Here is a 144179-nt window from a genome sequence, read left to right as displayed (position 1 = left end):
TGACTATCCTAAGGCTGCCTCCGTGGAATGAGAGCCTCCATGGAGTGATGACATACGGAGAAAGAGAGAAACCGCTCTAGTCCCCAGTACTTGTGTCTTTCCAGCCGAGGCACTATGAGTGAGGAAGTTTTAGAGGTGATTGAAGTCCTAATCACTGTCTGACTTCAGCTGCATAAGAGACCATGGGCAAAACTGTCTATCTGGGCCTTATCAAAACCCATATTCATTATTGAAATGAATAAGTTATTATTTTAAGTCTGGTTTAGTGGGTCATTATGATAACTAGATAACTAGTTATATTAGATATATATATTAGATATATGTATATCTGGTTATATTAGATATATATATATTAGATAACTAGAATATACTTTTTCTTACTTTTTAATGAGGCTGTTCTGTTAGGCTGAGCAGATCAAAGCCTTTTTCTTTAAATAAAGTAGTTGATTTACAAAGTTGTGTTAGTTTTAGGTGTATAGCTAAGTAATTCAGTTATTTATATAGATAGATATATATATGAATATACATATAAGAATATATATATTCTTTTTCCTTAAAGGTTATTATAAATACTGAGTAGAGTCCCCTGTGTTATACAGTAGGTCCTTGCTGGTTATTTATTTTATATATAGTAGTTCAGTTCAGTTCCGTTGCTCAGTCATGTCCAACTCTTTGCGACCCCATGAACCGCAGCACGCCAGGCCTCCCTGTCATCACCAACTCCCAGAGTCCACCCAAACCCATGTCCATTGAGTCGGTATGTATATGTTAATCCCAAACTCCTAATTTATCCTGCTATACTCATTTCCTCTTTGGTAACCATAAGTGTATTTTTTACATCTGGGAGTCTATTTCTGTTTTGTAGATAAGTTCATTTGCATAATCTTTTTAAATTCCACATATGTGTCATTATATATTTGTCTATATCTGGCCTACTTCACTTAATGTGATGATCTGTAGGTCCATTTATGATGCTGCAAATGGCATTATTTCATTCTTCTTATGGCTGAGTAATATTCCATTGTATATATGTCAATGGACGTTTAGGTTGTTTCCATGTCTTGGCTGTTTTAAACAGAGCTACAGTGAATATCTGGAAAATCCCATGGATGGAGGAGCCTGGGAGGCTGCAGTCCATGGGGTCGCTAGGAGTCGGACACAACTGAGCAACTTCACTTTCAATTTTCACTTTCCACTTCCATGCATTGGAGAAGGAAATGGCAACCCACTCCAGTGCTCTTGCCTGGAGAATCCCAGGATGGGGGAACCTGGTGGGCTGCCGTCTATGGGATCGCACAGGGTCGGACACGACTGAAGTGACTTAGCAGCAGCAGCAGCAGTGAATATCAGCGTGTGTGTATCTTTTCAAATTATGGTTTTCTCCAGATAGATATGTGCCCAGAGTAGATATATGCCCATGAATTATATGGTAGCTCTGTTTTTAGTTTTTAAAGGAATCTCCATACTGTTTTCCACAGTTGCTTTACCAGTTTACCTTCTCGCCAACAGTATAAGAGGATTCCTTTTCGCCACACCCTCTCCAGCATTTATTATTTGTAGACTTTTTAATGGTGGTCTTTCTAACTGGTACGAGGTGATTGTACTACTCATTGTAGTTTTCACTTGCATTTCTTGAATAATTAGTGATATTGAGCATTTTTTCATGTACCTTTTGGCCATTTGTATGCCTTCTTTGGAGAAAGGTCTACTTGGAACTTCTGCCCATTTTTTCACTAGGTTTCATTAATTTTTTTTAATTGAACTGTATGAGCTGTTTACATATTTTGGAGATTAATCCATTGTCAGTTGCCTCATTTGCAAATATTTTCTTCTCATCTGAGAGTTTTCTTTTCATTTTGCTTATGGTTTCTTTTGCTGTACAAAGCTTTTAAGTTTAGTTGAGCCCCATTTGTTTATGTTTGTTTGTATTTCTATTACCCTAAGAGATGGACCTCAAAAGATATTGCTGTACTTCATGTCAAAGAATGTTCTGCCTATTTCCTCTATGAGTTTTATAGTATCTGGTCTACATTTAGGTCTTTAATTCATACTGAGTTTATTTTTGTGCATGGTGTCAGAGAATGTTCTAATTTCATTCTATTACATGTAGCTGTCCAGTTTTCCTAGCACCACTTACTCAATAGGTTATCTTTTCTCCATTATACATTCTTGCCTCTTTTATCACAGATTTTTAAACTTTTGTTTAGTTTTTTGTTAAAAAAAATTTATTGGAGTATGTTTAAAATGTTGTGTTCATTTCAGGTGTACAGCAAAGTAATTCAGTTATACATATATATATATGTCCACTTGTTTTTTAGATTCTTTCCCCATATAGGCCATAAACTACTGAGTAGAGTTCCCTCTTCTATACAGTAGGTCCTTCTTGTTTTTGTTGTTTAGTTGCTAAGTTGTGTCCAATTCTTTGTGACTCATGGACTGCAGCATGCCAGGCTTCCCTGGTTTCCACTATCTCCCAGAGCATATTCAAATTCATGTGCATTGAGTCAGTGATGCTAACCATTGCATCCACTGCCACCCCCTTCTCCTTTTGCCTTTAATCTTTCCCAGCATCTTTTCCAATGAGTTGGCTCTTCATATCAGGTGGTCAAAGTATTGGAATTTCAGCTCCAGCATCAGTTCTTCCAATGAATATTCAGGGTTGTTTTCTTTTATGATTGGCTGGTTTGATCTTGTTGTCCAACGGACTCTCAAGAGTCTTCTGGAGCACCATAATCCCAAAGCACTGATTCCACAAAAAGTTGAACACAACTTAGTGATAAAACCACCAGCAGCAGCAGCTCTGTAGTATAGTCTGAAGTCAGGGAGCCTTATCCCCCCAGCTCTGTTTTTCTTTCTCAAAATTGCTTTGGCTATTTAGGGCCTAAAGTTTCCACACAAATTAACAAATTTTTGTTCTCAGTAGATGCAGAAAAGCTTTTGATAAAATTCAACATTCATTTAGGGTAAAAGCTCTCCAGAAAGTGGGCATAGAGGAAACATACCTCAACATCTAAAGGCCATATATGACAAACTGTCAGTTAACATCATACTCAATGATAAAAACTCAAAGCATTTCCTCCAAGATCTGGAAGCATACAAGGATGTCCACTCTCACAACTTTTATTCAGCATTGTCTTGGAAGTCCTTGTTACAGCAACCAAAGAAAAAGAAATAAAAGGAATCCAGATTTATAAGGAAGAAATAAAACTGTCACTGTTTGCAGATGACATGATACTATACATAGAAAATCCTAAAAATGCTATCAAAAAACTATTAAGAGCCCATCAATGAATTCAGTAAAGTTTCTGGGTACAAAATTAATACACAGAAATTTGTTGCATTTCTATACACTAACAACAAAAAATTAGAAAGAGAAATTTAGGAAACAATCCCATTTACTATAAAAAAGAATAAAATATCTAGGAATAAACCTACCTAAGGAGGCAAAATGGGCTTCCTTTGTAGCTCAGTCAGTAAAGGAATCTGCCTGCAGTGCAGGAGACCAGGGTTTGATCCCTAGGTTGGGAAGATCCCTGGGAGAAGCAAATGGCAACCTACTCCAGTATCCTTGCCTGGAAAAATCTCATGGATAGAGGAGCCTGGTGGGCTACAGTCCATGTGTTCACAAAGAGTTGGGCACGACTGAGTTACTAATACTTACTTACTTACTTAAGGAGGCAAAATACCTGTACTCTAAAATCTGTAAGGCACTGATAAAAGAAATCAAAGATGGAAATATATACTGTGTTCTTGGATTGGAAGAGTCAACATTGTCAAAATGACTGTACTATATCCGACACAATCTACAGATTCAAGCAATCCCTACCAAATTATCAGTGGCATTTTTCACAGAACTAAAACATGCTTATTTATTTATTTATTTAAATATCTATCTGTTTATTTATTTATTTGGCTGTGTTGAGTCTTAGTTGCTATAGGCAGGAAGCTGCTGCTGGTGTGAACTCAGTTGCAGCATGTGGGTTCTAATTCCCTGACTATGGATCAAACCTGTTTCCCCTGCGTTGGGAGCACAGGATCTTAGCCACTGGACCACCAGGGAAGTCCCCAGAACACACTTTAAAAATCACTTTACCTTTCAGTTTTCCTTTGAAGGCGAGCTTATACTCACATGTGAGGAAATTGAAACTCACTTATGAGGAAATTGAGACTCAGAGAAATTAAATGGATAGTTGCATTAGTCTACTTCAAATTCCTCTTTCCATCAATGTGGAAAATGAGGATCAGAGAAGTGAGATGACTCACAAAAATCATAGACCCTGTCAGTGGAAGATCTGAGACTGTCTCCAATCCTCTTTATAGTAACTCGCTATATATATGTCCTCTGTTCCATACCAACCAGACTTGCTTCCAGGAAAATAGAAGTGTACAGGATCACTTTCATATTCAGATCATGTTTTCCTTGGACCCATAGAAAGAGTAGAAAAGTATCGACTTTTTGGTAACAGATGGATTTGTTTTCAAATCAACTTCTTGGCTATATGCTTACAGTTATATTAACTTCTCTGAATCATATTTACAGTATCTGTAAAATGGGGATCAAAGTGTTTCTTTTAAGTATTGTTAGAAAAACAAGATATAATGAATATTAATTGCCTGGCAAAATATAAGTACCCAAAAGATACATCTCATAAAAAGTCTCTTGTAAAGTATCTTTTCATTGTCATCATTATAGTTTTCAGAGGGCCTAAAGTGAGGAAAGTGATAATATTATAGTGTAGTAATAATAGTATAGTAAAAATAGTAACTGGGGCGTCCCCAGTGGCTCAGTGGTAAAGAATCTGCTTGCAATGCAGGAGACATGGCTTTGATCCCTGGGTTGGGAAGATCCAATGGAGAAGGAAATGACAACCCACTTCAGTATTCTTGCCTGGAAAATCCCATGAACAAAGGAGCCTGGTGGGCTACACTCTGTGGGGTCACAAAAGAGTCAGACACGACTGAGTGACTAGACAACAACTACAAATAATGGCAACTATAGTTTAGCTTATTTAATCCTCATAGCCAGCACATGAGATAGGTTAATACCATTTACATCTTTAGGTGAGGGAATGGGCATGAAGCAGTTAAGTAATGTGCCAATGTTAGTCGGGATTTGGATCTTAGAAGATCAGGAAGGAGAAGAAAATAATTTATTAGCCTGGTGGTGAAAAATATATATTGTTACTATTTGACCTCCCTTTAAGGCCCTTTAGGGGAATAAAACTAAGTGTAGTATGTCTGATAACAGCCAAGTCTCCACCAAGCCAGGTCATTTCCCAGTCTTGCTGGAAAGTAAATCAGATTCTATATTAAATTCATCTAATGTTAATGTTGCTTTAAAGAAGGTCTTTCTGGGATGTCTGGGATTCATTGTTCAAGGTCTTCAGTGTAATTTTCATGCTCCAGCTAAGGCCTCCTCACCTAAAATATACATGCTCTAATGATGCTATGTAATGCGTTTACAAACAGAATCACAAAGTACCACCATTAGGGCTACTTTAGTCTCAAGGTGACCTGAAATATTTGTCTGAATTGCATTATAATTGTCAGATTCATGAGTTAAGATTTTAGAGCAACTTGTCTTTATTATAAAGTTACATCTATTCAGTACATGTGGATTATATTACTTTCTTCAATCTTGTGGTTTTTGTGTTATAAAGAGCCCTATTGGTTATTAGTCACATTGTTAGCACATAATGTAATTCAATTACTACACTAGTACTAATTTCTAGTGTGCAAGTATCTTGTGAAGTTGCTTGTTGCCACAAAGTGATTCTAATAGTTTTGATCACTTCTCTTAACAGCTCTCTAAGTATTACTCTCTAGGGAAGTGTCTAGAGAAATATCTCAGATGTTAAAGGTACAAAGGCACATTGAACCTACAAATCCTTGATTTACTCAGAACTCAGACTATTACAATGGTCAGCTCATATGCTATACTTTTGCTTCTGACTTCCATAAGCATCTTCAGGACCTTTCTTAGCATTGTCTCAGCTCAGATTATAAATGAGAATGTTTTGCTTAACTAACAAAGTGGCTTGCATGCTTTTGAATCAGGAGAGGGGAGCTGATGATTTTACATCAAGGTCACCCTCTCACTTTTCTAGAAATGGTTGGTGCTTACGTTCTATCATCTGAAAACAGTAGGAAGCTAAGTGTCCACTCTAAATTTTTTTCCTCCAGCTTTGGTAGTCATATATAAAATTATACTAGTGGAAATGATTTCCTTCACTTTTGACAATTCAAGGACATGGAAATGCTGAATAAAGTAACTTAATTACACAGACAACCAAGCAAGGAAAAGAACCTATATGTGTTAGAATTAAGAGTGAATAATAGCCATAATGATAATCATGTGAGTTCATGAAACCATGGACCAGGGAGATATAGCACTTAGATGGACTTAAAATTTGCTCATGCAAAAAAAAAAAAAAAAATGTAGACTGCCCCAAAGAAACAGTTCATCAAAATGTAGAGAAATACAACAAAAAGAATAATTTTCACCAAATAACTAGAAACGGTACAACTATCCAAAAGACCTTATAAAAAATATATTTAAAATTGATTAAAGAGATAATATAAAATAGAAATTTAATGAAATTATAATGAATTATAAGAAAAGAACAAGACTGTATGAAAAGGACACTTTAGAAATTAAAGATAGTCTTTGAAATTTAAAATCTAATGACCATCCTATAAGGAAAGTACTATCATAATCTTCTCCATTTAACAGATAAAGAAACTGAAATTCAAGTTAAATAATTCATTCAAGTTCACACAGCTTTACAAATGATGGAGTTGGACTTGAACCCAGGTATCTCTGATTCCAGTTTAGCTTTTTAACAATTACCCTAAACTGCCTAAGAAAAGTATGAATCCTAAACCTACAATAAGGATATGTGTATTTATATACATATATATGTTTGTATGTGAGTATGTTTATCTATATAAAGCATATGTAGTTAGAGTGAACTCAGGGAGTTGGTGATAGACAGGGAGGCCTGGCGTGCTGTGATTCATGGGGTGGCAAAGAGTCGGACACGACTGAGCGACTGAACTGAACTGAACTGATACAGAGGGATATAGTAAAATTAATAGTGGTGAATTATGAAGTTTGACTTATTTCTGATTTCCTCTCTATCCAGAATTTTCTACATTCAACATTATGATAGAAGAATAAGTATACCTTTAAGACTTCCTTTGGTTATTACTTTAGATGAAGCAAAGAAAAATGTAAACAAACAAAAGATCTCAATGATAAGGATGAGAAGCAGATGAAGAGGGAACATATGGTATGAAACAAGCAGATCTAAAGAAGTTACCTATAATGCAACAAAAAGAAGTTACACATTCTATCTATAATTTTTAGTGGTTGCCTTTGTATTTTTAATAGGTACATCTGATTTTACATAATTCAAAGTTAATCAATATCTTTAGAATCTTACCAAGCAAAATAGGTTCCAACTTTTAATGTTGATCATCTTTTTGTTTCACATATAATTTTTGCTAGTGTTGCATTTCCAATCAGTTCATATGGCTCCATTATTACTATTATTTATATTTCTTATATATCAATGCTTGTTTAGAGTTCATCATTGACTCTTCTTATATCTCCAGTTTCCATCTCCTTAAATTACACTCTATTAGTATTCCATGGAAGTATACCAAATCACCGCAAAGTTAGTGGTTTAAAACAACATTTATCTCTATGTCTGTGGATGAGGAATCCAGATACAAACCTTGGACCTCTGCTTTCAAAAGGTTGAAATCAGATTGTCACCTGGGCTGCATTGCTTTCTGGAGGCTCTAGGAAATGATTTACTTCCAAGATTATTCAGTATGTTGACAGAGTTCTGTTTTTTGTGGTTATAGAACATAGATTCCCATTTTATTGTAGATGTTGGCCAGGGATCATTCTCAGCTCCTAGAGGCTTCCCACAGTCCCTTGTTATGTGGTCATTTCTCTATTCCTTTACATACTTTGAATCTCTCTGATTTCCTCTGTTTCTGACCCCTACCGCCAAATTTAAAGGTCTCATAGTTTTACTGTCTTAAGAACAACTTTTGGGAATGTCTATACATCAGTAAAATCTCTTCATAGCAGTACCTAGATTAGTGGCATACCTAGTAGAAGGTGTGTTTACCACAGGGGTGACTATCAAGAGGCCATCTTAGAATTCTTCCTAACACATAAACTTCTAAAAATGTTTTTTTTTAAGAATTGATAAATGATAAAATCTCTCAATATCTTCTTGTCTGAAAATCTTTAAATAACTTCACTCTTGAATGATTGTTTAGCTGGATATAGAGTTTTACGTTGACAGTAATTTTCTCAGCTTGAGATATTATTACATTATGTTCTGACTTCTGTTGTTGTTGTCAATAAGTCTGCTGTCAGTTGAATTTTCAATCTTTGTACCAAATCTGTCCATTTTGTGTAGTTTGTGTGCATGCATGCATGCGTACTAAGTCATTTCAGTGGTATCCAATTCTGTGCAACCCTGTGGACTGTAGCATGCCAGGTTCCTCTGTCCATGGGATTCTCCAGGCAAGAATACTGGAGTGGGTTGCCATGTCCTCCTCCAGCAGATATTGCTGACCCAGGGATCAAATCAACATCTCTAATGTCTCCTGCATTGGCAGGCATGTTCTTTACCACTAGCACCACCTAAATTTTGTCTTAGTTTCTGATGTCCTGCAATTTCACTAAGGTCATGTAGTGTGGATTTAATTTTATTTACCCTGCTTGTTAAGTTTCCTGAATCTGATGATTCATGACTTTTAACAACTTTGGAAGTTTTTCAGTCACTATATTTGAAAGTTACTTATTTCCCTTTTTCCTTCAGAAACAATAATCTTATGTCCTGAAATATTAATATTTATTAAGCATCCATAATTTTCTTATTCTTTTTTCTACTTCTCTTTATTTTCTTTTAAAATTTTTATCTCTTTATCACATTGGACTGGATTCTGAATAATCAAAGATCCATATTCTAGTATATCAGTTTTTCATCTGTGTTTAATATGTACTTAATTAATTCATTGGCTTGGTAATTTTAATGATATTGTCTTTCATTTCTAGTCATTCTCTTTGTTTTTCAAATCTGTATTTTTCCTAAGCTCCTCTCTTTTAACGTTGTCACTTCTTTATTTTACAAATTAGTTTATAATATACTAATTTACTATCATTTGGCAGCTAATACTGTTCTGCAGTAATACTGTTTTGGGAAAGAATAATATGTGAGTGAAAGTTTGACAAGAAATAAGGATACTTCCATAGTCTCAAAATACCTTCACACATGACATTTATTCTTTACAAAGGATAAGTAGTAACTTTGTAGTGAAAAATCTGGCACACATTACTTTGTGCTCAAAGTTGCCTTCCACAGTGATAGGAAAAATAGACATAATTTGCCTCCTAACATGATGCACTGACGGAGAAGGCAATGGCAACCCACTCCAGTACTCTTGCCTGGAAAATCCCATGGATGGGGGAGCCTGGTAGGCTCCTGTAGTCCATGAGGTCACAAAGAGTCGGACACTTACTGAGTGACTTCACTTTCACTTTTCACTTTCATGCATTGGAGGAGGAAATGGCAACCCACTCCAGTGTTCTTGCCTGGAGAATCCCAGGGACGACAGAGCCTGGTGGGCCGCCATCTGTGGGGTCCCACAGAGTTGGACACTACTGAAGCAACTTAGCAACAGCAGCAGCATGATGCACTGAGAAGAATATCTCTACGGTATTTCTGCCAAAAATGTCTAACCTGAATCCATCCATTGTTACCTATCATTTGTAATTTTCTTTTAAGAGCTAACAAGTTTTACTAATCTATCATGATGTAATATATATTACCTACTTAATCAGAGTACAGGATTTATAGTTTTACATATCTGACTTTGAGATCTGGCATCATCATCCACCATAAAGATTTAAAAACTTGAAGCCAACATGGCTATAAGAGGATTATTCTGAAGAAAGCTGTTGATGTTTTGTGTATGTCCACTCCTGTGAGATAAAAGGGGTACTTCCTCCTCCCCCTGATCTAAATAAGAAAGGGAGCTCCAAGGAAATTACTTACAGGGCTTGATCTATTATTCCATAGTCTGGAAGTGTCAGGATGGCAAGAGAAGCTGAGACAGATTGGCCCAAGGCAGTGAAGAGGACAAGATTTCCAAGAAGAAAGAGGACAACCTTAGAAATAAAAAGTTGTCTGCCGACAACTTGATAGGCCAAGGATGCATGAGTTTTTCTTGTGGATCAGATATGGACCACATGAGAGAGAGGCAATATAGAACCATTTTGAATTCCACTCTCCTCCCCCAAGAAACTGTATAGATGGAGATGTAACACCAAGGAGAAATATTACTTCTACATGCTCAAAGGCTGAAGAAAGAATTTTAATAAGCTGGCAGGTGATAAGTAAGCATCAAAAAAGTTGTAATTGGAAGTATCCAGTGGGCTACTATTAGTGTTCAGTTGCTAAGTCGTGTCCATCTCTTTGCAACCCCATGAACTGCAGCACACCAGGATTCCCGGTCCTTCACTACCTCCTGGAGTTTGCTCAAACTCATGTCCATTGAGTTGGTGATGCCATCCAACAATTTTATCCTCTGCACCCCTTCTCCTCCTGCCTTCAATCTTTCCCAGCATCAAATTTTCCAATGAGTCAGCTTTTTGCATCAGGTGGCCAAGTAGTGGAGCTTCAGCTTCAGCATCAATCCTTCCAAAGAATATTCAGGTTTGATTTCCTTGCTGTCCAAAGGGAAACAGTGACAGATTTTATTTCCTTTGGCTATTACTGAACTCGCAATAGCACTCTACAGAGGGAAGAATTGGCTTTGGAACACTCGCTGCCACCCTCAAGAGTTTCCCTCACAGATTATTTCCATGCCACTCAAATAAGATCTTTTCTATTGCTTGCATTTCCTCCCTCATTACCCCACCTAGAAGCCTGATGGATTCAGAGAAGATCTGAAAATAGTAAGAGGAAGAAAAGATGGAGAAAAGAGAAAAGTAGAGTGCCCTTTCCCCATTCTGGACTCCAGGCCTAAAGCAATACCAAGCTCAGGTAAAAGGATGATGTAAGGGATAGTGGCAGTGATAAGAATAGGGAGCAGTGATTACGACATTTTAATCTTGTAGTGAGACTATGAATATGCATAAAAGTGACTGGAGTACATGCATATCTAAGAATACTTGAAAGTTCCTGCCAAGATTTCACTGTTTATGGTGAGAAAGAAGTAGCCCACAGAGTAAGTCTGAAGAGAGAGCAGTGCAAAATAATAAAGTTATCTTATTTGCTTTTTGTTTCATTTACCTTTTCTGCTTATATCCTACTGAGTTCAGCCCATGCAGCATCCAGGTTTCATGCACAACTTGTCCTAGCTCATCTTGGCGGTTAATTGAAATTCAGGTTCTATTTACTCTATATAATAACGACTTTCTTAAAAGAGAGAGAGGAAGTGGTGGGGAGGGGGAAGAGAGAATGAATATTTGGTACTTATTTGCATAATTAGAAAGCTTAGTGTTATCTTTGGCCCAGAGGACAAACACATGCACAGTGCTGAATCTGCAAAATCTTCTCTCCAGGAAGGACAAGTCAAGTCTTGGCTGGTTTGGGTATGGAATTTCCCTGGACATGAGGCTGAGATTTTGAGAGGTCAAGCTTTCCCTGGGGATCCAACGCTCATGGAGAAAGCAGATGGTTTCCAAAGTAAAAACTAGAAAGAGAGTTCCCCAAAGGGGACCAGATCTTAGATTTTTTGGCAGAGAAGAGGTTGTTTCACTAGTAGAGTGAAAACATCCCACCCCCCAGTTCACTTCCCTCCATACACACATTTGTAGAACATTTTCTACATCATGACAACACATAGCACTATATTCACCACTGAAGGATGATTATATCTTCCTGTTGAACACAGTGGGCTTTTCAAACAGATTATGAGGAGCCTGTGTTTTGTCGATAAACCTCTAGTAAGACCCAGAGGGAAACCAGAACACAGGCTTGGGATATGAGACTGTAGCCTGGCTAGTGACAGGAACCAGGCCTGAGCCGCCCTCCACTGTAGAGGAGCTGGCAGGGAAGGGGGAGAGGAAACCAGGTGCAGAAGTAGCAAGGGGGTTTCCTACAGAATCTGCTTTCAATTCTGCATTAGTTGGAAGCATCATTCTCACTGGAACCTTGTTAATGAATGGCAATTGAAGAACACAGGATACGCTGTTTTATAATACAGAATTTGTTTCCCAGAGCTGCTGGACCAACTATTTTCATGAAATTTGTGTTTTAATACAGTATGACCCGAATTTGTAAAGGGTAGGACAAAAAGCATAAATTGGATATGGGTTTTCTGCAAGCATTTTGCCAACTCTAAAACTCTGAAAACCAATATATTAATCTCCAAGCAAAGTATCGGAAGCTGACTAGAAGACTCAATATGGACAGAGACTTTGAAGTTGGATTTATCGTTCATCCATCTTCTTTTTTTTTTTTAATAAAGTAAAAGGTACATATCTGCTTCACTTCTCCAAATAACACCTGCAAGTAACTTATTTATTTGTAGATATTAGGAAGGAAAGAAAGTAAATAGGTGATTTTTGAAATTTTTGCTTGAAATTTTAAAGCATTCTTCAAGAATACATTATTCCCAGCAATCATTCTTCATTGACAGTAGCTTTAATTATTTGGACATAATTTGTTAGAATTCAATGTTTAACTAAAAATGTTTAGCAATAAAAGTGTTAAATTATGAAAACAGAAAAAATTGAAGCATAGAAAATATTGCACTGAACGATAATAATAAAAATTTCTCTCTTTGAATAATGACCTAAAATATATAACCTACTTAATCTCTTTACATGCACCTTCATTTCCTGCATAAAACAGAGAATCACCTATAAGAAATATTGATGATATGCTCATCCTTTTTTCCATCTCTGATTCTGCTTTTAACATTAATGTTGACAGTCAAAAATTAATATTCCAATTTATTTAGGTTTAATATATTTAAAACAGGAGGCATAATGAGGAGGTAGATTTAGGATAATTCCACTGAACTATCCTTCTCTCTCAGACCTGAATTTGGTCTGAACATTGCATAACACTAAGCACTTATATACATAGGGTCACAAAATAGTAAATGTAAAATCTGTTTCTTTTCTTTCTCTTCTTCTCTTAGTAATTCTTTGAGGGTGTCTACTATCAGTGGACTGGCCTTCCCTAATTATAAGAGAAATCAGAATAAGTGGCTTGCTGATTCAAGAAAATATCTGATGAGAATATAAATTATTTTAATATAATGGGAGATGTAAAAATCCATAGCTAGCTAGTGAAGTGAAAGTCACTCAGTCATGTCGGACTCTTTGTAACCCCATGGTCTGTAGTTCATGGAATTCTCCAGGTCAGAATACTGGAGTGGGTAGCCTTTCCCTTCTCTAGGGGATCTTCCCAACTCAGGGATCAAACCCAGGTCTCCTGCATTGCAGGCAGATTCTTAACCAGCTGAGCCACCATGGAAACCCAAGAATACTGGAGTGGGTAGCCTATCCCTTCTCCAGTGGATCTTCCCAACCCAGGAATTGAACCAGGGTCTCCTGCATTGCAGGCAGATTCTTTACCAACTGAGCTCTCAGGGAAGCCCCATAAAAATGCATGTTATTATACAATTCAAGCAGTATTTTCATGTACATATTCTTTTTAAAATTGAAGCATAATTGATTTACAGTGCTGCATTAGTTTCAAGTGTACAGCACAGTGGTTTCAGTTATATATTCACTTACATACATATATATTCTTTTTCAGACTATTTTCTTTTCTGGGTTATTGCAAGATATTGAGTATAGTTCCCTGTGTTATACAGTTCCTTGTGCTATACTATTTTAAATAATGCTACAATAAACATTGGAATGCATGTAGGTTTTTTAATTATAGTTTTCTATGGATATATGCTCAGGAGTGGGGTTGTGGGATCATACAATATCTCTGTTTTTAGTTTTTTGAGGAACCTCTGTACTGTTCACCATAGTGGTTACATTCCCACCAATGGTGTAGGAGTGTTCCTTTCTCTCCACACCTTCTACAGCATTTATTATCTTTCAGTCAGTTCAAGTTCAGTTCAGTCGCTTAATCACGTCCAACTCTTGGAGGCCCCACGGACTGCAGCACGCCAGGCTTCCCTGTCCATCACCAACTCCCGGAGCTTGCTCAGACTCATATCCATTGAGTTGATGATGCTATCTGATCATCTCATTCTCTGTCACCCCTTTCTTCTCTCCACTCTTTATTCTATACCAGCATCAGGGTCTTTTCCAATGAGTCAGCTATTTGCCTCAGGAGGCCAATGTATTGCAGTTTCAGCATCAGTCCTTCCAATGACGATTCAGGGTTGATTCCCTTCAGGATTGACTGGTTTGGTCTCCTTGCAGTCCAAGGGACTCTCAAGAGTCTTCTCCAGTGCCACAGTTCAGAAGTATCAATTCTTTGGTGCTCAGCTTTCTTTATAGTCCAACTCTCACATCCATACATGACTACTGGAAAAACCATAGCTTTGACTGGACAGAGCTTTGTTGTCAAAGCAATGTCTCTGCTTTTTAATATGTGGTCTAGGTTGGTCATAGCTTTTCTTTCAAGGAACAAGTGTCTTTTAATTTCATGGCTGCAATCACCATCTGCAGTGACTTTAGAGCCCCCCAAAATAAATTCTCTCACTGTTTCCTTTGTTTCCCCATCTATTTGTCATGAAGTGATAGGACTGGATGCCATGAGCTTAGTTTTCTGAATGCTGAGTTTTAAGCCAGCTTTTTCACTCTCCTATTTCACCTTCATCAAAAGGCTCTTTATTTCTTCTTCACTTTTTGCCATAAAGGTGGTGTCATCTGCATATCTGAGGTTATTACTATTTCCCTGTGCGATACTATTATTTTTAGATACAAAAATTTTCAACAAAAAACTAGCATACCAACTCCAATTATTGATTAAAAAGATTATGCACCATGATTGAGTGGAGTTTATCCCAGGGATGCAAGGATTTTTCAATATCTGCAGATCAATCAGTATGATATACCACATGAATCTGATAAAATTCAACAATGATTTAGGGTAAAATCTCTCCAGAAATTTGGCACAAAGAGAGCATACCTCAACATAATACAGGCTATATATTGACAAACCCATAGCTGACATAATACTCAATGGTAAAAAGCTGAAAGCATTTCCTTTAAGACCAGGAGCAAGACAAGGATGTCCACTCTCAACACTTTTATTCAACATCATCTTGGAAGTCCTAGCCACAGCAATCAGAAAAGAAAAAGAAATAAAAGGAATCCAGATTAGTAAGGAAGAAATAAAACTATCACTGTTTGCAGATGACATGATACTATACATAGAAAATCCTAAAGGTGCTATCAGAAAACTACTAGAGCTCATCAATGAATTTGATAAAGTTGCTGGATACAAAATTAATACACAGAAAGCTGTTACATTTCTATATATTTACATTTCTATATATTATCATATTGGGATAAGATCAGTTCAACAAAATTACTTAGAAAACCAGAGGTGGGAATATTCTCAACTCATTTTATAAGACCCACATTACTCTGTTTCTAACAGTAGGAAAATAATTAAAAGAAAAGCATAAAGAAATATTCCTCTGAAGAGACTCAAAAATCCTTAACAAAATATTAGCAAAAAGCAACGCATAGAAAGACACTATACCATGGTTTAGTAGGTTTAATCACAGTTATGCAAAGTTGGTTTAACATTTGAAAATTAATTTATGTAATTAGTCATATTAATTGAAAATGAAAATATTTTATTAGATACAGAAAAAGCATTTGACAAAATCCAATTTCCATGATTGGTTAAAAAAAATCTCTGGTTTTCTAACTCTGGTTTTTAAAAGAAAAAAAAAAAAAAAAACCTTTGCAAAATAAGAACAGAAAAGAACGTCAAGCATTTGACAAAGCATGTTTACAGAAAATCTACAGGTTTTCATACTTAAGAGTGAAAGACTGAATGCTTTCCTCCAAGGTTCTGTTCAACATAGTATTAAAGTTTCTTAGTACAGTAAAGGCAGGTAAGAGAAAGGACTAAAAAGAAAGAAAGAAAACTGTCTTATTTGTAGGCACTATTATTGGGTAAACAGAAAATCCTAACAAAACTAAAGAAAATCTCCTAGAACTTGTACATGAGCTTAGCGGTTGTTGGATGTAGTATTCTGTAAATGTCAATTTGTGCAGGGTTTTTAGTAGTGTTGGTCATATCTCCTATATATTTACTGATATTTCCTCCAAGGGTTGTTGAGAGGGTTGATGCAATACATATAAGCTGCAGAATGATGCTTAACATGTAGTATGAGTTCAGTAATGTAAGCTTCTATTTTCTTTGGAAAAGGCAAAACTGTATAACCTGGGATGAATATTAGTTCATTTACTTATTTGGCAAGAAAGTATACATTGATATCAGTCCTTGCTCACAAGGTTGTTACTCATTTATTCACTCATTCATTCGAGAAACATTTACTTAGCACCAGCTCTTTGTGAGCACTATGCTAGATGATGAGGATGTAGTGGTGAACAGGATACAAGCTCCTCCCTTTGTGGCGGGAATGGACAACAGACAGTAGGCAATAAACATGTAAACAAATAAAGATATAATTTAGGGTTTTCTGGGGGGCGGGGGGGTTGGGTGGGGAACAGCAGGGTAAGAGCGTGGGAAGTGACTGAGAGGTACTAGCCTAGTTGGAGGCTGTCCCTGGGAGGAGGTATCATTTAAACAGAGATATGAATGAAGGAGGGGCTTCCCATGGGACACTATTCCCACCTGCTACTTCAGGAGATGTAAGAAATGAGGGTTCGATCCCTGGGTCAGGAAGATCCCCTGGAAGAGGGCATGGTAAGCCACTCCAGTATTCATGCCTGGAGAATTCCATGGACAGAGGAGGCTGGCGGACTACGGCCCATAGAATCGCGAAGAGTTGGACACGACTCAAGTGACTCACACAGGCACACATGAATGAAGCAGAGGAGTCAACCATGCCAGGAACTGATATAAATACATTCTAGGCAGAGAGGACACCAATATAATGGTTCCAAAGTGGGAACAAGCTTTAGGAACAACAGCATTTCAGGGACAGAAAGGTCAGTGTGTCTAGTGAAAGACATAGAACTGGTAGCAGGAGATGTCAGAGAGGTAAACAGACCATATAATACAAGGGCTTGTAGGATATTTTTTTAAGAGTGGTCAGTTCCCATGTGTGGTTGCACTATTATCTTATTTACAGTGTTAAAAAGAATTTCATCAAGAGTAGAATGCAAGGAGACTAGCATAGAAGCAGGAAGATCTATTAGGAGGCTTCTGCAAGGAATCCAGTTCAGAGATGATGTTGGCTAAGGATAAATATTATGTTGACAATGCAAGTGAAGAGAAAAGATGAAATAGACACGTATTTTGAAGATGTAGTTAGCAGAACACAATGAGAATCAGGTGTAAGGTGATTCCTCTCGATGAGGAATCTAGAATTTCTCCTCACTTTCCACCTAAGAGGACTTCCCTGATGGCTCAGTTGGTAAAGAATCCACCTGCAATGCAGGAGACCCTGGTTTGATTCCTGGGTCAGGAAGATCCGCTGGAGAAGGGATAGCCTACCCACTCCAGTATTCTTGGGCTTCCCTGGTGGCTCAGCTGGTAAAGATTCTGCCTGCAATGCAGGAGACCTGGGTTCAATCCCTGGGTTGGGAAGATCCCCTGGAGAAGGGAAAGGCTACCCACTCCAGTATTCTGGCATGAAAAATTCCATGAACTGTATAGCTGATAGGGTTTCAAAGAGTCAGACATGACTGAGTGACTTTCACTTTTACTTTTTAACCTGAGGAATGGGCTTATGCTGATGCCATTTCCAACAAAGAAGATGGGGAAAGAACAAGTTGGAGTGAATAGTCAAGAGTTCTGTTTGGACCTTTTAATTTTGAGCTGCTTACCAGAAATCAAAATAGAAATGTAAATATCTGTTTCAGTAGTCAGGAAAAAATGATGATAACTTTGACTACAAAGCTATGGTAGTGGTGATGGTGGTAGTGGACTTGTGAGAAATAGACTAACAAGAGGCATTTTTAGAAGTCGATAAACACTGGTGATATATTGGATGCCAACGTGAGGGATACTGAAATGTCATAGATAATACCAGTTTCTGACTTGCAAAACTAGATGGGTAATCATGCTTTTGAATGGAGAAGGGCAAGATTTGGAGGAAAATCATAAATCCCATACTGGATGTTTAAAGCTTCAAAATACTTGTGAGATATCCAAGATGTGATGTCAAGCAGGCAGGCAGTTGTGTAGGTGATTCTAGAGATAGAAATCTGAGTATCACTGAAATGTACAAGGTAACTGAAACATTTTAAAAAATGTGATCATTTAGACAGAGAATATAAACACAAGAGAAAGAGGCCTAGGACTGAGCCTGGAGGGATTTCAGGATTAAAAATTAAGTAAAGTAGATTTACCCTAGAAGAGAGGATGTTGAGAGGCCCAATTCATGTGGAAGTATTTTACAATTCATAGCGGTCCAAGCAAATGACAGTTTTAATAACTAAATTAGGCCAGTACCTCTCAAATGGGGTTAAGAGTGCCCCCAGATATAAGCTGATTGAATCAAGGGACACTTAAAACCCCAGGATAAGTGATGATGTTTTCCTTGAACATGAATTTTCCCCAAGGATAAGTAATTTTAGATATTATTTCTATGTGGAAACAAACAGATATCTATTATGGAGTAAAATGGAAATTGAAGTCAGTGAAAGATTACAACGTAAGAATTCTAATAAATTTCATACTTGACATAGGATACCTCTGGTTATATCCTCAGAAATTCCTTCCACTGCCTACCTCTTCCTCATCTCTTGTGTTTATAGAATTGTTTGGTGGGAATGTTTGAGAAACACTGGATAAGTTAGAGGAAAGAGTCTTTATGACAATAAAGTCTTTGATCAGTCTCAGTTCTGTGTGATAGTAAATAAGAAGGATATTGTTGAAAATACAGTTTTTTTAAATTTTATATTAAAAAAATTCAAGCGATAAATAGAAAAGCACAGAGGAAAGCCAAAATGAAGAATTTTTACTATTCAGAAGTTACCAGAGTTAATGTTATATAAATATCATTTCTAACAACTCTCTTTGCAAGAATGCTAACAGTAAGGTAAAGATTTAAAGGCAATTATTTTAAGAGATGATGTTGTAACTAAAATTTATCCTCCCCAAATTCATATGTTGATGCTTTAACCCCTGATGGTATCTGTACCTGGAAATAAAATCTTTGAGGTTAAATGAAGTCATAAGAGTTGGGCCCTTATCTGTTAGGACTGTGTCCTTGCAGGAAAAGGAAGATCTTTCTCTCTCTCTCCTTCCTCTTTACACTCACTGTCATGTGAAAATAGGTAAGAAGATGTCCATCTGTAAGCCAGAAAGAACTCTCTTCAGAGAGCAACCATGCTGGAATCCTGATCTTGACTTCTATCTTCCACAAGAGCGAGGAAGAAAATTTCTGTTGTCTCAGCCACCTAGTCTACATTATTTGTTATGACAGCCTGTGCTAGCTAAGAGAGGTGAGTTGACATATACTTAGAAAACTTTTTGTTACAAGTATAAATTTAATTTTATCTGAATTTAAGAGGGAAAAAAGAAAGCATATTGAAATTGAAAGGAATTTTTGAAGTTCCTAGAGGAGGCATTACCTGTTTCTTTACACACAGTTAAATTGTTTGTACAGGTTTACAGTCCCTTCACAAGCAAATGAAAATTCACATTTCACTACATCCTTGCCAAAAATGAGTATAGTATTTTTTTAATTGCATTTTTTCAGTGAAATATTGTACTTTCTCATAATTTGCATTCCTTTGATTCTAGGAGATATATCACAGTTTTCATTTTGGGAATTATTTATGTTTTTCTTTTAAATTTCATATGCACTCTATTTTCTCTGTTTTGTTATACTGGGGTGTTAGAAATATGTAAACTAAAGGAAAGAAGGAATTGGAAAGTCTCTTTTCAGCAGCCATGATAATAATTATTTCTGGCAAGACACATTAGTGGATGCTAAAATTGCTCTCTACTAAAGGGACTGCCTTGCTCAAGGTAATCCTCTCCTAGGGGACAGTCCCCATCCAAAATCCAGGAGAGTATGTATGGGATTGGATTTTGAGGATGCTGAATCTAGAAGATAGAACACAGAATTGGAGAAAAAGGAGTTTAGAGATAGCACTGGTATGCCTCTAGAATGGTTGTTGAAAGCTTGGAAAAAGTGATAGCTCACATGAAATGAAGGAGAAGTGCCCAGAATTGCCATGGCAGGTGGTGGAAGAAGAAATTAAAAGGCTCAGAGGTGAGCAGCTAAGGTACTAGTCAAGTGTGTTTAGACAGCAGATACTCTGTCAAAGCAATAAGGTGAAGGGGCATTAGGATCATTGAGATCAGTGTTGGCTGTCTGCTGCAGTCTTGGGCTATTCTAGAACTGGGCTCCCTAGCGGCAAAGGGTGAGCTTTCCCAGTGGCTCAGTGGTAAAAAAAATCAACCTGTGGTGCAGGAAGCACAGGAGACAACGATTCAATCCCTGGGTGGGGACGATCCCCTGGAGGAGGGCATGGAAACCCACTCCAGTATTCTTGCCTGGAGAACCCCGTGGACAGAGAAGCCTGATGGGCTACAGTCTATGGGATCGCAAAGAGTCGAACACAACTGAAGCAACTGAGCATGCATGAGGCAGTGGCAAAGGGTAAGAAAGGATTCTGAAATAATAAAGGCCAAAATGGAAACACGTAACCAGCAGAAGCAAAATGAATACAATGCTCATAATGAAGAGCAATTTTAGAGTGACAGCCAAGGGGCCTGATCTGCACAGAGCTGTATAGATAGTTAATAGAACACACTATCCTTACAGGCAAGATAATGGGCAGCAAAGAACAGCATGCTTATTTAACTGAAAGAAATGCAGATAGATGATCAGAGACTGAGGTTCCCAGCTCCAAACCACAGTTCATGATTTGGACCTGAGCTCAGCAGTTTTCAGGGTTGCTGAAAAATGAAGCGCTGTCCCCATGAGGAAGATCATAGAACAGTATGGTAAGTGTTTATAGTAATGATTCCCCTTATCCTTTTCCAAAGGGGCTTTGGGACTTGTACTTAGGTGAGCATACACTGGGGAAAAGGGAATGCTCATTTGGAAGACTATTGGACATTGGAAAAAGTGTCACAGTAGCCCCTGCCATTAAAGTTAGTGGGGGCCAGTATTGAATGGAGCCCTAATCTTGGTGTTTCTCATAATGGATCTGCTATGTTCAGAACCCAGAGCTATCCAGTGGCCAGCTCTCCAGGCCTCGAGTGTATAATTAAAATGTATGTACTTGGTAACTGGCAGAACCCTCCATGGGTTTCTTGGCCTCTGGAATAAAGAATAGAACAGTGAAGAAACACACATGGAAACTTCTCAAACTGGCCCCTCCTCTTGGTCAAGTAGTCAAAAATATTATCATAATCTGGCTTGGATTTGTAATGGCATGAAAAAGTATGAAGTAATTTTAGAAAAAGTGACATTAATTATAACAATATTCCTTCAGTTCCCAGAGAGGTAAATATGCCTTTCCAATTTTTCAGTTTCTTTTATATTTCAGTAGTTTCCTACATATAAATATCACATTTCTTGAGACAGTTATTTCTAAATGTCTTACACATTTAATTTCCATTGTGAATAGGAATGTTCATATATTTTCCGAATGTTGCTGGTTTCTGAACAGCTATTCAGGCGCCATTCTAATTCCTTAATCCAGAATGGGATCGTCACCTCCATGATTCAGCAAAACACTCAGTGGAGGGATTTACACAAGGACAAAGCAATCAATTCAACTAATTATTTCTTCACCAAGATTTCCTGAAGGATTGAGCTTGGTGATTTGTAGGCATACAAAGATGCATAAGTGGGGTGTGCTCAAGAAGCTTCCCAGTTTGAAAGAGATAATCTCCGTATCCATAATGAACATGGTACAACAATCACAACTCGAAGGGTACAAGGGATTATTACAGCAAGAGGGAGAGAGAGGGAGGAAGGAAGGGAGAGTAAAGAAGAGGGACGGAGGGAGGGAGGGAGAGTGACGGGGACTGGAGGTGGAGCTGCGGATGGTGTCTGTGCACAGGGCATAACGTCAGCCTTGGATGGAAGGTTCTCTTTCCCCTGATAAAAGGAGGAGTGGTGTAAGGATGGATTCAGGAAAAAAAGAGTAGCAAGAGACATTCTAAGCGGTTATCTAAAGATGGAAACTGAAGAAATTCAGTTCAGTTCTCTTGTTCTCTGTAAAGAAATATGTAAAGTCATCTGTGGATGGTAGATTTGGGGTATAAGAAGAAAAGGTTTTTAAGTTGGTAACATGGGAGGTGGGATAGAAAGTAGTAAAAGAGGAGCGAAAACAAGATTTCAGAAGTGTGACCTTAAAGAGCACCCACATCAGAATCACCAGTAGGTGTTTGGTTAAAATGTAGAGTTCCCAGTCCCGCTGTAAACCAAGTGCTCAGGAAACATGAGATGACTTGAATTTGTATGTGAAACAATCAATTAATCTGAATTTTATATTAAGACCAAGGAATAAGAAATAAAGGCAATCTTCACCACTAATGGCCGGTAATAAAAATATATTTGATACTGTGACAAAGGCCAGCTGATGACTTGTGGGAAGGTGACAAAAAATGGGCAGGGGGAGCGCGGATAAGATTAAAAAGTTAAGGAAAGAGTGAGAGAAGAGAAAAGAGAAAAAATTGGAGAAAATGAGAGAGATACAAGATAAAAGAAATTTGAAGCAGAAGGGGAAGAGAGGTATATATTTACACAGGAAGAAATTTAAAATGTGAGAAGGGGCTAAGTAGATTTGGGGGTTGGTGTTAGAATGAAAAGTGTAAGTGATAGTCGATCAGTCACGTCTGACTCTTTGCAAACTCATGGTCTGTAGCCTGCCAGGCTCCTCTGTCCATGGAATTCTCCAGTCAAGAATACTGGAGGGGATTGATGTTCTCTTCTCCAGGGGATCTTCCTGACCTAGGGATTGAACCTAGATCTCCTGCATTTCGGGCAGATTCTTTATTGTCTGAGCCACCAGGGAAGCCTACTATTAGTAGTGCTAATGTATGCTATGACAATGCTATGACAAACCTAAACAGTGTATTAAATAGCAGAGATATCACTTTGCCAACAAAGATCTGTAGAGAGACAAAGTGAGTCTCCCAGTCACGTCTGACTCTTTGCAACCCCATGGGCTGTAGCCTGCCAGGCTCCTCTGTCCATGGATTTCTCCAGGCAAGAATACTGGAGTGGGTAGCCATTCCCTTCTCCAGGGGATCTTCCCCAGCCAGAGATCAAACCCAGGTCCCACTTTGCAGGCAGATTCTTTACAGTCTGAGCCACCATGGATTTAGCCTGCAGAGTAAATTGTCACATTGTTTCTACCTTCTTCGGATTCTGATTAGCAACTTTGCTACTCTTTCCCACAGTAGATATTTCAGCTAGCAATGTGTTGGCTAAACAGAGTTTCTCACGGGAGGATGTTTTTCTACAACATGTTATTTTTCCCCCACAGGATGGTAGATTATACCCAGATCTTATGCTCTTGGAGATTTCCTGTTCTGACTAACCCTCAGGGCTCAAATAACAGGGAAGCCGGCAAAAATCTGACATAGGGCTGTAGACAGTTATCGTGGTTAGTAACCTGACCTTTGGTCACATACAAATCATCAGTTCAGTTCAGTTCAGTTCAGTCGCTCACTCGTGTCCGACTCTTTGCGCCCCCAGGAATCGCAGCACGCCAGGCCTCCCTGTCCATCATCATCTCCCGGAGTTCACTCAGACTCACGTCCATCGAGTCCGTGATGCCATCCAGCCATCTCATCCTGGGTCATCCCCTTCTCCTGCCTCCAATCCCTCCCAGCATCCGAGTCTTTTCCAATGAGTCAACTCTTCGCATGAGGTGTCCAAAGTACTGGAGCTTCAGCTTTAGCATCATTCCTTCCAAAGAAATCCCAGGGTTGATCTCCTTCAGAATGGACTGGTTGGATCTCCTTGTAGTCCAAGGGACTCTCAAGAGTCTTCTCCAACACCACAGTTCAAATGCATCAATTCTTCAGCGCTCAGCCTTCTTCATAGTCCAACTCTCACATCCATACATGACCACAGGAAAAACCATAGCCTTGACTAGACAGACCTTAGTCAGCAAAGTAATGTCTCTGCTTTTGAATATGCTATCCAGGTTGGTTAGTGTCTTTTAATTTCATGGCTGCAGTCACCATCTGCAGTGATTTTGGAGCCCCAAAAATAAAGTCTGACACTGTTTCCACTGTTTCCCCATCTATGTCCCATGAAGTGATGGGACCAGATGCCACGATCTTCGTTTTCTGAATGTTGAGCTTTAAGCCAACTTTTTCGCTCTCCTCCTTCACTTTCATCAAGAGGCTCTTTAGCTCCTCTTCACTCTCTGCCATCAGGGTGGTGTCATCAGGTTAGTACTTTTCCTGTTGTTAAATAATTACTTATTACCTGGGTAACCAGTCAACTAACTCTCTAACCTGAATGCTGGATTCCTAAATATATTATCACACATGATTTATAGTCTTCTATACAATAAATTGAAACTAAACCCTTTATGATTACGAGTCCAGCACTCCTTTGTTAGATCTGTAGCCTAATAGTGATTGATGCTTATCACAGAGAACTTAGTACCTAGTTGGCCAGTGGAATGGTGACTTTCTTGCAAACTCGTAAGTGAGGGTTTGAAGAGCACAGGTGAAAACAATGAGGAAGAATTATTTTTTTCAGGTACTAAAATTTGATAAAAAATAAAACTGTTTATATATGTGATGAACTTCATGGAGTTGGCTGAGATTTGAAGAGCCATCTGTTGGAAGAGAAAGAGGAATTTCTTTCAGCAAGAGCTAGAGGAGGCCAGTGGCTTCTATATACTTCATAGTCATTTCAACAGTCTTACCCACTCTTACTATCTCCATGACCAACAAGACACTCCCTTCCTGCCCCAAGCCATCATGGTGTTCTTTTATGAATTTTCTTCCTCATTTTTATTCTCACTTGATTTAATGAAGATAAAAATGCTTCACATGGAATGCAAAAGATAATGCATTTCTTTTTGTCCCAGAGATGGCTCTTTCTTAGCAGCCCCAGAGCAATGTACTCTGTCAAAAGCTTCTTTTTAGACAGATGAAACACTAAACTATTGCTGTAACTTCATGAAGGACAGCGGTCTTGGACAGAGCTAGAGTAATTTTTTTAAATGGGTCCTAATTGTGTATTGCTATAAAGTTTCTAGGCTTCCCTGGTAGCTCAGATGGTAAAGAATCTGCCTGCAATGTGAGAAACTTGGACTCGATCCCTGGGTTGGGAAGATCTCCTGGAGAAGGGAAAGGCTATCCACTCCAGTATTCTGGCCTGGAGAATTCCATGGACAGAGGAGTCTGGCAGGCTACAGTCCATGGATTTGCAAGAGTCCGACACGTCTGAGCTTTCACTTTCACATTCATAGTTTCTAGGTCTTCCCAGATAGCTCAGATGGTAAAGGATCCGCCTGCAATGCGAGAAATGTGAGTTCAATCCCACAGTTAGGAAGATCCCCTGGAGAAGGGAAAGGCTACCCACTCCAGTATTCTGGCCTAGAGAGTTCCATGGACTGTAGAGTCCATGGGGTGGCAAAGAGTCGGACACAAGTTAGTGACTAAACAACAACAATAAAATTTCTAAGGACAATTTGAAATTGTATCAATAGCCTCAGATCACATTATGTGTAAAAATAAAGCTTATAAATAATATGAAACCATAAAAGGATGCATAAGCTTTGGTCTATCAACTCTAATTCTGAATAACTAATAACTATCCAAAGAAAAATGGTATACCACTAATGACTATGTGTTTACAAATCCCATATCTTTTTCTTTCAGGGCACGTAGCTCATATCTCCACCAGTTAGGTGGAGTTATGTGACTAAGTTCTAAAACGAAATGTGGGAAAATGTGATGTAGACCACTTAAAAACCCAGGCCATAATGAAATCTTTGTAGAGGCTCTCTTCAGGCTCCCTTTCTCTCTCTTTCAAGCCCTCTCTCTTTTTCTATGTAGCTAAATTCTGAGGAGAATGAAGTTCTAGAAGATGACTGAGCTATGTGATAGAAAAGCACCTGGGTCTGGACAAACCACACGAAGCAAACTTCCCCCACCAACTAACTCACAGGAGAATTCAGTTTTAGAAAGCCACTGAAATGCCTCATTTATTTATTGCTGTATTCAGCCTACTTTCACAAATACACGCACTACCAGCATTTTACAACATAGAGGAGGAGTGCATAAAGATTAGAAAGTAAAAATACAGTGGTTAATTTTTGCTGGTGTGGTAGTCTGTATAGAATATCCAAGAGAGCTGACAAAAGTGTTAGTGAACTGACAAGGTATTAGACACAAGAGTAGAGTTCAGTTATATTGCTTGAAACAAGGTCAATAGTCAAAATTAAATTATGTGACATCTATACTCAAGCATCAGATTGTAAAATAAAATTATAAGAAAGGTATTATTTATGACACCAATAAAATTATATGATATTCAAGCATGAATCTAATAAAAGATGTAAAAGAAAGACTTATATTGAGGAAAATTAGAAAAGATGACCCAAATAATTTGAGAAATGTTCCATGAGTATAGTCAGAGTTCCCCAGAGAAATAGAATCAATAAGATATATATTACTATGTTATTATATACACATACTATATATATATTATAAGGAGTTGGCTCCACAGTTATGGCAGAGGCAAATCTCAGGATCTGCAGAGTGAGCTGGCAAGCTGGAGACCTAGGGGAGCTCCTGGTCAAGATCTAGTCCAGTGGCTGCAAACTCAAAACCCAGGAAGAGTCAGTGTTCAGTTCCAGTCTGAAGGCAGGAAAAAAAAATGATGTCCCAATTTGAAGGCAGTCAGGTAGGAAAGAATTCCCTATTACTCAGGAAAGAGTCAGACTTTTTGTTCTATTCATGCCTTCAATTGATTGGATGAGGCTCACCCACACTGGGTGGGGGGTGGCAATCCACTTTAGTCCACCAATTTAAATGTTAATCTAATCCAAAAGCACCCTCACTGAGACACTCAGAATAAAGTTTGCCCAAATATCTGGGCGAAATAAACACTAAACCATGTTTATGGATAGGCATGGAAATGGCAATTCTTGCCAAATTGGCTAGAATTTAACACAGTTCTTTCCAAAATTTCATTTTCCACACAATTTGATAAATCCTTTTTAAAATTCAAGTACAAGAGTGAAGGGCCCAAAATAACCAAGATAAGTTTTAAAAAAGCATTTTCCCAGGTGGTGCAATGGTAAAGAATCTGCCTACCACCACAGGAAAGGCAATGACATGGGTTCAATCCCTGGGTTGGGAAGATGCCCTGGAGTAGAAAACAGCAACCCACTCCTGTATTCTTGCCTGGAGAATCCCATGGACAGAGGAGTCTGGCAGGCTACAGTCCATAGGGTTGCAAAGAGTTGGACACGTCTGAGCAACTGCACACACACACACACACACACACACACACACAAGCTCTAAAAAAGGGAAACAGTAGAAGAGAATTGCTCTTACATTTGTATTAGTTTTCTATGGCTGCTATAACAAATTACCCAAAATTTGTGGCTTAACATTTATTTTCTTACATTTCTGCAGATGAGAATGAACCACTTATCACTGGGCTAAAATCGATGACATATATTAATAATCATTCACATATTCATTATTAGAGGCTCTAGAGGAGTTGCTTTCTCCCTCTCACTTTGATCTCAGTGGATAAAAGTTCTCCCCTTTGAAGATTTGTGAATTAAATTAGGCCCAACATAATCCAGGATAATCACCCCATATCAAGGTCCTTGATTTAATCATATCTGTCAAGTTCCTTTTGTCATACAGAATAACGTATCCACAGGTTCCAGAGATTAAGATATGAACATCTTTGAGGAGCCATTTTTCTGCCTATCACTACTTATCAAATTTAGAATTATATCATATGACAGTGTGGCATTCGTACAAGTCTATAAGTATAAAGATGTAGAAAGAGAACCATGTGTATTTTAGAAGCTTAGGCCTTTAACTTTTCATAGAAGCATTAGGCCTTCTATGAGAAAGGAGATTTGCAAATAATAGAGTAAAAGATAAGTTATCCAGTACTTGGCACAGGATTCCCATGTTATATTTTCTACAGAAATAAAATTTTAAAATAATATAAAAGGAGAAACTAAATCTTTTAAAAGAAAACATTAGAGAATAATTAGAGAGTATCTTTATGGAATCTTTTAAAAGAAGCATTTCTTTAACAGGATTCAAAAAGCAAAAACCATGAAAGACAAGAATGATAAATTAGAGCACTTTAAAATTAAAGCAGTTTTTTGAAAAAGACATTGCAAGTAAAGTGAAAAGACTGACACAGACAGAGACATATTTTGCAACCTATATCTTAAAAACCAGTAAGAAGGAAAGAAGAGAAATGCGTAAAGGGTATGAACAGACAATTCACAGACATGTAACCAGCTGATAAAAAAATAAAAATAGTCCCCAAATCATTAGTAGTCAATGATATAAGAATATTCTAAAATAAATGTTAAAATAAAATCCTCAATGAGATATAATTTCACAACCATTAAATTGACAAAGGTTAATTACTGGTATTACGTGAAGGGTTAGTGATGATGTAAGGAAACAATAATTCTTTATTGCTGATGGTAGTATAAACTGCTATAGCCATTTTAGAAAGCAATCTGATAATACCTGATATGGTTGAAGATAATCTATTTCATAGCATCTAGCAATATGACTCCAAGATTTCTCCTCTAAGGAAACTCTTATATATGCTTAGGGGTACATGTGCAAAAAATGTTCATTTCAACCTTATTTGTAATAGTCAGAAACACATGTGCTACCAGAAGACACATCTTCCTGTTAACTCTCATACATGTGTGTATTAATAAAAAGACTTGATTGAAAAAACAACCTGCCATCCTATTAAGCTGGGCCAGTCTAGCAATTCTAAGATCTTGGACTGGTCCCGCAGGTGGAAATGGATTACATACACGTAAAGGAATGCTATTAAATCGACTGAACTAAGTCTATATGTATCAATATGAATAAATCTTTTAAAACGGTTAATTAGAAAGCTGGACTGTAGCCCACCAGGCTCCTCTATCCATGGGATTTTCCAGGCAAGAGTACTGGAGTAGGGTGCCATCACCTTCTCCAAAAAGGATAAATACAGCATAATGACATGTATGAAAATTTTTACATGAAATGATGGTACATGGTATTCAGGAACACCTACCAGAAGAATAATACAAAGCAATTTTAGATAAGTTTTTACATCCGAGAAGGGGTGAGGATAAGGGGATTAAGGGATGAGTATACATCTAGATAACATTTTATGATTATAAAAGAGGGAGGTATCAAGCATGTGTTGAAAAATGTCAGCATCTGCTTAATCTTGATGGCTGAAAACAGAGGTCTGTTGCATTATGTTTTGTACTTTACTACATGTTTTATATTTCATATGAAATGTTTCACAATTTTTATAAAGAAAAAAAAAGCAAAAACGGGCAAAAGATGAGAAAATGACCAAGCAGTAAAAGAAAGCAACGTCTTGAACTGAAAATCATTCATTACCTTTTCAATAAGCATTTATTACAGTTTTGCTATGTGACATATTTTTGTACTGGGAATTTGAAAAACATCCTTTTTTTTTTTTTTTTTAAGACATGCTCTATTAATTACACCAGTGTTACTTAATAGTGGAACACTAAGCCTGCCTTTTGACTTCGACTTCAACCCAACTTTGTTTCCTATAATACAGACCAGTCCAAATCTTTAGCGCCTGCTAGATTGTTCCTGCGTAATTGGATGGCTGCTGAATCTCTTAAGGACATACTGCTGCTCATTCACTCAGCTTCTTCCTCAACATTCAGTGAAAACTAAACCATCTGTTGTAATGAATATAAGGCTTCCTGCTCTCAATTCTATCTTCTGATTCCCCCAGTAAATGCTGGTTGTCACTTTCAATTTAGAAAAACATCATTATACTCTCCAATTCCTCCTTTAGAATTTTCCTGTGAGGATCTCAAAGCACTTCCTCCCATTCAAGGGAGGCATTGCAGTTTGTCCAAGGGACTCAGTAGAGGTATTAGTCGTACTTGATATTCTAGACAAAAAAGAGATTTCAGTGAGCTCCAGGATTTTGTACCCATCAATTTGAAAGTTAGTGCCAGTCAAGAAGTATGAGTTGTTACTTTTAAACTAAAATGTCAACATCAGGCAGAGCTCTGTAGAAAAATTCAAAAAAATGTTCACAGCATTAGAATCTAACCTGATGGACACTGCGTCAGCTGTAGCTGACAAATTTTCAGCACTTTTCCCTTATAGGCTGTGGGTGGTCTCCCAGTTACAGACCCTGGTAAAGCTGGTTAGTGAATCAGATGGAACCTGTGAAGGAAAAAAGTAGTTGGGGAGGAGAGGGTTATGGATGGTGAACTATGTTAGGAAAACTTTTTCCCAATGAAACTAGATGAGTGGCAAATGTAGATTTTAGAAAGGAAAATGTAAAATGAGCAATTAATTATGGCAATGTTACTTAGAAATGTAATAGAAAAGGCAGAAATCTTCTTTGGGGCATGGGAAATGGGAAATTTCACCTTAGTAACCAAAAAGCAAAGAGTTTTAAATATGAGTTAATCCGTTTCCCTTATATACTAGTTTCCCTTCCTTCCATGCTTTCTTCTCCTGTCCTGTCCTTTCCTCTTTTTTTAGAAGCCTCTCCAATATCCATTAAAGATGGTCCAGGGGTTGTTGTTTAGAGACAGTCCAGCAGTCTGACCTTCTCAGATCCTGAACCATGAGATACTTTCATTGATTACTTTCTAAGGCTCCAGGTGACACAATTAATTTCACTCAATTAGGATATTTAAGTTTTCATTTTCCACTCTGTTGAAAGAGAAGAATCAAGTTCTTGGCCCTCTGGTATATACTTGGATCTTGATCACTGAAAGCAACTCATTGTGTGTGTTTGTGTGTATGTGTGTGTGTTACTGAGGTATAATTGGCATAGCATTATGTTCATGTCTATACCACATAAGGACTTTCTATATATTGCAAAATGACCCCAGTAAGTCCAATTGACATCTACCGCTGTTCATAGTTTTTTTTTTCCTTATAATGAGAACTTTTAAGATGCAACCCACTTTTTAAGAAATATAACCTTTATATCCTGTTAATTGTTAGCTTGACAGAAATGATTAATAATAAGAATATATTAAAGAACAAAACAATTAGTGGTTTCACTGTGGAAGCACAAACTTCCGATTTGTTAATAAAAAAAAACTTCTTATTCTGAACGACCAAAAACACTACTCTTCTTACTTGAAAAATATATATTAATCTGGCTTGGACTCTAAATATGGCCACGCAAAAGAAACATATGAGGTTTTGGCTTGTCCTTTTTATTGACAGATTCAGATCTCAACTACATCAGGCCTATATCTTAAGTCTCTTTGTTAGGGACCAGCAATAAATTACCTGAGGTCAAGTTCTGTTTATACAGTGGACTGTTCTGAGAGAATTACCTTCTTGACTTAATAGCTTCCTTTTGGGTGACATTTCTCCCTGAAAGAAGACAAATTGTCTAAGGTCAGCCTGCAGATCAGCTCCAAGTGTAGGAGGAAATTGTAGTGGATCAGCCAAATTGCACCATCTCTACCCACCAGCATTAGGCAGCACGCCGCCAGTCAGAGGCCTGCCCTGAGGGACTCCAGCCACAGCAGCCTGGGGCTGCTCTTGGAAGAGCAGAATTTTCTAATCTTTCTTTTTAGGCTGTTCTTGAATTTTACCCCCCACCCTTACCCCCAAACCTTCGATTTCCCTCCTTCTCTTATCAACAATGAAATGGTTTAAAGCTGAATTGCTTCAAAAGGTCTTTCTCCATCTACTGTTTCTTCACCTAGTTAGGGAGAAAGAAGAGAAACTGAGGGTGAATCTGAAATTCAACTTGAGCTTGAATCTGCTTGGTTTCAGCCACTGAAACCAAGCTCGGATGGAATGAACTCCGAACTGTCGTTTTAGTAAAATGGAAACTTTAGGAGTTAGAAGTAGACCCAAAGCAATGAGTAGGTTTCAGGGCATTAAAAACAGAGCAGTTTGTTCTTAAAGATGGTTGTCTTCTACATGAAGAAATTTAAAAAGATAATTTTTTATTATATATTCACCTTCAAAGGAGCTGGTGACTTTGCCAACTGAGTGGGCATTTTACCCCTCCTTTAAAGGAAAAGGAGAAAAATAGAAATACAAGTCTCTTTTTAATTAAGCATTTTATCCTTTGAAGTTATTCTGATTTTTTTCACATTGATGATGTAATTTATGTAAATAATCATCTATCTATGAAAGGAGTGTGTCTGTCAAAAGCTGAAATAAAAAACATCCGTCATTTTGAAGTGATTAACATTCTCCAGATGTTTAAATCATCAGATTTCAGGAGTTTCTCTTTGTTGTGATAATGATATAGTATCCAGAACAAGAATGTTTACTTTTTTGTATGGGTCAAACGCAGATTTTTCACAATCCTATTAAGGCATGCAGTTCATTGTAATTGTATGTGCAGATGAAAGCATATCCAGTTATTATTATTCCCCTTAATTGTAAACTGCTGCTGGTAATTTTACTGTAAAGCTCAAACAAAAGGAGTGTACTTGAAAGGACCACCACTGCCCACTTATGTAATCAATTTATATATGTCAAGTTTGTACTGGGATGGTTATCCCCTTCTGTTACCAGACATGTGACATGCTACCACCCTGTAGCTCGGGGCCATGCACGCATGCCACTGGATCCCTTTGCAGGCTGCTTGGAAATACAGTACATGTTGGTGATAATGTTAAACGACAGTTTCAAACTATTTCCCTTAGGCCTGTTTGACCCTTGGGTTCAGGGTAAAACAGGAAAGGTTCCGCTTGCCTTCAAGGACTGAGCATCCTTACCACTGGCAGATTTAACTCGGAGGCTTGGAGAAGCTCCCTGGAGGCCCAATTACCCTTGTTAGAGGACCTATTGAAACATTAATGACATGTGGGCACTTCATTCATAAAGTTGGGCTCAACTCATGTCTAGCATTACCCCCCACACCCTTGCCGGCTTCAGATCTGAAATGCTTGTAGGGATTTATTAAAACCGCTTGACTAGAGCACAAACTGACTACACGCTTATTATGTGCTACCTAAATGCAGACAAGGCTGAGAGGGGGGTCTCAGATCCCCATGTGCCCAGCTCAGTTTTGTAGAACTGCGCTAATGAAGAACAAGAGATTCAGAATAATTTCTCAAAAGCCGTACATGAGTAATAATGTTTCGGGCCTTTTTTGCCTCTTGGAGACTTATACATAAGTTCTGGAATTTAATGTGATTTTATTCCATCAGTGGCCACACAGTTCTTCTGTGCTGAACATCACAGAGATCTCTGGGCATCAACAGAGGGAGGAAATGTCTTCCTTTACTGTTCTTACAAGAAATCAAAGCAAAAGGGTTAGATGCTGATGATTCAGACATAGAATACCTTCCTTCTTACTGGACTGAAGCTTTCGTAATAGGCTAATAATTAATAGTTACCATCTGCTATCCCTTGTGCCCAACCTTCAAATCAGTCTTCATTTGTATTTGAACACACACATTCCTTTTAATCATTCTGTGGCCATTTAAGTACTCTGATAAGCCATGGGTTCCTAAAATGTTTCCAAATCATCCCCATCTGACATAGACCCTTGAATTAGAACTTTATTAAAGAGGAAGTATGTATAATAAGCAACCAAGAGCTGTAGCATTGGGCTGGGAATTGGTAACTGGGGCTCATTTCCTTGTTATGTTCAAGCATCAGAGCAAGTGCTGGAGCCAGTTCATTAGCGTTCTTGCCCTTACCTTTTCTAAAGAATTTTAATAGCTTCTTTTGTCACATGAAGATGAGTGTTTTTCAACTCTTCTCCTTATATATCCCTCATCTTTCCTTCATTTAGAAGAATTGTTCTTTCTCTAAATTAGAGAAAAAGATGTGCCTCCAGATTTTTATACAGGATTCAATTCTGCTTGCTGTGAACAGCCAAAGGGTCCAAATTTTCCTAGGTAGAAGAAAAAATGTGCAAAGAAATCTGGGGAAATCACAAAAGCATTTTGCCTTCATCACCATTATCATGAAGTCAACATCACTAGACTTAGTATTGATAGAGAACATTTTATCTCTTCAAATCAAATTTAAATGAGAGTATTATTTATTAGAAATTTAAACTTGGATCCAGATAGTATAAATGACTTACCCGAGACCCTGTAATTATTCATTCATCTACCCAGCAGCTATAGTTGCTGGTCACCAATCTTGATGCTTGTAATAGAGCAGGAATAAGTCCTGAAAAAGGAAGAGAGCCAGGACTAGAAACTTTGGAGCAGAAAAAACGACCCCTGCTTCCATTTTCTGCATTTCTTTCTGGCACAGCTTAAACAGGATTTCATGTTGTGCTCTGGTTCTATTTTGACAAATAATCCCATGGTATAAATGATAGCCATACTTCTCCAGGCTGTCCAGGGTAGGTGATAGCCATATAGAAGAAAGAATATGCAATTTATTTTTTGAAAGTGTTATCCTGCCACATAATGATAATTATTTTGCCTGAAATCCATAGTTAATGTCTTTGCTGGCACTAAAAACCAAATTTGGTCATTGCCAGAACAGCTTTCTTTTAATAAGTCAAAATTTTCTAACCCAAGTTTAGGCTCATTGGGAATTTTGTGACAATTTTCAGAATAGCTCTAAAAATGCTAATGACAAACTTTTCTCACCAAAAAACTAGTATCAGGGACAAACAGATCCTAAGGAGCTTCAAAGCTCATGAACATGTGAAGTTAGACAAACAATGGGGAAATTATCAACAAGATGCTCTCAAGACTGGTCAGTCCTTCTTGATCTTAAGAAGAAAGGTAGAGAGAGACTGAGACAAACTTGTTTATTGTTATATTTGCATATATTAAACACATTTCTTACCCAAACCTCTGGCTATTCACTTCTTTGGTTTTTGAAGCTTTTAAATTAATGTACTTGGCATCTTAAGCAAATCTTTCCTGTTTCATTTCCTTGATACAAAAAAATGGCATGTTCAGTTTTCGCCTAAGTATTTTTAAAATTCCAGCGTGACTAACAGCCTGTTGACAGAATGTTTTTGGAGATTTGTTATGCAAATGAAATCTAACAAAATCCTCTCTCAGTCTTACTCTTTCCCTTCCTCGTCTTCCTCTCCTTTCTTCTTTTCCTGCCCACCATTTGGTTTCCTTGATGTACTGATGTATCGCTCATAAGACCCACTGCCTCTTCCTTCTGGACCCGATTGTTTCTGTTTTCATACTTAAGCCCTAGCATACACTTCTTAGCTCATATCTTTAAATTCGTTTTTTCATCCTCTGCATCACTGTCACGTTAACCTTCCACAATTCCATTTTCATATTAATGAATATCCACTAGCTATTATAAAATCCAAACTCTTTTGCTTGATCTTTACAAAGTTTTCTGTTACCTCATCCTCTCAGAACTCATTTCTAGCATTATGTAACACCTTACTGTTTACAATGCATTTTACAGCTACTAGCCCTGAGAGCCTCATAAAAATGTAAATAAAGCCTATAGAAATTAAGCAGGAGTGGGAAGTTGCCTTAGGCCAGAGCATAGCTTCTCTTTATCCCATTTTCTTGGAGTCCTAGAGAAAGTCCTAGGAAATCAGTCCTGAATATTCATTGGAAGGACTGATGCTGAAGTTGAAACTCCAATACTTTGGCCACCTGATGCGAAGAACTGACTCTTTGGAAAAGACCCTGATGCTGGGAAAGATTGAAAGCAGGAGGAGATGGGGACAACAGAGGATGAGATGGTTGGATGACCTCATCGACTCGATGACAGGAGTCGATGACAGGAGTTTGAGCAAGCTCCAGGAGTTGGTGATGGACAGCGAAGCCTGGCGTGCTGCAGTCCATGGGATTGCAAAGAGTCAGACACGAATGAGCAACTGAACTGAACTCAACTTCATAGGAGGACTTCCCCGGGGAGTAAAGTCAAGATCTTGAGCAAGGTGGGAAGGGCATTTATGTGAATGGGTAGCCAAACATGAGATACAGAGCACCAGTGGTGTAAAGAGGGTCAGGGTAGGGGTGGGCTGCACTGGGGATTCAGAGCCTTATTGGGACAGGATATTGGTGCATACAAATCATACAAATAAATGTATGATTAGTCATATGAATAAATATATTAAGAATGGAGGGAGCAAAGTTTCTCAATGTCAGGAGAGGGATTTGCAAATACAAAAAGGGGAAAAACTATAAAGAACCCTGTGATATTTGATTGGAATTGAAGACATTCATGTGGACTCATAAATTTCAGTCACTATAGATAGATATACTAGTAAATATAGATGTAAACATGCATTTAGAGTGAACTCCGGGAGTTGGTGATGGACAGGGAGGACTGGCGTGCTGCAATTCATGGGGTCCCAAAGAGTCGGACGACTGAGCGACTGAACTGAACTGAACTGACACATTTAGATACACATATTCCCCAGCTCTGTACCCTGAGATCGCCTGAGAACAGAGACACCATGAACAATGGGCACATCTAGCTCTGAGATCATAGCTTTTAAATATCATTCTCCACTAAAAGGAACCTGGGCTCCTTGAAAAAAAAAAAAAAAAGACTGACTCCAGGAGTGGAGCACAGGAAGTAAAAGATGTGCCAGAACATCCCGTGACAGAAAGTGAAGAAGATGGCAACACAAGCTGAGGACGCACCCTGCAAAGGAAGAAAGGAGTGGGAGGGAGGAAAGGGAGGAAGGACACAAAAATGAGATCAAACAAGCTGCCAGTGTTCAAATAGGAGACAAACTCAGCATGAGAATAAGTAATATTATTAATGAATTAAAATGGAAATCTATGAGTCCTGAATTACATACATTTAAAAATCGGAGGTTGATGTAGAACAGGATATTTACATAGTCCCCAACTATCTCCCTACAAAAATACTTCCTAATTACAAGTGAGAAAAGAGTAGCTTTACAGTGGAGAAACCTGGGAGACACAGCTTTAATAAAGCGATCAAAGTGAACAACTATAATGTTGACAAATCAAAATCATGAGTTATACTAGAGGATGCAATAAGGGGAACACATCACTTTTCGACATTCCTGGCACGGATGCTTAACCAGAATCTAATCATGAGAGTGTACCAAATGCCAGTTTTGAGAGAAACTCTACAAAATTACTGGCTTATAAACTTCAAAAATGTCAAGGTCATGAAAGTCAGGGAAAGACTGAGCAACTGTTCCAAGACAAAGGAGATTAAAGGGATACGAGAACTGAATTCAACATGTGATTCCGAACTAGGTTTATTTTGCTATCCTGTCTAACTTTGTGGATGTTTAGTGGAAATTGAATGGGATTGAGGATTAGATGGTAGTAATGTATCGATGTTATTTTTGTGATTTTAATATGTTATTGTGACTGTGTATAAGAATGTTCTTACTTCTAAGAAATAACACCCTAAAGTTTTCAGGGATGTTGGAGCAATAGGTTGACAAGTGATTCTCAAAGGGTTCAGGAAATAAAATTTCCTTGTAGAATACTTACAACTTTTCTGTAAATTTCAGACCATTTAAAAAGTAATAAAATGTTTTTAAGTTAAAAGAACAAAGTCACTTGTGAGTTCCCTGTCAAGAGATACATAACCATTGAGAACTTTGATTTATAGCTTTTCATCTTTTTTCTGTATAGATATTTAAAAGTATTATTTTATTATTTTAATGACCTTAATTATACATTCTTAATATTTTATAGTTTTCTTTTTTCACTTAACAATAATCATGAAAATTTTCTTATTTCATTTAATGCTCTTATTACTAAACAGTGTAAACTGCATGCTGGTGTTTCATCTTTTGGATTATAACAATTTATTTAATCAGTTTCTTATTATAGAACATTTACGTTGTTTTCAGTTCACCTCTGGTTGCTTCCTAATGGAAATCTATAGAAATAAAATTACTGAGTTGAAGAATATGGATAATTTTAAGGTTTATGACGCATAATGAGAATTATCTTCCAGAAAGATTCAACCAAGTTACATGACCATTATCAAATAATTGCTGAAATAATCTATTTTTCCACAAGCCTAACAGTGATAAGTATTTTCTTTCAAAAAAGAATCAAAATAAAGTACCTTGGTTCTCATTTTGATTTTAAATAACTTATACATTATATATGTATAGTTAACCATTTATATTTCTTCTTTTAAACTTTTCCTTTTCTATTTCTATTTTCTGTGATACTATTCTTTTCGATTGAATATATTTATATATTATCTTTGTATAGAATGTCATTAACATTTTTTTCTTTCATTTATATTGTTGGTATCTTACTTTCCATTTATATTGACATCATTTCTGTTTTCATTATTATTAGAAAACAAAAAACTTTTCAATTGTGATTTGTCTTTTTCTGTGTGTTGCCAAATGTATTTATTTTATTTAGAAGTATTTAAATGTATTCTTATTTAGTCAGGTTTAGGAAAGCATTTATCACCTGTAGACCATCTATTTATATGCACTATGTTTTAAAAGTTATTTAGTCTGAAATTCTCATGTGATGTAGGAATGTAGCCCCCCCGTGTGCGTGCTAAGTCATGTCAGTCATGTCCAACTCTTTGCAACCCTTTAGACTGTAGCCTGCCAGGCTCCTCTGTTCATGGAATTCTCCAGGCAAGAACATTGGGAGTGGGTTGCCATGCCCTCCTCCAGGATAGCTCCCCCAAACCGCCCCCTCAAAAAAAAATCCTAGCAATTGTGAAGGTCCATTGTTAGTCTCAGAAGACAACAAAACTACAAACAATGAGTTATGCTCACTTTGGTCGGCTCCTCGTCTCTGAGGCTTTCTTTAAGCCTAGGATAACCCTTGTTTGTAGGCCTGGTTTCTTAGAGCTAGAAGAGGAGCAGTTGTCAAGCTCTAGATATAGAGTGTGACTATTCAGTCTAGAGGCCCAGAAGGATGCCATGAGGCTTTTCCACATGTTGGTCCTTGCAGTTTCTCTGTTTGTAGCTTCTCTCTTGAAAAAATAAAAAGTTATGCTTTTTGCATTATAGCAAAACAAATAGAATTGCAACATTTACATTATAAAAAGAAAGCATCTATTCAATAAAATACCTGAGGCACTAAGAGGTAAAGGTTTCTAGGTGTATCTTCAGTATATTGAAAAATCAGTGATTTGTTTCACAATAACTTACAACTGAATGAGATTTAGAGAAGTCCCAATTTCTGAAACAACTTCAGACAAAATTATAATTAACCCATTTTGAATCCAGATGGCAACTTATTTTCTTTCTTAAATTAAGTTTTTATTTTTATTAAAACATGTCCATAGACTGAACTGTTAGTGTTAGTCACTCAGTCGTGTCTTACCCTTTGCGGCCCCATGGACTGCAACCCACCAGGCTCCCCTGTCCATGGAATTCTCCAGGCAAGAACACTGGAGTGGGTTGCCATTTCCTTTTCCAATAGACCGAAGAGTCAAACACTAATACTAAAAATAAAAAATGTAGCATTCTTTTTGGCAAACCTTTCTGTTTCTCTCCACTTATGAGTATATGATAAGATTCTATGGCCTTGGTTCCCTTATACTTGCATGGAGCCAACGGGTTGTAGCAGAAATGGGATGTGTCGCTTCCAGGCTGCAGCATTTAATTACTAAAGTGAAACTCTCCAAAAAATTTTTTCACTCTGATACAGTGACGGGCAACATTCAAGCTGGCAGCTCCTCTATCACCCTGGGTCTATGAGAATACAATAAACAGAGAACTGTCAGCAGTGGACATTTAATGTAAGCAAGAAATAAACATTTGTGCTTAAAGTCACTGAAATTTTGAGATTTCTTGTTTTTACAGCATAATCTAGTATATTCTGATTGATATAATGATAGCAATATACTATTTTAAAATTATATTGTATATCATAACTGTCTATATTTATATTCTTTCATTTTATTATTTTGTTAGTTTATATTATTTATTAATATTTACTAGCTTTAATTATTAGAACTACCATAATAGCAAACATATAGCTCTTATTATATGCTAGGTACTATTCTAGGGCTTTATATATAATAATTCATTTAATATTCATAATTACTCACTGAGTACCATTATTATCCCTATTTCATACATGACAAAACTGAGGAAGAAGATTATGTAACTTGTTCAAAAGAGTGGCAGGACTGAATTTTGAGTCCAGGCAATTGTTCCCAGAGTCCAGCCTCTCAACCACTAAGGCAGTTCTATAAAGCTTTAGTTTTCTATTGTGGAATGAATTACCAAAACTTAGTGGCTTTAGTTTTCAAACAACACATATTTATTATCTCACAGTACCTGCGGATCAGTTATCCATGCTTGACTTAGCTTCATTCTCTGCTTTAGGGTCTCTGTCTGCTGCTGCTGCTAAATCGCTTCAGTCGTGTCCGACTCTGTGTGACCTCATAGACGGCAGCTCACCAGGCTCCCCCCGTCCCTGGGATTCTCCAGGCAAGAACACTGGAGTGGGTTGCCATTTCCTTCTCCAATGCAGGAAAGTGAAAAGTGAAAGTGAAGTCGCTCAGTCATGTCTGACTCCTAGCGACCCCATGGACTGCAGCCTACCAGGCTCCTCCATCCATGGGATTTTCCAGGCAAGAGTACTGGAGTGGGGTGCCATCGCCTTCTCCGCAGGATCTCTGTAGGTTACAGTAAAGACTATTGGTGTGGAGGCTTGACTGAGGAAGAATTCACTTCTAAGTTCTTTCAGGTTTGTTGGAAGAATTTATTTGCAGCTAGCTATATGATGAGGAATCTGGCTTTTTTTCTGGTTGTAATCTGGTGGCCGCCCTCAGGTCCAAGAGGCCACCTGCAGTTCCTTGTTGTGTTTAAGGCCAGGAGGAGAGTACCCCTAGTGCATACCATAGGGTCACAAAGAGTTGGACACAACTGAAATGACTGAACACACACACACATATTATACATGTAAGCTTCATTTTGCCAGTCTCTCTTTACACATGTATATACATACGATAAAGTAACCATAGGAGTGACATCCTGCTACCTTTACCATATAACCTACCTACTTATGGAAGTGTCAGCCCATCCCCTTTGCCATATTCTCTTAATTAGAAGCAAGTCAACATTTTACCTACACTCAAAAGGAGAGGATTTTATAGGGTGTAAACCTAGTTAATTTGGGGTCTGTCTTTACAGGTAACATGAGAAAATGGAAGTGTAAGGACAAATAGAAAATATCCATTATATTTTTCAAGTATTACATTTACAGAATTCTATAAAAAGGGACAAGACATTTAAAGAATAAAAAGGACCCTTGGATTCAAAAAAATATGATTGATTGATAGATAGGTGATGAATAGGTAAACAGATAATGGACAGATAGAGAGACAGGTAGATGGGTAAATAGACAGGCAGAGAGATAGGAGATTATTACACAATATCCAGACAAGAGATCAGACTCATTTGAACCAGGATGGTGAATGGCAGAGAGAGATATATCCCACAGTTCAGAATACTGGAGGCATTGCTGTAAAGCATAAGCGATCTCAGGAATCTCATCAGGACCTAACTGCTACTGATGGGGAAAAAAATCTCAATCTCATCCTCAAAACACTTAAAATCAGTCATGAATTGAATTAAACTAATGCTGTAAAAAGACCACAGAAACGGATATGCGCTCTCTTCTGGATGTAAATATTATTTATTTTATTTCATTTAAGAATATCTAGAATACAATAAGATATTACAAAATACACACAGAAGCAAGTGTGCTGGAGAGGAAGCAGTCAACAGAAACAGACTCAGAGATGACCTAGTTGTTAGACTTATCAGACTACAACTTTAAATAACAGTAATATAAAATATGAGAGGATCTAATAGAAAAGGTTAAAAACCTGTATGAAGAGATGATAAATTTAAGTACAGACATGGAAACCATATAAAATAGATTCAGACTTTATAAGATAGAGAAGCAAATCTCTGAGTACTAAGTGTGTTAGTTCTTGGCACTTAGATCCACACCTAGACAATCTCCATGGAGAGAGGACTATAAATTAAAAAGGTGGGGAAGGAAAAGGATGAGGAGGAAGGATAATGGTGCTTGGTATACACTTTGGTACCTCATAGAAGCAGCAGTGAAGGCCAATAAATGTGCTAACACTCCATGGGAACAGTAGAAGAGCAAATATTTCACGATCACTCATTCAGTTTATTCATAAATACATGTCTCTCCTAAGTCGTTTCAGTTGTATCTGACTCTGTGCGACCCCATAGATGGCAGCCCATCAGGCTCCCCTGTCCCTGGGATTCTCCAGGCAAGAACACTGGAGTGGGTTGCCATTTCCTTCTCCAATGCATGAAAGTGAAAAGTGAAAGTGAAGTCGCTCAGTCGTGTCCAACTCTTCGTGACCCCCTGGACTGCAGCCTGCCAGGCTCCTCCGTCCATGGGATTTTCCAGGCAAGAGGACTGGAGTGGGGTGCCATTGCCTTCTCCAACATTTGTCCCTAGGAGAAATCAATATAGTTTTTCTCTTCTCTCCCTTCCCTTCCCTTCCCTTCTCTTCTCTTCTCTCCAGAGCACAGTTTATTGTGTGAGACTATGTCTTTTCCATTTTTTTTTTATTTTATAAAAGCTGCTAGGAAACTAGTAACTGTAGTTACTTAGCATTTATTAGACAATTTCTTGTTCTCAACTCACTTGGTCTTATTTCCAGTGAAGCTTGACTATATTACCTTTCTATTTTAATTAATTGCTTATTAGCACTGCATAATCAACTAGATAGATTGCAATCAATAGTTATAATTCCAACATCCTTCAGTTCAGGTTTCAGTGTATTAATTTGAACAAATATACCGCTTTGTCAAAAATGGTTTTTTTTAGGCTCAGTGATAGTCTGATTCTCAATGGAAAGCCATTTTTAAAAAGTCATTAAAAAAAAAAAGAAATCCAGATGACACATAGTACTGTGTTGAGTATAAAAATAATAACAAAGATGACTTCTTCTTACTTGTGTGCAGCTGAATTTGACATAAACATTTAGAACACATAACAATTGTCATTTTTAACACAATTTTTGCAACAACGTTTATATCTATAAGATAAAACGTAACAATGGTAGTTACTGAATTCTTAGTTATATCCAGAGTTTTGGTTAAAAAACACTCTGGAGTTTACCATAAAATCAAATAAGAATACTTCTCAACATTTTATGCAACTGTATGTGCTTTTTGTGTGTGTGCTGGTGGCTAAATCCATGATGGTACAAAGGTGGGAATGAAGTGAGAGGCTCCCAGGGCAACCAGACTGCACTGTGGATGTAATATGTTAATGATACACAGCAAATGCCATGTGAAAATCTGAACTTGCAAAATAAACCTATCCACAGTTGATTATTTAATTTCTAAAAGATCCATTGCTGAGTGAGTGAAAGTTGCTCAGTCATGTCACTCTTTGAGACCTCATGGACTGTAGCCCACCAGGCTCCTCTGTCCATGGAATTCTTCAGACAAGAATAGTGGAATGGGTTACAATTTCCTTTTCCAGAGGATCTTCCCCACCCAGGGATCAAATCTGGGTCTCCTGCATTTTAGGCAGCTTCTTTACCATCTAAGCCACCAGGGAAGCCCAGATAGAGGAAGTGTGAGTGAGGTGCATTTTTAAAACGTAGGCCCTGGAAAGTATTGAGTTGCTTGCTACTTTTCCTGCTAAAAGCAAGGTACGTGCACCTGCACTACTCTGAGCTGTGTGTTAGTTGCTCAGTCGTGCCTGACTCTTTGCAACCCCATGGGCTGTAGCCTCTGTGCATGGGTTTCTCCAGGCAAGAAACTAGAGTGGGTTGCCATTCCCTTTTCCAGGGGATTTTCCCAACCAAGGGATAAAACCTGGGTCTCCCACATTGCAGGCAGATTTTTTTTTACTGTCTGAGCCATCAGGGAAGTCCTACTCTGAGCTGATCTGTGGGGCATTATAAACAAGTTCTAGGTCTGACTCACAGGTAGGTTACTTTCTTTCTTCCTTTTTTCTCCCCACAAGGAGTTTCTAAACAAATGCATTGTTTGCTAACAGTTTATCCACATCTCTACCAAATTTGCCTGGACAACTTGGTATTCAACAGTGGTTGTAAAGTTGATGCTGCTAATCACTTACGTGGATGTACCTGAGAAGAAGGCATTTCAAAAATAAGGTAATGGTGTGGGCCTGGGAGGGCAAAGTTCAACATCTCCTGCCTGAAAATAATCTTTTTGTACCCTGATTTTTCTCCAGTCATTTGTTGTTATTCAGAAGTACAAGCGCAGAGAGTAGAGACTGTGGCATCAGGTTCATTTATATGTGAACTTTCTTCACAAACACTTCTGACCTGGGCAAGGGTGAATTTTGTATTTCTGCTACCCTAGTTAAGAAAAGATTCAAATGACTCACACAAAGTTAGCAAAAGAGAGTTTTTTAAAAAAGCAAAATACTTATTCTTCTAATGAAAGCTTTTATATTATTTTAAGGAAATGGTTTAGTGAAACTATTTCTTCTTTTCTTTTTCACTGACCCAAGTATAATTATTGATTTTATGTTTAACCTTTCACTTCTCTTTCTCTCTCTTTAAACAATTACATTTCAGAGCTGATGGAATATTGTGCTCCATTAAGAGTTCAAAAGAGATTTGCACAAAATTAAAACCTTTTGTGCTTCAAAGACACTATCAGCTCAGTTCAGTTCAGTCACTCAGTCGAGTCCGACTCTTTGTGACCCCATGAATCACAGCACGCCAGGCCTCCCTGTCCATCACCAACTCCTGGAGTTCACTCATATTCATGTCCATCGAGTCCGTGATGCCATCTAGCCATCTCATCCTGGGTCGTCCCCTTCTCCTCCTGCTCCCAATCCCTCCCAGCATCAGAGTCTTTTCCAATGAGTCAACTCTTCGCATGAGGTGGCCAAAGTACTGGAGCTTCAGCTTTAGCATCATTCCTTCCAAAGAAATCCCAAGGTTGATCTCCTTCAGAATGGACTGGTTAGATCTCCTTGCAATCCAAGGGACTCTCAAGAGTCTTCTCCAACACCACAGTTCAAATGCATCAATTCTTCGGTGCTCAGCCTTCTTCACAGTCCAACTCTCACATCCATACATGACCACAGGAAAAACCATAGCCTTGACTAGACGGACCTTAGTCGGCAAAGTAATGTCTCTGCTTTTGAATATACTATCTAGGTTGGTCATAACTTTTCTTCCAAGGACTAAGCGTCTTTTAATTTCATGGCTGCAATCACCATCTGCAGTGATTTTAGAGCCCAAAAAAATAAAGTCTGACACTGTTTTCACTGTGTCCCCATCTATTTCCCATGAAGTGATGGGACTGGATGCCATGATCTTCCTTTTCTGAATGTTGAGCTTTAAGCCAACTTTTTCACTCTTCTCTTTCACTTTCATCAAGAGGCTTTTTAGCTCCTCTTCACTTTCTGCCATAAGAGTGGTGTCATCTGCATATCTGAGGTGACTGATATTTCTCCTGGCAATCTTGATTCCAGCTTGTGTTTCTTCCAGTCAGGCGTTTCTCATGATGTACTCTGCATATAAGTTAAATAAGCAGGGTGACAATATACAGCCTTGATGTACACCTTTCCTATTTGGAACCAGTCTGTTGTTCCATGTCCAGTTCTAACTGTTGCTTCCTAACCTGCATACAGATTTCTCAAGAGGCAGGTTAGGTGGCCTGGTATTCCCGTCTCTTTCAGAATTTTCCATAGTTTATTGTGATCCACACAGTCAAAGGCTTTGGCATAGTCAATAAAGCAGAAATAGATGTTTTTCTGGAACTCTGTTGCTTTTTCCATGACCCAGCAAATGTTGGCAATTTGATCTCTCGTTCCTCTGCCTTTTCTAAAACCAGCTTGAACATCAGGGAGTTCACAGTTCACGTATTGGTGAAGGCTGGCTTGGAGAATTTTGAGCATTACTTTACTAGCATGTGAGACGAGTGCAATTGTGTGGTAGTTTGAGCATTCTTTGGCATTGCCTTTCTTTGGGATTGGAATGAAAACTGACCTTTTCCAGTCCTGTGGCCACTGCTGAGTTTTCCAAATGTGCTGGCATATTGAGTGCAGCAATTTCACAGCATCATCTTTCAGGATTTGAAACATCTCAAATGGAATTCCATCACCTCCACTGGCTTTGTTCGTATTGATGCTTTCTAAGGCCCACTTGACTTCACATTCCAAGATGTCTGGCTCTAGATGAGTGATCACATCATCATGATTATCTGGGTTGTGAAGATCTTTTTTGTATAGTTCTTCTGTGTATTCTTGCCACCTCTTCTTAATATCTTCTGCTTCTGTTAGGTTCAGACCATTTCTGTCCTTTATCGAGCCCATCTTTGCATGAAATGTTCCCTTGGTATCTCTGATTTTCTTGAAGAGATCTCTAGTCTTTCCCATTCTGTTGTTTTCCTCTATTTCTTTGCATTGATTGCTGAAGAAGGCTTTCTTATCTCTCCTTGCTATTCTTTGGAACTCTGCATTCAGATGCTTATATCTTTCCTTTTCTCCTTTGCTTTTCGCCTCTCTTCTTTTCACAGCTATTTGTAAGGCTTCCCCAGACAGCCATTTTGCTTTTTTGTATTTCTTTTCCATGGGGATGGTCTTGATCCCTGTCTCCTGTACAATGTCACGAACCTCATTCTGTAGTTCATCAGGCACTCTATCTATCAGATCTAGACCCTTAAATCTATTTCTCACTTCCACTGTATAATCATAAGAGATTTGATTGAGGTCATACCTGAATGGTCTAGTGGTTTTCCCTACTTTCTTCAATTTAATCTGAATTTGGCAATAAGGAGTTCATGATCTGAGCCACAATCAGCTCCTGGTCTTGTTTTTGTTGACTGTATAGAGCTTCTCCATCTTTGGCTGCAAAGAATATAATCAATCTGATTTTGGTGTTGACCATCTGGTTATGTCCATGTGTAGAGTCTTCTCTTGTGTTGTTGGAAGAGGGTGTTTGCTATGACCAGTGCATTTTCTTGGCAAAACTCTATTAGTCTTTGCCCTGCTTCATTCCACATTCCAAGGCCAAATTTGCCTGTAACTCCAGGTGTTTCTTGACTTCCTACTTTTGCATTCTAGTCCCCTATAATGAAAAGGACATCTTTTTTGGGTGTTAGTTCTAAAAGATCTTGTAGGTCTTCATAAAACCGTTCAACTTCAGCTTCTTCAGCGTTACTGGTTGGGACATAGACTTGGATAACTGTGATATTGAATGGTTTGCCTTGGAGATGAACAGAGATCATTCTGTCGTTTTTGAGATTGCATCCAAGTACTGCATTTCGAACTTTTGTTGACCACGATGGCTACTCCATTTCTTCTGAGGGATTCCTGCCCGCAGAAGTAGATATAATGGTCATCTGAGTTAAATTCACCCATTCCAGTCCAGTTTAGTTCACCGATTCCTAGAATGTCGACGTTCAGCCTTGCCATCTCTTGTTTGACCACTTCGAATTTGCCTTGATTCATGGACCTGACATTCCAGGTTCCTATGCAATATTGCTCTTTACAGCATCGGATCTTGCTTCTATCACCAGTCACATCCACAAGTGGGTATTGTTTTGCTTTGGCTCCATCCCTTCATTCTTTCTGGAGTTATTTCTCCACTGATCTCCAGTAGCATACTGGGCACCTAATGACCTGGGGAGTTCCTCTTTCAGTATCCTATCATTTTGCCTTTTCATACTGTTCATGGGGTTCTCAAGGCAAGAATACTGGAGTGGCTTGCCATTCCCTTCTCCAGTGGACCACATTCTATCAGGCCTCTCCACCATGACCCGCCCGTCTTGGGTTGCCCTGCTGGCATGGCTTGGTTTCACTGAGTTAGACAAGGCTGTGGTCCTTGTGTGATAAGATTGACTAGTTTTCTGTGAGTATGGTTTCAGTGTGTCTTCCCTCTGATACTCTCTTGCAACGCTTACCATCTTACTTGGGTTTCTCTTACCTTGGTGTGGGGTATCTCTTCACGGCTGCTCCAGCAAAGCGCAGCCACTGCTCCTTACCTTGGACGAGGGGTATCTCCTCACCACCACCGATATCAGGAAAGGAAAATTCAACCCACAGATTGGGAGAAAATATTCATATACCATATACCCAATAAAGAACATACATCAAGAGTATATTAAGAAGTCATACCAGTCAATAATTAGAAAACAGCTCAATTTTTTTTAATGGGCAAAGGGTTTGAGTAGACATTTCTCCTCAGAAATATACAAATAGCTGACATGCACAAGAAAAGATTGTCATCATCATTAGTCATTGAGGACATACAAGTCAAAACTACAATGAGATCCCTTTTTCACCAACTGGAATTACTATAATAATAATAAAAAAGATGGTCAGTAATGTGTGTTGGCAAGAATTAGAATGCATACATTGCTGATGGAAAATGGAAAATGGTGAAGCCATTTTGAATAACAGTTTGGCAGTTTATTACATTAGTCATAGATTTACCATATAATTTGGGAGTTCTTGCCTGGAGAATTCCACGGACACAGGAGCCTGGTGGGCTATAGTCCATGTGGTTACAAAGAGTCAGACATGACTGAGTGACTCAGTTTACTTCAGTTCATTTCAGTTCAGTTGCTCAGTCATATCCAACTCTTTGTAAACCCATGGACTGCAGGACACCAGTCTTCCCTGTCCATCACAAACTCCCAGAGCTTACTCAAACTCATGTCCATTGAGTCAGTGATGCCATCCAACCATCTCATCCTCTGTCATCCCTTTCTCCTCCTGTCTTCAATCTTTCCCAGCATCAGGGTGCTTTCCAATGAATCAGTTCTTTGCATCAGGTGGCCGAAGTATTGGAGTTTCAACTTCAGCATCAGTCCTGCCAATGAACATTCAAGACTGATTTCCTTTAGGATTGATTGGTTTGATCTCCTTGCTGTCCAAGGGACTCTCAAGAGACTTCTCCAACACCACAGTTCAAAAGCATCAATTCTTTGGCACTCAGCTTTCTTTATGGTCCAACTCTCACATCCACACATGACTACATACAAAACCATAGCTTTGACTAGATGGACCTTTGTTGGTCATGTCTCTGCTTTTTAGTATGCTGTCTCGGTTTGTCATAGCTTTTCTTCTAAGGAGCAAGTGTCTTTTAATTTCATGGCTGAAGACACCATCTGCAGTGATTTTGAAACCCAAGAAAATAAAGTCTGTCACTGTTTCCTTTGTTTCCCCATCTATTTGCCATGAAGTGATGGGACCGGGTGCCATGATCTTGGTTTTTTAATTCTAGTCCTATGTATCTTCCCTTGTGGCTCAGGTGATAAAGAATCTGCCTGCAATGTGGGAGACCTGGGTTCGATTCCTGGGTTGGGAAGACCACCTGGAGAAGGGAAAGGCTATCCACTCCAGTATTCTGGCCTGGAGAATTCCATGGACTGTATAAGCGATGAGGTCACAGAGAGTCAGACACAACTGAGTAACTTTCCTAGGTATCTAGCCATACAATTTGAAAATATATATCCATACATAGATTGGTACACAAATGTTCATAACCAGTGCCAATAAAAAGTATCCAAAAAGTCTAAACCAGAATGGCTGTCTTTGAATGAATTAGTAGACATGACACAGTGTATCTATATCATAGTATGCTATTCATCAATAGAAAGGGACAGCATGCTACAGCATGGATGAACTGCCAAATCTCAGAAACAGCTCAGTGAAAAAAGCTAACATAAAAGAATATGTATTATTCCATTTAAATGAAATGTTCAATAAAAGGCAAACCTAGAGACAGAAAAGTAGATAACTGGTCGCATTAGGCTGGGAGTAGGAATGACAGTGATTGTCAGTGGGTGCGTTTCTTTTCAGGATTGTGGAAATATTCCAGAATTAGATGGTAGTGATAGTTATACACCTATAAATATACTAAAATTCATTTAATTGAATATTAAAATGTGTAAGTTTTATGACTGATAAATTATATCTTAATAGAACTGGAGGAAAAAGAAAGATTTCATATGAGTTCTGACCCAGATCCTAAGGGTGACTACTACTTACCAGATGGTATGCTTAATTTTAGGAGCCTCACTTTATATTACAGGTTTGTTATGATCCCAGCTAAGTGTATTTGGAAAGATAGAAGTTTGGTGTTTATTTCATGGAAGTTTTCTGGGCATTTTGGTTTGGAGAAACAGGAGCAGAACTAGGATGTTCACACGCATTAATATTTGCCTGTGATTGACAAGATCCAGGAAGCTGCCCACAATAATCAGCTAATTCTAATTTTGAAACTCCAGTTTCTTATAATGAGTTCCAAGGAATGAGATGTGCTGAACTTTTTAACTCCTAGCAAAAATAATCCTTTACTGTCAATAGCAGGAATAGACTGTGTTAAATTAGAAGAGGTATTACATCATTTTTAAACCTGACAATAGGACTCCACTTTTAAGAGCTGTTAATACCTTCTTCCTATAGACCTTAAGTCTGGTGAAAAAGTTATGAAATGCTCCCCCATGCCCCAAAGCAAAGAAAAATCCCTTGTTTCTATATAATTTCCCCAGAGAACAAAGAGTACTAGTACACAAGCCACACGTGCCTTCAGACGGCTTAGTATCAGCAATGTACCCCATACCTGTTTCCCCACCCCCCGACTTCCAGTGGGATACATAAAAAAATGGAAAATGTGCTCTAACAAGTTTCAAGTCTCTGCCCAAACTTATTTATTAGGTGTAGAAATCCAAGTTCCAACATTGTTGTTATTTTGAGTGAAAAGTTCTCTCTGAAAATGTAAAATAGGCACATTAAGAAGCCAAATGTACATGAGTTACCTGCTCCCATCCTCCACTCTATTTTTTTAAAAGGAGATATTCTGCATGATGGAGGCTAAAAGGTGGCAGCTGTGCCAAAGTAGTGGACCCTAAATCACTGAGCAAAAATGAGAGAGGGGAAGCTCTGATTGCTCACAGTATAGGAGTGAATACGCACTCTCAACCACAAATCAAGCAAGCTAAAAAAAAAAAAAAAAAAGGCCCAATCAAGGCAGTAATGGCCTCCACTTCACAATCAGACAAGTGCTTCTTACTTGAAAAATCCTACCATTTATAGTTGATTGCTAACCCTGGCCTCATTTCTAATCTAAAGGGCGAGTAATAATTTGGAAAAGGAATTATAACAACTTCCCAACAATTTAGCAAATTGTTATTATTTCAGGGGGAGGGGAGGAGGGTGGAAAGGAGTTGCTTTTGTAATGTGTTTCTCTTGCTGGCTACCATTTACGTGACATCAAATCCCATTGCTGCCATGCTAGAATAGCAACTAATATATATTGGAAATATTTTTTTAATGGTGATATCTTATGCCATGTCACATGTTTCAATATGGTCAAAGTTATAGGTCTTCAAAGAAAAAGGGAGGAAGAGGAGTTGTCAATTCTTTTGTATACATTTATCTACAACACTCTCAAATAAGTTTGAGTGAATGTCCTCGAGTATCTTTGTTTTAGAAAGGATTTTGACCTTCCGGAGAATTTGATTTCATTTTAAAAAAAAAAAACAAAAAACACAGTGTTAAATACTCCATGGGCTTTTTTCATTGAGTGTTGCAGTGTTGATGGATTTGGCTCAGATAAATTATTGCCCATGGAAATATAGTGATATATGGTCACCTTCTACACTTTTATTTTTGAATTTTTACATTAGAATGGATATATATGTAGCAATCATTTCATTAACCTTTTGCATTCATAAATATGTGATACCTTTTACATAGGCACTATTTAGGAGACTAATGTAATTATTTTCTACCAAGCAAGATGCACATTTTCTTCAGAAAGCAGCTAAGCATACATATTTCAGGTAATAGTATATGAAAGAGATTTGGATCATGCTGCTTTCTGAGAAAGAAAATTAGCCTATAAGAGTATGGGAGAGAGGAATTATATAGATAATCACAATGGCAAAAAGATAGTGGAGTTCACCCTATTCGGCCTAATTATTATGCAAATAAGGAGACAAAGGCTGGGAAAAGGCAGTAACTTCCTAAAGGTCACAGGCTACTAAGTGACAGATTAAACTGAGACTTGAATATCCTTGCTCCCACCAATACACCTTTTGCATTATAGCTAATTCTTTCAATATCATTCTTCAAAGTGGCTTTAAATTATCTGTTTTTAGTAAAATATGGCATGTTTGCCTCATATACTACAAACACCAGTGATTTTTGTAATAGGATATGCTTAACATCAACATGCAACTTTAAGCCTATCGTGTGAGCAATAATATTGTTTCTGCATGTTTCTTCATGTTCCATTATCTTTGCAGCAAAATTTCATTGTAGGTTAGAACCCTTTTGTTCCTATGACATAAAATGATTCAAATACCATCAATTGAAAGTATATTTCTTTCTCTTTTATTCCCCAAATTAAGACCAGTTATCCAAGACAGAATAGACAATTAGTAGCAGAACCAAAACACACTATTGTTCTTTCATTTCTCTTTCCAGGTGGTAGGCAACCAGCAGAAGAATTCTGTGGGAACAATACAGGCCTTTGCAGCTGTATGAAAGGTAATTCACATGCCTGGAAAATCAGGTCATAATTTTAATTTTAAGTTAGGAAAAGTGGAACTCCCTACTGTTTGAGTCAATGTAAACATAAGCATTTTAAAATTATTTATTCATTTTAGAAAAAAAATAACTTCCTTTTGGTGTTTTCCATATGTCTAGCAAATACTAGGTATAAAAAATATATTTAGTTTTTGAATCAAAGGAAATACTTTGATTTTAAATGGAAAATGTTAAACATAATATACTATGTTTTCTGAAGAACAATAGATTTTAAGCAGATCTAAAAAATTAGGTTTAGAAAAACAAATACAGCTATCTTTATTTATATGTATAACTAGAGTAAGAAGGCTAAAATTTTTGGATACCCAAAAATGATTTATAGCTTGCAATTACCCACTCCATTCAATATAAACAAGATCATAATTCATATTACATAATCTGTATCACATTCTAAAATATATAGTGTTACTCTGAAAAAAAAATTTTATATCTTCTCTCACACCCAGCACCACGGCCTTAAAATGAATTTTCTAAAAGAAATAAGGGATTGATATCATTAAATCCCAGAGTGGGAAAACAAAGTACTTTAGAACAGAGCTTGAAATTTTAAAACTTTTAAGAGTAGGAAATCTGAGATATTGTAGTGAGACGTATTCATTTTGTTTTGGAAAGGAAATCTTCATTCTAATGAATACATTTGCTACACTTGAAAACAGTTTGAAGATTAGCAAAAAATCAATAAGACTTTTACTGTGGCTCAGGAGTGTCAGAATGTAAAAGCTTGAAGAAAAAGGCCAAGCAAGCCCAAAAGCTGACACAATATGAGCAGTGATCACAGGCAAAACCATGAAATGAAGCATTATGCTTTCAAAAGTAGCCAAAACATTTTAGTAGAATTAGCAAAAATGAACTTTAGATAAGAAGCTCAAACCATATTTTTGTTTTACAGTTATAAAGTTAGATAAAGTAACAATATCCATTCACAGCCGGGATCTAAGCCCAGGGAAATATTTTTCAAGGACAGCACTTTTTTAGGAAATGTCATATTCCTTACCTTCTATTTTACTAAAACTAAACATCTTAGAATATTACAAGCTAAAATGACCCCTGCTGCTGCTGCTAAATCACTGCAGTCATGTCTGACTCTGTGTGACCCCATAGACAGCAGCTCACCAGGCTCCTCTGTCCCTGGGATTCTCCAGGCAAGAACACTGGAGTGGGTTGCCATTTCCTTCTCCAAAATGACCCCTAGTGCTAGGAAATAGATTCCTTAGGGTAAATCATAAGCACCAATCTTATTTGTATATATAAATAGTAGCACATATATCTTATCACTGTAATACAATAAGCTGCTTTAGCCAAAATAAAGACATAAAGCATATTGTAAAGGCAATCTCTTTTCTTTTGCATATTTAGCATAGGAATATCTAATCCTCAGATCCACTCAAGGAACATTAGATTTTTGTCATTCAGAAGGGACATTTTTCTCACTACAAAATATATGTTTATACTTGTTATAGGAGATGTAGCTACGAAGAGAAAAAAATGAAGAATTTTTTAATAAAAATTCTTGTAGCATTGTCAAGGAGAGCGTGTAGAACAATTTCAAGGCAGGCTTCTTGAGCGGTACAGTTAACTCTGTAGAGGAAATCCTAGCTTATATGGACTAAATGGGAAAGTACTCAAGCTGTTTTAGCTGTGTAAACCATTAGACATTATAATGAAACTTTATAATTTTTAAGTATTTAAACACATTTGTATTGAATGAATCTTGTAGCCATTTAACAGTTAATTTTTATATCTTAAAGAGCAAATATAGGGGAAAAATATAATATTAAGGAATAAAGTTCCCACAAGGTAGCAAAAAAGTGCAACACACACTTTGTAAAGGGATTTCTTTACCTTAGAAAAACAGTACTGAAAGAGGGTTGCATTTACTCAATAATGAATAATTAAACACTATTATGACTTTCCTATGTTTGTGGCAAATAAATAAAGCTTGTGAAGTCCAGCGTGATTTAGAGAAGCAAGGAGGGATTAAAACAAAAATTGACAAGAAACCTACACTCATGATAAATAAGTAAATGCGAAATGAAACGAAATACAAAACATAGGCATATATTTAAACTTTTTAAAACCTATTGATTGTAAATGATAGATACTTATGTTGAAATAAGAGATTTCGTTTGCACTGCATAATTTATCAATGAATGTTAGAAAGTAACAGAGCTAGTGAAATACAGATTTAGGATACAGATTAAAAAATCAAAATTACTTACCTAAACAACCAAGCACATTGTCATTAATTTCAGAATAAATTAGTATTACACACATTTTGCATGTTAAAAATACACAAGACCACTTTCATATATATGTACTGAATTTTGTTCTGAGATTAATTTGAGAGATTTCCTGAAAACACCATGCTTCTTCCTATGTGCTTATTGCTGCTGGAATAATTATCTAAGAAGAATATGCCATAATGATAAACTTCATTACTCAATAACAGCAGTAAACATTAAAATATTTAAAGAATATTGTACTACATTATGGCTTATTCTATTTAAATCTCACAATTATAGCAGCCTTTTCTTCTTGTCTTTGTGGGTTGAATTGCCAGGATTTGATAATCTGCTGCTAATGCAAGCTGATATTACAGTCATATGACCTAATTAAACATCAAGATTCATACTTAAAATACATAATTACCAGAGCATCATTTTTAAAAATGTAATTACTAGTTTCTACTTTAATAGCAAAAATTGATGTTCATGTCAACAGACTATAAAGTTTTCTGGAAAATGTTTTTCTTCTCTGGTTGTAAGGAAACAATGAAAAAGATCTGTGTTGACCAGCATTATTAATTTTCTTTCCATGGAATAAATTCTCTTATCTTTCATCACTGTAGACATTTCTGCTTCCAGAAGTATATTAGGTGTCATTTCTTAGTGTCACTTTGGATCCATTCATTATTCTTTATTCATTTTTCTTTGTAGGAATTTATTTTCATTTTCAGCATTTGAGAAATCCATGCACAACACTAGCGTAAAAGGTAAGTGAAGCAACAAACTTCTATTATTTTTAAAACAAAATAGACTCGAAGATTTGGGGCTTTGGGGAGGAATTTTTCATTTCTGAATTGCACAAAATCATTCATAATTACCTCTTAGTGATTTCAATATCACAAATCCCTTCTGATTAGCTCTCTTAAAAAAAAAAAAAAAGAGGGACCCGCTTCAGAATTGTTTGGCCCTGTTGGAAGCCTTGTCTTAGAGAACAGCAGATTATGTAATTAAATTGAATCGTGTATTTTCCATAGAAACAAGGCATGATACTGGAACTGATGCAAGCTATATGCTCATTTCTATATTTAGACCTCTCTGTGTCAACAGTGCAGCAGTCCCGTGACTGACCAACCAAGAGTTAAAGCATCTTATGTAGCTTTCCAATTTAAAAAACATGGAAAGACAGAAAAACACAGTGACTATAGAAATGGTTGATGAAAAGTAACTCCTTTAAGGAAATTGTGCTTCGTTTCTCGAGTGAAATAATTTCCCCACAAAGAGTATTTTCCCGTTGAGAGGTCTGACTTGCTTAAAGTGCAGTATAGAGAAATCTGGGGAAACGGTTAAGTTTAGGATCCAAAAAGGAGATTCAGGCAAGAAAGCAAAAACGTAAGTTCACCGAGGAAACATGCCAAGTACCTCCAGAAGTTTGTAAGTGAAAATACAAATGTAATATTGAAGAAAAATGCTCCTTTGTTTTTCAAATGCAAAGTGTAAATTAGAGATTACAAGAACAAACCAGGTGATATCGTGACTACTTCTAGCATGCAAGAGTGAGAAGGAAACAAATCGCTGCGGATTTCTCAACATTTGATGAACTTTATCTTTAAGGATACGCTTTCATACTGGGTTTCACAACCACACCACCCACAACTGAGGTCCTAAATACTCAGCTGAATTTTGGAATCCTCAGCACTATGCTCTAAATTGAAAGTGTACCTTTTACATCTTACCTATACATTCAGGAAGAAAAGTCAGTGTCACAAAAGTCCCTCAAAATCAAGAGATCAAAAAACTCAGTCAGTGCCTGAAAAAGTCTAGAATATGTTGTCATCAGGAATCAGTGAACATCAATCTTAGAATGATTGTTGTAAATCAACAGCAATGGATTATTTACAGACCTGGTGACTGAATGCAGATATTTATATTTGGTAACTGATGCTGCTGTTTAGTTGCTAAGTTGTGTCCAACTCTTTTGCAATCTCATGGAATGTAGCCCACAAGGCTCCTCTGTCCATGGGATTTCCTAGGCAAGAATACTGGAGTGGGTAAATTTGGCAACTACTTGTTGCCCAAGTATTGAACATTATATTTAATATAAAGAATAAACAGGATTTCATGAGGAATAGTAACATTAAAAACACAAAAGAAAAAAATTTGACAAGGAAGTCTACAATCCTGCTGAATTTCATTATAATTACCCACCTTTTTTTCTAGGATACCTATATATAGAATACAGATACACACAGAGACAGCAGTTTTCTTTGGAGCTTATACATATATAAATATATAGATTTATCTTTTGAATTTGTAAAAAAAAAAAGTTTATTATGGGATTTCCCAGGCAGGAATACTGGAGTGGGTGGCTGTTTCCTTCTGCAGGGGATCTTTCTGACCCAGGGATCAAACCCAGGTCTCCTGCATTGCAGACATATTCTTTACCATCTGATCCACCTGGGAAGCATTTTCTTTACACATATACATTACTTAGATGCGTGAAAAATACTTAAAGATATGAAGATGATCTTACAATTCTACGTAGATTTTATATTCAAGCAGATAAAAAATTGAAATATAGCTTGTTCCCAGTATTTCTTTCATTGTTTGCCTAAGACATAATATAATTATAATAGCATACTGGAACAACAAAGGACAAAGGTGAAAGCTTCTGGATATTTGTTGTTGTTGTTAATCGCTAAATCGTGTCCGACTCTTTTGCAATCGTATGGGCTATAGCCCTCCAGGTCCCTCTGTCCATGGGATTTCCCAGCCAAGAATACTAGAGTGGGTTGCCTTTTCCTTCTCCAAGGAATCTTCCCAACCCAGGAATAGAACCCAGGTCTCCTGCATCAGCAGGCAGATTTTTTACCATCTGAACTGCCAGGGAAACCCTCTGGATATTTAGCTTCTGTTCTTAAAATACCATATAGTGAAAATATCATTTGACATTATGTGATTTTATTTTTTAGAAGAGTAAATGGCAGAGTTATTTTTCTTAGTACCATTGTTTCTTAAAAACAAAAACACCAAAATATTCTCCACTGGTTTTACAAAGAAAATAAAGCCGAGCAAAACTCACACTTCCCACTTCAATTTTAAATGATGCTCCAACTGCTCTGCTTAGCTCCACTGTGTGTGGTACTCTGCCACCTGGTGGCGACTTGTGAAAGCTCTAGACCGTGTGCTTGCGCATTCTGTTTCTCTTTCCCTTTACCGTCTCCTTTGCAGAACTAGTGCATTAAACTTCAGTTTGACAATATGCCTGTTGCTGTGGGAACACTGGCTACTTCATGCGACTTACTAATTTGCTCTTGCCTCATTTCAAAGCATCAGTACAAATTAGCTGCAAGATTAACAGGAGGCTTGAATAAATTATTGGCAATTGTTAAGTAAAATGAAATTAGTTAAAATTTCTCGATCTCTGCATAGTGCTTTTCTCCAAGGAGTGAGGGACCGCTTATTTAAATCTTACCATATTCCTCAAAATAGGTAGGGGTATATATTAAATCATGAAAAGCCAAAGAACAAAGGAATTCATTAAATGAATATAATGAGACAGCATTTCCACATATTAATGTGAACATTCCTGCTGCTACATCACAGAGAAATGAATTTAGCAGACAGTTTTAGATGTCATTTCTGTCAACACACCTCATGGATGGGGTAAACTGCTAGATCCAACCTTTGAATAATGATCACTTAGTGATTATTATACACACTGATGAGTCATTTCATAATTATTTTAAAAAATAGCAACTTTCTGTGATGAACAGATGTAGGGTTCAGAATGTAGTTTCCTAAATGCCAGTGAATCAGATTTCTTTGACTGAGAATGTCTCTCTCTCTCTCTCTCTCACACACACACACACACACACACACACACACACACACACACACACGGGAATATTACTCAGCCATAAAGAAGAACAAAATCTTGCCATTTTCAACAATGTTGTTGGAATTTCAGGACATTATGTTAAGTGAAATAAGTCAGAGAAAGACAAATATTGTATGAGCTCACTTATACGTGAGCGTCCCTGGTGGCTCAGATGATAAAGAATCCTCCTGCAAGGTGGGAGACCTGGGTTTGATTCCTGGGTTGGCCAGGTCCCCTGGAGAAAGGAAGGGCTACTCAATCCAGTATTCTGGCCTGGAGAATTCCATGGACAGAGGAGCCTGGCGGGCTACAGTCCATGGGATTGCAAAGAATCAGACATGACTGGGCAACTTTCACTTTCACTCATACGAGAAATCTAAAAGCAAAAACAAAATCCCTCAAATCAAGCTCATAGTTACAGAAAACAGACTGGTGGTTGCTAGAGGCAGGAGGTAAGAGAGGGGTGGAGGAAATAGGTGAAGGAGATTAGAGGATACAAACTTCCAATTATAAAAGAAATAAGTCATGGGATGTAATATACAGTATGGTGACTATAGTTAACAATACTGTAGTGCATATTTGAAAGTTTCTGGGACTTCCCTGGTGGCTCAGTAGTAAAGAATGCACCTGCCAGTGCAGGAGACAATGGTTCGACCCCTGATCTGGGAAGATCCCCACGTGACACGGAGCAACTAAGCCCATGTGCCACGACCACTGAGCCTGTGCTCTGCGATGAGTAGTCACCACAATGAGAAGCCTGCACAATGCAACTGGGGAGTAGCCCCAGCTTGCTGTAACTAGAGAAAAGCTTGTGCAGCAACAAAGACCCTGCATAGCCAAAAATAAACATATTTTTATAAAGAAAGAAAGTTGCTAAGACAGTAAATCTTAAAAGTTATCGCAACAACAACAAAAATTGTGTAACTATATATGGTGATGCACATTAACTAGACTTATTGTTATCATTTCACAACATATATAAATATATAATCATCATGTTGTACACTTGAAACTAATGTGATGTTATATGTCAGTCATACCTCAATTAAAGGAACCAAATTATATTAAAACAATTAGGAAGATATTTGTTAGAAACCAACAGTGGGCATTAGTGTTTGGGGCATAGACTTGGATTACTGTGATATTGAATTGTTTGCCTTGGAAATGAACAGAGGCCATTCTGTCGTTTTTGAGATTTCCACCCAAGTACTGCATTTTGTACTCTTTTGTTGACCATGAGGGACATTGTATTTCTTTCAAGGGATTCTTACCCACAGTGGTAGATATAATGGTCATCTGAATTAAATTCACGCATTTTGGTCTGTGTTAGTTAACTGACTCCTAAAATGTCCATGTTCACTCTTGCCATCTTCTGTTTGACCACTTCCAATTCAGTATGATTCGTGGACCTAACATTCCAGGTTCCTATGCAATATTGTTCTTTCCAGCATTGGATTTTACTTCCATCACCAGTCACATCCACAATGGGGTGTTGTTTTCTCTTTGGCTCAGCATCGTCATTTTTCTGGAGCTATTTCTCCACTCTTCTCCAATAGCTTGCTGGGCACCTACTGATCTGGGGAGTTCAGTTTTCAGTGTCATATCTTTTTGCCTTTTCATACTGTTCATGGGGTTCTCAATGCAAGAATACTGAAGTGGTTTGCCATTCCCTTCTCCAGTGGACCACGTTTTGTCAAGGCTGTATATTGTCACCTTGCTTGTATAACTTATATGCAGAGTGAAGTGAAGTGAAGTCGCTCAGTTGTGTCCGACTCTTTGCGACCCCATGGACTGTAGCCTACCAGGCTCCTCCCTCCATGGGATTTTCCAGGTAAGAGTACTGGCATGGGTTGCCATTTCCTTCTCCAGGGGATCTTCCTGACCCAGGGATCGAACCCGGGTCTCCAGCATTCCAGGCAGATCCTTTAACCTCTGAGCCACCAGGGAAGCTGCATATATGCAGAGTACATCATGTGAAATAGCAGGCTGGATGAAGCACAAGCTGGAATCAAGATTGCCAGGGGAAACACCAGTAACTTCAGATACACAGGTGACACCACCGTTATGGCAGAAAGCAAAGAGCCACTTGATGAAAGTGAAAGAGAAGAGTGAAAAAGCTGGCTTAAAACTCAACATTCAAGAAACTAAGATCATGGCATCCAGTCCCATAACTTCATGGCAAATAGATGGGGAAACTACTGAAACAGCGAGAGAGTTTATTCTCTTGGGTTCCCAAATCACTGCAGATGGTGACTGCAGCCATGAAATTAAAAGATGCTTGCTTCTTGGAAGAAAAACTATGACCAATCCAGAAAGCATATTAAAAAGCAAAGACCTTACTTTTCCAACAAAGGTCCGTCTTGTCAAAGCTATGATTTTTCCAGCAGTCATGTATGAATGTGAGAGTTGGACCATAAAGAAAGCTGAGCACCGAAGAATTGATGCTTTTGAACTATGGTGTTGGAGAAGACTCTTGAGAGTCCCTTGGACTGCAAGGAGATCCAACTAGTCAATCCTAAAGGAAACCAGTCCTGAATATTCACTGGAAGGACTGATGCTGAAGCTGAAGCTCCAATACTTTGGCCCCTGATGTGAAGGACTAACTCATTGGAAAAGACCCTAATGCTGGGAAAGACTGAAGGCAGGAGGAGAAGGGAATGACAGAGGATGAGATGGTTGGATGGCATCACCGACTTGATGGACATGAATTTGAGCAAGCTCTGGGAGTTGGTGATAAACAGGGAAGCCTGGCATACTTCAGTGCATAGGGTTACAAAAAGCCACACAATTGAGCAACTGAACTGAACTGAACAATGGGCAAGGTACTGGAGATACAAAAGTAAGGGAAATATAACTTTCTCCTTCAAGCAGTCAAAGTTTAGTAGGGTGATGATGGTGGATATGTGTGTGTGCAATTAATACATGTCAACCTTCCCCCCCCTCTTTTTTTAGAAGATATGGTAACTATATACAATGAAATATTAGCCATAAAAAATAATTCTATTTGCATAAACATAGATGGATCTAGAGACTGACATACTGAGTGAAGTATGTCAGACACAGAAAGACATTGTCACGTGATATGGCTTATATGTGGAACCTAAAAGAAATGATACAAATAACCTAATTACAAAAGAGAAATGAAGTCACAGATGTAGAAATCAAACTATGGTTGCCAGGGGGAAAGGAGTAAGAAGGATAAATTGGGAGATTCAGATTGACATATATCCACTAGATAACCAGTAAGGACTCTGGGTCAGGAAGATCTCCTGGAAGAGGGCATAGCAACCCACTCCAGTATTCTTGCCTGAGAATCTCACGGACAGAGGAGCCTGGAGGGCTACAGTGCATAGGGTCCAGAGATTTGGACAAGAGTGAAGCGACTTAGCATGCACACATGCAAGGACCTACTGTATAGCATGGAGAGCTCTACTCAATACTCTGTAAGGACCTATGTGGGAAAAGAACATAAGGAAGAGTGGATATATGTATATTTTTAACTGATTCACTTTGCTGTACACCTGAAACTAACACAGCATTGTAAGTCAACTGTTCTCCAATAAAAAAAATTTTTTTAAAGGTAAGTAAAGTTGCTCTTTGATATGTATGATTAAAGAGATTAAAACAAAGTGTTATGTAATGTACAGCATTACAAAGCAGTATAGCAATGGGAAAACAGGGATGGAAGGAGTTAATTCTGGTTGGGCTATCTAGAAAGCTTCTCAGAGGAGGCGACACTTGAGCTGGGCCTTGACTGATGAGTAGAATTTAAAGAGCACAGAAGAACCTAGCATCCACACAACCGTGACCATAACACATGGTCTTTAATAGTATTACTGGAAGGGAAACCCTGCGAGGAGAGGGACTTTGTTTTGTCCTTATGTGGCTGACACATAGTAGGCACTCGATGTTTTCCAAGTAAATAAATAATAAAACCATCGTGCAGTTGTTGTATACATGTATGAATGGCAAGTAAACAACTTGGTCACTGGCAAAGATTTCACTTTTCCTCTTGAATGACATATTTGGAGGAAGGACTCTTTTCAGTTATCCTTGGAATAGCTAGAGAAAGTAGGCCATTTCTATGATATTCAGCTGTGTGAAAAGTTTTGACAGAAATATCTGGAAAAACGTATATAGGAAGAGAAAGAAATTCCTAGAGTATTTAAATTATCTGCTGCTGATTTGCAAAATGAACCAAAGAGAACATCCCAGAAATAATACAAATAAAAATAAAAATAAGTTAATTAAAAAACATAGTCTTTAAAATATAAAACTTAGTGGGGCAAGCTAGACTGTGAATTAGACACAGCTGAAGAAGGAATTAATTTACTGAAAGATAACCTGAATACAAGGCACGGAATGAAGCACATAAAGAGATGGGGTGGGAGAGGAGGTAGAGGAAAAGAATGAGAGAGATGGAAAATAGATAAAGTAGGTCCACTGTATATGACTGATGGCAGTTTCATAAGGAGAGAATAGAGATGAGGAGAAGCATGAAATACAGGCTTTAGTTAATAATGCTGTTTAAAAACTGGCTCCTCAATTGTAACTAAAGCAACACAATAATTTAAGTGGGAAACTGTGCCAGGGAAGGGGGAAGTGGACAGATATATATGAGATCTCTCTTTCTTTTTTCTTTTCTGTTAACCTAAAACTACTCTAAAAAAAATAAAACGTATTTAAATAAATAAACAGTAACATATGCAATGGGTTAAAATTAAAGTTTAAACTGAACCATTTTAGAGGCAAAAAGGACTGAGAAATAAATACCTAGCAAAAAACAAAGACATACAAATCCAGGACATAGAACATAAGCATCTGTAGGTATTAAAATTCTTTGTAATAAAAGAGGTCTGCACGTTGAGAGCAGCACAGTAGAGCAGGAAAAGGAGAGGCTTGAGGGTCAAAGGCCATTTTTAAAGGTTGAAAGTCCTAACCCCAAAATATTCCTTGTTATAAATTTCTGTGGTAGGGCTTGGTTTACTCCCCTCCTCTAGCCTAATTAAAGCCTGGGTGAGGGCCACCCACAGAAGGATGACGGCGACTATTTTTCAGGATTGCTTAGCACTTAACCCAGGAACTTGCACAACTCCTGTCAAGATGGGGAAAGCCTTTGTTTTCAAAACATGATGCTCATCACTGTTTTTGCTCTCATTTGAAATCGGGTGGCTCTGAAGAAGGCTTTATTTCTCTCGGTTTCAGTTCAGCCATTGAGACCTTTGCCTTAGCTTCCAGAACATCAGTGATGAGTGCTCAGGTTTTGCAGGCTCCCAAACAGCTACCCATGGTCCCCCACCTGAGAGGTGCTGCAAGTCTGGGCACCACTCTGCCCCATTCCTAGTGGGGGAGGAGGGCTAGACACCCTGCACCCATTCCCCTCGCCAGCTCTTGACGCACCAAGCCCCCATTGCAGGGCTGGTTTAACCTCATGTGTAGTTCCACAGGTCTTCGTGCTCAGAAGCGCCCTGCACTAACCTTAATACTCTGTTGTTGCCATTTTGTAATTCTTAAGCATTTTAATAAGGGACCCCACATGTCCATTTTGTGTTATCTCCCGAAAATTAAGTAACCTGTCCTGCTCTAATCTCTTATGTATAATATACTAAGATCATGGTTTAACTCCCCCAAATTTCTAACCAAGGTTTGCCAACCCTGGTGCCCACAAGAACCAAGCATCATAGTGTGAATGATTGCAGCAGGTGGGCCAGGGAGCCAGCAAGGGGCGCTGCAGCTGTGGTGCTAGGGAAACGAGCGTGTCCAAAAGGGACAGCCCAGGACTGGACTCTGCTAAGTGTTGTCACTGGCCCAGTGTAGCCAGATCTTCCAATTTTTAAAGAAAAATTAGAGATGTACTTTTAAAAAGTCATGTATTTAAAAATATTGTTTCAATTAGGAAAAATATCCTTTGTGTGGGCCAAACGAAACACATCTGCTTGGCTGCAACTTAGTCACTAGTTTATGGTGTCTGGCCCAAATTTTTAAAAACAAAACCATGTTTTTTAATTTCCCTTCCTATTTCTCAATAAAGTTGACAACTTTTTCTTCCGCCTTTCTTTTCGAGCACAAAGGTAGTTAACAATATTTTTAAAATGGAGAATCCAGAGGAATAGATGCCTGCCTCCATCCTGAGAGAAAGAAAACTATTTCCTTTCATTTTGGATGGATCAACAACAATAAAAACAAACTACAAGATAATTCTCAATGGCTTATCTTATATATTAAATTATTACTAAATTTCCCTGCTGCAGTTATTAACGTTGTTGATCGGTCATGTGGACTGAATATATAAGTAAAATAATACATTAATGGATGCTAAGGAGTGAGTGGGGTTTCCCTGTGGCGCTAGTGGTAAAGAATCCACCTGCCAATGCAGGAGACGTAAGAGCTGTGGGTTCAGTCCCTGGGTTGGAAAGATCCCTTGGAGGAAGGCATGGCAACCCACTCCAGTATTCTTGCCTGGAGAATCCCATGGACAGAGGAACATGGTGGGCTTCAGTCCTTAGGGTCACTAAGAGCTGGACGTGACTGAAGAGACTTACCATGGCATGGCAAGGAGTGAGTGGGATTCAGTGTCTTCTTGGGCCCAGGGCAGCACCTGGTCTGTCTTCTCTACTAATCTAAAAGGTCCAGGGTAATTGTTTCGTTAGATAAAGCAGTTAGGAGGCAATTGTGGACTCTCTTTCAGATTCTTATGCATATATTGTTTATTGAATCTTTATTTTTATTCTTTATTGAATATAGTTGATTGACAATGTTGTGTTAATTTCTGCTATATGGTAAAGTGACTCAGACAGTTCAGTCAGTTCAGTCACTCAGTCATGTCCGACTCTTTGTGACCCCATGAATCACAGCACGCCAGGCCTCCCTGTCCATCACCATCTCCCTGAGTTCACTCAGACTCATGTCCATCGAGTCCGTGATGCCATCCAGCCATCTCATCCTCGGTCGTCCCCTTCTCCTCCTGCCCCCAATCCCTCCCACCATCAGAGTCTTTTCCAATGAGTCAGCTCTTCGCATGAGGTGGCCAAAGTACTGGAGCTTCAGCTTTAGCATCATTCCTTCCAAAGAAATCCCAGAGTTGATCTTCAGAATGGACTGGTTGGATCTCCTTGCAGTCCAAGGGACCCTCAAGGGTCTTCTCTAACACCACATTTCAGACGCATCAATTCTTCGGTGCTCAGCCTTCTTCACAGTCCAACTCTCACATCTATACGTGACCACAGGAAAAACCATAGCCTTGACTAGACGGACCTTCGTCAGCAAAGTAATATCTCTGCTTTTGAATATACTATCTAGGTTGATCATAACTTTTATTCCAAGGAGTAAGCGTCTTTTAATTTCATGGCTGCAGTCACCATCTGCAGTGATTTTGGAGCCCCCAAAAATAAAGTCTGACACTGTTTCCACTGTTTCCCATCTATTTCCCATGAAGTGATGGGACCGGATGCCATGATCTTCGTTTTCTGAATGTTGAGCTTTAAGCCAACTTTTTCCCTCTCAGTGACTCAGTTATACACATATATACATTCTTTTCCATTATGGTTTGTCCCAGGATATTGAATATATCTCCCTCTGCAATATGGTAGGATCCTGTTATTTATCAAATCTTTAGAATACATAGTTCCCTCGGGGGCAGGTTGAATAAGTAAAGGAAAGTCAATGGATTACAAGCCCTTTAGAGAGATTTTTGAACAAGAGAACATGTAGTCATTCCACCGCAGGCTGCTGTTTTCCATACACACAGCCTTTTCCTACAATTCCTGTGTATTTAGGGATTATTTTTAAAAACTTGTTTCTCTTCTCTTTCCATCTACCTGCCTGACAAGTATTTCCATATTCTACTCAATAAATTTGAAGAAATGTTCCAGATATTCTGAGGCCATACATTTTTTCTCCCCAAATTCCCTCCTGGCAAGACTGCCGTATGTGTTACTATGTAAGAATGTGTACTGCACAGCTTCAAGGAGTGCCATTCACATTGTCAAATATAGGGAATGCCTCTTCCTCCTGGAGTTTATACAGAGTTCAACTTACACAGCTGTACATGTGGCTGTTCCTCCTGGCAGCTGCTTTAGACGTAAGGAAAAGGACAGTGATTTAACTAATTAATATATTGGAAACACTGGTCTACCTCCATGCTAGGCCACAAGGCCCTTCACAGTTGCTTTTCAACCAGTTTGACTCATTTCATTCCACATGATGTATCTCAGCTTTAATGGAATATTTACCATCACTGAATATATCATGTTCTTTGGTGTCTCAATTATACCCACATTCCTTCTGACAACAGGAATTTTTCTTGGATTTTTTCTGTCAGGTGAACTTGTTTCTTGGCCTTTAAAACCTAAACAAAATGGTACTCCCTTGGATTGGACTTGTAGTATTTCCTTGCCTAGAATCTATTATTCCTGGCTCTAAGTTCTTTTTTTTTTTAATATAGGATTTAAATTTTTCATTTCAATTTTTATTGGAATATAACTGATTTACAATCTCGTGTTTGTTTCAGGTGTACAGCAAAGTGAATGTATACATATATCCATACATATATATTGGAGAAGGAAATGGCAACCCACTCCAGTATTCATACCTGGAAAATCCCATGGACCAAGGAGCCTGGTAGGCTACAGTCCATGGGGTTGCCAAGAGGTGGACATGACTGAGCGACTTCTCTCTTATACATATATATATAATATACAGATATACATGTATCTATACATATCCACTTTTTTAGATTCTTCTCCCTTATAGGCCATTACAATATTGAGTAGAGTTCCCTGTGCTACACATAGGTCCTTATTAGTTATCTATTCCCTGTGCCATAAGTAAGTCCTTATTAGTTATATGTTCTAAATATAGTAGTATGTATGTGTCCATCCCGGTCTTCAATTTATCCCTCTTCTCCTTACCCACCAGTAACCATAAGTTTATTTTTTACATCTGTAACTCTATTTCTGTTTTGTAGATAAGTTAATTTGTAGCCTTTAAGATTCCACACATAAGCAATATCATGATATTGTATTTCTCTTTGTCTGACTTACTTCACTCTAAGTTCTTATAAAAGTATGTATTATAGCTGCTGCTGCTGCTGCTGAGTCGCTTCAGTCGCGTCCGACTCTGTGTGACCCCATAGATGGCAGCCCACCAGGCTTCCCCGTCCTTGGGATTCTCCAGGCAAGAACACTGGAGTGGGTTGCCATTTCCTTCTCCAGTGCATGAAAGTGAAGAGTGAAAGTGAAGTCGCTCTTAGTGACTGACTCTTAGTGACCCCATGGGCTTCAGCCTACCAGGCTCCTCCGTCCATGGGATTTTCCAGGCAAGAGTACTGGAGTGGGGTGCCATTGCCCTCTCCAGTGATCCTCAAATATTGTTGGCTAGATATTTACCCCCAAAGAATTTTTAAAACTCTGTACCTAATATAAAAAATTTATTTGCATTGTATAAGGTTAAATCACTAACACACGTGATTAATGTGTGTTATAATTTCTATTACATTAAAACATCAGCTCTTTATAATAAATGTACGCCATCACTTTCTAAAATATAACCAAAATACTCCCAATATGTGTCTTAGGTCAGGTTCTTGCAGAGGAAGACACCATTCTAGTGCAAGTGATTTATTAAGCAGGAGCTCCCAGGAGAAACGGGGAAGGGAGTGGGAAAAATATGATAGGGTTCAGGTGAAGTCCAAACCTCAGCCTGATGGGGAGCTTAAATGGCAATTGCATATCCAAGTTTATCCCATTTCAGGGCAACAGAACTGTCTTTTGAAGCTCTGCGCTTGTCATTATTGGCTGTGAGACAGGGTATGTATGCGGTGGGGGTGGAGGGTTAAGGACAGGAAACTGACTCCAGGCATTTTTTCCCTCTACTTTAGAATGAAGAGGCTGCAGCAGCCTAAAGCAAGAGCAGCAAAGCATACAAACTGGGACCCAAGGGGCAGTACCAAGTCGAGGGAGCTGTGGCTATCTGGATGTGTTCCAAACCTATCCTCAAGAATACCCCACGGTGTGATATCATCATTAATTATAAAAATACATTATACTTCTGATTCTCAAAGATGAAGTAGATACACCTTTTCCTATTCCTTCCACTAAATGCAGCTAAAAACTCTGCACAGGGAATTCCCTGGATGTCCAGCGATTAGGACTCAGCAATTTCACTGCAGGGGCCCCAGGTTCAATCCCTGGTCAGGGAACTAAGATCCCATAAGCCACACAGCATGGCCAAAAAATAAAAACTCTGGACACTACATGTAAAATAAACATAAGAAGACTCTGAGAAGTGACAAGGGAAAGGTAGACCAGCTAGGGATTTGGGAACCTAAAGAAGAACACAGTCGTGAATTCCCTGGCTTTTCTCTTTACCTCACATATCCCAGACTGGGCACTAGAAAGGGCTTCCCTGGTGGCTCAGACGGTAAAGCGTCTGCCTAGAAAAGGCAGCAACCTGGAAATGCAGGTGGGCACAAGCAAACAGAAAAACACAACAAAAGTCTGCTTCCTCTAGCCAAAGAACCAGGAAATAGTCAAACAAGAGAAAACTTCTGCAAAGTAATACTGTACTGGAGAGGCCCAGCAGTTATTCAGCGTGCAGGAGACAGACCAGGACAGGAGAGGCAGGAGTCATTGTCCCAGAAGGTAAGGCTCCTGGGACGGATGAGTTTAGCTGCGGTGCAGACAGGAATGCAAGATGAAGGGCAAAGACAGAAACTAGGGAATGCCTGCAGTGCCACTGGGGCTTCCCAGGTGGCACTAGTGGTAAAGAACCTACCTCCCAATGCAAGAGACGTAAAGAGAGGTGAGTTTGATCCCTGAGTCGGGAAGATCCCCTGGAGGAGGGCATGGCAACTTACTCCAGCACTCTTGTGTGGAGAATCCCAGGAACAAAGGAGTCTGGTAGGCTACAGTCCATGGTGTCACAGAGTCAGACATGACAGAAGCGACTTAGCACACACACACGCACAATGTCACTACCCTTTGGTTTTCACTAGAGAACAACTTGGGAGCTTTAAAACAAAATGTGCTTATCCCTGGACCTTTTCAGGTCTTTTGTGTTTTTCCAATGTTCTAAACATGATTCTAAGGTGCAAGAAATGTTGGAAGATGTTAAAGGGTTGGAGAGAAAAAGAACTGAGAAAGATTATAAATAGGGAAATGATTGAGAAGAAGGTATTCAGGATGCTGATGAAAGGGCAAATTCAGGGATAAGAGTGTTAACAGGCCAAGTGCTGCAGGATGGCAAGGAGATGGACGACTCAAAATGACTAAAGGAAATATTAGCTCTTATTTTAAAGGCCACAGAGAGAGTTCAGAGCTGTGACAGAAAAAAAGCAGTAAACCTGGGCATATATGCAGACAAAACTATAATTTGAAAAGATACAGGCAACCCTATGTTCATAACAGCACTATTTACAATAGCCAAGACATGGAGACAACCTAAGTGTCCATTGACAGGCAAATGGACACAGATTCGGTTTGGTACATATAGACAATGGAGTATTACTCAGCCATAATGAATGAAATACCATTTGTAGCAACAGGGATGGACCTAGAGGTTTTCACTCTAAGTGAGGTAAAGAAGACAAATACCATGCGATATCACTTATATGCAGAAGCTAGATCATGACCCAAATGAACTATCTATGAAACAGAAACAGTCTCATAGAGATTCAGACTTGTGGTTGCCAAGGGGGAGAGGAGCGGGGGAGGGAAGGACTGGGAGTTTAGGATTAACAGAGGCAAACCGTTACATTTAGGATGGATACAGCAGAAATTAACACAACATTGTAAATCAGCTATACTTCAGTAAAAATTAAGAAAGAATAATTAGAAAAAATAGAAAAGAGGAATAAAGAAAAATCTCACAGTAACTTTGGAGCTTCCTGGATCCCATCCCTGATAAATTTTAGATGATAGCAGCTAGTTATCAAGTTGATCAACTTTTAAAATGAGTATAAAATGGTATTTGTCAGAAGGAAAGCATCTGTGATGCAGATCTAAAAATAATTTATATGAAGACTTAAATTATTAAAATAATAAGAAATGCCAAAACCACAACTCAGTGTTGACTACCTCATATTTTTATTTGATGTTCTGGTGTTTTTGTCTTTCAATTTATTAGCTCTATGACTAAATAGTAATTTCTTTTTAAATGTATATTTTTATGATTTGATATTCTGAAAATACATTGTGAAATGTCAATTTATAGTGAAAATAAATAGCAAATAAATATTAAGTGCTTCCACATTTTCATTTAACTTAGATGTCAGCACTCCTTTGGTATAAATATGGAAGGGATTAGAACTCAAACCAAGGCTTCTGATTCTTTGTGGTTTTTCACAGCACATTTGTTTATCGAGATTTCTGTGTCTTAAGTTATCATTTCTGACTGAGGATAGTGAAAAGCTATGCCCATCTTCACAGAGGCTGTGCCAGTGGCAAGCTCTGGTTTATGAGAAATAATGGGGAAAGAAAGTGAAAGTGAAGTTGCTCAGTCCTGTCCGACTCTACGCAACCCTGTGGACGGTAGCCTACCAGGCTCTTCCCTCTGTGGGATTCTCCAGGCAAGAATACTGGAGTGGGTTGCCATTTCCTTCTCCAGGGATCGTCTCAGCTCAGGGATCGAACCTGGGTCTCCTGCATTGCAGGCAGACGCTTTAACCTCTGAGTCACCAGGGATTCCTTAATGGGGAAAGAAGGTATAAGTATTTTGTCCTGAAGAAAAAAGATATCAGTTGTTTCATTCAGAGTCTAAAAAGAGGAAAAATCCTGTCCTTGGACTCCAGGAAAATAAGCAGCAAAGTGATCCCCTTGAAAGCTGTTGATTTCAAAGTGAAAACTAAGAAAAATGTTATGATTTTTACACAAATATTCCTAATGTTAAAGTTCCCTTGGAAGGATATAATAGTTCTGTTTTGAAGTAGACACTGAAACTTAGAGGCATTAAAAAAAATCATAATTTTATTTTTGCAATGACTATGTGATTTTAAAAGATAGTATATAGGAGTAAATATTATACATATTTGTTTTTAAAAGTTAAGGGTTTCTCTAAAATATAGAGAAAAGTTAAATCTTGCTTTTCTGAAAGTCTGATACACTCAACAAACTCTTATTAACAGCAGCTTTATAATATCGATTAGAAACATCACTCTACCAAGACATTTTGGAACCAAATCTCAGCAATCTTCAGGGAAGATAGTAACACTGATTCCTGGATCATCATGATCATTATTTTCCAGTTCTTTTTCATTTCCTTCAGTAACACGTTTGCCACGTGCTTTTGCTGGGTTCCTTTTTTTTTTACGAATGTATGATGTATTAACTTTCTCTTTAGGATGTGAGGTTGTAGAAACAGTTTCTTTTTCCAAAGCATATTGTAGGCAGTGGTAAAACCTGTAAAGAAATAAAATACTTCTGTTATGTATCTGTGTGTTCTCAAACAAAATGACTGAAATATTCCTCAAACATAAAATTATATAAATCTGGTATCTCATATTAACCTTAAGATATGAAATAAATCACAGAAATAATGTACTTCTTGTTTTCATGATTGCTTATTTATGAAAAGTAATGCATTTTCAGTTCTTTAAGAACAGTCTTGAAAACTGGATTGCAATCACCTCTTGACAACCTCTATCCTATTTCTATTCCAGATGCAGGAGTCAAAGAAAGGTAAAAAAAGAACAGAAATACTTTTCTTTAAAAAAAAAAAATCGTAACTGTAACAAAAGTTAATTTTAGAGAATTTGGAATATATATGAAGTTACAGAGATGACCTCCACATAATTACCTAAAAATAACCACTCTCAATATTTTTATTTTTTCCAGCTTACTGAATTAATACATCTGTCCATGTATACATATACCTGTCTTTTATACAATTGTGATATTACATACAAAGTTTTACTTTGTTTTTTCAAATTTAATATTTATTGAAAACACTTTCCACATCACTAAATGAATTACAAAATAATACTTTTAAATGGTAGTATAACATTATGTCACTTACATTGGCCTTTATTTTCAAGTTTTCCCAATACAAACAATGTTATAAACATTTTGGAAATAAAATGATCTGAGTCTTCAGCTATTTAGGATAGATACCTTGAAAGTAATTACATGGTTAAAGGTATAAATATTTAAGGCTCTTGATAAATACTGTTTTCCAGAATGGCTATTCAAAAAAATATGCTCCTAACAGCAGAACTTGAGACTACTTCATTCATATAGTGAATATTACATCAAAAATATGCTTTACTTTGACAGGTGATAGGGTCTCTCATTTTTTTCTTTGAAAGTGAATATATTTTGTTTATTGTTATTTGAATTTTTTTACTGTAAATTATTCTTTCCCTTTACTCATTTTTCCAGTGGAGGGTTTGTGTTCATTTTCGGCAGACACCAGAAAGCAGCAAGTGGCTTGGTTTGCTCCGTGTGCTTCACATCAGTGCTCCACTGGGAAAGCTGAGGTTGCTAATTTCAACCTCACTGAGTCTCAAATTCCTCATTTAGAAAACTAGCTGTTATCCTGTACTTAGCACGGTTGTCAGAGGGTTGGCTATATATGTAAGTACTTAGCACAGACCCTGGCACTGATTAAGTTCTCCAATGTGACTATTCTTACAGAATATAAACTCCGTGACACCAAGGACTCCATTTATCTTGTCACCTGTTCTATTCTTAGCATGGAGTACAGTGCAGCCACACCTGGTTAAAAATATGCCCAGTAAGTGAATAACTGAACAAAAAAGGTAAACATCCGAGGTGTTATCCTAGGTCCCAAATAAAATGATCTAAAAGTTGAGAATGCTTCTTGCATTGTTGAGGTCTTATCACGATTTTAACAGTGTCTGACTCTTGGGGATCCTGTAGACTGCAGCACGCCTTTCCATCACCAACTCCCAGAGCTTGTTCAAACTCATGTCCATCGAGTCAGTGATGCCTTCCAACCATCTCATACTCTGTTATCCCCTTCTCCTTCTGCCTTCAGTCTTTCCCAGCATCAGGGTCCTTTCCAATGAGTCAGTCCTTCACATCTGGTAGCCAATGTATTGGCGTTTCAGCTTCAGCATCAGTCCTTCCAATGAATATTCAGAACTGATTTCCTTTAGGATGGACTGGTTGGATCTCCTTGCAGTCCAGGGGACTCTTAAGTCTTTTCCAATACAGTTCAAAGGCATCAATTTTTCAGTGCTCAGCTTTCTTTATGGTCCAACTCTCACATCTCACGTGCCTACTGGAAAAACCATAGCTTTGACTGTAAGGACTTTTGTCAACAAAGTAATGTCTCTGCTTTTTAATATGCTGTCTAGGTTGGTCATAGCTTTTCTTCCAAGGAGTAAGCATCTTTTAATTTCATGGTTGCAGTCACCATCTGCAGTGATTTTGGAGCCCAAGAAAATAAAGTCTGTCACTATTTACATTGTTTCCCCAACTATTTGCCATGAAGTGACAGGACCAAAGCCATGATCTTAGTTTCTTGAATCTTGAGTTTTAAACTGGGATTTTCACCCTCCTCTTTCACTTTCATCAAGAGGCTGTTTAGTTACTCTTTGCTTTCTGACAAAACGGTGGTGTCATTTGTATATCTGAAGTTATTGCTATTTCTCCGGGCAAGCTTGATTCCAGCTTGTGCTTCATAAGCCCGGCATTTCACATGATATGCTCTGCATATAAGTTAAATAAACAGGGTGACAATATACAACCTTGATCCTTTCCCAATTTGGAACCAGTCCATTGTACCATGTCCAGTTCTAACTGTTGCTTCTTGACCTGCATACAGATTTCTCAGGGGGCAGGTCAGGTGGCCTAGTATTCCCATCTCTTGAAGGATTTTCCACAGTTTGTTGTGATCCACACAGCCAAAGGGTTTGAGGTAGTCAACAAAGCAGAAGTAGATGATTTTCTGGAACTCTCTTGCTTTCTCAAAGATCCAACAAACGTTGGCAATTTGATCTCTGGTTCCTCTGCCTTTTCTGAATCCAGCTTGAAGGTATGGAAGTTCTCAGTTCATGTCCTATTGAAGCATCACTTAGAGAATTTTGAGCAGTAGTTTGCTAGCGTGTGAGATGAATGCAACTTTGCGGTAGTTTGAACATTCTTTGGCACTGCCTTTCTTTGGGAATGGAATGAAAACTGACCTTTTCTAGTCCTGTGGTCACTGCTGAGTTTTCCAAATTTGCTGGCATACTGAGTGTAGCACTTTAATAGCATCAGCATTTAGGACTTGAAACAGGTCCGCAGGAATTCCATCACCTCCACTAGCTTTGTTAGCAGTGATACTTCCACAGGCCCTCTTGACTTCACATTCCAGGATGTCTGGCTCTAGGTAAGTGATCACACCATCGTGATTATCTGGGTCATGAAGATCTTTTTTTGTATAGCTCTTCTATGTATTCTTGCCACCTCTTCTTAGTATCTTCTGCTTCTGTTAGGTCTATACCATTTCTGTCCTTTATTGTACCCATCTTTGCACGAAATATTCCCTTGGTATCATTAATTTTCTTGGAGAGATCTCTAGTCTTTCCCATTCTATTGTTTTCCTCTATTTCTTTGCACTGATCACTGAGGAAGGCTTTCTTATCTCTCCTTGCTATTCTTTGGAACTCTGCATTCAGATGCTTATATCTTTCCTTTTCTCCTTTGCCTTTTGCTTCTCTTCTTTTCTCAGCTATTTGTAAGGCCTCATTAGACAACCATTTTTCCTGGTTGTATTTCTTTTTCTTTGAGATGGTCTTGATCCCTGTCTCCTGTACAATGTCAGGAACCTCCATCCATAGTTCATCAGGGACTCTGTCTATCAGATCTAGTCCCTTCAATCTATTTCTCACTTCTACTGTATAATCATAAGGGATTTGATTTAGGCCATACCTGAATGATCTAGTAGTTTTCCCTACTTTCTCCAATTAAAGTCTAAATTTTACAATTAGGAGTTCATGATCTGAGCCACGGTTAGCTCTTGGTCTTGTTTTTGTTGACTGTATAGAGTTTCTCCATCTTTGGCTGCAAAAAATACAATCTGATTTCGGTACTGACCATCTGGTGATGTCCATGTGTAGAGTTGTCTATTGTGTGGTTGGAAGAGGGTGTTTGCTATGACCAGTGTTCTCTTGGCAAAACTCTGTTAGCCTTTGCCCTCCATCATTTTGTACTCCAAGGCCAAACTTGCGTGTTACTCCAGGTTATCTCTTGACTTCCTACTTTTGCACTGCAGTCCCCTATGATGAAAAGGACATCTTTTTTTTGGTGTTAGTTCTAGAAGGTCTTATAGGTCATCATAGAACCATTCAACTTCAGCTTCTTTGGCATTAGTGGTTGGGGCATAGACTTCGATTACTGTAATATTGAACGGTTTGCCTTGGAACCGAACAGAGATCATTCTGTCCTTTTTGAGATTGTATCCAAGTACTGCATTTTGGACTCTTGTTGACTAGGATGGCTATTCCATTTCTTCTAAGGGATTTTTGCCCATAGTAGTAGATATAATGGTCATCTGAATTAAATTTGCCCATTCCAGTCCATTTAGTTCACTGATTCCTAAAATGTCGAGGTTCACCCTTGCCATCTCCTGTTCAACCACTTTCAATGTACCTTGATTCACGGACCTAACATTCCAGATTCCTATGCAATATTGTTTTTTACAGCATTGGACTTAATTCCATCACCAGTCCCATCCATAACTGGGCATTGTTTTCGCTTTTGCTCCATCTCTTCATTCTTTCTGGAGTTACTTCTCCACTCTTCTTCAGTAGCATACTGGGCACCTACCTGGGGAGTCCATCTTTCAGTGTCATATCTTCTTGCTTTTACATACTGTTCATGGGGTTCTCAAGGCAAGAATACTGAAGAGGTTTGCCATTCCCTTTTCCATCATGCTCTTATATCCTATTATAATGGGAGATTATGACAGGAAGTTTTTGACATCTACAGGATAGACTGCTATCTGAACCAATTATGTTCTTTACTTTAATTCAGTAAACCAGCTAAGTTTCACTTGCAAAAGCTCTTAAACTGCCCTAAGAAAACCAAGCTAACTGCCTCTTCCCAAATACTTCACACAATGCTAAGATATACCTAACATGATTACCACATTTCCTACCCATATTTTAAGAACTTACGTAGTTACCACTATACACCTTGATATTCATCACCATTCTTGGCAGATAACTAGGGCTAAATGGTATTTCTAGAATAAATAAATCAATCTCAAAGAGGGAGGTACAGTGAAAGAGAAAACAGAACTTTAAGAATTAGAGCAAAAGGTTTTGAAAAATTTAAACTGATATTTATTTTAGATCCCATAACATGGTCACAACCTTTTCATTTAACGTATTCCTTATATCCTTACTTAACTGAAACCTGGTTCCCCACAAACACACCACTGCCCTGCATTCCTGTCAAGTGGAGAATGCTTTTTCTTTCAGTATCCTGCCCACCAGAGAGGTGAACAATAAGGTAAGAATTCACCTGCCTCACCAACACTTTTCCAGACTAAACTCCTTTATCTGCCCCTCAGATTATCTACCAATATTCTTTTCAGTCCTTTACACTCATGAAAACTTCTACACTTGGCCTGATCTTTGTCTCCAGGTCTTGCCATTATCCTGGGTGACTTCAATGATTGGTTTTCTTCTCATTTTCCACACTGCCTATATAGCATGGTTTTTAAAAATGCCTCAGTAGAATGACTCACTTTATGTAAAACAAATCTAAGTATGCTACAAAAGGGTATGAATCACCCTTATCTGATCATAAGAGGCTATTCATGATGTTCAACATTCTCTTCCATCAGTCTCTCCCCAACCCTGCTCTTTAAACTTAGGTAACCAGGTCTTTTCTCTGGATTCTACTGTATTCCTCGAAAATTAAAGATAAGATTAAATTCTTCTTTTATGAGCACAGCAAATTAACAGCTGTGTAAAATACCTTGTTGACCACACTAAAAAGGTAATTAAAGAGGAATAGGTGCCTTACTTCTAATCTTCCATTAAACAACCTAAGAATTCAAAGCTATAATCCTTGGGGAACCAAAGAAACAAGTGGTAAAAAGGAACAAAGACTTTTCCATGTTGAGAGCCAAGAATACAATTTCAACTACTTTTTTCTTTTTCTTTGTTAAGGGAACTTTTAAAATGTCCTTTGGGAAACTATCTTACTCAATAAGTCAGAAATTTGTTTCTCAATTACATGTTCTCTTCTCATGCTATGACCCTTTATACAGCATTCCAAAGCCTGATTCTCAAAATATAATTTTCTCAACTTTCAAAGGCAACAAAAAGAGCTGGGAGTATAAAAAGAAATATATGTTCAGGCAACTGTTTTTCTGCTCCTCTCCAAAGAATAGCAAATTGTCTCCCGTTTTTCCACCTCTGTAGTCAAGGGTATCATGACACAGGGCAACTTGTATATAGTTCTTTTCATGACACAACTTTTCAGACCAGCTCTGGGAAAACGAATTTTTGTTCTTCAGATCAGTGAGGGGACCATGGGCAATAAAAAGCTGGTATTTCTGACTTCTGAAATAGGAACATAAAATTAACGAAATCTTGAGCACAACTTCATATCCTTTTGCATGCGTACATGTGTGGGCTTCCCTGGTGGCTCAGAGGTTAAAGCGTCTGCCTCCAATGCGGGAGACCCGGGTTCGATCCCTGGGTCGGGAAGATCCCCTGGAGAAGGAAATGGCAACCCACTCCAGTATTCTTGCCTAGAGAATCCCATGGACTGAGGAGCCTTGTGGGCTGCAGTCCATGGGGTCACAAAGAGTCGGACATGACTGAGTGACTTTACTTACTTACTTATGTGTGCAAAGTCGCTTCAGTTGTTTCTGACTCTGTGTAATGCTATGGACTGATCCTCCAGGCAAGAGTACTGGAGCGGGTTGCCCGGGGGTCTTCCCAACCCAGGGACTGAAGCGCATCTCCTGTGTTTCATCTCCTGTGGATTCTTTAACCCTGAGCCACTGGGGAAGCCCTCACACCCTTTTAGGCTTCTATTACTCACAAATAACAAAAGAAGACTATTCTCATACATTAGGTATTTGGATTTTTAACTGATTTTAAGCTCTAGCATTTTTATTAAAAAACATATGTGACAGAACCTGTGCCAGGTGCTAAAAACAAGTAAGAGATGGCCTGTACACTCAGGGAGCTCAGGGCTTGATGGGAGCTGCAGAGCTGTAAAGATAAATTCAATGTGTCATGAAAAAGCTAAGATAAAATAGGAAAATATGGGGCACTTAGCTCCAAGAAAGATCAAGAAATACTCCTTGGGGAAAAAAACCCCAAAGCCTGGGCTGAATCGCAAGAATGAATGGGAGCAGGAGAGGTGAATTCCTCTCTCTTCTGGCACAGAGAGGAATTATGAGAGGAAAAACTGAGGGGAGGGGACATCCAAGGAGAAAATACCAGAAAACGTATGTTTTCCCTTTATATTACTTACTTCTCTGACCATAAGTATATAGAGAATTGTGTGAGTTATTTATTTACCAGCTTTATTTCCATTAAAAAAAAAAAAAAAGACTTGACTCCGCCTTCTCCTCTGCCCTCATTTCTATCTGCTGCCCCGTTAGGATTATGCTCTGCAGGACGATCGCCATTCACCTTGTTACTTGGAGTCCTGTTACTTCTTACCCAGACTGTGTAGCAAGTCTATTCTGGTAGTCCCATCAGTAAGCCATCTTACACGTCTTCCAGAATAATGACCTTAAGTTTGTGAAGCCATAAAGGTAGCACTATTTTTTTTTAAAGTAGCACTACTGTTAGAACAAGTCTGTCAAATAAATTCAGCAAGCATTTATTACCCACTGTTCTCCTATCAGACACTCAGAAAATGATGAGAAACTGTACTTGCCTTTGGGGAACTCAATATAATGTATTAACTTTTCAGTTCCTTTATTATTTATGATTAATTCAATAAAGTTATTGGGTTTCTACGCTATAAAGTTTTAGCGTAAGAGATATTTAAAGTGTGCGTATGTAGGGATATGTGTTTGGTTGGTATCTGTGTGTGGGGGGAGTTAGTCCTATTTAAAAGGTGACCATCTTGTAGTGGGGTAAAAAGACATACATGAAATTAAGTAAGTGTAATTCAATATGGTTCACATTTCTCTTTGCACTGAGGCATAAACAGTATTAATGCTTGTAAATGGTAAGACTCTGAACCAAGGAAATTGTTAAAAGAGGTTAAGACTAAGATAAGATATTGAGGAAAGGCTGATGGGATATTTGGTTAGATATATTCAATAGGTTATTAGATATATGGGCCCAGAACTTGGGAGATATTTGGAAGATCTACCCCAGGTGGTGGTAATGGTAAAGGACCCTCCTGCCAATACAGGAGATATAAGAGATATGGGTTCAATCCCTGAGGTGGGAAGATTCCCCTGGAGAAGGGCATGGCAACCCACTCTAGTATTCTTGCCTGGAGAATCCCTATGGACAGAGGGGCCTGGCGTGCTGCAGTCCATAGCGTCTCAGAGTTGGACATGACTGAAGCGACTTAGCAACCAGTGTCTGGGGAAGCTAAAGCAATGGGCCATGGGAGGAATCCCGGAGAACAAAAGTATTTAACCAATAGGTAGAATAACAAGAGAAACCCAGAAGGAAGCTAAGAAAAAGCACCAGAAGGAAAGGAGCAAAGTGATGTCACGCAAATGCTTACCAACAGGTGTAAGGAAAATGATCAATGTCATTAATCATCAGGGAAATGCAAATCAAAATCATAACGAGATATCATCTCACACCTGCAAGGATGGCACTTAACAAAACAAAACAAAAGACAAGTGTCGGCAGGGATGTTGAGGAAAGGATGCCAATGAACTGAATAATGGCTAAAATTGTGAATTTTATGTTATGTATATTTTATCATAAAAAAGTAAAAAACAAAAAACCAACCATTAGAAATATTTACTTTTTTGCTCTAATTTGCTTAATTTTTATCAATATTATATGCCAATATACTTGGACTTTTTATTCTACATTTTATTTAACATTTATTTTCTTATTACACAGTTGGTGAGAAGAGGAACACGGCTAATGTCATCCAATCTAAGTCAATCTTGATCTTTTATTAACAGCTACAAAGATAGCCCTCCTCTTGTAACTGGTAAATAAACCTCCAAACTTCCCATGTTTCACCTGGAAATCATTATAGATGAAATTATCTTCCTCTTTCCATGAAGAAGTGGGCTTGGGAATTGTTTTCTACGAAAGAGACCTCTTGCTATTAAAATAATATCTTAACTTTTGATTATCACATTTCAAGAATATTTCTTGTTGCTGGAATGCTACTCATTAGGATTTTGACTTTTAAAACTTCTCTTATTACAGCTGTTTGAATTGTGAAACTTTGGTCCCATGACAAACCAATTTTATACTCAACATCTGATTGCAGAACTCATCACCTCCAGTGTTTAATTTTTCTCTTTTCCACATCAGAAGAGTAGCTCTTTTTCTGCATTTGGTTGAATATACAGCTGTTCCCCAAGGAGCTCCCTAATTTGTTCACTCTTTCTGAATTCACATGTAATCTTCTAATCAGTATCTTAAGACACTTTTTACCCTTCTTTAATTTTTCACTGATTTTATATGATGAGCATGACTCTCTTGATAGCAGCATGCACACTATAATCTCAAAACATATTTTTGAGTCAATGGATTTAAAGCATAATTTGATTTTATAGTTGGTGAACGTGGCTCAATTAACTTCACCAGGTGTATAGTTAGTTGATCTTGGGCTATATTTATAATCTTGTTGAAATTCAAGTAAGAAAACAGAGAAACTGATTTCCTACCTCCTACTTTTTCACCAACAGTCTCACAGTTAGAATACTAACAAATGTAGCCAACTTTTGGGATGGTACCAATAAATACTGCCACCTGGCATGCTGCAGTCCATGGGGTTGCATAGAGGTAGACACGACTTAGCAACTGAAAAACCACCAATAAATACCTATGTACAGTTCAAACTCTGTAGCCTGGTGGAATGGAGACAGCAAGGGCACCCCACTCCAGTACTTTCACCTGGAAAATCCCATGGACAGAGGAGCCTAGTAGGCTATAGTCCATGAGGTCGCTAAGAGTTGGACAGACTAAGCAACTTCACTTTCACTTTTCCCTTCACGCGTTGGAGAAGGAAATGGCAACCCACTGTACTTGCCTGGAGAATCCTAGGGACAGGGGAGCCTATTGGGCTGCCGTCTATGGGGTTGCACAGAGTTGGACACAACTGAGGTGACTTAGCAGCTACAGCAGCCTGGTGGAATGGCTGGGTAACTTCAGTTACTTTCTTGAAATCACTTTATTTAGAACATCTGCTCAAAGTACCCTGTGATCAGGAAAACTCTTAGGCTTTTTCAACCAGGTTTCCACTAAAAAATTAAGCCCTAATGCCCACAGACAGCCACTATTTTATGTCATGAAATTAATTAACGTATCTCCAATGTGTCTTGGCTGGTATAATTTATATGGTACTGCTGGGAGAACTGAGAAATAGTCACTTGCATAATTTTGTTAATTTTATGGTTCAAATAAGGAGCTCTGGATGAAAAAGCTTGGATGGTGATACTGAGGTAATTATAGGCTTATTCTCTGTATGAGTCAGTGAAGAAGGAGAAAGGCTACCCTAAGAATCATGACATGACACAGATGGGGGCTGTCATTCGATATATGCCGTCTAATATATGCTAAAATTGTTAAGACAGATACAAGAGAACTGAAGCCAAGAGAGTTAAGTTGTGGTGGGTGCAGGATTTGAACTCGGTTCTGCCTCTGGAAACCCAGTTCTACCTCTTTCCATCATGCCACTCTGCTGCCAGAGTGGTTCTGGCTTTAGCTGTTTAGTAAAAACTTCTAGGTATTAAAGAATTTTAAGGTATTAAAGAATGTTAAGCAGATGAGTTAAGCAAGAGGATTCCTTTTCACTTTACAGACAGGATTCTGATGGTGTTACAGAGAATGGCTTAGCAGAGAGACACCCTGGAAACATTCTACTCTTAGATCAGTGGTCCTGAATGAAGAATGTGGCAGGAAGGGTGGGGAGAGAAGAGTGAGTCAGGAGTCATTTCAGCAGTGACTGACTGGTTGTGAGGTGACCAAAGGGGTGCTGCCGCTGCTGCTGCTAAGTTGCTTCAGTCATGTCCGACTCTGCGACCCCATAGACGGCAGCCCACCAGGCTCCCCCGTCCCTGGGATTCTCCAGGCAAGAACACTGGAGTGAGCTGCCATTTCCTTCTCCAATGCATGAAGGTGAAAAGTGAAAGTGAAGTCGCTCAGTCGTGTCCGACTCTTAGCGACCCCATGGATTGCAGCCTCCCAGGCTCCTCTGTCCATGGGATTTTCCAGGCAAGAGTACTGGAGTGGGGTGCCATTGCTTTCTCCAGACCAAAGGGGTGGGGAGAAAGCCAAAAGGAAATAATAAATGACAACAAGATGATTTCTTCAATAACTCAGAAATACACATCTTACTGATGGTAGGTTAGTGGCATTTATCTTCATATATAAAAAGCAGCGTAATAGTCACGTCTTTATATCAAAAATTCTATTCTGAGGAAAAAGTTGAGAAAAAGTAATGTAAAATTAATCAAGCAGAAACAAGAGAAATATAAAGATGTGCACAGACAGCCATAATCCTTCTGACTGGGGCAGTTATGCCAATTCAAATCTAATTCATGACAAGAGCTGGGTTCTGATCTAGCCAGAGGTATAAAATATTTATCAGATTAAAATTAACCAGGCTGTTCTCCTCAAAAGGAGATTTTAAGTAATCTTCAGTAGGTCCCATCCCAGGGGCAGAGTGTACCATGTCCCTGGCTGCCTTTGGCTGGATCAGTTATGTCCCTGTGGCTGCCTTGCTCTCATCTGAGTGACTGTTTCTCCTTAATGCCTGGTGCTGGCAGCTCCATGTCCCACTGTCCTGCCTGGAGCTTCCTCCCCTTTATGCTCCATGTAGTACCCACTGCAGTTTGGCCTTTATGCATACTATGTGCTAAGTCTCTTCAGTTGTGTCCGACTCTGGGCAACCCTGTGGCCAGTACCCCACGAGGTTCCTCTGTCCATGGGGTTTCCCAGGCAAGAATACTGGAGTGGGTTGCCATTTCCTTCACGAGGGATCTTCCCAACCCAGGGATCGAACCCGCATCTCTTATGTCTCCTGCACTGGCAGGCAGGTTTCTTACCACTGGCCTACTCTCATCAATTATTTTCATTATCTGTATTATTTATGATAAGGCTACAAATATAAAAGCAGCTGGGAGTATAAACTGGAGATGATGTGTATTAATATTTTCAAAGAAGACCTAGGTATATAAGGCTAACATGGAAATATATCATTAACATACCTTTCAATTCTCTTCTTGTTTTCTTCCATTTTTTGATTTGCTATCTTTAGTAGGAAGTTGATATATTCCTCTGTCACCATCAGTTTTCCTTGATGGCTTAATGGAACTTCTAAGCCATGGGTGCTCCGGACAGCCTACAAGGAACAATTTAGATTGGATGACTTATGTACTAGAGATGCTGAAGATAACTAAAGAATAATCCACTCAGGGCTGTGTTTATATATAGTTTAGCTCCATTAGAGGGCTTCCCTGGTGGCTCAGTGGGTAAAGCGTCTGCCTACAATATGGGAGACCCAGGTTCAATCCCTGGGTCGGGAAGATCCCCTGGAGAAGGAAATGGCAACCCACTCCAGTACTCTTGCCTGGAAAGTCCCATGGACTGAGAAGCCTGGTAGGCTACAGTCCATGGGGTCGCAAAAAGTTGGACACGACTGAGCAACTTTCCTTTCCTTTCCTTTCGCTCCATTACAGCACTTAGGTTTGCACTTTGATACAATTTAGTCAAATGCAGTTGAATCAAAGGAGAGTAAATAGATTTTCCTATCATATAAAGTCATTTGCAAAGAAAATCGTTTTATACATTGTCTTTCAGAGAAGCAGATATTATCAGAGTCCAATAAACTTAATAGTATCAATTTCATGAAATCTAAGGAAGTTTTAATACACTATTTAAAGAAACAAAATAAATGAAACCTCAACAGAAGTTTTAAGGGAAAATCAAAATGGCTTGGATGCTGAAGGGCCTCTTAGCAATGCTTGTGCAGGGTGGTTACAAGATAAAGCAGGCCAGTTCCATCACACAAAGTGGCTGCTTTCTTGATGCTTTAGGGTTGCCAATTGAGGAAACAGTCAGCATGTTCTCAGTAAATCCAAACACTGGATATAGGTTAAGAAACAACAGAAACTCCTATGAGGCAGAAAAATTCATTCAACGAGCCTTTACTGAGTGTCTGCAATTTTGCAGGCCCCACGGAAGGTATGAAGATACAGGATGAATACACATGGTCCCCATCTAAAAGAGAGCTAACGCGTCTGAACGAAATACCAAGTGAACAAAGAATCACAATCCAACACGGTACCAAGAAGAAACATACAAATGTGCGTGTGCATGCATGCACACACACACACAAACACAAAATACTAAGGAAAAGTATTCAATAGAAGAGAAGCAACTAACTGAGACAGGTGGTGGTTTTATGGGATTTTAAACCATATGTATAATTTCACCAGATGTAAAAATGGGAGAAGGGGAGCATTCAGCCAGAGAAAGAACTTTTCTATAGTGACAGGACATGAAAAGCATATGTTCGGGAAATGACCAACAGCATTTTCTCTGGCTGGAGTGGAAGCATGCTAGTGGAATGTGAGCATAAATAAGGTAGATGCAAAATAGTTTATTTATGTAAGGTCTTGAAAGTCAGAGAAAATACCAGGTGACCTTGACTTATTTAAAACCGGCATTCTGACACTACTGGCTAGAGGGACTGAAGGAAAAGATGGGGCGGACGAAGGCCAGGCAGGAGACTGCTGTAAAGACAGAGGTGAGAGATGAAGAGGGCTTAAGCATGGGCAGTGGAAGAGGGCTGGGAGAGGTGGAGTCCGGAGTGAGGACTTAGAGGTAGAAGTGACAGATTTCTCACTAATTTAATAAAGAAGACAAAGGAGAGAAAGGTGGAAGAGTGGTTCTGTTTTCGCTCGGGCCACCAGATGTACATAGTGGGGAGTGAGATGGGGACTCAAATCAGTACCATGAGCTCTGCTTTTCTATTTAGTCATGCACCTTATGGCAGAAAGTGAAGAGGAACTAAAAAGCCTCTTGATGAAAGTGAAGCAGAGTGAAAAAGTTGGCTTAAGGCTCAACATTCAGAAAGTGAGGATCATGGCATCTGGTCCCATCACTTCACGGGAAATAGATGGGGAAACAGTGGAAACAGTGTCAGACTTTATTTTGGGGGCTCCAAAATCACTGCAGATGGTGACCACAGCCGTGAAATTAAAAGACGCTTACTCCTTGGAAGAAAAGTTACGAAGGATGCCATGATCTTCGTTTTCTGAATGTTGAGCTTTAAGCCAACTTTTTCACTCTCCTCTTTCACTTTCATCAAGAGGCTATTTAGTTCCTCTTCACTTTCTGCCATAAGGGTGGTGTCATCTGCATATCTGAGGTGATTGATATTTCTCCCAGCAATCTTGATTCCAGCTTGTGTTCCTTCCAGTCCAGCGTTTCTCATGATGTACTCTGCCTCAAATGTAAAGCTAAGAACTCTGGACTTTGCCCTGTACAGAAAAGTCAGTCACTGAAGGTTTCTGAACAGGGAATGGCAGGAAGATCTGAGTAGGAGGTTATTTGATAATCTGGATTACTTCATGATCAAACAATTGCTTTTCACCAAAAGTACCTTACCAGCATAATCTTTCCTCTCTTTCCCACAGTTATGCCAGAGTTCCTGAAGCCAGAATCCATTGCCACTGAATGCTGTAAGAAAATAAATTTGTTAAATTCTCATCATCTGGCTAACCAGATAAACACTTTAGCTCTACAAACTGCTGAAACATATATAACCTCAAATCTATAATGAGAGAAAACATTAGTTCATTAAACTAGCATTGTATTAACTGTGGTAGAAGATTTAAAGTTCAAAACTACATCTACTCATATACCTATAAATTCAAGTTTAATCACAAAATTTTACCAGAATCTGTGCGTCCTGCAACTGTCGACACTGCACATGAAGAACAAGTGGCTCAAATTTCAAAACAGCATCACCCTTCGCTTTCTTCAGGGCCACAATCTACATATATGGAAAACATTAGGATTAGACACAAACACATGATCCTATTCCTTGGTGACCCTTTATCCTATGTACCTTCAATATTTCCAAGCAACTTTCAGACTCATTCTGCATCGTTCTTCCACAGTAACTCTTCACTCTGCTTTCTTGGATCTCTTTCTCCAAAACTCATTAATCTGTTTATTCTTTTAGGAGACTTGATTTCTAATCCCCTCATAAACCATCTGTGGCATTCTTTCAAACCATACCTCAAACGAGTAAACTATTACTTTATATTTTTAATAAAGGAATACGGAATGTGAAGACTGTACTAGATCTGTCTAAATGCTTTGCTGTTAGATTGAAGATTGAGACACATGTATTATTATGCTTCAGCTAGAATCTGTTATGTGAACGGAGAGCTTCCAGATGTTCAAGCTGGATTTAGAAAAGGCAGAGGAATCAGAGATTAAATTGCCAACATCTGTTGGATCACAGAAAATGCAAGGGAATTCCAGAAAAACATCTATTTCTGCCTCATTAACTATGCTAAACCCTTTGACTGTGTGGATCACAAAAAACTGTGGAAAATTCTTAAGAGATGGGAATACCAGACCACCTAACCTGCCTCCTGAGAAATCTGTATGCAGGTCAAGAAGCAATAGTCACAATTGAACATGGACCAACAGACTGGTTCAAAATTGGGAAAGGAATACGTCAAGGCTGTATATTGTCACCATGTTTATTTAACTTATATGCAGAGTATATCATGTGAAATGCTGGGCTGGATGAATCACAAGCTGGAATCAAGATTGCTGGGAGAAATAACAACAACCTCAGATATACAGATGATACACTGCCCTTATGGCAGAAAGCGAAGAGGAACTAAAAAGCCTCTTGATGAAGGTGAAAGAGAAGAGTGAAAAAGCTGGCTTAAAACGCAACATTCAAAAAACAAAGATCATGGCATCTGGTCCCATCACTTCAGGGCATATAGATGGGGAAAAATAGAAACAGTGTAAGACTTTATTTTCTTGGGCTCTAAAATCACTGTGAACGATGAATGCAGCCATGAAATTAAAAGACGCTTGCTCCTTGGAAGAAAAGTTATGACCAACCTAGACACCATATTAAAAAGCAGAGATATTACTTTGCCTACAAAGGTCTGTCTAGTCAAAGCTATGCTTTTTCCAGTAGTCATATATGGATGTAAGAGCTGGATGATAAAGAAAACTGAGCTCCAAAGAATTGATGCTTTTGAATTGTGGTGTTGGAGAAGATTCTTGAGAGTCTCTTGGACTGCAAGGAGATCCAATCAGTCCATCCTAAAGGAAACCAGTTTTGAATATTCATTGGAAGAACTGATGCTGAAGCTGAAACTCCAATACTTTGGCCACCTGATGGGAGGACCTGACTCATGAGGAAAAGACCCTGATGCTAGAAACATTGAAGGCAGGAGAAGGGGACAACAGATGGTTGGATGGCATCACCGACTCAATGGACATGAGTTTCAGCAAGCGCTGGGAGATGGTGAAGGACACGGAAGCCTGGTGTGTTGCAGTCCATGGGGTCACAAAGAGTTGCACGTGACTCAGTGACTGAACAGCAACAGGATCTGGACGAGGCAGGTGTTACCTCTGTCTGCCTAACCTAACCGCACCATTCTCCCTCCTTCACATCATTTGACTCTGGTGCGACTGTCAGTCGTGACCCTGTCGCTCACTGCTCCCACTATATAATATCAGACAACAAGTGCCTGGGTCTAATCAAGGAGAGCATTCTATTCTACTGCCAAAGATAACTCGTCTTGGCAGAGAATGCCTCACCAGGCAGGATGACTCAGAGTCCTTTGGAAATAATGCATGGATCTTAAAAGTGAATCTTTTTCTGCTGGGTTGCTGGCAGCTATCTTTCCTGCCACAAAGATTATCTGCAGCGGAAGAGAAGGGCAAACATACAGAGAGAACCAGTACCCAGAGGGGACTGAGTGAGTACTCTGAAGACAACATTTAGGCACCTGAGCCAGTAATGTAAAACGCCCGACTAATATGAATTTATATGAACTCACCTAAACATTTTAATTTAGGGAACTAAATAATCCAGCATAGACAGTAGTCTCCCACAACTGAAAAAACAGCCATTGTAATGAATGCTCTTTAGCCCTTGTAATCTGCAGTCATTAAAACTGTGCACATAAATTGAATTTTCTATTCTTTTCATATATATTTAAAGTGACTGTGAGTTAAAGTTTGTTTCTAAATTTATATATAAAAACTTACCACATCATCTTTCACACAGGCTTTGTGTGTAACCAGTAGCCAGCAACAGTTTTGTTTCTGAACCTCAGAACCATTTATACCCTAAAATGAAAAAATAACATAGTTTAAGTTAGTCACATAATATTTATAAAATAAGAAGTACAATGTGTAGCATATTTCGTGCTTGTGCTCTCCTTAGTCACTCAGTCATGTCCAACTCTTAGGCGACCCCAGGCTTCTCTGCCCGTGGGGATTCTCCAGGCAAGAATACTAGAGTAGGTTGCCATGCCGTCCTCCAGGAGATCTTCCCAACCCAGAGATTCAACCCAGGTCTCCCACATTGCAGGAGGATTCTTTTCCGTCTGAGCCATCAGGGAAGCCCATTTTAGGCTTTCTCCTAAGAATTAAGAATCACAAGCGGTGGTTTTAAGTATAACTAAGAACAATTGAATAGGCTTTTGGGTAAAATCAAACATAAAACAAAAATGAAATGAAACTATTTGAGATAGAAAGAAAGTAATTTATTAAGATAAAAATACTTAATAAATATTTTCTGAAATACGGTCATGTTTTTGTTAGAAGAAAAGGTATTATTACAAGGGGTTGTATAGTAGTAGCCCCTAAGTTGTATTCTAGCTGTTTTATATGATTCAGATAAGTTCAGTCGCTCAGTCGTGTCCGACCCTTTGCGACCCCATGAATCGCAGCATGCCAGGCCTCCCTGTTCATCACCATCTCCTGGAGTTCACTCAGACTCACGTCCATCGAGTCCGTGATGCCATCCAGCCATCTCATCCTCGGTTGTCCCCTTCTCCTCCTGCCCCCAATCCTCCCAGCATCAGAGTCTTTTCCAATGAGTCAACTCTTTGCATGAGGTGGCCAAAGTACTGGAGCTTCAGCCTTAGCATCATTCCTTCCAAAGAAATCCTAGGGTTGATCTCCTTCAAAATGGACTGGTTGGATCTCCTTGCAGTCCAAGGGACTCTCAAGAGTCTTCTCCAACACCACAGTTCAAAAGCATCAATTCTTCAGCGTTCAGCCTTCTTCACAGTCCAACTCTCACATCCATACATGACCACAGGAAAAACCATAGCCTTGACTAGACGGACCTTAGTCGGCAAAGTAATGTCTCTGCTTTTGAATACACTATCTAGGTTGGTCATAACTTTTCTTCCAAGGAGTAAGCGTCTTTTAATATGATTAGCAGAACATTAAAAATATTTTTTAAAATTCCTTTTGTAAGAAAGCACTGTTCCAGTCCCACACAAGATCTACTGATGCCTGATCTGTTCATACCTTTCTATGTCCCTAGTCACTATAGGCATAAATTTGTGACCTCTGGATTAGACTTTATTTGTAGCACCAAAGAGCAGAGCTAGGACTGAAAGTTTAGAATTTTATTTTACCAGTATTCTTTGTTTATTAACTGTAAAAATGTTTATTTGTCAAGTTCTATTGGATACTTTGTATATAAACAGAAGAAAAGCTATGACAAACCTAGACAGCATATTAAAAATCAGTGACACTATTTTGCCAACAAAGGTCCGCATAGTCAAAGCTATGATTATTCCAGTAGTCATGTATGGACATGAGAGTTGGACCATAAAGAAGGCTGAGTGCCAAAGAACTAGGCTTTCTAGCTTGGTTTTGGAGAAGATTCTTGAGAATCCCTTGAACAGCAAGGATATCAAACTAGTCAATCCTAAAGGCAGTCAGTCCTAAATTTTCATTGGAAGGACTGATGCTGAAACTGAAGCTCCAATACTTTGGCCACATAATGTAAAGAACTGACTCATTACAAAAGACCCTGATGCTGGGAAACATTGAAGGCAAAAAGAGAAGAGGACAGCAGACGATGAGATGGTAAGATAGCATTACTGACTCAATGGACGTGAGTTTGAGCAAGCTCTGGGAGATGGTGAAGGACAGGGAAGCCTGGCTTACCGCAGTCCATGGGGTCACAAAGAGTCTGACTTGACTGAGCAACAACAATACATATAAACAGATCCTATCCTCAAGGACAATTGAAAAAGGATACAGGAAACCACATGTACTTTCTATGCAGTAAACAGGGTTTATATATAAACTATAAAATTTTCCAACTAACTTATTGAAATAATTCCAACAAATTAGAACTGCTAGGACTAAAAATATACAAAATTTATAGTTTTGAGTCTATACTATAATAGATTTTCCCCTACTATACAGAGGGGATTTCATCAATCTTGGCCCAGTGTTTATGTGAGTATGTTTCCTAAAACTATACAAATGTTAATATTGGGCTTCCCTGGTGGCTCAGACAGTAAAGAATTCATCTGCAATGCAGGAGACCCAGGTCAGATCCAAATATGGTATTATAAAGAAATTGCTTTTCATTTGCTACTGTTCAACTCAGTCATCTTCTTATGCTTAATCCTTACTAGTCACTTGTGTTATTTCATTTTCTCCTTTTTTTTCATTTGTCTTGGTTTATCAACGTCTTTGTTACTGGTTTCCAAGAGCTCATTTACGACTAAGGTTAACCATTTGTCAGGCAATGAAAATGAAATACTGTATTTTACTGTCAATTTACTATGATGTTTTATATTTTGCTTGTGTATTAAAATATAGTCATGCTGTGTTTCATGAAAATAAATCAATCACCATACTTCCACAAGGTGACTTTTATACATTAGGTACACAGGAGACTTTGCCATCTGGCTTTAGAATGGAGAAGAGTTGCGCTTCTTCAAATAACTGATCTGTTTTCATTGAATGACCTCAGTCAGGGACTGATGTTGACCTAATGCTGGCTGCCCTAAATCTTACAGCCAAATGTGTGAGCCACCTCTAGCAAATTAACAGTCTCATGGTATATTTTGAGAACTAATACCATTTCTGCTTCATCTTATCTATACTACTTTTATCCAGATTTTCTCACTTTTTATTTTCCTTCTTGTATTGCCTACTTGTAAGCTGATCCAAATTCTTCCAGAAATAAGGCAAAGTGAAAATAAATACAAGGTATAAGGTAATACATAAAATGAAAAGATGTTCAGGAAAAAGTCCTAAAGATAGTTCAGAAGAAGTAGTCATTGCTTCCAAGTGGATGTGTGTGTTTGTGCTCAGGTAGGAAAGGGGAGTTTGGGGAGGTATGTCTCAGATATGCAAAGATGGGGGTAAACATTTCAGGAAAAATAAAGATGAACAAAGGCAGATAAATGTAAGAGGAAAAAGAGAATAGTTCAGTTTCAGTGACCAAATTAAGATGAGGAGTCAGAGGGGAAAAACAGCTGAGAAGTGTATTAGAGTATCTCACCAGGGCTTCCCTGATGGCTCCGAAGGTAAAGAATCCACCTGCAGTGCAGGAGACCTGGGTTCCATCCCTGGGTTGGGAAGATCCCCTGGAGGAGGGCATGGCAACCTACTCCAGTATTCTTGCCTGGAGGATCCCCATGGACAGAGAAGCCTAGTGGGGCTACAGTTCATGAGGTTGCAAAGAGCTGGACACGACTGAGTGACTAAGCACAACAAAGCACAAAGTATTTCAGCATAGATGAGTGACAGTACACACACTGTGCTTTATAAAGGGGAATCTGTTACCAGCGTGTAACATGGTTTGGGGTAGGGAGACTGGTAATTCAGTGACCTGTTAGGAAATCACTGCATAAATTCAGGTAAGACAGGGCAGGAGAAATGAGGGAAGAGAGAGAAAGCAAGCCAAGCAATGGAAGCAAAATAAGAATGAATAGACCCTGCTAACTTGGGAGACATTCACATGACCTGTCAGTGAGAGATCTAAAAAATGAGTTTACAAGCATGGCGTCTTGCAAGCTCTGAATTCGATCTTAATGTTAAAGTGAACACATAGCTAACTTTTATAGTGCACTTAATATGCCAGGCAGAGTGCTAAAGTTTTAAAGTTGTGTCCAACTCTTTGCGACCCAGCGGACTACACAGTCCATGGAATTCTCCAGGCCAGAACACTGGAGTGGATAGCCTTTCCCTTTTCTAGGGGATCTTCCCAACCCAGGCCTCCCGCACTGCAGGCGGACTCTACCAGCTGAGACATAGGGGCTTCCCTCGTGGTTTCCTTTTTTGAAGCAACGTAATCACTGACTCCATGGACGTGAATCTGAGTGAACTCCGGGAGTTGGTGATAGACAGGGAGGCCTGGCGTGCTGCGATTCATGGGGTCGCAAAGGGTCGGACACTACTGAGCGACTGAACTGAACGGAACTGAAAAATTACCAGAGTTGTAATAATACAGTGGGCCACTAGGAGGCAGTGAACCCCTTAATCATGCGGCTGCTGTTGCTAAGTCGCTTCAGTCGTGTCAGACTCCATGCGACCCCATAGACGGCAGCCCACCAGGCTCCCCCGTCCCTGGGATTCTCCAGGCAAGAACACTGGAGTGGGTTGCCATTTCCTTCTCCAATGCATGAAGGTGAAAAGTGAAAGTGAAGTCGCTCAGTCGTGTCCGACTCTTAGCGACCCCATGGACTGCAGCCTACCAGGCTCCTCTGTCCATGGGATTTTCCAGGCAAGAGTACTGGAGTGGGGTGCCATTGCCTTCTCCGCCTTAACCATAGCGAGCAGCAATCAACTGGTTAACAAAGGTTTGGTAGAGCGGTCGACCAGAAGGGAGCCGCCTCGCCAGACTAGAAAATCTTTAAATCTCCTTAGTATTGAAAAAATAAAATTCCCTGAGTGTGTGTGTGTGTGTTTTTAAGTCTCTAACCCTTGCAACTCAACATCATTCCCAGGCTAGCAGTTTCAGCATTATTTGGGGGCTTGTAAGAAATGCAGATTAAGCCCTAGCCTTGACGTGTAGAATCAGAATATGTATTTTAAAAATTCTCCCAAGTAACTAATAAACACATTAAAGTTTTAGACACATCGATTTAAGTAACGCTGTCAGTTTAAGGAGACCGAGATCACCGAGCAGAAGGACAAACAGGCAAGCTGGGTTGGGGTGTTACATCGGGCGGGTGTAGGAGTTCCCGTCGTGCACAATACAGGGCAGGACTGGAAGGGCACAAAGGGTCCTCACCCCGTCTAGGAGGATGATTCGGCCAGCGCAGGAACTGGTGGTGAAAAACTGTTCTTGCCCATTTAGGAGCTGCACGATCTCTAACACGTCCTCGTCCACACTGCCCTTCCGGCTGAGGTCCGCTTTGCTCAGACACTGCGCCTTCCACCTCTTGAACTCTGCGCTAAGATCCATGCGACGAAGGAGTTACGGTCTGGACTTTTCGCGTTAGCCTTGTTTCCCCTGGAGGCAGCCATATTGACGTCAATGGTGGCCGGGAAGGTCCAAACTCCTTCCTGAGACCCGCCCCTGGGGCGGGGCGGGGCGGGGCGGAGCCTGAAACTGCTGTACCCGGGCAGGCCCTCCCGATTTCCCAGTGCAGTCTCGGGGGATGCTCGCAAGTTTTGATTTTCCACTCTAGAACGGGGTAAGTGGTTTTAAAAGTCTCTCAGGCTGAGGATTTCCCCAGCGCTCGTCCAAAAGGAACCGACTTGGATTTTGGCTGCGTTCCTTTCCTGCGTCCCGTTCTGCCCAAGAACCATGGGATAAGGAGTTTGTGGCCAGTTACTCCGCACCTGGGGCTGCAAGTTGATCACCTGTAGGTCACCAGGGCAGTTTGACTTACTGGTCCTGAGAGCCCGGTTTTACTTACTGGCAGGGTCAGCGTTTCGGGTCCCACCGCGGGGCGCCCACCCCGCAGCCTCTGCCTGCCTGCCCCCCACTAGATTTCCCCTCGGCCTGGGCTCTGGATTCCTGCGGCCTCTCGCGGCTGCTGTGACCCGGGGCCACTCGTGTTCGGGTTTCCTAGGGCTTCTTCTCTCCGGTCTTTCCTCCTGCTTTGGTGACGTCTTGGAGAGAATTGTGTAGACCCCTTCCACCCCGCCATGACCCTCATCTAGGAGACTCTTCAAAAAACAAAATTCCCTGTTAGCACATCGTTGGGTATTTATACGTTTCTAGAGGAGACTTATCTCAGTGACCAAGGAAGGTGTAGTAATGATTCAACCATTGAAAGGCTAAAGTTTGGACTGATTGTTAGCAACTAGTGGAAATGGCTTCCCATGTGGCACAGTGCTAAAGAATCCGCCTGCCAACACAGGAGAGGTGAGAGAGGCAGTTTTGATTCCTCACTTGGGAAGAGTCCCATAGAGGAGGAAATAGCCTCCCACTCCAGTATTCTTGCCTGGAAAATTCCATGGACAGAGGAGCCTGGCGGGCTACAGCCCACCGGGTCCCCAAGAGTCCGACAGGACTGAGCGCAGCACAGCATTAGTGGAAAATGGCTGTGTGATTCCCACTGAAACCGTCGGAACACTCCATGAGTGTCTGGTCAGCAGTAGTAAATCCCACGGAGCTCTGCGCCCCCAGCGCAGGAGCAGCCTGACCAGTTAGTTCCACCCAATCTTTTCTTCCAAACACCTGCAGGGGGTTAGAATAACTATCTGATCAGCTCCTCCTGCCCTCCTAATCAGAAGTGGGTGCTAAGAGCCAGGCCCAGGAAGTAGTATCCTGACAAGGTCATTCAGCTAAGAAGAGACTTTTCTTTGGCTGCTTTTAATTAAAAAAATTTTTTTTCTGGCTTAAGAATAAATATGTTACTATGAGTCATTCTTGATCAACCGTAGCACAATTATAATGTTTGATTCTCTTTCCAAGTTTTTTTTTTTTTTCCTTGTTAGAAGTTCTTGAAAAGTAAGAATTTTTTTAAAAATAATATATGTCTTTGCTTTGGCTTTGTGAATCGATCTGTTCATTCTATGTGAGAATATATTTCCAACGTTTTCCCTATCCCTTTAATTTTCATTTAAACCAAACGGGTTCAAGCATAGCTAGAAAAATATCAGTGTTGAAGGAAGAATTTTAAATTCTGTATTTCCTCTATTTTCAAAATATGGTTGGTAACGTTTCATAGGTTAAAAAGTAAAACTGAACAATAAACCAAGGTGCTCTGATTGAAAGTTTATATTTGATAAATAGAAAAACCTGCTAAAGTACATTTTAATTAAAAAACACAAGCAGTGTGATGAGCCTGCTGCTGACTGTAAATGATTTACTCTGAATAATAGAGCTTATAGCCTGTCAGGCGTGCTCTGAAGCACTCCCCCATGTGCTGCTGCAGTTCATCTTCACAAGGATCCTATGCTAAGGCGCATTGGCCCCATTTTATAGATAGGAAAATTATTATTATTTATTATTATTATAGTTTTCCTAAAAGAATCACATTCTGTGTATCTCTAGTAGATCCCTTAACTTATGGGCGTTTGAAAAATTTCAGACTCAAAGCAGATGTCTTAATCATAAAATATGTAATGCTACCTGCAGGTTAGCTGAATTTCATATCTCTAGCTCAGTCTGTCTCACTATCATCATTATAAATTCTATCTCTAAGAAATTAAATGTCCTCTCTGCCAATATTTCAAAGGTGAGATGAAAAGGATTTTACAGTTAGGGGGGAAAAATGCCCAATAACATTTAAGGTGTTGGGTTTCAGCTCTGCTTCAGTGTGACCCTGGTGAATCTCAACCCCTTAGATGTTTCCTCATCTGTAAGAAGGATGGTGATTTTATTTCCAGTTCTGCATACAATTAAATGGTGGTTTTAGTAACTGTTGCTTCTCTACCTATTGTGAAAATTCTGTAAATGGATGTGAAAGATGTGCTGTTTAGAAGAAATCAGGTATTGCAAGGGTTTAAGAATAATAATTACTATTTTAACAATTTTTTAGCATAGCCACCTATATTATGAAGCAAATGATGATCCTGTAGGTAGTTGAGGGGGTTCAAAGGCAATGATTGCAGATTGGAGCCTGAGCAATCATAGTGGCAAGGGCTCTTCAGGAAATAAGACCACCAGAAGCAAAGTAGAAGTTAGAGTTGTCAAGGTCATGCCCTGTTTCCTTATGAGCTCCACAGGTTAAGGGGTAGTACTGGGCAAAATCGGGCTGGGGTGGGGTCTTCTAAACCCAGGATTAAGGGTGAGTCTCTTCCTTTCTTTGTTCTTTTCTTCCAATTTAGCAAATGTCCAGATGCGAGGAAAAAAATGTATGTGCTAGATATTTTTGACAGATCCTATTTCAGGGTAATTTTGCTTTTATTATTGCTACAGTTTTTTGAGGGTACTAGTGATGTCTGTTGGTGAGAAGATAGATGTGAGAGCTTGAAAGAAATAGAGAGGAAGTAAGTAGATATTAAAAATGGAAAGAGAGCTACACCTGTTAACATGGTGTGTGTGCGTGCGCGCATGCACGTGCATTGAGGGGAGATGAAGGCAGAGTGGGGAGAGTCTGGGGCTTGTTATCCTTGCCCTGTGTGCTCTCTGTGTGTGGCACAGTGCCTCCCTTATAGTTAATGTTCAAAAACGCATGTTGAATGAATAACAACCAATGTTTGGTATTAGTGCTTTGTTTGAATAGTTCTCTGGACTGTGAACTCTTTGAGGTTAAGGACTTGATTTTACAACAGTCCCATAAATATTGTTAAATTAAAGATGACTATAGGATTATAGAACCAAAGATATTTTAATGAATACGAAGTTGGAAAGGAGAAACTAAGGGGGAAAGGAATCATGATATCACTATGTGTAGAAGTAAACATTTACTAGGTTCTGTGCTTCATACCTACCCTGGCTCTTGCATAGTAACCCTGAGTAGAACTCAGTTTTCAGATGAAGAAGCTCAAAAACAGTGACTGCCTTGCCCAAGGCCACATGGCTAGTAAATGATAGATCTGGGATTCATACTGAGAGCTGTCAGATTCCAAAGCCTGCACTCTTTTCACAACACCATGCTGAAGACAAAAAGGAGAAAAAAAAAAGAGCTATGTTCTTCTTTTCAGAGTAGAAAACTCTGGTCTGTACAACCTTTTCTTTTTCTGTTTTATTTTCTTTATATATATTTTTGCTTTCAAGTCTTAAGAAATACTCAGCTTGAGTGAAGATACAAATAGAAAGGCAGGAGTGAAACTGCTGGGTAGGTAGGGCATGAGCTGCCTGTTCCCCTGTCCTAGTTCCTGCATGGGCTTCTTACCCATAAGACTGCTCAGCTGCTGTACAGTGTGTGAGGCTTATACCTGCTTCTGACCCCACCCCCTTTTTCAATAAGAATACTGCTCTTTAGGCTATTTCATTGCTAAACAGCCTTTTAGCAATGGAGAGTTTATTTTCTCTTCTATACTAGGTACTATATTAAATCATTTTGAATAAAGGGTTTTAAAATGGCACAACTCTTGGTTAATTATATCAAGAACTTTCCATTAATAACACCATCAAAGTGCTTTGATTCCCCCCACACATTTAAGGGCATTTTATAGTTAGCATGAGCTTTGTTCCAAGGAGTCCCTTGTTGGGCTTCAGTACACTGAAAGTCTGAATTCTTTCATCTCAAGTCTTAGTTTCTGCAGCTCTTTTTGATGTTTTAGCTGCTTGTGGTTGGTGAATATGATTACTCCAGAAATTAGCAAAGATGTTCCTGGTGGTGGCAGAGTTTAGCAATATGTGGTGTGGTTAATTTCAAGAAATTGTCGTAGCAGACAAGCAAAATTATGGAGGTCAGACAAAGCCCTTTCATTACATCTCTATAGATGTAAGATTTCCAGTTACTCTCTCTATATATATTCTTTACCTTTCTAAGCTTATTTTAACTGTGAGTTTTCATTTCAATATTTACAATGGTAGAAGAGAAAGGATAACTATAAATTACACTTATGATTTACAGAAGATTACACTCAAAGCAGTTTTTAGCTGTTTATTTTTCTTTGTTAAAATGAATGAACTTCATAAAACTGAATGTTTCAGTGTTGATAAATCTCAAAAACTTAATACTGAGAGGAAAAAGCAAGTTGCAGAATTCAGTACAATGTGATCCACTATGATTATAAACTTTATTTATAAAGTTTGAAAACATGCAAAATAATAACAATAGCACATACTGTTTAACAGTGCAAAGACATGTAGCAGTGGAATTACATCCTGCCTGAGAACGATGAGCTCTGAGTTTATGGGAATAGTCACCTCCTAGAATTGTGGCACAGAAATGGGTCTGGGGACAGTTAGAGGAGGCTGCAGTTATATCTATAATACAATGTTTCAGGTTTTTACAGTGGTAAGATTTGTTAAAGCTGGGTAGCAGGTAAATGTTTATTGTATATTTTATATTTCTCTCTATATCTGAAATATAGTCTAACAAAAGAAGATCTGTTTATCTAATGTTAAGAAAACTTACATTAGCTCCTAGAATTTCCAAGATGTTATAGCCCAAGCTTACACAAAGCGAAACCTAAGATAATTGTATCATGCATCGTCTATCCAGATGTTTTTGTTTGTATGTTTGATTCCCTTGTTGAAAGCACTGAATCCCTACAGGAAATAATATGAAGCATTTTGCTTTGTAGCTGAAGGATTTGTAAGATGAAAGGTCCTTAAACATGAAATGAGATCAGTGGTAAGCTCATGATTTAAATTGTTGTTTGAAAAATTGTTTGATCTTCCCCCTCCAGGGGGAAAAACACAGTGATAGCCTAGATACAATATGACAATATGTTATTTTTTTTTCTTAGTATCTAGATCACCATGGCAACTGGACAGAAGTTGATGAGAGCTATTAGAGTTTTTGAATTTGGTGGACCAGAAGTACTGAAACTCCAGTCGGATGTTGCTGTACCAATTCCAAAAGACCATCAGGTGGAAATCATTACTTAAAAACAGGCAATAATTATACTGAGTGTATGTCTCTAGCACATGAAGTTATTGTCTGAAAGAATGATTTATAAAGACATTGCTTTAGGACAGACCCTGGAGAAGGGAATGGCAACCCACTCCAGTATTCTTACCTGGATAATCCCATGAACAGAGGAGTCTGGTGGGCTACAGTCCACAAGGTCACAAAGAGTCAGACACGACTTGAGCTACCTTCACTTCACTATACTGTTTACACCTTAAGCTCTGACAAAGAGAACATATAATTCTAACTAGTGAAGTAAATGTATAAAAAGAAAGAACATAAGAAAATTTTTGAAGTTGAAAATCATCTGTGTAGTGAAGTAATTGGATTTTTCTGAATGGAATCATGATTATTCAATTACAGTCTTTCATGATCTTTGTTTTATGCATGGGGAGAATAATTTTCTTCTGCATACATGCTCTTTCACAGACAAGAGATTTTAAATATAGATTTTAATCATTTCCAGTGACTTTAACAATGTACTTTTTCAATAAACATTGTATATTTTTATTACTGCACCTTCCATCGCTCCCATGTCTAACTTCCCTAGCAAGCCTTATGAGAATTTTTACAGTTTGGTTATGATTTGGCAAAGATTTATTTCTTATAATTTCTTCTCAGTAGACTGCTGTGACAATACAAGCTTTGTCTGACTTCCCCAAGAGGTCCTTTCATCCCTTCCGTCTTTGCACATACTGTTCCTTTAACCTGTTCCTTTAACTTCTTCCATTCTGAAAGATATCTACTCATCCTTTAAGAGCTAGATCAAATACCACTTCCTTCATAAGGCCTCTCCTTGCTTTGATAGCAGAAGTATCATCCTATATTAAGGTCAGATGAGCTTCTATAATAGATGTAGCCTCAAAATTTCAATGGTTGGCAGCCTGGATGGGAGGGGAGTTGGGGGAGAATGGATACATGTACATGTATGACTGAGACCCTTTGCTGTTCACCTGAAACTGTCACAACATTGTTCATTGACTATACCCCAATACAAAATAAAAAGTTTTTTAAAAAAATCTCAGTGGTTCTCATTCACTAAATTCCGCAATTCTAAAATGTCAGTGCATAGAGTTCTCTTCCAAAGTGATTTAGGGACCTGTACTTCTTCTCTTGTGTGGCTCTGCCACCTTCAACACCTGTCTTCTGAGGTCACTAAGAAAGGGTGGAAACACTATGTACATTGCCTGGGAAGGACTTTGTGGGTCAGTCCCGAAAGTAGCTTTCGTCACTTATGTTTACATTCCAGTTGACCGATTATAACTCTGAAGAAACCAGGAAGGAATATTCTTCCTACCTTGCTGTCCAGGAGGAGAAAATAGGTTTGATGAGCATGTAGAGGTCTCTGCACACATCCCCTCAGATACCTCCACCACTATTTTCCCCAGATGTGTTTAGTATAGCACATAAACCATTCTGTCTTATCTTTTTATTTATATGGTGATTTCTAAAACTGGAATGTGAGCTCACTGAAGGCAGGGTTTTCCTCTCTTTTTGTAGCTCCCATGATCACTCCACTCCAGTCCGATGATAATGCTGAATGAATGCCTAACTGCTCTGTATGAACTGAAGTCCATTGTCATTGCAGGTTCTCATCAAAGTCGAAGCATGTGGTGTGAACCCAGTGGACACATACATTCGCTCTGGCACTCATAGTGTAAAACCACTACTACCTTATACTCCTGGCTTTGATGTGGCTGGGATAATAGAAGCTGTTGGGGAAAGTGTATCTGCTTTCAAGGTATTACATTTTTAATTATTTCTGCTTTAGCTTAATATGTATATTTTTTAACATTTTGACATAGTTTTAAAATGTGTTTGTATTTAAGTCTTTAAAAGGCCCAATGACACAATTTCTGCCACTTGGGGGACTCCTCTAGTCAAAAAAGAAACTGCCTTTTATCCAGGGACCTTGCTTGTTTGCATTGTTGGGAATAAGTGTTGGGTAATTTCTGTGTCTCCACATCCCCGTAGAATTGAACTGTGATCCTTTGATTTAACAGAAATACTTAAGGCAAGAATATAATAAGTAAGGAAATTATACTGTTTCCTAACTCTTGATAATACTCAGCCAACATAGTTTTTTCTTTTTTTTCCTTCTATAAAATTTAGTTCCACAAAATAAAGGGAAGGCTAATTCTTTTGAATAATAAGTAAAAGATGAATAAATGCAAGGTCAACTATACATTTTTAGAGCTATGATTCAGACGAAGGTGGCTGAGTCAATGTAGATGTTATGAGTTATGATCAGAGCTTTTGTTATTTATGTGCAAAAAGATATAAAAAACCTAGATAGCATATTCACGTTCTAGCATCTGTCCTCATCATTCCTTGACCTGCTCAACTGTGGCAGCACATTTACCAAAATTGAACTGAGTGAAGATTAACAGGGTCTGGCCCAGGAAGCCAGGAAAATTCCTTTTGCTTTCTACTCCCCTGCCTATGGCAGTCCAGCTCCTGCCCTCGCCGCTCCACTGAGATGATGTTTACTAATGTCGCTAATGGCCTCTATATTGCTGAAGCTAATGGGTCCTTTTATGTTATTATCTGTCTTGACTTCTCCGGGACATTTGACACTCTCAGGCACTTACTTCTTCTTAAAAAAAAAAAAACAAAAACAAAAACCTTCTTCAGCTCCTGTGACATTATATTCTCCAGGTCTCCCCCCACCCCCACCTCCTGTTCCTCTCTGAGCATCCTTTTTCAAGCTTCTTTTTCTCTGGATGTTCCTCACATCTTGGTGTTGCCCAGTGCCCACTGACCCTATGTAGACTCTGCCTTTTGTATTATCTGTCTTCTTCATGATGGGCTCGTATGCTCTCTCAGTTTCCATGGTCTAATGTGATATCTTTAGCTTAGGAGCTGGACCTGTTCTTTCCAAATATGGTGGCTACTAGCCACATGTGGCTATTTGAAATTCAAATTCAATTAAAATTAAAAATTCTATTCTTCCATTGCTTAATAGAGCCAAGTGTCTAGTGGCCACTGTTGGACAGTGCAGATGGAGAGCGTTTACATCATCACAGAAAGTTATGTTGCAGGGCCCACATCAGCAAACTCGAGGAACCTCTTACTCATGTCTACAACTGAGCTTCTCTTTCTCCCAATGGACCTGCTGCTCGCATGGGACTGTCTTGGTGACATCTGGGGTCTGAGGCTTATCTATCCCTCACTCTGCTCTCCCTGACTGCCACTTGGGGAACTGTTTTCTCTCTCTTTTCCTCCCCACTGTAGTGTAGTTCTGGTTATCTTACATAGTCGCTTATCTGGATTTTTATAACAGACACTTAACTTACCACCCTCACTCCTAGTACCTCAAATCTATCCTTGCTCTATAAGGAGTTATTCTCTAAAATGTAATTTAGATTGTTTTACACTATGTTTCAAATCTTGTATCAGTTCTTTATAGATTTCAGGGTATTGCTGGAATGCTTATGTTACAAAAGAAGACTGTTTCGTGGTCTTTCTCCTACTCATCTTTCCATTCTTATCTCCCATTCCGTCTCACTCTGTAGTTTATCCTTGAGTAATAACTGCTTGTTCTTCCCTGCATGTCCCATGCTCTTTCATCTCTGTGTCTTTGTATTGGTTCTTCTATGTGACAGAACTAAATCAAAGCCTGTAAACATGGGTTCAGGGGCTTTTACCCTCCAGCTTTCATTTCTTTTCATTTTTATCTCCCAAAACTGTTACATTCCACATATTAAACTACTTATTCCTTGGGAATGCATGCTGGTGATTTCTCAGCACCTATTCCTATCACTGTTCCCTGACTTAACTTTGTTTCCTTTATCGCTAGCATCTCTTCCCACTTCCAGTTTTCAAGATCTTGTCCTATCTTTCAAAGTGAAAGTGAAAAAGTTGCTCAGTTGTGTCTGACTCTTTGCAACCCCATGGACTATACAGGCCAGAATACTGGAGTGGGTAGCCTTTCCCTTCTCCAGGGGATTGTCCCAACCCAGGGATCGAACCTAGGTCTCCCGCATTGCAGGCGGATTCTTTACCAGCTGAGCCACAAGGGAAGCCCCTTATCTTTCAAGACCTAACTCAAATACTAGTTTCTCAGTCTAGCTGTTCTTGATTCCCTCAACTTTGAAATAGTTCTTTCTTTTTCTTGTACCTATCTTTGATGGCTCATCAGATTTACCTTGCTGTAAAATTCCCTCTCTCCTTTTTTCCCCTCTTCCTAGAGTTTAAGAAGCTTGAGATTAGGGAGAATGTCTTGCTATTAATATCCATCACAGAACTAAAAGTACTGCTTTTCATAGTGAATTCTTAAACAGGTTGGGATTATATTGAAATCAATGCAGTGTGTTTTTAAGCTGTAAAAACAGGATTAATCTGATGTTAGTCATACTTGACCATTTGCAGGCAACACTGTTAAGCAGTGATGCTTGTCTTTGACTCCTGGGTACCCTTGGAAACTTTTCTGTCTCTACCTCACCCTATAATGTTGTATTATAGGGAAAATTTAAGTGTATTGAGAGTTACTGCCTTAATGTTTTGCTTATTCCAAGGACTGTTTACTTTTTTTTTTTAATTGAAGAAACAGGATTTAGAAAAGGTGCTTGTACTGGGCAGTCTAATTTCCTAGGTGTACAGGCCACATGGAGCCAGCCTGTAGTGCTTGCATAGTGCCTTTCCTTACCCTCAGTTACACATCTGCCTTCCAGTAGTGACGACCCAGCAGGCGTTTATGGAGAGTTTGTTATATGTTTCTGGTGCTGCAACAGGTCAGGACATTTTCCTGGCTCATCTTTGTGGTCGGGATCCAGGCAGAGTTGCCTGCCTTTTGGTCCCTGTGTGAAAAATGAGGGAAATGCGGGAACAAACCTACAGAAAGGATTTAGAACAGGTGTTTGGAAGAAACCTTACATTGTATTTGTTTCTTCTTCCCAGTATTTTGGATAAAAAACGTTTATGTTAACTACCATTTATTAACTGCTTGATCTGAGCAAATTACTGAACTTATTTACGCCTTCATTTCCTCATCTTTGAAGTGGGATTATCGAAAGGGAGGTAGTGAAAGTTTTCCTCATAGACTGTTGTGAAGATCAAATTAGATACAACTCATTAGACACTTAATGCTGTGCCTTGCACAGCAAGCCGTCAATAAAGGTAAGTTATCATCATAATCTTTAGACCATTCTGGACATTCTCTCTTGTCTTATTTTTCCTATTTCCCTTGATTTTTCTTCTTCTAGTTTCCATTAACAAAACATTTAAAAATGTTCCATATTTTGAAGTTGTTTTTATGAGACCTTAGGATGTAGACAACAATATATAAATACTGCTTTTATTTCTTGTTATAAATGTTGCATTCTAAAGGGTTACACCCATGTTGACAACCTTTTTAATCCCTGAAGCATTTATTAATTTATTGCTTTCCCCAGAAAGGTGACAGAGTTTTCACTACCAGGACGATCTCTGGGGGCTATGCTGAGTATGCTCTGGCAGCCGATCACACTGTTTACACACTGCCAGAAAAACTGGATTTTAAACAAGGAGCTGCCATCGGCATCCCATACTTTACTGCTTATCGAGCTCTGCTTCACAGGTAATAACACACTCTGTCAGCTTTATAACCAGCACCAGAGGAGGGCGATATTAATTGGAGGAAGGTAATATATAATTTATGCTTCCTACCACCCGTCTACCCATTGGTCATTTTTGGTTCCCATTAAGTTACCGTTAAGGTTTATGGAGCGGAAACTCTGCTAATTTGGTAGATTGTTCTAATCACTGAAGAAAAAAAGACAAGAACAGCAAAACCCCATCTTTGTCTTCAAGATGCTCATAGTCTAGTAAGGGAGAGAGACATAAGAGTAATAATACTGATATATAATGTGGAAAGGACAGCGGTAGAGATGTGCATAGGGATTTACGGGATCACAAGGGACATGCCTGTGGTAATGAGATCAGGCTTCCAGGCAAGGCATAAGTCTTGGATTATTTTAAAGCCATGGTTCAAAAATCTCATTATCCAGCTCCAGAAACTAATTGCTGCAACTTTAAAGTACAGTGGCTCTACCCTAGTCCCCCTGGTCAGTTTCCACAGCTGATGCCTGAGAATCTATATCTTAATCAAATTCCTTAGGTATTCGAAAAGCATCAGAGAGCATTATCCTGGGGGAGGGTAGCTGGGAATAGGGAGGGTATTCTAGAGAATGGGAAGAGCTGGTGTGGGGAGCAAACATAGGGGTCTCTGGGGAGAAGAGCTATAGCAGTTTGCTTTTGTTAGAAGATTTCAAGGCAAAGAGTGGTGAAGAATAAAGTTGGAACATAGTAATCTCTCAGTAAATGTTAGGTGTCATTATCAAATAGGTGCACCTCAGATTGTAAAACGCTAGATTTAGTGCTCACATATTGTTCTGTAAGGTCTTGGGGGTCATGTAGTGTTTTATTCAGGAGAATGATATTGTCATATCTGTGTTTTATTAGGATCACCCATCTGCTATGGGAAGGATGGATGTTATGACAAGAGTGGAGAAAGACATGGGAGAATCTTATAGAAGTACCCTCTGGACATTGTTAATACTTAAGGGCCAGAGCAAGGCTCATGGTAGAGGTGGAGAGGAAAGGATAACTATTTAGGGGGTAAAATCAGAAATATTTGGTAACTATTTGCATGTGGAGAATGAGGAAGAGAAAGAGCTTAAGAATACTTACAGCTTTATAATGGGTAATGTTTGACTTGACAAAGAGAAGGAGGGAAAAGTTTCAGAAGGAAACTGAGTTCAGTTTTGGTCATGAAACTGAGACAGACATCATCATGGAGAAGTCCAGCAGCCTGTCGGATGAAAGAGTCTGAAACTCAAAGGCTGGAGCTTTAAATTTGGGGCTGTCAGCATGTGGTAAGAGCTGACGAAGTGAAAGTCACTGAAATTCCTCTGGGAGTGAGAACACCAGTGCAGAGAGACTGGAGCTGTACTGAGCATTAATAGTTAGCATGTGGTCAGAGGTAGGGGACAGAGTCCTGAGAGAGGCAAAGGGAGGGTAACCCAAGGCCGAGAGTCTAGAGGTCACTGAGTCTGCTAAACATCCATAAGCCCGTGTGTGTTGAAGCCAGGAAGACCTCAGTTTTAGTACTGTCTCCACCTACTATTAGTCAAGTTGCTTTCCTGTCTCAACTGTAGTTTACTGACTTGAAAAATACAGATAATAATAGAAAGCACCTTGGGGTGTGGTAGAATTAGATGAGGTAATGCTTATAAAGCTGTTTAGTTCAGTTCAGTTGCTCAGTCATGTCCAACTCTTTGTGACCCCATGAATCGCAGCACGCCAAGCCTCCCTATCTATCACCAGCTCCGAGAGTCTATCCAAACACATGTCCATTGAGTTGGTGATGCCATCCAACCATCTCATCCTCTGTCGTCCCCTTCTCCTCCTGCCCTCAATCTTTCCCATCATCAGGGTCTTTCTCAAGGAGTCAGTTCTTCCCATCAGAAAGCCAAAGTATTGGAGTTTCAGCTTCAGCATCAGTCCTCCCAATGAGCACCCAGGACTGATCTCCTTTAGGATGGATTGGTTGGATCTCCTTGCAGTCCAAGGGACTCTCAAGAGTCTTCTCCAACACCACAGTTCAAAAGCATCAATTCTTTGGCGCTCAGCTTTCTTCACGGTCCAACTCTCACATCCATACATGACCAGTGGAAAAACCATAGCCTTGATTAGATGGACCTTTGTTGGCAAAGTAATGTCTCTGCTTTTGAATATGCTATCTAGGTTGGTCATAACTTTTCTTCCAAGGAGTAAGAGTCTTTTAATTTCATGGCTGCAGTCACCATCTGCAGTGATTTTGGAGCCCCCCAAAATAAAGTCTGACACTGTTTCCGCTGTTTCCCCATCTATTTCCCATGAAGTGATGGGACCAGATGCCATGATCTTCATTTTCTGAATGTTGAGTTTTAAGCCAACTTTTTCACTCTCCTCTTTCGCTTTCATCAAGAGGCTTTTTAGTTCCTCTTCACTTTCTGCCATAAGGGTGGTATCATCTGCATATCTGAGGTTATTGGTATTTCTCCAGGCAATCCTGATTCCAGCTTGTGCTTCCTCCAGCCCAGTGTTTCTAATGATGTACTCTGCATAGAAGTTAAATAAGCAGGGTGACAATATACAGCCTTGATGAACCAGTCTGTTGTTCCATATCCAGTTCTAACTGTTGCTTCCTGACCTGCATATATAAAGCTGTTAGTACGTGAATAGTACAGAGCAAGTGCTCAGTTAGCGTGGGTGGTGTTAGGGGTGGTAGCTGATGTTGCTACCAAGAAGGAAAGCTAGCTGTCAGTGCAGCAGTGAGAACTGTTTGGGAACAAAATAACAGCCAGGCTTAGTGATAGGAGGTCAGTGGTGGCTTTTGTCAGATCACTTTCAGTAGAGTGATGGAGCGAAGCTTGAATGAATGGGTTGAGAAAGGAAAAGGAAATCGATTCTTGAATGGAGACTACTCTTAAAAAGTGGGGAGACAGGCAGAAAGAGGTAGGAAAACTACTTGAAGAGAGTGTGGGAACAAAAGGTTTTTTTTTTTTTAAGATGGACAGGACTTGGTTATTTTTATAGCTAAGAAAGGATGTAGCCGAAATAGACAGATGGGAAGCTTGGAGAAGAGGGCAGAATAGTAGATGTAACAAGATCCCGTGCTGGGCAAGGATTGGACTTAGCATAGAGGTAGAGAGATTGGCTTCTGATCAAAAGGACAACTCGCCTGTCAAACCTGGCAGAGGCAGTGAGAGTCAATTCCTAGGCAGGTTGATAAGAAGTCCTGGGGTCCCCAAGGAGAGAAGGGTCTGGAATGCTCAAGGAGGAGGAAAGGACAAACTTTTTTTTCCTCTCCATTCCTTGGTCTTAGTCACATAAATCATGTTTTTATCTTTAAGCTTTGAACTGATGATTACACAACAAACATTTCAGTTTAAACTCTGTACTAAGGGTTATATAACAAAAATGTATCCTGCTTGAGGACAGTTTCTGGAAAAAACCTTCTGGCTAATCCTGTTATCTTAAAATGTAAATTATGGGAGTGGGTCTAGTAAGATCTTTACAAACTCCAGACATTCTTTTGATTCATTGTAATAACTAATTAAAAAGTATATAATTCCATTGCTAACACTAGGGAGGGGCACTCTTTCTGCCCCCGTCAGAAGCTTTCTCCATCTCTTTTATACTTTAATAAAACTTTATTACACAAAAGCTCTGAGCAATCAAGTCTCGTCTCTAGCCCTGGATTGAATTCTTCTCCAGAGGCCAAGAATCCCAGCGTCTTTTGTGGTTCAACAGCAACCTTTCAGCATTGGTGTACTTAATGGAAAGTTTGTGGGCAGGGAGGTGAGGCATTGAAGGAGCTCATATGTGATTGCTTCATTTTCATAACTAAATAGGAAGCAAAGTGACCTTTTGAGAATCAGAACTGTAGTGGTACCAAAATGCATGGTCATGTGATTTTTTTCTTAGGGTATTTAGCCATTTGGATACATTATCCAGGGAAAGTAGACCATAATATTAATCCAGGGCTGGAATATCAGTGGCAAATTGAAAGAGCACAAAGGAAATGGGAACACTGGAGAGAAAGAAGGAAGTTGGGGTAATGGCCCATGGCATCCAGGCTGATGGGAGTGTGGCAGGAACAGCAAGAGGGCAGAAAAGGAGCAGACAGCAAGCTCTGTGAAGCCAAAGAAAAGGTTTTGAGGGAATATGCGGTTACAGAATCAGAACAGGAGATCAAGACTGGTTATTAGTGTCTGATATTCCTCAGGTAGAATGGTTAGGGATGACTGCTAGGTATGGGAAGAGGGTGGTAGAAGTAGAGGAGAATTCAGGAATTTTGAGTTTTCTTCCCATGAATGTTGAAATCTGTCAGGTTAGGGCTGGATTTGGGGTGGAAGAAGAAACCTATCGGAAGCTCCAGTACTTTGGCCACCTGATGCGAAGAGCTGATTCATTGGAAAACACCCTGATGCTGGGAAAGATTGAGGGCAGGAGGAGAAGGGGATAACAGAGGACGAGATGGTTGGATGGCATCACTGACTCAATGGACATGAGTTTGAGCAAACTCCAGGAGATAGTGAAGGACAGGGAAGCCTGGCACGTCGCAGACAATAGGGTCACAAAGAGTTGGACATGACTTAGCAACTGAACAACAAGGAAACCTATGAGCCAGGTCCTAGGCTTCAGTGACTAGGAGGGGGTAACACAGCAGCACGGGAAGCCAGGCCATGAGCTCCAGCCCTGCTACAGGCCCCAGGGGCAGAGGACCGTTAGTGTTCTCCAGAGAAGCAGAACCAGCAGAATGTGTATATTGAGGGATGGAGTCCTGCTGAGTCTAAAGTCAGTAGAGAGGCCAGCAGGCTGGAGAGCCTGAGAAGAGCAGCTGTTCAAGTTTAGAGATAGTCTGCTCTCAGAATTTCTTGCTCTAGGAAAAGTCTGTCTTTGTTTTACTAAGACCTTCAAGTGGCCAGGCCAACCTACACTATGGAAGATAATCAGCTTTATTCAAAGTCTCCTGACTTAAACATTAATCTTATCCAGAATAGCACCTACACAGACATATCCAGAATGTTTGACCCATATCCAGCACCATGGCCCAGCCAAGCTGACACTCAAACTTAACCATCACAGTGACTACACGAGGATAGAAGGAAGGTAGCCATGGAGACCCAGTAGATGGTTTGCCTGCTTTTTCTCCACCTGCTGCAGGCCCAGAGGTTTAGGACAATGTACTTAGTGTGTGGAGACTTGTTTATAAGATTTAGAAAAAATCACTGGAAGTATTTCATGACCCAGAGTATAACATTGGTAATCCTATTCCCTTAAATTTGTATTCTACTTTTTAAAATGTCCAAGTGTTTTGGTAATAGCTGTCTCAGTTTATCACTCCAAACCCTCAGTTTAACTCACTGTGCTCAACCCCCCATCTCCAAGCGAGCATGTTGGAGAAACTTCATTTACTGACTCACAGCTGCCATTTGTCAGCTGTTGGCACACGGCCTTGAGCAGGACTCTGGGTGACTGTGTTCTCACTCCCAGATTGAACAGGATATCTATACAGGGTGGTATGATTTAGTTGCTAAGTTGTGTCAGACCCTTTGCGACCCCATGGACTATATAGCCCACCAGGTTCCTCTGTCCATGGGATTTTCCAGGTGAGACTATTGGAGTGGGTTTCCATTCCTTCTCCACTCTACAGGGTGACCACCCTCAATTGTCCTGGTGAACAAGGGATCCTCACTGAGAGATCCGGACCACACGGCCGTTGCTGGCCTGTGACGTCAGCATTTGTCCATGTGAAATGATAAAGCATCACTGTGTCCTGCTGCATGTTTTTGTTTTCAGTGTAATAGAAAAGGAGTGGGTGAACCAGAGGTCGAAAGAATATGTCATTTTACCAGAGGCTCTGGGCATTTTAGGGGGTGGTAGGGGAGCCTGTGTGACAGGACTTGTTATATTTCTTACTCTCTTCCCATCGCTGACTCAGCATTGGTTTCTGAAACAAGGGCTTGGAGGCTGTGCAGCCAGGTGTTGAAAAGCATGGAGAAGGAAGAGAGTAGCTGCTGCATTTACTCAGGTGTGAGTCTGAACCATGGAATAAAGACTGAGCTATAATGACCCTTTTTGAGACACTTTCTGTGGGAATGAATGGGAGACTCCAGTTCTTCCAGGTGAAGCAATTTCCCTTGACACATTCACAAAGCCTCTTAGCAGGTAGCACAATTATGATCCTGGCACCCCAACAATATCTGGCACATGGTTGACTCCCAGTAGACATTTGTTGAATGAATAAATGAATTGAATGTTTTCTTCTATCTGTGGCTCTAAAGAACCATTGTTTGAGTCTGGGGAGCGTGGAGAATATCTCGGGTTGTCTATCAGGATGAATTTCTTCTTTGGGTAACTGTTGGTTGACATGAAGGTAGAATTTTCTTAAGAATTATGACAAACACTGAGCTTAATTAGCTCCAAAGTAAGGCGATGAACCTATGCTTTCTTTTTCAGTGCCTGTGTGAAACCTGGAGAAAGTGTTCTGGTTCATGGAGCTAGTGGAGGAGTAAGTATTTTTTTCTTTAAAGTTTTCTGCCTTTTTTTTAAGAGGTTATGTTTGTGGGTTTCACATTATATTTCTTTAAGTTGCTTTTAAAAACCAAATTTATAAATATAGTCAAGGGTGATGACTTTTCTTCTTTTTGTAGTGAGACTTTAGATTCTGTCTTCTGAAGGTGATTCCCCATCATATTCGTTTAGCATTTCTTGGTTAATATATTCAACAGATTACCCGATCATAAATGTATGCATTCGGTTTTCCACCTGTGTTGGGTATGGACCAAGATAAACGGGCTTTGTTTTTCTTTTCAAGAAGTGACTGTTATAAGAATATTTATTTAGAATTTTAAACAGTTCTTTAAGGTTAATATAAATTCCACATCCCCTTAGATAAGAAAACTAAGGCTCATTAAAGCTTTGCCTCTGCTGCCCCAGACAGCACTGCAAAGCCACACTGTGGGTTCTTCATCCTTTCTAGTTCCCTTCCTGCTCGCCTGCTGCGCTTTGATGACATTCGCAGGGTGCATAGTGTACAGCTGTGTCCTTCACACCACAACCCACAACTTAAAATGCTAATGGGTGTGTGTCGGGGGATGGGGGTTGGGGAATGCTCAGAGCTTATCAAACCAGCCCTGCAGTGAAATCACCCAACACAGAGCTGTCAGAAACCTCTTCAAGAAACTGGCTGTCAATCTGCCTCCGAGGAGCTTAGAGGAAAAGTTAGAGCTCTGAGGTTGGAATTTAACAAGAAATCCACATGACCTCTATCCTGCATGTAGAGGCTTTAGAAATTTTGGAGACATTTCGCCTTTTTAAAATACAGGGCCTGGGGCTGGATGTATGAGGAAGCAGATTAACCCTTTCAGGACACTGGATTCCAGAGAGGAGATGGAAAGAAGTAACCTATCAGTGGCAGATTGTTCCCAGCATAATGAGGGGCATCCTGACAATGCATTTACCTCTAAAAGTGGACAGGCAATACAGAGAACTCAAACCTCTGTATAATTGTTACTTTCCGTGGATGTATCACTAGGTTTCAAGCCCAGCTTCCTATTTACTTCCAATAGATCAACTTAAGGATTTCACAGATAGACTGTTTACTTAAAAAAACACCAAGATTGTCTTTCTGGGGCTTGAGAAAATATGACACGTACCCTTTTCAAAAACTCCCATTGTTTAGCCTCACTGAAGAGGCAGTTTGGGGGTTAAATTAAATTTAGACCTAAATAAATAAATTTAATGCTAAATAAGTACAGAATCTGTCCAACATGTATTTATTTAAATTGCCTTGGCTTTCACAGAGCTAACCTTGTGCTCTGTATCAAAAAGAGAGATTTCAGTAGGAAGGGGAGAGACGAGTTTAAAGAAAATCTCTTTTTATTCCCTTTACCCTCTTGTAAAAAGCCAGGTCGCTTCATCATGATTTTTTTTTTAAAGCCAAATCCAGACTGTTCTCCGTGCTGGCTGAGTTTGTTAAATCCTTAGCTGGCAGGGATAGGCTGGCGACCTGGTGTGTGAAGCGCTTCTGATCCTGGCTGCCCATCAGGGGGAAACAGTGCTGGGTTTTGTCTTGCTTCTATTTGTACTTTCTGTCCTCATTTAAATCAAATTCCTTTGGGATTATGTTGTGTATTTAAAATGGTGGAGAATTTGTGAACACAGCCAACATCCTGATATGTTGGTGGGGAGTGCCCTGTTTTATTGTCAGCAAAATAAATAGAAGAAAAAATAGTTGACACATAATGGTATATAATCTATTGAAGAAATATTGTTAGTATAATTGTTGACAAGAATAGAATAAGCAACTCCTTTAAAATAGCTCTTCAAAGAGTGCCCCTTTTAAATAGTTAGATCATCAGGAGATAATATTTACATTATCTCTTAGTTTAAATCGTGGTTTTATCAGAGGCCCCCCCCTTTTTTTAATTGAAAAATTAAAGTGGCAAAAATCAGCCATGCTAACCCCATGGTGTATTGGTATTTCATGGAACTGAATGTTTCTCACACTCACAGTGAGTTCCTTGTTTGTTTTGGTTAAATCAAACAAATCCTCAGCATAACCCAGCTGGGTTCAGGCTCCTCACTCCCATATGCCGTACAGTCTTTAAGGTCTTATTTCAGGCTTGGGAGTTTGTGATTCTGTTACAATTTTAATTAGTTTCCATCATCTTTTTCATCTCAATTCTATCTTCCCCAGTCCATAATGATTGTATCTTCCTTTAAATCAGTGGTTTTCAATGAGAGGTAATTTCATACCATCTCTTCTCTCACTTGGGGACATTTGGTGGTGTCTGGGGGCATTTTTGAGTGTCACAACTGGATGAAAGGGTCTGGCATCCAGTGGACAGAAACTAGGCATGTTCATTCTAAGCACCCTTCACTGCACAGCATAGTCCCCACAGCAAAGAATTACCTGGCCCAATAGGGCCAAGTGTGAGAAAGCTTATTCTAAATGTATGGGCTGACCCTTATCTGTACCATTCATTTGGCATGGGATCAAACATTTTTCCTAGTATTATAATTTAAATGATTGCTTTTATCTATATTCCTAAAATAGTTTTATTTCTCCTTTATGCTAAGCACATTTATCTAGTGCTCTAGTGATCTCATGCAATCCTGTGGCTTTAAGTACTGTCTATAAACTGATGATTCTCAAATGTATATGTCCAATTCTGAACTCTTTTCAAGTCCATTATCATATTCAGCTAATGACTGAGCATCTTCAGTTGGCTGAATTCAGTGTGTTCAAAGTGAATTCTTGATGCTGTCACAAACTTGATCCTCACTCATCTGCCTCATCCAAGTCAATCTACCCAGTTATTCTGGCCTGAGACCTAGGAGATATTCTTAATTTTTCTCTATTCCTCACCTCCCACCTCCAATCTTTGATGAAGTCCTGATCTTCCTGCTCCCATTTCCCCCTACCTTCTTTTTGGCTCCCATATAATTAGAATGTTCTATTAAAAGCCTAAATCAGATCATATCCCTGTCCTGCTTAAACTCTCCAGTAGTTCTGCATGGCTCTTAAATATAATGCAAAGTCTTTACCTCCAAGGCCTTGTGTGCCTTGGCCTTTCTGTGCCTCTCTGGCCTCATCTTTGCTCCCTTCCGCATGTCCCACCCTTAAGCCTCTTGACCCTCTTTCTGATGTTTGAATGCCCCAAGCTCATCCCCACTTCAGCAGGATAGCCATGACCATTCAGTCTGCAGCATTCTCCAGCAGGCCTCCCAGACCTGTCCCAGACTGTGCTTGTCCCTCTCTCCATTCAGGTCTCTTCAGAATGCCTTTCCTGATGACCTAATTGGCCTGGTTCTCTAACTCTTTATAACCCAATATGCTATTTTTTTCAAGTAGTTTTCATTCTCTGAATTTACTTTATTCATCTATTTCTTCATGTGTTTGTTATCCCCCCCTTCCTAAGAACATACGTTTCATGTGTGAAGAACCCCATCTTGCACATCAGTTCAGTCAGTTCACTTGCATCTGACTCTGAGACTCCATGGACTGCAGCACGCCAGGCTTCCCTGTCAAGCACCAACTCCAGAGTTTACTAAAACTCATTCATGTCCATCAAGTCTGTGATGCCATCCAACAATCTCATCCTCTGTCATTCCCTTCTCCTGCCTTCAATCTTTCCCAGCATCAGGGTCTTTTCCAATGAGTCAGTTCTTCACATCAGGTGGCCAAAGTATTAGAGCTTCAGTTTCAGCATCAGTCCTTCCAATGAATATTCAGGACTGATTTCCTTTAGGATTGATGACTTTGATCTCCGTACAGGCCAAGGGACTCTCAAGAGTTTTCTCCAACACCACAGTTCAAAAACATCGTTCATCAGTGCTCAGCTTTCTTTATAGTCCAACTCTCGAATTCATACATGACTACCGGAGAAACCATAGCTTTGACTAGACGGACCTTTGTTGGCAAAGTAATGTCTCTGCTTTTTAATGTGCTGTCTAGGTTGGTCATAAGTTTTTTCCAAGGAGCAAGTGTCTTTTAATTTCATGGCTTCAGTCACCATCTGCAGTGATTTTAGAGCCCAAAAAGATAAAGTCTGTAACTGTTTCCATTGTTTCCTCATCTATTTGCCGTGAGGTGATGGGACCAGATGCCGTGAAATTAGTTTTCTGAATGTTGAGCTTTAAGCCAACTTTTTCACCCTCCTCTTTCACTTTCATCAAGAGGCTCTTTAGTTCTTTGCTTTCTGCCATAAGGGTGATGTCATCTGCATATCTGAGGTTATTGATGTTTCTTCTGACAATATTAATTCCAGTTTGTGCTTCATCCAGCCTGGCATTTCACATGATGTACTCTGCAAATAAGTTCAATAAGCAGGGTGAAAATATAGAACTTTGACATATTCCTTTCCCTATTTGGAACTGGTCTGTTGTTCCATGTCCAATTCTAACTGTTGCTTCTTGACCTGCATACAGATTTCTCAAGAGACAGATCAGGTGGTCTGGTATTCCCATCTCTTTAAGAATTTTCCACAGTTTGTTGTGATCTTCACAGTAAAGGCTTTGGCATGGTCAATAAAGCAGATATTTTTCTGGTATTCTCTTGCTTTTTTGATGATCCAACAGATGTTGGCAATTTGATCTCTGGTTCCTCTGCCTTCTAAATCCAGCTTGAACCTATGGAAGTTCTTGGTTCATGTACTGTTGAAGCCTGGCTTGGAGAATTTTGAGCATTATTTTGCTAGCATGTGAGATGAGTGCAGTTGTACGGTAGTTTGAACATTCTTTGGCATTCCCTTTCTTAAGGATTGGAATGAAAACTGACCTTTTCCAGTCCTGTGGCCACTGCTGAGTTTTCCAAATTTGCTGGCATATTGAGTGCAGCACTTTCACAGCATCATCTTTCAGGATTTGAAATAGCTCAACTGGAATTCCATCACCTCCACTAGCTTTGTAGTGATGCTTCCTAAGGCCTACTTGACTTCACATTCCAGGATGTCTGGCTCTAAGTGAGTGATCACACCATCATGGTTATCTGGATCATGAAGATCCTTTTTGTGTGGTTCTTCTGTGTATTCTTGCCACCTCTTCTTAGTATCTTCTGCTTCTATTAGCTCCATACCATTTCTGTCATTTATCGTGCCCATCTTTGCATGAAATGTTCCCTTGGTATCATTAATTTTCTTGAAAAGATCTCTAGTCTTTCCCATTCTGTTGTTTTCCTCTATTTGTTCGCATTGATCGCTAAGGAAGACTTTTTTAATCTCTCCTTGCTATTCTTTGGAACTTTTCTTTCAAAAAGGTATATCTTTCCTTTTCTCCTTTGCCTTTCACTTCTCTTCTTTTCACAGCTATTTGTAAGGCCTCCTCAGACAACCATTTTTCATTTTTGAATTTCTTTTTCTTGGGGACGATCTTGATCACTGCCTCCTGTAAAATGCCACAAACCTCCATCCATAGTTCTTCAGGCACTCTGTCTATCGTATGTCTTGAATGTAGTAAATAATAAATGTTTATCGTATTCATGAATATAAAATTGCCCATGTACATACCTGTCTCTTCTACATAAGTGGTAGATGACTTACTGTTCTTATCTAGTATTTTATATGTACTGTTAAAGTATGAAGTCACTGACTATATTTTGACCATCTTTAAACCCTATATCTTCTGTACAAAGCAGATGCTAAGTGAACATTTTGCAGTGTTTCTTATTGCTTTGTTTAGACTCTTAACATTTATTAGCAATACTCTAGAACATAGAAGAACCTTACATTAATTGTATGTATTTGATAAATGTTTGCAGAGATGCAAAGTTCCTAAAACTACTGGGCTGTATTTTGTTTTTTAAGGTTGGAATAGCAGCATGCCAAATTGCGAGAGCTTACGGCTTAAAGGTTTTGGGCACAGCTAGTACTGAGGAAGGACAAAAGATTGTTTTGGAAAATGGAGCCCACAAAGTGTTTAATCACAAAGAAGCTAACTATATTGATAAAATTAAGGTAAAATTGTTCTATAATTTTATAAAACTAAAATTTTGTGTCATGTTCTTTTGTAAGTTTTTTTTAATCAACTACTCTCTTCAAGTTGTTTGTTTTGCCTATGTGTTTTAAAGCTTTAATTAATTTAAAAGTAGAGATGTCTACTTTTCGAACCTTCACTATCATTTCTGTCTTATTTATTTTTACTAAATAAAATATAGCCTCTCTAGAGGCTTATAGTTATAAAAATCAGTACTCTTTAATGCAAATCACATTTTAAGTAAAGCCACAGCTTTGTATTTGCAGCTGTGAGGCATTTTTTAAACATTTATTTTTATATATTGTGAAATGATCACCACAGTAAATTTAGTTAACATCTGTCCCCATACACCGTTATAAAATTTTATTTCTTGTGATGAGAACTTTTAAGATCTATTCTCTTAGCAACTTTCAAACATGTAATACAGTATTTCTAACTGTAGTCACTGTCCATTACATCCTCGTGATTTATTTATTTTACAACTGTAAATTTGTGCCTTTTGATCCCACCTTTATCCATTTCACCCCGTTCCCCACCCCTTGCCCCACCTCTGGCATCAAAAAGGTATTCTTAATATAACTTCTATTGGTATAAATTTTCCATAGAAAGTTAAATTATCCATGGATTACAGACTGGATCTGTCTGGCCTAGGGAATTAAGTTCCTTTGTTTACTGGATGTTTTTGGAGGAGAAACCGCTGCCTCATCAAAATGGTGAGGCAGGATTTACTGTGTCATCTATTCCATTGCTGCAGTCTCATGCAAGCAGGTTCTGGAGTTCTCCATCTTTGCCATAGCAACAATTCATTAAACACTGCTTACTTTGCTGATCCTCACACTACTTGCTCATGTTGAGAAAGAATTAGGATATCCAAGGTACTGATTACAGTGTAAACAAGGTCATTACAAACTGCGGAAGAAACGAGTGTGAGTTTGTTTGTTACCTCTAAATCATCTTGCCAAAAACCTGAATAAAGGCTCTCCTTTGTATATGCTGAGGAATACAAAATTGATTGAGCATGCACTCCTGATATCATTATCAAAGATGAAAATTGGCCAGTTATTTTAAGAATAGGTTTTTGTTTTGCAATGTAATTCTAAGACCATAAGACCTTATAGCTTCTATCTCTTATACTGGTTCCTCCTGCTTAAGTCTCTCTCATTCTCCAAAAACATTCTCTTAACCTTTTCTCCTCACCTTCCCTCCTTTACCACACATTTCTTGAAAAAGTAGGGGGTACTTAAACTCTTACTTCCTTACCTCCCACTGCAATTTTGCTTCCACCCCAGGGCTTTCCAGGTGGCCCTAGTGGTCAAGAACCTGCCTGACAGTGTAGGAGATGTAAGAGATGCAGGTTCGATCCTTGGGTCAGGAAGATGCCCTTGACAAGTGCAACCCATCCCAATATTCTTGGCTGGAGAATCCCATGGATGGAGGAGCCTGGTGGGCTACAGTCCATGGGGTCGCAAAGAGTCAAACATTACTGAAGTGACTTAGCCCGCGCGCACATACCAGCTACTTACCTGGCTTGTCAGGGGCACTGATAATCCCATCACCAGTCAGCTGCTCTTGGCTCAGTTCTCATTGTACTTGACCCTGACCACACCTCCTGGAAGCTGGCTCTCTTCTCACTTCTCTAACTTCACTTGTAGTCTCCCTCCTCTTCATTTCACTTGGTATTCCATAGGTCTTTCCTCTTGGTCTCTCACTTTCTCTGGTGCTACACCGTCATCCTGACCATCTCATACATGTCCTTACACTGCTGGTTTCCAGCACTGTCTCTGGCCTGTTTCATTCCTTCACACCATCAGCCTGCTAGACATGGCTGTTCATCTGGTCCCCCAGGATAGACACCCACATTTCATTTCCCGTTCCTGTTGTTTAATCACCTTTCTGCCTCTTGCACATCAAATTGGTCACCTTATCTATCAGTTTGATCTCTGACATGCCTTTCATATCTGTCTCTGTTTCTCTTTCCCCTTCACTGTTGTAACTTCATTTAGTCCTCATCTTTTCCAGTCTTGACTTACTCACAGCTGAGCTAATGCCCCCTTCTGTCTCCTCTACTGTCTCCAGAGTTATTTGGTTCTCTGTTTCAAAGAAAGAAACAGAAAAACATCCTCAGAAATAAACGAGAGCTCCATGAGAATAGGAATTTCTATTTTCTTGTTCCCTGCTGTACTTCCAGGGCCTAAAACAATGCCTGGCACAAGAATTAACCAATGAACATCTGTCTCCACAAAGTCCGAATCTTTTAACGTAGCATTTGATGTATTTTCATAGTCTGAACCAATTTGTAGTCTCTTATCTCCTACCTCTCCCCTCCCACCCCCGCCCCCATCTCCTTCACAAATGCATACTCCAGCTCTGCTGGGCCACTTGCCAATTCCAGCTTTGACTCTCCATTCCTGTGTCTTTGCTCTTCTGTTTCTTTTGTCCAGACTGACTGCCTCATGTCTAGCTTCTCCTTGACCCTTATTCCTTCTGTTCTACTTAAGAACTCCTACTTACCCCTCAGGACTGAGATCGTCATCTCTGTGGAATTTTCTTTGACCTTTACAGGTGATCAGAGTTGTAACTTTTTCCCTCCTCTAAAACGTATGGTTTGTTTCCCTGGTGGCTCAGATGGTAAAGCATCTGTCTGCAGTGCAGGAGACCTGGGTTCGATCCCTGGGTCGGGAAGATCCCCTGGAGAAGGAAATGGCAGCCCACTCCAGTACTCTTGCCTGGAAGATCCCATGGACCGAGGAACCTGGTAGGCTACAGTCCATGGGGTCGCGAAGAGTCAGATACGACTTCACTTTCACTTTCAATGCAGTACTTAGCCCATCACATCACACCTTTAATTGTAGTGTTTTCCATTTTCCTCTTTATTTTGGGTTCTCTATGTCCATCTTGACATTCATAATACCTCACACAGTGCTGGGCATAGGTGTTCATGTTTTTCTTAAAATGAAAATATATAGCTTAGCTTATTTAAGAGCTGGTTTTAGATGTTGGGAATTGACATCAGAAAGACCAAAAGAAAAGGAGTACTGTTCCAAGCTGATTGAAGACCACTGAGAACACAACTAAATGTGCATGCGCACACACACACACACACACACACACGCACACACACAGAATACTGCAATACCAAAAAGTCAGTATTTTTTTTCTTTTGTTGTCTGTTTTTTAATAAAAATGGGAGCACCAGTGCAGTTTTTGATTTTTGATTTGTTGCTTCTTCCTCTATTAAAATACATTTTGAAGACAGAAAATTTTCACCTAAGGAAGAAGTACTTTATAGTCAAGTTGAGTCTAAACACATGAAAATTTTGGACAAATTTTATTTCATTATAGCAATTTATTTAATACAAATCTGTCATTTTAGATGTGGCTGGTACCTTGGAATTACAGCATCACTGTATAATTAAGTTATCTTAAAATTGGCATTATTACTCTTTAAAAATATAGCATTTTATGTCATTTTAAATATATTTCTGTAATATATGGCACTATGATAATTTTTTTTTCTAATCTACTTGCATTCTTTTATATTATATAGAAATCTGTTGGTGAAAAAGGAGTTGATGTGATTATTGAAATGTTAGCTAATGTAAATCTTAGCAATGATTTGAATCTTTTGTCACATGGAGGACGAGTAATAGTAAGTATTTCCTTTTTTTTAATCACTCTGCAGTTTTTTCATAATTTAACACTATTTTGCAGTAATCTTTAACTATAGACATGTTGTTTTTCATACTAGGTTGTTGGCAGCAGAGGCCCTATTGAAATAAACCCACGGGACACCATGACAAAGGAATCCAGCATAAAAGGAGTTACTCTGTTTTCATCCACCAAGGTAGAAAAGTGATACATTGGGGTAATTTGCCTAGTCAGGCAGACTGAAAATTTAAGTCGATGTTAAGGTTAGTTATCTAAGTGGGTTAAGGATTAATCCCTGGAAGAATACTAGGGTGACAATATAATTTATTTTCAGGCCAGGGCACTTATGAAGGAGAGAGGAGATACTGTTGGTAATTACCAGTTACTCCATAACAATAGCTATTTTGTAAACTGAGACTGCCACAGACAAATTGCAGTGTTGGTTAACATATAGGAAACTACTGTTTTTATAGTTCTGGACAAGTTGACAAAAGCCACAGATTTACGAGAAAACTCGTACTGCTTTCTTAGACTCTAAAAAATGTTAATGCTTCTGAAAATTGTCATGTGTTCCTCTATTGAAAAAGACGTTTTCTTTCCCTCAGGAGGAATTTCAGCAGTTTGCAGCAGCCCTTCAAGCCGGAATGGAAATTGGTTGGTTGAAACCAGTAATAGGTCCCCAGTATTTACTGGAGAAGGCTGCCCAGGCTCATGAAAATATCATTCATAGCAGTGGGGCTACTGGGAAAATGATTCTTCTCTTAAAATGATCAATCCTTCCATTGATTTCCTGTGTAATTAGAGGTTCCATATCTCAGTTTTATGTGCATTGTGTTTGCTCTACTTAGCATTCATTTGATTCAGTGAATTTTAGTGATCATAAGCATTGGAGTACTGTTTATTTGATAGCTGGCAACTTTCTTTATGCCTTCTACTTCTCATCAAGGAATCACTGTAGTAGGAAATAGGATGTTAGTGGTCACTTGGCATTGGAGGACATTACAGAAATTCCTAACCGATACTCATCATTAATCCCATACCTTTGACTAAAACATACTAATCCAAAATAGGACTGCTTAATTTCCATGCCTACTTCTCCTTATAAAGGCTCTTTAATCTCTGATTAGCCCAGAACTGCATTGGACTCTGATGATTCTCTGAGTAAGCGAGACCCCTTTCCCAAACTAATCCCATCTAGATCTACAAGTCTCTCAGAAAGGCAAGATAAACAGTGTTCAGGGAAATTTGTTATTTTCCCAATATCCCCAATAGTTTATGATATTCACTAGGTTAATGAGCCACATATTCTGTGAGAACAGCAGCTTTCTTTTTGCTATAATGATACTGGGTGCATAGTTTCCAAATAGATATGTATTGATTGATTCAACTTCAGAGTACATTTAGAATTATCTCTGTGATTGGGATCATATATTTTTATTTAAACTAATAATCAAATTAGCATTAAGAATGATCTGCTTTTGTTATTATAACATGGTAATTGCAATAAATTCTAGAGGCAATTAAAAATGGTGGTTTTCCTGTTTATTTTACATGTAATACTTGCCTTATATCAGGTTTACATAGCACCAAACTAAGGTTACTTCCTAACAGTGTTCTGTGTTGGAAGTCTTTATCTAAACTAAATAAAAGGTTAATTACCTGGAAATCTTACCATCAATAATACATATGTTAGTCGCTCAGTCATGTCCAGCTCTTTGCAACCCCATGGACTTAGCCCACCAGGATCCTCTCCATGGGATTTCCAAGGCATTAATATTGGAGTGGGTTGCCATTTACTTCTTCAGGGGATCATCCTGACCAGGAATCTAACCCAGGTCGCCTGCATTCTGCATTGGTGGTGGATTCTTTACCATCTGAGCACTAGGGAAGCCATTAACATTATGTCTCAGGAAATGAGGTTTGATTGTTATTTTTGTTCTTGTGTTTCTTCATGTGAACACAGCCTCCTGTCTGTTGTTGTATGGTTGATTCTCTTGACCTAATTTGTTCTGTTGAATAACAATTTCTAGTTTAAACTGGGAATCCTGCTTTCATAGTGAACAGACAGCACTGCTAACTTTTATAATTCAGGGCCGTCATTGGCTTCTGGCTCATGTGCCATGCAGAAGTGTTTTTACTATTTGTATTTTCCAAGTTTATTTGTTATTTCTTTTACAGGTTAGTCTTGTACAGTAAAATAACATTTGAAAAGTTGTTTAAAAAGCAGTGTTATGAATCTAGAGACTAGCATTTTATATCATTTCAAAATGGAAGATTTCTTCCAATTCAAAAAGATAAAGGAATAACTATTTTGTAAAAGTCAGCTTAATCTGTTTTCACATTTGCCTCATCTGTTGAATAAGCTAAAGCATACTGCTGACTTAACACTGCACAATTCATTAATACAGTTCAGTTATTTCAAAGAAAAACCTGGCCAAATTTTATGCATTAACTACTAGATTCGTGATTATATAGCATTGGACGTATTTCCTGCACACATCTGATTGTCATTCTAGTTCTGTCCTTGTCTGAGTTTTCAGCAAACCATTTCCACAGCACTATTGCTGCTTATAGTCCAGGGCTACTACCCCAGTCACCGGTGCTGTCCCTGATACAAAATAGAGAATAACTTGTAGAATCAGCAAGCATTATTTCATGTTTTAACCATCTGAGTTTCCGTCCATTTGCTTTGACCTTAGTGTTTGCTTAGAATCATATAATATGTGTGTTAAAAGATCAAACAGATCAGCTACCCTGAGCCTAAGAAGGTGAACTGTCATGCCAGTGGTCACATGATTAGTAGGATAAAGCTGAGCTGACATTATGTTGGTGGCCTGAGATTAAACTCATTTAATTTCCAGGCCTTTGGCATTCCTGGCTTTTAACCCTAGCTATTACACTTGTTGGGCTGCCTGCTTTCCAGCCTCATTTTGCCCGAGATTGTTAGTTCTGACCCTGTTAATCATTTTTGCCTCAGTTGTCACTTACCTTCTGATTCAAGTCTTTTATGAAGGGATTATTCTATTATTTCAAAATGTTGAATACATTGAGTTTAGAAGGCACTGTGCTGGAATTTGAGGATACAAAGGTATATAAGACATAGTCCACATTCTTGAGCTTAGAATGGAGTAGAGATGAGAGCTGAGTAAAACACATGGAGTAAAATGTGTGTGTGTGTGTGTGTATATATATATATATATATGTATAGATAGATAGATTTATTTTAAGGAATTTTCTCATACAATTATGGGGCCTGATGAGTTTCTGTATTGCAGTACTAAGGCAGAATTATTTCTCTGGGAAACCTCAATTTTTGTCCTATGGCTTTCAACTGATTGCATGAGGCCTACCTGCATCATGGAGGGTAATCTACGTAAAACAATCTACTTAAAACATGATACATTGACACAAAACTGACCATCACAAAAGGTGACCTAGGGACAAAAATGAGGGACACCTATGTAGCTTGAGGTTGCCAATTACACACTTATATTTCAATGGATTTGTTCGCTCCTGCTATCCAAAGTAGCTTTGGCCAGAGAAGTACAAAATAACTTGTATGCTTCAGAAAAGGGAAGAAAAATTAGGTAGCATTTTATAATGTCTTTAGCTCAGCTTTACAGAGGCAAGAAATCCTATGTGTGCCAAGGGGCCTCCACAATTTGCAATGTAAAAGCTTTTTTTCTGCACAAGATAACTCAAGAACAGCAGGTCACTTTGACCTGCTCTTTCAATCTCTTCAACCATGTCTCACAGACAGGAAAACACCTCAGCTCAATCCTTAGTTCTTTTTCCAATGCTACCTTTTCCTTTGGTCCAGTGATTTTTTTTTTTAATGTCATTTAAAACTGTCATAGGACAATTTTGCTAATCCATAGGGCTTGAAGGTGAAGGTGAAGTCGCTCAGTCGTGTCCGACTCTTTGTGACCCCGTGGACTGTAACCTACTAGGCTTCTCCGTCCATGGGATTCTCCAGGCAAGAATACTGGAGTGGATTGCCATTTCCTTCTCCAGGGGATCTTCCCGACCCAGGGATCGAACCCGGGTCTCCTGCATTGGAGGCAGACGCTTTAACCTCTGAGCCACCAGGGAAGCAATCCATAGGGCTTAGGAATAGCTTGTTTTGTGGGAGCTTCCTCCAGCCAAGGAAGGAGTCTAGGAAATGTATCACAGAAAGAAATCTAAATCCACTTTGACCCGTGTCAATGATCGATAGGTGTTGATGGGGACAGTCCATGTATATTCTTTAAGAGGGAGTCTAACACTGATCCCAAACTGATTTCCTGATATAGACGCTCATTAAGCATGTGTTAAATGTGGCGATGGGCTTTCCAGGTGGCTCAGTAGGAAAGAATGCACCTGCCAGTACAGGAGACGGCTTCAGCCCTTGGGTTGGGAAGATCCCCTTGAGAAAGGAATGGCCACCCACTCCAGTATTCTTGCCTGGAAAATTCCATGGACAGAGGGGCTTGGCAGGGTACAGTCTATGGGGTCACAGAGAGTCAGACGTGACTGAGTGATAGCACGAATGCACGCAAGTAAATGCGGCCACAGATTAGCAGTCTTGGATTTTATCTTTTCCCAGCTTCATGTAAAGGTGTCCACAAAGAGACAACAGTACTAATAACTAAAGAGGAAACCCTGTGCCAAAGTCCATTGGGAATATATACTAACTCCAGTGTCAATCATTTGACATATTGACCCAAATTACCTGCAGAGTAGGTAACAAGAAAAAGCCTCCACCTCAGTCACTACCTCTAATGCAGGCCACCTAGAGTATCAAACCTTATTACACAGAAAGTATCTGAGCCAGCTAGAGACATATGCCCAGTCCTCAGCATTGCTCATGTCCTTTTTAGAAACTACAGGATTAAATTTTTGGTACAACTTCAGGTTCAAGAATTCACACTCTTGGATATACAGTCACTCCAGAGAAAGCCTTGTAAGTGGGTGGAGAGTGGCAGACTCGGATTATAGCAAATGCTGGAGAGTACACAGCAGTCACACGACAGACATTTGTCCTTGACTTTAGAAAAGCCAGACTAAGAGCTGTCGACTGGGGGGGAAAGGCACAAATAAAACATGAGAGTTAAAGTTAAGTTTTATTTGGGGGCAGAATGAGGACTAAAGCCCAGGAGACAGTGTCTCAAATAGCTCTGAGAAACTGCTCCAGAGGAGATGGTCAGTATATATGTGATTTTGATGAAGGGGAATTACATGCAATCAAGCACATATGTTTCACAGCATATTGCTGCTAGTCTTGGGAAGGTCACTGCTAGTCACAATGAGCAGACGTCACCATGAAGGACTTGAATGCTTTTCTAGATACAAGGGGATGCAAGAATTGGGCTCATAAAATCTGAAAATATCTAATTATCTGAAACCCGTTCTGCCAGGTTTTCCCAGAGTACAAAGTTCTTCATTGCTGGTCTTCACCTGAACTTTCAGGGGGTGTTGAAAGAGCAGCTGCAGCAGCTCATAATTTGATCCTTGTCGAGGTAGATGGCAAGTGCCGATTTGTAGGTGACAGAGCAGAAGACATTCATGTCTTACTTGAGTGAGCAGTTAAGAGGCCACCTCACTCCAGTTGTGGATCTGAGAAGAACAGCTCCCTGATGAGCAGGGAGGAGAGCCAGGGCACATGAAGCCCACTGGTAGGGTTAAGAGCATGAGTTATGGAGGCGGAAGACCTGGCTTTAAATCCTGGCTCTACTATTGACTAGTTTTAGAGTCCTGGGCAAGTTACCAAGTGATCTGAAGTCTCGATTTCCTTACATGTAATATGGTAGTAACATCTACCTCAGAGAGTTTGTACAAGTTAAAAAAGATAATGTCTGCTGCTAAGTCACTTCAGTCATGTCCAAATCCGTGTGACCCCATAGATAGCAGCCCACCAGGCTCCCCCATCCCTGGGATTCTCCAGGCAAGAATACTGGAGTGGGTTGCCATTTCCTTCTCCAGTGCATGAAAGTGAAAAGTCAAAGTGAAGTTGCTCAGTCATGTCCAACTCAGCGACCCCATGGACTGCAGCCCACCAGGTTCCTCCGTCCATGGCATTTTCCAGGCAAGAGTACTGGAGTGCCTTCTCCGAAGATAATGTCTACAAAGTACTTATTAGCACTCTGTCCTGAAGTTCAGTTCTGTTCAGTCGCTCAGTCATGTCTGACTCTGCAACCCCATGAACTGCAGCACGCCAGGCCTCCCTGTCCATCACAAACTCCCGGAGTCCACCCAAACCCATGTCCATTGAGTTGGTGATGCCATCCATCTCATCCTCTGTCATCCCCTTCTCCCCCTGCCCTCAATCTTTCCCAGCATCAGGGTCTTTTCAAATGAGTTAGCTCTTTGCATCAGGTGGCCAAAGTATTGGAGTTTCAGCTTCAACATCAGTCCTTCCAATGAACATCCAGGACTGATCTCCTTTAGGATGGACTGGCTGGATCTCCTTGCAGTCCAAGGGACTCTCCAGAGTCTTCTCCAACACCACAGTTCAAAAGCATCAATTCTTTGGTGCTCAGCCCTCTTTATAGTCCAACTCTCACATCCATACATGACTACTGGCAAAACCATAGCCTTGACTAGACAGACCTTTGTTGACAAAGTAATGTCTGCTTTTGAAAATGCTATCTAGGTTGGTCATAACTTTCCTTCCAAGGATTAAGTGTCTTTTAATTTCATGGCTGCAATCACCATCTGCAGTGATTTTAGAACCCCCCAAAATAAAGTCAGCCACTGTTTCTACTGTTGCTCCATCTATTTGCCATGAAGTGATGGGACCAGATGCATGATCTTAGTTTTCTAAATATTGAGCTTTAAGGCAACTTTTTCACTCTCCCCTTTCACTTTCATCAAAAGGCTGTTTAGTTCTTCTTCACTTTCTGCCATAAGGGTGGAGTCATCTGCATATCTGAGGTTATTGATAATTCTCCCAGCAGTCTTGATTCCAACTTGTGCTTCCTCCAGCCCAGCGTTTCTCATGATGTACTCTGCATATAAGTTAAATAAGCAGGGTGACAATATACAGCCTTGATGTACTCATTTTCCTATTTGGAACCAGTCTGTTGTTCCACATCCAGTTCTAACTGTTGCTTCCTGACCTGCATATAAGTTTCTTAAGAGGCAGGTCAGGTGGTCTGGTATTCCTGCCTCCTTCAGAATTTTCCACAGTTTATTGTGATCCACACAGTAAAAGGCTTTGGCATAGTCAATAAAGCAAAAATAGATGTTCTTCTGGAACTCTCTTGCTTTTTCCATGATCCAGGAGATGTTGGCAATTTGATCTATGGTTCCTCTGCCTTTTCTAAAACCAGCTTGAACATCGGGAAGTTCACGATTCATGTATTGCTGAAGTCTGGCTTGGAGAATTTTGAGCATTACTTTACTAGCGTGTGAGATGAGTGCAATTGTGCGGTAGTTTGAGCATTCTTTGGCATTGCCTTTCTTTGAGATTGGAATGAAAACGGACTTTTTACAGTCCTGCAGAAAGTGTCTAAATAATCATCCTTTCGTTTTTATTAACCATAAGAAATAAGTTGAGAAAACGGAGGAATGAAGATGGAGCATCCTGAAAGATGCCAAAAAATAAAAGGAAACCTAAATACAAATTCCCATAGGAGGTACGAGTCAGCAGTATTGACTACAGTAAACTTCATTGGTCATATGGGTAAATTTTATCCCTCTTCAAAAATGTAAAGAAAAGCAATGTGTAAACAATTAAGAGCCAACAAAAAACAAATACAAATCCAACCTGTGTTTTTGGCTGCACCGATTCTTGTTGCTTTGTGTGGGCTTTCTCTAGTAGCGTGCACAGGCTTCTCACTGTGGTGGCTTCTCTTAGTGTGGAGCAGACTTGCTAGATGCACAGGCTTTAGCAGTTGCAGGGCGTGGGCCCTGCAACCTGTGGTGTATGGGCTTAGTTGCTCTGTGGCATGTGGAATCTTTCCAGACCAGAATCAAACCCATGCCTTCTGCGTTGGCAGGTAGATTCTTATCCACTGTACCACCAGGGAAGTCCTAAATGCATCCTTTGAATTACAAGTGTGCTCCCTCCAAAGAACTCAGGGGGGAAAAAATAGTAATTAAGGAAATCTTTACTGAGCCAACCAAGAGAGCTAAGTTTATTCAGTGATATATATATATTGTCTATGCAAAATCAATGGAAAGTACGAGTAATAATCATGTCATTTAAATTTTTAAAATTTTATGTAATCAGATCCTGGAAGAGAGTGTGCAGAAGAATCACTATTTACAGTTCTGTTATTTAAAACCTGGACAATGCAGGAGAACAAACAGAAAAACTATTAATGAGTTCAGAAAAGTAGTTAATTGCATAAGAAATATACAAAATTAATATATAAAAATTAATAAAAGTCAGTTGATCAGTTAGAAAATATAATGAGAAAAGACTTTATTCACAATGGCAATATAACTATTACTAATTCAAAGACAGTGAAATATAAGTAACCAAATCTAAAAGAAACATATAGGATCTTAAAAAACAACTATAAAACTTTTCTGGGAGACATAGAACACTCAAAGATTTCTAGGTCAGATTAATGTAAAGATTTTCTTACCCTCATACTCTACAAAGTAATTCATACTAAAATCTCAATAGGACTTTTTAGGAACCTGAAAAAATGTTTATGAAGTTCTTCTTGTGTGTGTGTGTGTGTGCGTGTGTGTGTGTGTCTATGGGAAGAAAAAAAAAGAGGGGCAACTAATCAGAAATCTTTAGAAAAAGAGTTGGAAAAAGTCTCACAAGACGTGAAATTTTCCGCCAATTAGAGTTACTAAAGTAGAGACATATTAGTCCAAGAATAGCAATAGAGCAGTGGAACAGTCTAGAAATGTTTCTCACTTTAGCAGGTGATAAAAATAGCTTTTCAGAGGGAAAAAGTTACTTAGTGAGAGAACTGGGTACCCATTTGGAGAAAAAACAACTACAATCTGACTTCACATATAGTATCAAAAGACTTTTAGATGGTTGGAACATTTAAAATGTGATAAATGGAATTATATAAAACAAAAACGTGATAGATTATTTTTACAATCTTTAGAGGTGAGAATTTCCTCCTATTATTCAAAAACTTAAATTATAAAAGAGCAAATTACGAGAAGTGGAAAAAGAACTTCAGTAACAGATACGGATTAGTAGTGTTCAAGACATAGTATTAAGAATATTAAGTTTAAAGGATAGAGAAGATACATATTATAATTCCACTTCTATATTGTTATCTGTGTTTACTTAAAGCATTGCAACTGATGGGTGCGTGCTCAGTCATGTCTGACTCTGTGCAATCCTATGGACTGTAGCCTGCCAGGCTCCTCTGTTCATAGGATTTTCCAGGCAAGAATACTGGAATGGGTTGCCATTTCTTTCTGCAGGGGATCTTTCTGAACCAGGGATCGAACCCACATCTCCTGACTACAGGCAGATTCTTTACTGCTGAATCATCAGGAGACCATTGCAAGAGATATCTGGTAGTTATTTTTAAATATGTTTTATCTTAGTGATGGGGTTATAAATATTTTTCCCCAACATGTTTATTTTTCTGACATTTTCAAGTATTTTTAACAAAATGTTATTTCTGGCAAATCAGTAGCTAAATTCTATTTAAGAGGAGTATTTTCTAAAATAAAGATCTAAAGTTTAATATCAAAATAAATAACTTATTACATCTCAGAGTCATATATTTATTTTGACTCTTCTATAACTGTATGTCTGCACATTCAGAATTAGTTCTTACCTGTGTTGATAATTTATGATTTATCCTTATGACATGCTCCATAGAAAATTATAGTGTATTTGTATTAAATTTGTCCTAAGTGGATCATAATGATTTATTTATTTTATTCTTGTTTTTTGAAATAATACATTGTCCTCTGAAAATATTCCATTTTCTTTTAAAAAGATTCTCTCAGTGATAAAAACTACCTGATCTTGAGGAAACTTTGTGTTTACATTCCCAGTAATGAACTCTCAGCCTTCACTTATGGTTAATATAAAACCCAAGAAGAACTTGGGTTCATCAGTTTGTTTTAGATGTTTATTTTGATTGCAGCATCACATTTGAAATCCAACTGAAAGCCTCACTTCTAATCAAAGCAGTTTTAGTAGGTGTGACAAATGTGTTTTAACAAAATTGTACCCTTGCATTATTCGGTGAGCTATTATTTTGTTAGGAATTAACACTGTAATTCTATTTCACAGTTTATCCATGTAATTTGAGTTTTTACATGTCTTGCAGTTTCTTTCATCCTGGAGTAGGTTCTGAGTTTATTAGCTGGTTGCACATATTCTTGTTTATAGATCTATCACTAACTTCTAAGTGCATCTCAGATTATGTTCCTTTTATGTCTATCAAACTACATTTCCACATAAATGAAAACTTTTAAGATGCTGGAAGTCTTTGCCTGTTTATCGTCAGCCTGCTGGTTAACCAAATGAAGAATACTGTTTTCCAGAGTGTTATTCCACCCAATGGTAGGCAATTTATCTGAAAGTTTTTTCTAATTGAAGAAAACACTAACCCTATTCACACTTACAAATCTATGTGCAGCCTGCTTCCCTGGTGGCTAAGAGGTTAAAGCGTCTGCCTGCAATGCGGGAGACCTGGGTTCGATCCCTGGGTCAGGAAGATTCCCTGGAGAAGGAAATGGCAACGCACTCCAGTATTCTTGCCTGGAGAATCCCATGGACGGAGGAGCCTGGTGGGCTACAGTCCACGGGGTCACAAAGAGTTGGACATGACTGAGCGACTTCTTTTTTTTTTTTTTTTTTGTCTTTATCTCCTGCTTCACTAGAAGTGATAACGTCCCTTATTAAGAATAATTTCTCTGTCTTTTCTCTGAATCCCATTGCTCTGGCCTCTTCATGAACTTTGGTCTATCAGTTATCCCCTCAATCTTATACCTTCATTATCTCTTTTAAAATACAAACACCTCAATTTCTTTCCCATCTGGTCTTCCAGAACATCATTCTCCTGGTACCCCTGGACCCTTCTCAGTTTTCTTGCAAACATTGCTTCTTCCATTCACCTCTTAAATGTAGATTTGCTTAAGTGTGTATGACTCTTTCCTGTATATGTTGCCCTTGACTGGCACCCCTTTTTCTCTATGGATTCCCTTATCCTGAACCCAGGCGGTAGTATCACCTTTGAGCTAATGACTCTCCAAGTTTTATCTCCAATCTTCTCTAAGGCCCATATGGACTTTCCCACTGGAAAGCACTTGGATGTTCCGTGAACCTCTCCAAATCAGTATGTCAAGAACTGAATTCTTCCCAGTCACAAACCTTTTCCTCTTCTTGTATTTCCTATCTCAGTGCATGAATATATTTTTGAACCTGCTGACCCAAGTCCAGCAGTCATTCTCTCTTCTTCCCTCTCTTATGTCCCCAGTCCTGCATCCAGTTGGTCATCCAGTTGAATGGATTCTATTCTCTTTGTACCTACAGAATCTGACTCACTGCCCATGCCTTGGTTGGAACCCTTGGTGCTTCCTGCTTGGAATTCTATCCTGGTGTTCTCACTGGCTGCTTGACTGTTACTCTTGTCCTACTTTAAATCCATTGGCTACACACTGCCAGAATGTTCTCTGTAAAATGTCTGATTAAAATCGCTTAATGCATTTTAGGAAGAACCATGAGCTCCACAGCTTTCAACAAAGGGCCCTGCCTTTGCAGCTTCAGCCTTCACTACAGGGGGTTTTATCAACCCATTGTTCCTTTAGACAATACACCATGCTCATATCTCTGCTCTGACACCCTTCTTTTTTCTCCATTTCTCCACCTACCTAAATCTTATTCATTCTCCAAAACTTACACTAATTATTAAACTTAATTAACTATTAAATAAATATTTAATAATTTAACTATTAAATAATTATCATTTATTTATAATAACTAATTATTAAAACTTAACTGACACTTAACTATTCTAATCACCTTCTGGTCACTGGGTGGGTGAAGGACGGAACTTGAGAGAGTCAATTCCTAGGCAGGTTGATAAGAAGTCTGGGGTCCCCAAGGAGGTAAAAGGGGTCTGGGGTTCTCAAGGAGGAGATAGGGGTCTGGAATTCTCAAGGAGGAGGAAAAGACAAATGCTTTTTTTTTTCCCCTCTACATTCGTTAGTCTTAGTCACATAAAATATATTTTTCTTTAGGCCCAGAACTGATAATTACAGGACAAACAACTCAGTTTAAACTCGGTACTAAGGATTATATAACAACAATGTGTCCTGCTTGAGGACAGTTTCTCCTTCCTGAAAACCTTCTGGCTAATCTTGTTATCTTAAAATGTAAATTACTGGAGTGGATCTAGTTAAGATCTTTACAACGTTGAGACATTCTTTTGATTTATTGTAATAACTAACTGAAAAATGTATATAAGTCCCTTGCTAAAACCAGCAAGAGGGGCACTCTCCGTCCCCCTTCTGAGGTCTGTGTCAGAAGCTTTCTCTGTCCCTTTTTCACTTCAGTAAAACTCTGCTACACAAAAGCTCTTGAGTGATCAAGCCTGGTCCCTGGTCCAGAAGCTAAATCTTCGGAGATCACGATTCCGACACCATTCACCATAAGCTATCAATCTCTTGCCCTAAACAGTGTGAGAAGGCCAAACTCGCAACACCCAACACAGGTTAGATGAAATTGGAAAGTGATTCTAGTCACATATACTCATAGTCCAGGGAAGAGGGTACTGAATGCCATGTGGGGTCACAAGGGGGTTTGTATTCAGAGGCAGAATGAACCAGAAGGGGTGTGAGAGGCAGGCTTTGTAGTAACAAGGGGGTAGAGGACGCTGTGGTTCCTGCTGGAGTGTGATTTGTTTGTTTGAAGAGTTTCACAGGCTGGCTTCCAGGGAAAACTCATTAAACTGAGGACAGGATGGTTGCAGCCAGTCCGACTTACAGAGGAACTAGCTGGGTGGGGAGGCTTTCCTGCCAGGTGAGGGCATATCTGGCAAGAGAAGAGGAATGCAATGGCTAAGTTTTGGGGACCCTGTGAGACTCAAAGAGGTCAAGGCAGCACATGGAATTTCAAGCCTTGCAATATAATAACCTCCTGGACAAAGTCTTCCCTGACCACCTCTAGTCAGAGTCAGGCACATTTTCTGTACTCCTAGAGTAAATGTGAACAGTTCCCACCCTGCCTAGACCGTTAAATTCTGTTTTGGAAGAAGGTAGGTCTAAACACACACTCATACACACACACTCACAGCCCCCACAAACAGAAGCAAATAAGCACATCTTACGCTACTGCGGTCCACTACGTACTTGCCTGCTTCTATAACTACAGTCGTGTAAATGTCTTGAGTGTAGGGATTCTTTCATTTCCTGAATTCTCTGTAACTCACACACAGAAGGAACTTACCAAGTATTTCTTGAATAAATGAGTAAATGTTCATTATGGACTAATTTGTGGAATACACCTTCATTTCTGCATGAAAATATACTCACAATGCATTTTAAAAGTAAACATTCAGAATACTATGATTTCACCAAAGACAGGGAATTTGCAACCAGGTGGTCCAATCACTCTATCTATTTTTCCCCCCGGGGTAGGGGTGTTCAGAGGCTGACTGGGGGACTGGGTTATGCAGTACAGAAGCAACAGCACTCAGGTTCCTGAAAAGTAGACTCTGTCTAGACAGAAATACTTGGGAAAGATTTTTCAGGGAGCTGGGTGCCCTGAGCCCATGACTGGACTCACTGAAATAATAGAATCTGTGTTATTTCTATGGCTGTGACCTCATTTACCTCACTTCCAGCCCCCAGGCTGAGGACTAGGACAATTTAATACTCCTTTCTAAAGTGATTAGAGGGGAGAAATCAGCTTCCAGAGCAGAGGTAGTTTAAAGTCCTTTTTCTTGTTTTAATGATTCCTGCTCTTCATCTTCACTTAGTCCCTTCATTCATTTGACCCCTCATTTCTCCCCAGTCCATTGGCCTTAACCTCCCATTCCATCAAGACTAGGGTGGTCATTAGAAATCCTCAACTACTTTGAGCCACGTTCCTACAAAAGCCACTCAAGGAAGCCTAACCCTGGATCAAACCTATACTCAATCTTCAACTTCCAGCCTTATTTTCACTACTTTGCTTCATCTACATTTAAGTTTAGCCAATTGCATGTAGCGTATGCTGCTCAGCCTTCCCCTCTGACTTGCCCTTCAAACTCAGAGTCTTCCTGCCCTTGCTCCTGTCCATGTCATTTATTTCCCATTTATAACCTTTTCTCCAGACAAAATTGGAACCTCATCATTTAATTTGATGATGATTTGCATGTATTCCTGGGTGCATGTATTTAGAAAATGAGCAAGACATTTTTCCTTCTGGAAGGTAGGTAGAATGTGGGAGCAGCTATTCATCAGATGTCACTCAAACCATTTGTGAGAGTGAATTTCTATAAATTTAAAAAACACAACTGGAAAGAAGATGGAATCACTGAAGCTTAGTATGATTAGCAGTTTCGGATCAGGAGGACTGAATGTTTTCATCTTTAACTTTCTTGCACTAGAACTTAAGCTTCTTGAGGTGAGGAATAAGACCTAGCAGAGTGCTAGCCAAGAGCAGGCACTCAAATGTTTGAAGAATGAAGGAGGATAAAGGTGGGTTTTCCTACCTGTAAAATTTCTGTCTCAACTAATACACACATACACACACACGCAATGTATATCATATTTAATTTGAAGTTTAAATTATGTCACAGAAGAAAACACAGAGATATGTATAGAGGTTTGTACATTAACTATAAATTACAAAATTGACATTTGGATCAAGTATGAAAAAGTTAACCTTATGTGCTATCAAAGCTTAACTCTTGTTATCTTGCTTCAAAGAAAACCTTACTTTGGATGGTTAACAGAAAAAAAAAAATGAAATTCTTCAAAAAAATAAAAGTAAAACCAATCCCTCAAAGCATTTATTTCCCTTCATTATTATTTTTTGGATGAAATAAGCATCTAATCCTCTTAACCTTATTTAATTTTCACCTTGAAAATGTTTAGCAGCCTGTTCTTAAACTTATATTCTAAATACAGAAAGTGCATAACATAGGGCAGTATTAATTTTTAGAATGTCAGTTCAAGTTAGTAGAAAAAAAAGCAACTGATGTGCTTCAGTAATAACTTCCACTTGTTTTTAACTTGTTTTATTAAAGCTTGCAATTCTACTTAATTGGCATGTAATTTAATTGTCACATAAGTTATTTAATTATATGCTATAAATGGAAAATGTTGTTTATAGGCAATCATATCTCTTTTGTTAGACTCTAGAATTCTAGATCTTCCTCAATCTCATTTTTATATGTAATTCTTTCATGCTGATTATTTGCATTGCATGATTGATTTATATCACATATTAAATTGATTTTGCCATTGTTTATAGTGGTGTGTGTGTGTTTTGTAATTCAGAAGGCCAAAATTTAGCATACTTTATCAAAGAAAACAGAAACCCAGACAACCTGTGTTTCTTTCTTCAGGCAAAGTAGACTATCACAATATTTCACGTATGCCATTCAATCAAGCTGGCATGCCCTACCCTCCAATCTTTGCCTAATTTCAGCATATTACCTTTAGAGGTTTACCTTCAGTGTTCTACTCAGAAAGCTCTTCTGATCTCATAATATATTAGATGGCTTTTTCCCAAGTTCCTTTAAGCAGAATAATAGTATTGAGTCAGACAGAACTAGGGTCTAATCTTTATCTTTCACTAATGGGGCAACCTAGGGCCTCAGGTAGCCTTAGATTTCTTGGTTGTAAATCAGGAACAACAATTACTTACCATATTGGGTTGCTGTGAAATATATTAGATAAATCTTATTGTGCCTTTTCACAATGGTTGGCACATAGAAAGCTTGTGAAAATTTTCTTTCTCTCTCTTCTAGTAGGCGTTCAATAAATATATGTTGGATGAGTGAATAAATTACAATTATCTATTCTTCCCAGTTTTATTGATGTATAATTGACTACAATTATTTTTGACTTGTCTGACCCCCACTACCGTTTGTTTGTCCAGGGACGGGTGATGGTCTTTTGTCTCATGTAAGGTAGAGAATAGTACTTGCCACATAGTAACTGGTTGGTAAATTGCGAAAATCTCTAGCTCTCCCATTTGACTGAAGACTTTCACAACTACTTTAGCACACACCATTCACTTAATGATTATTTGTTAAGCACCTGCTCTCAGATGGGCATTGTTCTCTAGGCAGGTTATACGTCAGTGACAGCGTCTGTTTTCATAGCATTTGCACTTTAGTGGAAAGAGACGGTGATAAGCAAATAGACAGGTAAGTACATGAAATGTTGAGTGATGGTAAGAGCTATAGAGAAAAATCAAGCAGAGTAAGGGGCAGGAGAGTGTTGGGAGCCATTGCTATTTTATATAGTGTGATTAAGGATGCCACCCATGAAGGTGATCGTTAAACAAGAGATCTAGAAGTAATGGAGTCAGGCATGCAGATAAAATATCTGTACGTGGAGTATTTGAGGCAACTCGAATAGCAAGGGCAAAGCCCTGAGGAAGGAGCATGTGGAGCTGTGACCGAGATGGAATGAGGAAGAGGGAGAGTAACAGAAGGTGACATCCTCACAGTAACAAGGAGATGACAGTGGAATCAGAGATCAGTGGAAATATTTAGACTTTTAATCTCAGTTAAAAGTGTACCCATTAGTGTTTAGATACAGAAATAAAAGCACTTTGTGAAGCAGGAAGTAGTTTATATAGAGAATAAGTGCTTGAACATCACTAGAAGGGAGAGAGGGATGGGTGTCTAGGCTGGACCTCCTGAAAAGACTCCTAGAACAAGTCTCTAAAACACCTTCCAAGTGGCATTGCTGTCTCTGCTCCTATAAAGAAGATGGGGCATTAGCTACAATCCAGGGCTAACAAACCACTAGCAATATGACATCTGGTTCTCGCCACCCAAAGAGTAAGTGACTGGCTATGAGAGCACTGATGAGGAAAATCCTGAGGTCTCCAAGGTGCTGCTTATCAGGGCAATGGCCCAAGGGCAGGCAGATGATTAACTGGTCTGCCAAATCTGATTAACTTGTTTTCCAAATGTGGCTTGGGTGTATGTAGTTGGGGGAACTTAATTTTGTCATGAAATTTGTCTTTCTGGCATTTGCATACAGGAAGGCAGGCTAGAAGGGGCCCCGGCAGACTACCACAGGAAGATGTCAAGGAAATACACGATCTGAATCGTTTCAACAAGACCACTCTGGCTGCCATGGAGAGAACATACAAAGAGAGGCCATCACCATGATCCAGTGAGAGACTATGGTGGTTGGTGTAATCTTGTGTTAGATGAAATATTGCGGTCTAGGTCCACTCACCCATTGAACTGATGTCATTCATTCACTCAACAGTTTATGCATTTTACCACAAAACAGATTGCATGGCTCAATCCTGGGGAAATGCACTCACGTGATCTTATCGAAAACTGACTAAACATTTCTGTAAAACCAAGAATGAAATGTGTATGGCTATATGAATCAAAGCTTAAAGTCATCTTGCCTCTGATGGTTATGTACATCCAAAGATTTCAATAGATATCAACTGTTATCTTTCATTTCTTAATATCAAAAGAGAAATCAGTTTATCCCTTAGTTTGAATTCACTTGTCTACATGTAAAGCATGTCAAAACTTATGAGAAAGCTGGTTATGGACAATTATTCCCTCCCAGGCCTGATAGAGGGCCAAAACATCTTGCACACTTAGCAACATTGCTTATTTATTTGACCCTCATAAAAGCTCATTGCTTTATAGGTCAGGATGTGGTAAACATTCTGATAAACAAATCCAGGTAATGTAGCCAAAGCTGGTTTTTTTTAATAAGAAAGTTAGAGTTTGTCTTTTTCAATTCTTGCATCTCAGAGCAATGTAAAATTCCAAAACATGGATAAATGCCACCTGATGACATTTAATTTAGCATCTGAAATACATGTTGCAGATATTAAGCAGATGATTCAAAAACAGACCTTATAATAAACAGAATATTTACTTCTTGATCAAATAATTTTACAGATAAAAAATTCAGTTTGCCTATTTAACTACTATAGGATACATGTTCCCAGGTGATGGTTGTAACCACCTTACTCACTTTGTGTTGTTTTTATTCTCCTTTGTGCTGCTTTTAATATATGTCATACATACTTTGTGTTGAAGAGAACACTGTGTGTAATGATTATTCTTCTGGAACCATGTAAAGTATTAAATGAAACAGTTTTCAAAATGCATATCTTCTGTATGTAGTACCCAAAGAAGTGTGTATAAGTATATATATATAAAATTATCATATATATTATATATATTATATTATATATTATAAGTATATATATAATTATCATAACTTTAATAGTCACTTGACTTTTTAAAAAAAAGTTTCTATAAGCTTTATTTAATGAACCCAATTGAAGGAGGAATATTATATTGGGCTTCTCTGGTAGTTCAATGATAAAGAATCTGCCTGCCAATGCAGGAGACACCAGTTTGACCCTTGGGTCAGGAAGATCCCCTGGAGGAGGACATGATAACCCACTCCAGTATTCTTGCCTGGAGAATCCCATGGACAGAGAAGCCTGGGGGCTATAGTCCATGGGGTTGCAAACAGTCATACATGAAATTAGCAGCTAAACAACAACAGCAAGTACATTGATAGGTAGTAAGATATAGATGGTTAAAAGTGTAAGGTATGCTTTAAAGCTGTAAAGTTATGTTTTTATATAAACAAGACCTGAATTAAATAATCTCTTCTTACTCTTCAACTGTCACAGGTCAAACAAGTTTATTAAAGAAGATATTTTTATTGTTTATTTCTAGAATATTTCCTCATAATTTATAGTTTTAAAACTACTGTTTAATGGATATACATGATAAATATGTACATACACGCATACATACATGTATGCATATATGCATACATGCATACATAGAGGTGTAGGTAGGATGTACATACAGAAATCTTGAAAAACGAACTATCCGTTCATGGAAGGTTAGAAATTTATATTTCATACTTGTATTTTTCTTGGCAATTCATTCATCCAAACACTCAACAAATATTTGTAGAATACATAAATGTATCAATATGTGCATGTTTTATTCTGATACTCAATGGACAAAATGTATTCTTTAGAATTACTTTGACAGCAAGGGAAACCATGGTCTCTTTCACATTATATCTGATGTCTCAATTTATAATCATAGCTGTTCATTTAAAAAATTTTAAACTTTTTTGGAAGATATTATGGTGATCCAAATTTCCCAGAGATCATGGGTGTGATTTTTATGGCAGTACTAAGGCACTGTTGAAACAAATTGCCATTTCTGGGCCCTTGTTTCCTAATTGCATTCATTAAATGTTTTCAGGTGCGATCAATACTTTTTGAAAGTTTCCAAATTTAGTTTGTAAAATTGCATGCTTGGCTTGTGGAGCAATTATGCTCTTATCTGATGAGAAATATTTTAACTCTTTCCTAATGTTAGATACAAAGAAAAAGATCTGCTTTAAAAGACTGGGCTTTCATTCTGTGTTTAAGGGAAAGAAAAGTCCTCTTTTTTTCTAGCCATATAAAAATAAAGTGTCTTTAAAAATCCTTCTTTCTCAGAGTCCACATCCAGACACACTCTAATATTGGCTGATGCTCCTTCCTAGAACACTTTCTTTTCTGCCCATCCCCACATTTCCTGCCCCAGTTCAGGCTCTCCTGTCTCTTGAGCTCTTAAACAGCTTTGAACTTTACCTGCCTGGCCTTCACCAGTCTTCCTCCTTCCCTCCACACTGCAGTGAGTGTAATTTTCCTAGTTAGAAAATCTGATTTTATCACTGTCATGTGTACATCTTCCAGAGCTGCCTGAAGCATAAACCATCAATCCACACTCCTTAGTTGAGCTTTCAAAGCCCCTTGGGGTTGGGGCCTCTCCATTTCTCCAGGCTCATTTCTCTGCCTGCTCTCTGTGTTCCAAGTGAACCAAAATAACTTCTGATTTCCAATGTGCAGCTCCTTTCCCTCTGTACGCCCTACTCGCTACTGTGCTTGAATGGCTGCAATTTGTTGACCATGTTTTGGTGTTAAAGTGCCTTGAACTCTGGAAAAATTGGTGTAGCGTTAAGTACTGAGATAGCAAATTCTCAGGTTAGAAGCAAGATTTTAAAATCAGGAGGAAATTTAGTAAGAATTCAAGGCTAAAAGAAAATGTGAATAGGAAAAAAAAATTATAAAAAACCTCCCCACCCTGCGTTAGATTTTTTTAAAATGCAATCAACCCTCCACTCCCTTATTTCTCTTAGAAACGTTACCCAAGGTCACACATAAAGTAGCATGATTTTCAGATCAGCTCTGGGATTCTACACTGACCCCAGTTAAAAGTTGCCTTAAACTTACTCATCCTTCAGGGCTTCAGCATCACCACCTCTGTGGATCCCTCCTGAACCATGAGAATAAGTTGCTTCTGTGACCCCCGTAACATCTTGTGTGTCCCCAACCCAAATACAGTGCTGACATACTTGTCATCTCCCTAAAGATAGGTGTGTAGATGGACATTTCTTCCCCAGTACGTGGCTAGATTATTAAATGGAAGGATCATCTCTCTCCTATCAGTAGTTCAAGTGCATGTCACAGAGCCTGAGACCTACCAGGTAGTCGCACAATATAGGTCTGTTGAAATAAAATCTGTCTGGGAGGATCGTTGACTCAAGTCCATTTTGTTACTGATGACAAAGTGCAGTTTGTTCTTCACCAGTAGGTGTCGCACTAGCTCTATCTTTTTAGAGCACGTTTCGGCTTTTCTGTTCCGCTCTCACATATTAATTGGGTTGTTATGGGAAGGAGATGATAATTTAGGCACTGTTTACAGAATAAAACTGATTTAACCTTCAGTTTTTCTGTGAACATTTTTTCCAAACCTAGTGTTCCAACTGAAATTGCCAAAGTAAAAAGAAGACTTCAAATTTAAAAGATGATTAGAGTGAAATAAAAATTCAAGATGGGACATCAAGTTAAGAACACAGGAAAAATGTGAAGCACAAAATCAACACCTCAGAATGGTAATGGCACAATAATAGCTGTAGCCACACAACTGTTTCTTTCCATCTCACAAGCAAAAAGCAAATTGTGTTCGGTATCTGAGCAAAAGGGCTCGAAGGAAAAACAAAGCCCAGAATAAAATGTGCTTTGTTTGTAGGGTGTCATTAGCTTTGAGGAACTCAAGATCCTGCATAAAGAACCTTTAATCATGCACTTATGAATATTATACGTCTAATACTTGCACAACCTGAGAATCAGGGAAACAGAGAAACAAGCAGAAAAGAAAACAAAGGAGATGATAAATGATCCTTGGAAGTGTGAAGACATACAGTGAAAAGAATTTTAAAAATAAGAGAGAAAATGGCCAGATACACATTACTAAATACTTGCAGCTTGGAACAGTAGAGGAGAGACTGAGTCTTGGAATCAGAAGACCAGGGTTATGAATTCTAAGACTAGCTGTGTGACCTCAGGCTATATAGATCTGTCCTCTCCGATTGTCTGTATTTTGAAACATAAAATAAAGCTGATATGCAAATGGTGTTGTAATAGTCAAATAAGATAATGCATGTAAATACTCTTCATGTTCTTTAAAATGCTATAGCAACATAAAGTAGTATTGGAGGAGAAACATGAAATTAACATTTATTCACCATTTACCCTGTTGCAGGTAAGTGCTGGGAAGCACTTGACATAAAAATACCTTTGATTTCTTCCAGTAGGCAAGACTCACCTAGTCACTGAAGGGCATTCACAAGTCCCTACACTCACTCCTGGTCATCTCCACGTTTCAATGTAGTTAAGTCCCTACATACGAACACGTTCCATTCCAAGAACATGTTTGTAAGTCCAACAAGGTTGCCTAGGTACCCAAGTAACACAATCAGCTATACATTACTGTACTGTAACAGGATTATAATACTTTTCACACAAATAATACATTAAAATAATACCTTGAAAAGCACAGTAGTACAGTGCAACAGCTGGCATACAGGGACTGGTATCGAGTGAACATGCAAGAAGAGTTACTGGCTGGAGGAGATAGAGGAGGTAGGAGATGGTAGAGCTGAAGGATCATCAGCAAAGGAGATGGAGGGCGAGCCACAGTTTCACTCACCCCTGATGTTGATGGCACAGATTCTGGTTCTGATGCTAGACTCAATTCTATCTACCCTCTTGAAAAAATGGTCCAGTGCTGTCTGAATAGTAGCTCTTTCTTTCTCATCATAGATGACACGGTAGCACTGGAACTTCGTGCAGGGTTCTACATTCGGGTCCTGTGCCTGAAAAACTAACAGTGCCTCCTCAAATAAAGCAAATCCCCTTGCCATTTCCTGCATTGTGAATCTCTTAGGTTCATCAGTTACTTCTTCTTTCTCTTGTCTATCTACTTCCTTTCTCTGTGCATATTTGTATCTTTGAAAGTTCAAAAGTTGAAGTTTTGTTGTAGGGGACTTGTTGTACACATCTCTCACATAAGGAAATTATAGATATCACTACCAATCTTTCAAC

At 39.0% G+C, this 144179-nt stretch overlaps 2 protein-coding genes and 1 non-coding gene across 4 annotated transcripts; 1 reads left to right on the top strand and 2 right to left on the bottom strand.

The window, feature by feature from the left end:
• Nucleotides 1-71837: 71837 nt before the first annotated feature.
• TYW3 (tRNA-yW synthesizing protein 3 homolog) lies at nt 71838-94538 on the bottom strand. Of its 2 annotated transcripts, XM_004003561.5 has the most exons (6): nt 94297-94538; nt 89286-89366; nt 86929-87027; nt 86640-86711; nt 84236-84369; nt 71838-72291 (listed from the first exon to the last, which is right to left on the bottom strand). In XM_004003561.5, exons 1-6 carry the CDS (start codon nt 94468-94470, stop codon nt 72075-72077), a joined length of 777 nt encoding a protein of 258 aa, XP_004003610.2. In that variant the 5' UTR covers nt 94471-94538; the 3' UTR covers nt 71838-72074. The 2 variants fall into 2 exon arrangements, with proteins under 2 accessions (XP_004003610.2, XP_042105769.1); XM_042249835.2 differs by lacking the exon at nt 86929-87027.
• A 104-nt stretch (nt 94539-94642) lies between these two features.
• CRYZ (crystallin zeta) lies at nt 94643-123172 on the top strand. Its single transcript, XM_004002087.5, has 9 exons — nt 94643-94702; nt 99828-99951; nt 101580-101732; nt 105385-105548; nt 111980-112031; nt 117829-117978; nt 121545-121646; nt 121746-121841; nt 122251-123172. Exons 2-9 carry the CDS (start codon nt 99841-99843, stop codon nt 122413-122415), a joined length of 993 nt encoding a protein of 330 aa, XP_004002136.1. The 5' UTR covers nt 94643-94702; nt 99828-99840; the 3' UTR covers nt 122416-123172.
• Nucleotides 123173-125665: 2493 nt separating this feature from the next.
• Nucleotides 125666-125737, bottom strand: TRNAW-CCA (transfer RNA tryptophan (anticodon CCA)). Its single transcript has one exon. It is a non-coding gene; the product is annotated as a tRNA-Trp (tRNA).
• Nucleotides 125738-144179: the final 18442 nt, after the last annotated feature.

This window comes from Ovis aries, chromosome 1 (genome assembly GCF_016772045.2).
Source record: "Ovis aries strain OAR_USU_Benz2616 breed Rambouillet chromosome 1, ARS-UI_Ramb_v3.0, whole genome shotgun sequence".
Classification (NCBI taxonomy): domain Eukaryota; kingdom Metazoa; phylum Chordata; class Mammalia; order Artiodactyla; family Bovidae; genus Ovis; species Ovis aries.
The sequence above is the reverse complement of the archived record's forward strand: the minus strand, read 5'-3'. Positions and strand labels throughout refer to the sequence as shown.

What these genes read in the sequence shown, in the direction of transcription:
- TYW3 (XM_004003561.5), bottom strand. Translation starts at nt 94,470, where the DNA reads ATGGATCTTAGCGCAGAGTTCAAGAGGTGGAAGGCGCAGTGTCTGAGC. An exon ending in TGCAGGACGCACAGATTCTG is followed by an intron (nt 86,712 to 86,928) that starts GTAAAATTTTGT and finishes ATTTTCTTACAG; the next exon opens with CATTCAGTGGCAATGGATTC. An exon ending in AACAAGAAGAGAATTGAAAG is followed by an intron (nt 72,292 to 84,235) that starts GTATGTTAATGA and finishes ATTTCTTTACAG; the next exon opens with GTTTTACCACTGCCTACAAT.
- CRYZ (XM_004002087.5), top strand. Translation starts at nt 99,841, where the DNA reads ATGGCAACTGGACAGAAGTTGATGAGAGCTATTAGAGTTTTTGAATTT. An exon ending in CACATGGAGGACGAGTAATA is followed by an intron (nt 121,647 to 121,745) that starts GTAAGTATTTCC and finishes TTTTCATACTAG; the next exon opens with GTTGTTGGCAGCAGAGGCCC. An exon ending in CTCTGTTTTCATCCACCAAG is followed by an intron (nt 121,842 to 122,250) that starts GTAGAAAAGTGA and finishes TCTTTCCCTCAG; the next exon opens with GAGGAATTTCAGCAGTTTGC.